At 41.4% G+C, this 108,780-nt stretch overlaps 1 protein-coding gene and 1 long non-coding RNA gene across 4 annotated transcripts; one reads left to right on the top strand and one right to left on the bottom strand.

The window, feature by feature from the left end:
• Positions 1-7,005: 7,005 nt before the first annotated feature.
• On the bottom strand, positions 7,006-36,255 carry LOC117872407. 2 transcript variants are annotated; one of them, XR_004644476.1, is made up of 3 exons: positions 36,159-36,255; positions 28,246-28,396; positions 7,006-9,799 (listed from the first exon to the last, which is right to left on the bottom strand). It is a non-coding gene; the product is annotated as an uncharacterized LOC117872407 (long non-coding RNA). The 2 variants fall into 2 exon arrangements; XR_004644477.1 differs by lacking the exon at positions 36,159-36,255 and adding an exon at positions 35,696-35,834.
• Positions 35,821-101,112, top strand: CMC1 (C-X9-C motif containing 1). Of its 2 annotated transcripts, XM_034760832.1 has the most exons (4): positions 35,821-35,949; positions 58,782-58,874; positions 98,289-98,379; positions 100,554-101,112. In XM_034760832.1, exons 1-4 carry the CDS (start codon positions 35,925-35,927, stop codon positions 100,672-100,674), a joined length of 330 nt encoding a protein of 109 aa, XP_034616723.1. In that variant the 5' UTR covers positions 35,821-35,924; the 3' UTR covers positions 100,675-101,112. The 2 variants fall into 2 exon arrangements, with proteins under 2 accessions (XP_034616723.1, XP_034616722.1); XM_034760831.1 differs by lacking the exons at positions 35,821-35,949; positions 58,782-58,874 and adding an exon at positions 64,829-65,002.
• Positions 101,113-108,780: the final 7,668 nt, after the last annotated feature.

Genomic DNA, 108,780 nt, shown 5'->3' on the forward strand with positions numbered 1-108,780 from the left:
AAGTTTCTTCCTAACCCCCATTAGTAAGAATCTCTTGGTTTTTTTGCCCTGAATCATGGGGGTTTATAGAACTTCCAAATCTCTAGTTTGAATATCTTTATTATAACTCTGGATACTCATTACACACAGAAGTGTCCAATCCTTTAAATCCTCTAAACTCGTGGACCCAGCCCCCTCCCTCTCTGCACCTATATTGCCCCCAAACTTCTCCTCCTGTGCTGCCCGCCTCTGGCCCTTGTAGGCCCCTCTCCCGCTGCTTCTATTCTCCCCATGTACTGCTAATGTTATTCCTCATCCTTCCATATTCAAATCAGACTGCTTCTCCACCTCCTCCTCCTCCTCCTCCATGAGGCTTGGGTGTCTACAGTGGGGTCACTGAAACAGCAGGGGAGACAGCCATCCTGCTCTCAGTTTGTATGCTTGTCAGCACAGCAGCCACTGGCAACTTGGAAGAGAAATTACTGGGAAACTTCTATTCAGTCCCTGCAGCTCCAGGAAGAAGCATGCATGCTCATTGCAGATGGACTCTGGAGAATTTAGCTGCCAAATTCTAACAAGTCTCTATTGAGCATGTGTGAACTGAGATTTTTCATCTGCTCAAAACTTGGCCAAGTTTGAGAAAATTTTCACAGGGATGGTAAACCACAGTTGCCTTACACTAGGGTGAACTTCTGTTAAATGTAAAGTCTTTGTTCCAGAGCATGGAGATGCTAGAACCTCATTTTCTCAAGAAAATGATTTTAATTTTTTTTTAACATGGGCAAAATGTATTTTCCCCTAATCTTATTCTCAAAAGTGGTTAAACCACTTCCACTGAAACTTTCCCCAAAACAATTCAGCCTGAGGTAGACAACCAGGATGGGAAATTTTAGCCCAGCTAAAGTTTTGCAAAGATATAAGATACTCAGATCAGGGTCTTATAATGGAAAGTGTTGAGCAACCTTAACATAGCAACACTACCATCTCCGCCTATGATACAAGCTAGGATTTTTAAAACAGGCTGAAGAAGTTAGTCGCCAAAGCCCATTACAATTCCCTTGAAAATTCTAGCTATATACACAATAATGTCATTACAGTACTTTTCATGTAATCTTCTTTCCATTTTTAAATGCATCCAGCCTTTAAGCTGCTGCTGTACACTGATAGATCTCTTCAGTGAGCTAACCACGATAGGTATGTCTACATTGCAATTGGAGGTGTGATTGCAGCATGTGTAGACGTACCTAAGCACTTTAATCTAGCTAGCACAAGTAGCAATACCAGCAAAGCTGCAACAGCACAGGTTTCAGTGCAGGCTCTATCAGCCCACCCAGCATTCTGGGTACTTACTCAAGCGGCTAGCCTGCTCTAAAGTCAGCGCTGCTGCAGCTTCACTGCTATTGGTACTCACACTAGCTAGATTAACACTAGCTGAGGTATGTCTATGCATGCTGCAATAGCACCTGAGATTGCACTCTAGACATACCCCATAACTCTTAAGGATGAAATCCTGGCTCCATTGATGTCAGTGGCAAAACTTCCAGTGACTTTAATGAGGCAAGGAGATTTCATCCTTAGTCTTTTTTTACAAGAATCCTGCAGGTTCAGAGCCCACCAATGTATAGGACATAATTAACCTATTTTTACAATGTGAAGTAATTACTTGCAACTTAGTCAAGTTAAACTGCCACCAAGTTGTCTTAACGCAATTTTAAATCCATCTGGAGTGTCTTAGAATTCTCCATAATTTTTTCTAACCAAAATATTGTATAAGACTTACAATAGTAATATTAAGATATCCAAAATTTTAGTAAGTAAAAATCAAGCTCCTTCTTTGAAAATACATGTTTTCCAAAATTGGGTTCATCCTGTGCAATCAAGGCTGGGCAGGAATAAGAGGCAGTTCTTTGAAGATTCTCATATTACTGGATGATTACTCATAAATGTATTATTACTGAGTATTCTTGTTTCAGATTTATATAGTTTTGTGCATATCCAAAGGCCATTTTTGTTATCATTTCTGTGTGATGGCATTTCCTACAAGAATATTTTGCTGCCTCTCTCTACTTCTATTTTTATGTCTGACATTGGTGACCTCAATTTTAAAATTCCAGGAGTCCATCTGATCAGTTTCTTACCAAAATAGTACCAGAAATACCTTCTTTATAGGGCTTCTATTAGAAATACTAAACAAAGCAAACAACAAAAACAAAAAAGCCTCCAAACCCTTGAATTAATTTTCTTAAGATATTCTATCACCATTATGACATTGGAAAATTAAAGCAATAGGGCATTTCTGATCCCTCTGATACGTGATACTCAAACAAGCATAAGTAAAATTACCTAAGTTTGTCCCTATATAACAAGAGTACTCTTTAACTCAATTCATTATCAATACCAACATAAGAAAAGACCAAAAACTGGACAGTCAGAGAATGTGTGATAGGCCCACAGAAATCAATTAGAGCAGTGACCTGCTTTCACATGAAATGCATGAAGAATTTCTCCCAGAGGCCCAAAAGTCTTATGTAGTCCCTTGACTAACCATCACAACAACAGAAGAATGCTACAGAATGGAAAGAACTAAAGAAACTGATTTTAAAGAAGTACTGTGCATGTTTACATATAGCACAAGACTATCACATGATCAGATATCAAATCAAATTTGTTGAAATCGTTGATGGAAAAGCTGAGAACAGTAAGAAAAGCTAGGCGGGAGGGGGCTCATGCCAAGGCAACATTTCCAGAGCAGTGCAGCACTCTAGTTACAATAATTCTGGAGTTCTAATCAGAAGAGACTACAGTTTGGGGTGGAAGAGGGAGGGTTTCTGATGTGGACAAAAGCCAGTCAGAACTAGAGACCACCAATCTCATTTTTTCTTATCACCCTAATGAGGACAGAAATTCAGGTCTGAAGAAATAAAACCACTATACTATCTCTCTCTTCCCTTGACAAGGGTCTTACGACACCTTTCCTAGTTCAAGTTCTTTTACCACAGCACAACCTTTACCCATTTTGAATGGTGACAAACATGTAGTTGTAAAATAAAATGTAACACTTTCTTATTTTTTCCCCATTAGCAGACTATAACTCCTGCCCTGAATCAGAAGGAATGTGTGACAGGTTGGAGCCTCTTTCCGGGGTACCACCTGATGTGCTGGGGTCCTATTGAGCCCACCTGTACCACCAGCCGGGGTTCCCCTTACTTCGTGCTGCTGTGAGAGGCTCTCAAGCCCCTTTCCAGCACACACACAGGTAGGGACACACCTAGCTGTAGAATCACGCAGAGTCTGCAATCAGCTCTGAGTGGGAGGAATTAGCTCAGGGATTGCCCAGCACTCTGATGCACACACCCTCTGGAGGGTAAACCCAAAATTATATTGTCTTGTGTTGTATAGAAATCTATACAGCACAAGCTCATGAAATTCACCACCTCCCTCAATATGGAGGGAGATATGCACAGCTTTTTGCCTCCCCCCCCAGTTATCAATTGAACAAACTGGGTTTTAGAATAAACAAAAAACAAGTTTATTAATTACAAAAGGTAAATTGTAAGTGATTATAAGGGATACCAAACAGAACAAAGCAGATGACTGAGCAAATAAAACAAAGCACACAAACTAGGCTTAAGACATTGGCTACAAATAGTAATTTCTTACCCTAAATGTTGTTTTATATAGGTTGCAGAGTTTCTTGAAGGTAAACTGCACTGCTTGCAGCTTATATCTCCAGGTCTACCTTTCACAGGCTGACATTTCTTGCCTGGGCTCAGCTCCTGCCTTCCCCAACTTAGTTCCTTTGTTTCTTCAGGTGTTTTCAGCAGTCTTCCTTCTTGGGTGGAGAGGCAGTGGAGAAGAGCCTGGGTTAACTTACTCCCCAGCCTTAAATAGGATTTGCATATGGTGGAAATCCTTGGTTTCCCGGTTTGACCCCCACCCTCTTCCTGTGGAAAAGTACCAGCATTTCAAGATGGTATCCTGTACCAGGTGACATGATCACATGACCCTACTGCATCAAAGCAGCGTCCCAGGAAACTTCTCAGGAAGGAGGGAGATTAGTATCTTCAAAGTCCTATTGTCCTTCCTAATGGTCTATCCAGACTGATTGCATACTGGCTGGTGGGTGTTCCCCAAAAACACACACAGTTGTAATTGTTTCATAATCAATATTCCTAACTTCAGTATAGTAAAGAACAGAATTATCAGACACATAGATTAACACAATTTGTTGGGAAAGAGACAACACAGCTTTTGTAAAGGGAAATCTTTGATTGGGTTAACAAACACGTGGACAAGAGTGATCCTGTTGATATAGTATATTTGGACTTGCAGAAGGCCTTTGACAAGGTCTGTCACCAAAGGCTTTTAAACAAAGTAAGCAGTCATGGGATAAGAGGGAAGATCCTCTCATGAATCAGTAACTGGCTAAAAGACGGGAAACAAAGGGTGGGAATAAATGGTCAGTTTTCAGAATGGAGAGAGGTATATAGTGGTGCCCCCCAGAAATCTGTACTGGGACCAGTGCTGTTCAACATATTCATAAATGATCTGGGAAAAGGGGTAAACAGTGAGGTGGTAAAACCTGCAGACAATACAAAATTATTCAAGATAGTTAAGTCCAAAGCAGACTCTAAAGAGTCACAAAAGGATCTCATACAATTGGGTGACTGGGCAACAAAATGGCAGATGAAATTCAATGTTGATATATGTAAAGTAATGCACATTGGAAAACATAATTCAAACTATGCATACAAAATGATAGGATCTAAATTAGGTGTTATCACTCAAAGAAAGAGTTTGGAATCATTGTGGATAGTTCTTTGAAAACAATGTGCAGCAGCAGTCAAAAAAGCTAACAGAATGTTAGTAATCATTAGAAAAAGGACAGATAAGAAGACAGAAAGTATCATAATTCCACTATATAAATCCATGGTTTGCCTACATCTTGAATACTGTGTGCTATTCTGGTCACCCCGTGTCAAAACAGATACATTAGAAATGGAAAAGGTACAGAGATGGGCAACAAAAATGATTAAAGATACAGAACAGCTTCCATATAAGGAGAGAAAAAAGACTGGGATTTTCAGGTTGGAAAAAAGATGCCTAAGGGGGGATATGATAGAGGTATATAAAATCATGACTGGTGTGGAGAAAGTAAATAAGGAAGTGTTATTTACTCCTTCACATAATGCAAGAACCAGGGGCCACCCAATGAAATTAATAGGCAGCACGTTTAAAACAAACAATCAAAAGAAAGTATTTCTTCACACAATGCACAGTCAACTTGTAGAACTGATTGCCAGATGTTGTGAAGGCCAACATTATAATGGGGTTCAAAAAAGAATTAGATGAGTTCATGGAGGATAGGTCCATCATTTGCTATTAGTCAAGATGGGCAAGGATGCAACTCCATGCTCTGATGTCCCTAAGCTCTGACTGCCAGACGCTGGGAGTGGACGACAGAGGATGGATCACTCAATAATTGCCTGTTCTGTTCATTCCCTTTGAAGCACCTGGCATTGGCCACTGGACAGGATAGTGGGCTAGATGGACCACTGATTTGACCTCATATGGCCATTCTTATGTTCACACTGTTGCTGTTCCATTTGTGGATGGCAGTTTCTGATCACATCTCCCCTCACAGTTATTCCCTACCAAACTGAGTGGAAGACATGGAGCAATGGGAGGATGATGTGGTTCTGCTCCTGCTCTTTATTGTGGGACAAATGGTTATGCTGTGGAGTAGGTGATCAGCAAGAAACTGGATGGAATTTGGGCTGAACTTTCTGACACATCAAATACAGCTGACCTTGAGGGTCAATGACAATTCATTCAGCTCACATGGTACAGATATGGTGAATGCCAATTTTGCTATGATATAGCCTGTCATTTTCATGCAGGAGAGCCAGTATGGTGTTGTGGGATCACATCGTTTTGGAAACCATAGTGGCTTGAGAACTTCTGAATGAGGAAACAGACCTTCATGGAGCTGCGTGAGGAGCCTGCACCAAACTTCCAGTCCCAGAACATTCAATTCAGGGAAGCCATACCGGTGCAGAAGCAGGTGGTTATTGCCCTGTGGAAGCTGGAAAGCTGTGGAAGCTCCAGACATTTGCAGGTCTACTGCAAACTACTTTGGGACTGGAATTGTCCACAGCTGGAATCACAGTTGTGCAGGTTTGTGAGGCAATTAACACTGTGATCTACCTGCAGCTGTTGTCGTAAGAAAAGTCCCAAAAGTAACAGCTGAATCTGAGAGAATGGGGGGTTTCCAAACTGTGCAGGAACCACTGATGGCTTCCATATCTTAATACTTTGCCCCCTGCAATGGCCAAGTGAGTATGCGAACCAAAAAGGTCACTTACTATTCACTCATTCTGAAAGGCTTAGTGGACCACAGAGAGAGATTCATTAATATAGATGTGGGAAACACTGGAAAGATTCATGATGCCAGGTTGTTGATTGTACTTGAAGAGGGAAGAAGAGACTTTATACCCAGAAACAATACAGGTCTGTTTGTTGTGTCTATTCTCACTGTTATTTTGGGAGACCCCATATACCTGCTCCTAACTTGGCTCATGAAACTGTATCCCAACATCAATGACCCTGGAAAAAAGAGAATTCAAAGGCTGCAGAATTGTCATGCAGTGAGCATTTGATAGATTTCTTGTTGGTGCTGCCTATGCACTTGTCTTGATGCCAGTGTGGCAAATGCCATTCATATTATCATCTCCTGCTGCGCACTCCATAATATTTGAGGGTAAAGGTGGAGTGCTTCCATCCTGAGTGGGCACTCTGTACAGACAGCCATATACCCCCCATGTGTACACTGGTCCTGGTTCCTAGGAGGCAAGGGAAATCAGGGATGCCATATTGTGATACACAGGGTCCAGACATCCCAGGGGAAAACAAGGCAGAGATGAACCCCAAAGAACAAGCAACTGAATCAAGTGATTGTATACAACTATAGAAGTGTATTTAATAAGGTATTTTATGAAAGCAGGTGACACTGGTGATTAATATCATTGTTAAATATATGTATTAAAATTATATGAGAAATTATAGATACTAATTGATATTATGCTTTAAAGTTTGTGACCAAACAAAAGGAGAAACAAGTTTTCTCCCAGATAAGAGACAGACAGCTGCCTTCCCTCCTATGTAAATTAAGCAGTGTGGAATCAAAACAATGGAAGCCTAATTTACATACCAATCAGCAGGCGCACAATAAATCCACAGGAAGGAAAGAACAGCAGGAAGCCATCCTGGCTCTTAAAACAGACACAATAAAGTTTGGGGTGATATAAGGGAGGTAAAAAGACATTTGAGCTGTCTGTGTCTTGGGGAATTCAAGGGGCCAGAGATCATCGCATATTGGATCCTTAAACAAAGGGGGTTGAAGTTTGTGGGAACTGAGTTAGGTGAGAAACCTACTTAGACAAAGATTGTAGCTTGCTGAAATTAATTTTTAGTCTTAGAAGCTTATTTTTATTTTTATTTCCTTATAACTATTTCTATCATTTCCCCTTATACTTGGCATCATTTAATCCTATGTCCTTTTGTTAAATAAACTTGTTTAACTTTTACTATAAATCAATTCAATGCTGTGATTGAAATAAGCATGTTTGTCATACCCCAGTTACATTATAAGCCGAAATGTCTTGTCTCTTTAAAGGAGCAGCAAACTTAATAACTTCTGTGACTGTTCCAGGAGCGGGCTGGATGCTACAGGGAGATGTATCTGGGGAACTCAGAAGTTGGAGTTTACTGTTTACTACCCACAAGGCAAGGTTTGGACTGGCAAAGCCCTGAGGAGTTTGCTGGCAAGGCAGACAAACTGGTGAATTGTCTCACAGAGTAGCAGTAGCAAAACTCTCACCAGTTGAGGCTGAGAGGGGTGACACAGTAACTCACAATTCTGGGAACCCCAAAAGATGGTTTGGGGAAATTTGGCAGTCAGAGGGTGTTGGGGTCACCTTGTAAAGACTAAGTAGGCAGTGGAACCCAGTTTGTAGGCTGGCTGTTGGTCAGGGCTGTGAGCAACAGCAGCATAGCATTTAAAACACTCAGGGCAGGTAGAGATCCCTTATTAACCCCTTACCGGTCTGGGTTAAACCCCAAAGCCTCACACATACATGCACATCATGGCACAGTAAGGAGGCAGATAATGACATTTGCCCATGATGAGTCATCTTCACACTGTGCAGCTGTTGGAAAAGCACAGGAGGGAACACTGGTACCAACTTATGCATCTACATAGCTTTGTCAGTGATTTTTTCCTGTGTAGCCAAGGGTCATTATAGCCATTTGTTCCTGTGATAAGTGACACATTACAGACAATTATAACAGGGCACTTCCTCTGGGTTATCATTTTAGGGTTGGGTTTTTGTGGTAGAAGGTGGTGGCCGAGTTGTGATTTGGTCATTGTGGAATGTTTTAATCTTCACTGTTCACATTTGTTTACAAACCAATGTTATCAGGAGCATTCAATCTCTCTTAGCCACCTTATCAACATTTGATTGGGTGAGGGGGATGCAGCCATTTTTTAAAATAGTTTATTATCAGCAGTGTTAGCTGCACCTAGTGGCTGTTACAAAGCACTAATAGCTACTACTGTTGAAAGTGATCAAGGTTTTTTGGGGGAAGGACGGGCTGTTTAATCCCAGGGTAATGGCAGATGCCTGTATTGCTACTTGAATTGTGTTTTGATTTTCTGCATGAGAATTAAACTATAAAGATGTTTATCTGCCCATTTTCTAACTTGTGAGTTCTGCTGCATTTAGAACTAGCAGTGTTTTCTGTTTGCACATATCACTAACTGCACTTTCCCCATCCATCCCATGTATTGTGGGGAATTTCGATATTTCTGAACCTCGGGGAGTGGGGGGGCGGAGGGGAGGAGGTAGGACAAAAAAAGTGTTTGCAGTAAGATGGCACGAGACAGTTGCACCATTCCAATTCATGTGCTCTGAATTGTGCGGCCCAATCCCAAACCTGAAAAGCATCTTATATTCATCGCACTTATGTTCATCGCACAAGTCAAGGAAACTATAATATTTATTAAAAGTACTACATGGAACTCATAAGTAAAATATTATTTAAAGAAATGTAAAGCAAAAATATTTAAAACATAATGGGTCTAAATCCATCAACCAGGGGAAATGTTAATGTCTCTGCACCCGTCTCCTTGCCCACCTCCTGATAAAGAGGACTAACATGGTAAAATTGTTCTTGAGGACAAAGAAAAATGTCTCCTAGATGGGGCTTGGAGAGTGGGCACTTGATCGGATTCAGAGACTTCTGCAGGCTCACTGTTCCCTGTCTGGGAGCTCAGGGAGGCCTCCCTGCGAAGGGTTTGGGCATCAGTGGAACGTCTGGTCTGGGGAGTACTGCAGGCTCCATGTTCTCCTCCCAGTCCATTGGGAGTGTTGGCTCCTTCACCTCGGCAGTGCCCTTGGCAGCAGACGGAGGAGGAGCAGATGGTGGTAGTGATGGCAGTTCATTGACAGGTGTAGTTGTCATGGCAGCAGGCAGACTCCCAACTTGTTTGGCCACCAGTTCTATGAGCCTCTCCATTCGGGAAGGCTCCCATTCCCTGAGACGTGCCTCTTGCTTCAGGAACCATTTCATCAGTGTCTCTTCCTGAATCCTCCCTTTCCCTGAGGAATTCAAACTGATACTGGTTCCTCTTGTGCAATGAGCAGATTTCCCCAGGCAATGAGCAGATCTTCCAGGATTCTTCTCTGTCTGCCTCTGCTGTCTCTGGGGTGTTGCTACTGCCCTCCCAATGGAAAGGTTTCCCTCTCAGGAGCTGAAGGTCCTGTCAATTCAAAGACAACAGTAGCTTTATATATATTTTTTTCCTTTGGAAGAAGCCAAGAAATCCCCTCTGATAACCACTCTGCTGTAAAAGTTTTGAAACTTTTCAGCTTTTCAACAGTGTGACTGTTAGACTAGACTTGTTTTTTGGACAACTTTTGCAGCCCATGGGGAAGAACCAGAGGCTATTAATGATAAGATAAATGTACTCATGTTTTTAAAAATTTTAAATGTTCATTGTATTACAAAGGGGGTGGCAGTTCTTTCCAGGGTCTATGATACCAGTTTGCAATTTCTTCTTTAAAGGCTGGCCAACATTTGGAGAACATATATTTTCAAGATAGCAGAATGGAAAAGAGTGGAGGATATTCAGCGGTCGATGCCAGAGAGATGTTTCCACTAATTGTCACCCCTCTTAATATTGCTGAATGGAGGGGTTTGGACCAAAACAATCAATAGGAGGACAAAAGAATGCCACCATGTCCAAACAGCAAAGCAATGGGGGTCATTACAGGCAAAAAGGCATCCTTTAAAATCAGGAAGTCAAATCCTAATGAGGAAAATAGGAAGGAGCACAAACTCTGGAAAGTAACATGTAAAAATAAGGTAGGCCAAGAAATAAATTAACAGTAATTTTTTTTAAGCACATGAAAAGCTGGAAGTCTGCCACAAGGCAGCAGGGCTACCAAATAAAGGCTTTAAAAGGAGCACTCAAGGAAGACAAGGCCATTGCAGAGAAGCCAAATTATTTTTTTGCATCAGTCTTCACTGCAGAGGATGTGGGAGAGATTCCCACTTTAGAGCTATTGTTTTTGGGTGACAAATCTGAAGTACCATCCCAGATTGATGTGTCAGTAAAACAGGTTTTAGAATAAACTGATAAACTAAATAGTAATAAGTTATCAGGACCAGATGGCGTACACCATCTTCACTGAGTCCTGCCCAAGTGGGAACGTCTATACTGCTATTTTTGCCCTATACCAAAACAGCTGACCTGGACTCTACTTGCTGCCATGCTGTGTATGTGTACCCTATGTGACCATGGGATAAGAGGGAAGGTCCTCTCTTGGATCAGTAGCTAGTTGAAAGATAGTAAACAAAGGGTCGGAATAAATGGTCAATTGTCACAATGGAGAGATGTGAACAGCAGGGTCCCCCAAGGATCTGTACTGGGACCTTTGCTGTTCCAACATGTTCATTAATGCTCTGGAAAAAGGGGTAAACAGTGAGGTGGCAAAGTTTGCAGATGATATAAAATTATTCTAGATAATTAAATCCAAAGCAGGCTACAAGAAGTTGCAGAGGGATCTCACAAAACTGTGTAATGGGGCAACAAGCAGATGAAATTCAATGTTAAGTGCAAAGTTATACTGGAAAAAATAATCTCAACTATATATATAAATAATGATGGGTTCTACATTAGCTGTTACCACCCAAAAAAGAGATCTTGGAGTCATCATGGATAATTCCCTGAAAACTTCTGCTCAAATGAGAAGCAGTGGTTAAAAGGCTAACAGTGCATTAGGAACTAATAGGAAAGGGATAGAATATAAGAGAAAATATTATAATCCCACTATATAAATCCATGGTGCACTTACACTTAAATACTGTGTCGAGTTCTGGTTACCCGATCTCAAAAAGGATATAGTGCTGTGGTCCCCAAACTTTTTACCTCGTGCCCCCCTTACCTTTGTCCATGGCTCCTGGAATATGTGTGTGTGTGTGGGGGGGACATGGACAGGAGTAAGGCCGGGGCCCGAGGCTGGGGCAGAGTGGAGGGGAATGAAGTGAAGTCAGGGGCTGAGGTCGGCAGCCAGGGCTGAGGCCAGGAGCGGAACTTGGTGGCACTCCCTCCCCACCCCATTGGGGCTGGCCTAGGCCCCAGCTGCGACCCCCAAATGTTCCTCCATGCCCCCCTGGGGGGGGTGTGCCCCACAGTTTGGGACCTTTGATATAGTGGAATTGGAAAAGATTGAATGAAATGAAAATGGTTAGCGGTATAAAAAAAAGCTTCCATACAAGGAGAGGCTAAAAACATCAGGGCTGGTCATCTTAGCGGACTATAAAACCATGAATGGTTTGTAAAAAGTCAATAGAGAAGTGTTATTTACCCTTTCACACAATACAAAAATGAGGGATCACTCAGCAGGTTTAATATAAACAAGAAAAAGTACTTTTTCACACAATGCACAACTAACCCGTGAAACTCATTGTCATGGGATGTAATGCCCAACAGCATTACTGGGTTCAAAAAAGAACTAGAAAAGTTCATGGAGGATAGGTCCATCAATGGCTATTAGCCAAGATGATCTGGGATGTAACCCCTTGGTTCAGGGTGACCCTAAACCTCTATTAGAAGCCATGAGTGGAAGACAGAGGTGGATCACTCCATAATTGCCCCGTTCTGTACACTCCCACTGAAGCTCTGATAGAGGCCACTGTCAAAGACAGGATACCAGGTAAGATGGACCATGGTCTGACCCAGTATGGCAGCTGTTATGTTCTTATGACCAATCAAATTTGCACTTCCATTGAACCTCAAGACCCAGCTGGAGTTTCTGCTACACCAAAAATTTGCTGAAATATGCTTACAGGACTAGGAGGCAATTTGACTGGAAATTTATTACATTCTTAACTCACATACAGAGTTTCCATGTAAAGGGAGATGCGAACCACAAAAAAAAATCACCCACCCACTCCCAGCATCATGAGAAAATCCTGCCCCTGTGCCTGCCTAACAACAGTGCAATGACAGGGAAAGAAAGAGACATTACAACCTTATTTCATTCCCTGAAGTTTTAGATCAGCACCACAAAACCCTCACCTCTTCACTGCAAAGGGACGTGGCACTATGTTTATCCAGCCACCAGATTGTATCCTTCTCCCACCCAGCTTGTGCAGCATGGCTCAGTGCTGGGACAGGCCAGACACCATGGACAGAGATGGTAACAATTTTGTAATCTTCCAAGGGAGAAAGGACTGCTGTGACAGACAACCTAAGTGTTCCTTGCCCAGATCTCACCTCCTCCATTCCGCATGGCTCCTATTTGTAAGGGATGATAAGATCAGAGGTGTGTGGTAGAAGCAGTGAAACAGTGTAATCTTCCAAGGAAAAGAAGGCAGCTGTTACTAACATTAAACAAACAACTATAAGGTTTTTTTTTTTTAACAATTGTGCCATCCCCAGCTGGAAGCTTTTTAAACCCAGACCCTCCCTTCCCCTGGTCTATGTGGTCCTGTAACCATTGTTGCCTGTCTGCTGGCTAAGTAATGCACAAACACAGGGATACAATGATTTTTCATCAATAATCTGTTTTTAAGCCACAGCTTCTGCCAAATGAGTAATAGTGCTTCATCAGAAAGCAATAAAATCAGTGATTTGTAGCTGTGTCGTGCTCAGGGACCATTTTGGAGAGGAGCAGAGTGAGGGCTGGATGGAGGGGAAGGAATACTGGAGGAGCTTAGTAAGGGGATGGTGCATGACAACAGTGTGGATTCAGCACTGCAGTTCAAACTCAGGAGACATAGCAATACATGGCATATTATCCCTGGAGGAAAAAATCAGTGCACAGTATTTTAAATGCCCTGGGGATCTTAAAATCAGGAATGTAGTGCCAAAGCAAGAGGGGATATTTTCAGGGAGGGTGGGGGTCCTTTTATACTAACCAGCCTGGGGTTTTGGTTCCTGCTGCGGCTTAGGGGCCTCCTCAGGATAATTGGGGAGTTTCATCAACCAGTTCCCCAAGGCAGAGATGCAAAACCACATGTTGTGCATCCTCTGCAGTCCCTGCTGCCTCCTTGCCCTGGCCCTCATTGACATCCTGATAGACAATGAGCCAGTGGTGCTGAGGAGGAGGTCATGACTCGTGAGCCATGTCACTGAATGTCTTGACATGACCTGTTCCAGCTCACTGTTGAAGGTGCATGTATGAGCAGCCCTCCCACAGCAACTGTTATTTTTTCTGCTCTCTGGTACATGAGCCTCAAGTGCTTTATACATTCCCAGCACAGGACTGGAGTCCGCTCAATCTCCACTTACTCTGGCCTCCATGAAACTTCCCAATAGAGGTGGATGTTCCTGCTGCCCTGGGAGAAGTCGTGGAGGATGATTTACTCCAACCACACATTGATCAGCACCAGGGCATGGTCAGCAGGCCAGGTGGTTGCTCTTGGAGCACAATCCACGTTTACCTGTATTGATCAAAAGAGTGGAGTGGAGAGTTTTTTTCCCTTTGTTCCTTCCCACTTCCTGCAGCAGCTCCTTGCCATCTCCAGGGCAATTATATCTTGGATGATGTCACCCGAGGAACCCCCAAGCTCAGCATACAAAAGAATGGTCAACACCTCTTTGTTTTCAGCATCCTGACACTCCTCATAAATCAGCATTGCTACAGACTGAACTGCTTTATTGGGCACTATTGATTTATCAAAACAAATGTGATAGTTTCACCTTAAGAGCACCATAGTTATCTAATGCTAATTGTTAGGCAAGTCAGCAGCCAGTGATAGTTCTTTTAATGACTGTATCCTTTTGTTCTCTTTGCAAGACCCACAAGGACTTGCATGACAGGAAGTTCATTTTCCCCCTTCACTGAACATCTGATCAGAGTAGCCCATATATTACCCTCTTTTAGTAGCCATGCTGCCAGCAACCAAAGCCACGGTTGGATATACAATGACAGTTACCACAACAGCTACTCTGTTACACATTCCCTAACCTGCCAATGACCCTGCCACTGAGATTCTGCCCCTTTTATCAGAGCTCCCACTTCCTTTCTCCCAAGCTCTCTGCTGCCATAGTACCACACCTCCATCTTGGCAGGTTGGCATTCTCCACAGCTGCTTTCTAGGGCTGGTTCACAGAGTAGCCATTAGGAGGTGTCTTTAATGTACCATTTGTGGCCGCCCTCTCCAGGGACTGAGAATGTCACCTCCGCGATGGAACCAGATCTCACTGGCTGGAACCTGCAGTGGCCTAATCTGATTTGTGTTCAGGACTTCCAGATGGCTGTGCACTGCACTGCTGTTGTGCCCAGAGAGCTAAATTACAACTAATAGTGATGCCTTAAAAATTACCTATGGACATTATTTTCCCCATGTGAAATATCTGGGCTCAAAGAAGGACTTTGAACTTTGTCTACTGTATTTAACTTGAGCAATAAAAGGGCTAGTTTATGTTCCAGTGGTAGAAAAACAGTTATGTCTGGAAATTCATGATGTTCTAGTTGAGTTTAAAGCAATCAGAACTAAGGCTACATAAAGTCTAATTTAATGTAAATGTTTAATGTTATAAGTATTTTCCTTTGTGTGGATATGCATGTTTGTTAAAAAAAAAAACAGGTTATTTTAAATTCAGCTAAGTATTGTTTATTCTAGTTTTAAGCGACATGTGAAGGGACAAGAAGCTAGGATTTTTGGTTTTAGGACATCTTTAATATGCCTACTCTTGTTGAAAACATTTTGGGAATAAATGGGGCCTGAATTAGAGGTGTGTTGTAGCAGCTAGTTGCACCTTTATTAAAAAAAGTATGCAACAAACCTCTTCCTCTTCATTTAAGTTGGTCCTAGTTATGAACTAGATTCTATTTCCCTTACTTCCACTGAGAAGCACTATACTCCACAAATAGTCTAACTGAATTCAGAGGGCCACTTTGTGGAGCCAGGTGCTGTTCAGTGTGCCTCAGGGTATAACAATCTGGCCCTAAATGGGGAATTTTTTAAAACTAGTGTATATTTCTCTTTTATGTAAATGAAGAAAAATCCTCAAAAAAAGTTACATGGAAATATTTTCCATTGTTTTGACAAAACATCTTAGATTTTCCAATCAGCTCAAGCAATAAAAGAATAGCAGTATGTGGGTTTTTATTTGCGGTAGAACTAAGGACAAATTTTGCCATCACTGTCACGAGTGTCCAGATTCTGTGATATTCACAGAATCACAGGGTTAGAAGGGACCACAACAGTCATCCAGCCAAATACCTACCAAAATGCAGGATTTGTTGTGTCTAAGCCATCCAAGATGGATGGCGATCCAGTCTCCTTTTGAAAGCCTCCAATGAAAAAGCCTTCATACCCTCCTGAAGCAGTCTGTTCCATTATCCTACTGCTCTTACAGTCAGGAAGCTTTTCCTGAGATTTAATCTAAATCAGCTATGCCGCAGTTTGAACCCATTGCCTCTTGTCGTGCCCTCTGTGACAAAAGAGAACAACTTTTCTCCATCTTTTTTATGGCAGCCTTTCAAATATCTAAAGACTGCTATTATTTCCCTCTTAATCTCCTCTTTTCCAAATTAAAGATACCCAGTTCTTTCAGCCTTTGCTCATATGGCTTACATTCCAGCCCTTTGATCATCTTTGTTGCTTGCCTCTGGATCCTTTCTATACATTGGTGACCAAAATTGCACACAGTACTCCAGCTGCAGCCTTACAAGCACTGAGTAGAATGGTACTATCACCACCCGTGACTTGCATGCTATGCCTCTGTTAATGCAACTTAAAATTGCATTTGCTTTTTTTGCAGCAGTATCACACTGACGACTCACCTGGAAGTTGTGATCCACCAGAACTCCCAGATCCTTCTTAGCAAGTGCTGCTGCCAAGCCAGTTTTCTAGCATTCTGTATTTGTACATTTGGTTTTTCTTCCCTTTACATTTGTCTTTGTTGAATTTCATTTGGTTGTCTATAGTCCAGTTCTCCAATTTATCTAGATCCCTCTGAATTGTAGCTCTATCCTCCAAAGTATTGGCAATCCCCCTAGCTTTGTGTCATCTGCAAACTTGATGAGTATGCTCTCTATACCTACATCCAGGTCATTAATGAAGATGTTAAACAAGACCAGACCCAGAACAGATCCCCGTGGAACTCCACTTGAGACCTCCCTCCAACTTGATATCATTCCATTAATAGTTACTCTTTCTTAGCAGTTGTTTAACCAATTATGTATCCACTTAATGGTAGTTCTGATGAGCCTGTATTTCCCCAGCTTATCAGAATGTCATGTGGCACTGTGTCAAAAGCCTTGCTGTAGTCCAGGTATATTATGTCCACCACATTCCCCTTATCCACCAAATCAGTTACCCTGTGAAAGAAGGAAATCAAGCTGGTCTGGCATGATTTGTTCTTGGTAAATCCATGCTGGCTGCTAGTGATTACCCCTTCATCCTCCAGGTATTCGCAAATTGAATATTTTATACATTGCTCTAGTAGCTTCCCAGGTATTGAAGTCAGATTGACTGGTCTGTAGTTCCACAGCTTCTCCTTTTTCCCCTTTTTAAGATGGGCAGTATGTTAGTCCTTCTCCAGTCTTCTGGGACCTCTCCTGTCATCCATTGAGTTTGTAAATATTATTGCTAGTGGCTCCGAGATTTCTTCAGATAATTCTTCCATTACCCTCGGGCGAATAGCATCCAGACTTGCTGATCTGAATTCATTCATATTGGTCAGAAGATCTCTGATGTGTTTTTTACTTATCCTGATCTGCATCCCTTCCCCTTTGTCTATGGTAACTTTGTATTAATGTGTATAATTATTACATGTTAATGACTTTTTGACATATTAGGATTGTGTGTGTGTGTGTGTGTGTGTGTGTGTGCCGTAATAAGCAAGTTGTGAGTAAATGGGCATGGTGGGTTTCACTTACCTCTTGAATACACCCTTGCCATCCAATTGCAGTGCTGTCATTCTCTTTGGCTACCAACACCTCCTGCAGGCTGTCAGCAAGCCTCTGTGGGTCTTCTGTGACTCAGCCTTCCACCGAGTCACACAATCCAAAACCGTTTCCGGAGTATAACAAACAAAACCTGAAACTGTTCCTTGCCCTTCAGGGTCAATTATAAACAAAATAATCTCTTACCCTTTCTGGGTTAAATTTTCTCTCAGGGATAGAAACAGCAGGGGTTCTCCTTCTTAGTCTCTGCCACTGAAGGTGGCCAGCGATAGGTGCTGGCTCAGCCTGGTTCCTCTGGCTCCACCGTAGGGAGCTCCCTCCTCACTCCTCTGGCTCCAGCTAAGAACTGACTCACTGGCAGCATGCAGCTCCTTTTATTTCGGTATGCGCTGGGGCTTGATTGGCTGTTGCCGGTCCCCAGCCCTTCTGGTTGCTGGACAACCATATCTTGCTAGTTTTCAAAACGGCTGCTCTTTTCTTCACAGATAATTGTTTCCTGGACTGGGGTGCAGCAGAACAGTGGGGCTTCAAGCAAGGGGCCATGAAGACCTGATATACTCCATCATAATGGGTGAGTGAGAAGGCAGGTGTACGTGAAGGTGAAGAATTGGACACACAATGCATTGGTGTAGACAACAGTGGGGTTGGGCGGGGACTTTAGTCCCCCAAAAATGTAGGGATTGCATTAAGAAAGAAAAAATACACTGGTCGTTGAATAGAAGCTATTTATCTCATCTTATGGAAAGTGGACAAATTTAATCATCAATAAAGGAATATTCAACAGCTATCATTTTATTATTTTTTAACTCTATCCCCTCTCCCCATAAAAAAATGTTGTCTATGCCCCTGCACTGGACCAGATTTTCAAAAGTGAGTGAGAAAAAGTACACATGCAGAAACTTCAATGCATTGATACAACCTTATTTGCACGCATACATCCTTATATACCCATGCAGATCAGGGGTTGTGCATGTGCTCTTTTGGAAATCTGCTCCTTTGTTTAAAATCTTATGACATCTACAAGCCTATAAAGCAGGTGTGGCCAAACTGTGGCTCGTGAGCCGCATGCAGCTCTTACAGTTAAAGAGTGGCTCCCGGAGTCCCCCATACACCCTCCCCCTGATTCTCTACCTATAAAACTGGGCAGGGGACACTCGGGGCTTCTGCCCTGCAGTGGGTGGGACTAGGGGCTTCTGTCCTGCAGGGAGGGGGCGGGTCTAAGGACTTTAGCCCTATGGGTGGGCATCGGGGCAGAAGCCCCACACCCTGGCAGGTGCTGCCCCGTGGGACAGGTTGTGCAAGTCTTGCGGCTCTCGAACTTCTGAAGATTATTGTATGTGGCTTGGAGGGTCAGTAATTTTGGCCACTCCTGCTATAAAGGATGGTGGAGGAGGCCAACAAATAGGGCAAATTCAGAGAAGATGTAAATTGTGGTGTGAGTTTTACATTGGTAAATCACAGCGGGTGTAAATTAGTGTAATCAACATGACAAGGGTGGAAAGATGGGGTGATAGCAGGAAAAATAATTGCCAAGAGACTGTAATAAAGCATAAGATAAAGCATTGAGCCTGAACACCACTGACTTACTGATGTGTAGGTTTACACTTTCTTTGAATTTGACACAATGTAAAAAGCAAGGACAAAAAGGGCCAGACTATGAGGCTTGTAATGGAGGGTAAAGCACTGACAAATATAAGACTACAAAAGTTTTGGTGAAAGAAAATATATAGTGGCATGGTATTCCACAAAATTGTCGCATAATATTTGTGGAATGAAAAATTAGAAACCTGAGCACAAAAGAAAAGTGGGAAACAGCACTTGGGTACTGAAAAGAACCCCCAAACCATCTTCAGAAGTGTGATTCTGCAAAGGCAGTTTGATTTCTCCAAAAGGTCTGAGTTTTTTCAATTATTTTTACCATGTTTTTTATGACTTAGGACACCAATGCCCCAAAACTACTTTCCAATCCCTAACCCTCTAGTTTATTGGCATGTACACAGAGAAAGTATTCTCAGAACAGAGCCCCTACTCCTAAAGTTTCAAAGCAGTGATGAATTAGGTGACTCTCCCTAAAGTGAAAGGGAGTTACTTGGTTACAAAGCCAAATGTCATTTTTAAAAAACATAGGGGTTAAAATCTAGATGTTACCCATAATCTGATGTTACATATCAGACACTGATGAAATTCAGGCATCAGCTTCCCCATTCTGCAGCTTAGGTCTCATCAAGGGAATTGATTCATCACACTGCAATCAGTCCTTTCGGTACTTATCTGAATACAAATTAAGATACTGAAAGAGATTTACATGTTTGCGTTGTAGAAGACAGCGCTCAGGAAAAACTGATTTATCATGTGCAGTGGATTTAGTACAGACTTCCCTTAAAGTTGAATTGAGAAGGAGTTTTTAAAAACTGAGCTCATGCTCTTCTTTACTTCTTTATGCTGCATACAAAGGATAAACACTAAGAGGGGGATTGTTTGGTTGGTTTGTTGTAATTTTTTTTTGTTTCCCTCCCCTGCTTGTTTTTTACCTTCGAATCATCAGGAATATCAAGTTTGGTCTTCCCTAATTTTGCTGAAGAACCTGTGATAGGTCTTGGAGATGTTATTATCAGCTCTAACATCTTCACTGAAGGGGTGAAGGTGTTGAGCTTTCCTTTCTCTAAAATATTAATTAGTTATTGTAATTAATTAAAAAAAAAAACAAGAACCAAAAAATTTTAAATAGTCCAATAGTTTTAGTTAAACCAAAAATCTCTCCCCCCCCCCACCTTAATGTTCAGTCTTTTAGCTCTTTCATGTAAAAACATGTCAAAAAAAGCAAAGCCTCAGCTATACATCAAGAGCAAAAAAGGGCAAATGCTCAATTGTTTTTTTCCGGTACACGTCACTTTTAAATGACAGAACTTTGGGTCCTCGGCTCCTTTCCATTCTGTGGTGTGGAGGGGAAAAGAGGAGGGCTAATTACACCTTCAAATATGTACACAAACATATATATGAGAGCACAATAGCTAGGCAGTGGGTATACTGTGACTGCTCCTTATTATACCAAATACGATCATTTTAGTGTTACCTAGCCCTCCTTTCCATTTGTTTAACTCTGTTGTGTCTTGTTACATGATTAAACTGTAAGATCTTTGGAAAAGAGATGTTCTTTTGTGCATAGCAAAAAGGGGCCTTGATCTCTCGCTGCAGTCAATACCACAATACAAATAAATAAATACATTAAATATAACATATAGTGATTGAATTGAGGAAAGGTAAAGTGCATTAGTGTCTATGTCAAATCTTCAACCTTCACAATGCTGCTAGTTGGCTAAAAAGAACATTTTGAACATACCATCACTTTTCCACTCCGATTTAAGTACTGTTTATTTACTGAGAGACACCAAGTAATGGTATCTTTACTTATCTCCTAATTTCAGTTTGTCACAGATTAAGTTTTTGCCACCATGACTCAAAATGCAAAACTGTTTGGGCAGTTCTAAAACCTCATAATATTCTTTCAATAATTCCTACAAGGATTTCCAAACTGTATTGATTTTAATCAGCTTCATTCAACTACGCTTCCTGATACACGGGTCAATTCTGGGTAGAATTAAAAGTGGAATTTACCCTTTACCCATTTAAAGCAAAACACTTGATGAATTAAAGAATGTAACTGTGATTTAAGCATTACAGTAGCTGGGATCTTAGGACCTTATTTAAAGCCCACTGAAATCAATGGGAATTTTTCCATTAAGTTCTTTTGGGCTTTGGATTAAGCTCTTAATAATGCAATATGCACTTAATGGGCTATGGCAGGGGTGGCCAGCCTGAGAAGGAGCCAGAATTTACCAATGGACATTGCCAAAGAGCCACAGTAATAAGCCAGCAGCCCCCATCAGCCTCCTCCTCCACCCCCCCGCCGCTCCCAGTGCCTCCCACCCGGCAGCCCTGCCGATCAGCGCCTTCCCTTCCCTCCCCACACCTCCTGATCAGCTGTTTCACAGCGTGCAGGAGGTTCTGGGGGGAGGAGCGAGGGCATAGCAGGCTCAGGGGAGGGGGCGGGAAGGGGTGGAGTGGAAGCAGGGCCTGTGGCAGAGCCAGGGGTTGAGCGGTGAGCACCCACCGGCACACTGGAAAGTTGGCGCCTGTAGCTTCAGCCCCAGAGTTGGTGCCTATACAAGGAGCCGCATATTAACTTCTGAAGAGCTGCATGTGGCTCCGGAGCCACAGGTTGGCCACCCTGGGGCTAAGATAAGAAGGCAAAGAAGGTAAGAAGGCAAAACAGCTTAATTTGTCTGAGCTTTCTTTAGAAATTAATAAATAAATAAAGTAATAAATACTACTACTAATAAAATAAATCTAAAGGCTTATAACCTAGAGGTCCTCGGGCCGCAAAGAAGCTTTGAATTTTTAGATACAGTTAAATGTAATCTGAACAGTATCTTGATATCTGTTTTTCCAAACAGTATCATAGTTTACAACACGAGTAACAACAACAACAACTAAAGGGGGGAGGGATAGCTCAGTGGTTTGAGCATTGGCCCGCTAAACCCAGGGTTGTGAGTTCAATCCCTGAGGGGGCCACTTGGGGATCTGAAGCAAAATCAGTACTTGATCCTGCTAGTGAGGGCAGGGGGCTGGACTCAATGACCTTTCAAGGTTCCTTCCAGTTCTAGGAGATGGGATATCTCCATTATATTTAAAGATAGTAATAATAATAATTGGGCTTACATAGCACCTATATTAATTTTCAGAACATCCTTATGAAGTAAGCAATTAGAAATGGGCCCAATACTCTGAGGAAATACAGATTCAGATCTGAGTTTAACAGCTCAGGCGAATCTGTATCGTGGATCACTTTACCTATTACTCAAATGCAGCAGCTGCTAGAGTGGAACACAGCAGCAGTTTTAACAGCACACAGCAACACTAAACAAAATGTTGGGATGAGAAAAAATACAAAGCATATTCAGCTGAAAATACAGAGGGAATTTAGTCCCCAGTTCAGCAAGGTACTTAAACACCTGGCTAGCTTTAGGCTCATGAGGAGTCTCATTAGCTTTAAGCACATGAGTAATGTTATTGAAGTCAGAGTGCTTCAGTACCTTACTGAATATGGGGTCTTAGGTATACAGAATATAAAACATACTAGTCAGTGAAACCCCAATAGGTTCATTTCAAAAGCAATGGTTGAAATGTTCTGCCCAACAGAGAAGTACATAGAGGCAGAAATTATTTTGCCTAGCTGTGACTAAAATGATGTGGTTTTATGATTATCAGTACTGTCTCTTGATGAGGTTCATGTTCTAGTAAGCAAACATGCAGAAATTATTGCTGGTCAGCAAAGGGTCATTGGCAGAAAGATGCTGAATTTAAGTCAGACTGAATTTTCCAGACTGGTGAATGTGAAGAAAATAGGTTATTGCTGTATCACTTTTTTATACACCCAAAGAAAATAGAGGCGGGAGGGAAGGCTTTATAAAAACAACATGTTTTGATCAGCCACGGTAGGAAAAGAGTCTTCCCCTGCTCACATCCTGTTTGTTACTTTTCTATCTAGGTGTCAGGTTTAAATTTGGAACACACAAGATGCAGTGAGTATATCTAATCAAATGAACAAATAAATAAATAAATGAATAAGGGAAACCAAATCGTAGATTGTTCTTTTGATGATAAGAATGAAGGAAACAGCAATATCTTTTTTTCAAATATTAAATCTCCTGTGATGTGCATAGGATGAATTATATGATGCCACAACCACTAACCTACTGTAAGATCAGATGTGGATAACAGTGGAGATTTGCTAGATAAAAGGCTTCCTGAAGTTCTACACACTAGGAAAAGATATGGTGTAAATTTGTATTCATTCATCCATCCAAAAATTCACTTGATGTAAAAGAAGTCACAAGGAATGGAAGGAAAGAGACTTTTGAGGAATATATCAGAGAAATATCCAATTACTGAAATCACCAAGTCACTGGACTTACCTGTGATAGCTTCCTCAAAATTCTCTTGCAATCAACCAATGAGTTGCTTCTGTTTTCTCATGTTTATTTTCTGTTACTGATAGCTGATACTTACACCACCATTTATCTCTTCCAGGGATAGTAAACCACTCTTCGGAACCATATCCAATGGCCAAGATCACACTAAATTAGGCTTTTTCTGTCTTAAACATACAGAGATGGTGTTGCCTAGTTGCTAGTGCAGCAGCCTATAAATCAGAACACCTAGATTTGATTTCTGCCTCTGCCACGGACATGCTGTGTGACCTAGGACAAGTCACTATAAACTCTTTGTTCTTAGTTTACCCATCTGTAAAATGAGGAAAACAGTGCTTACTTCCTTTGTAAAGCACTTAGAGATCTACAGATGAAAAGGTTATTAATGATTATTATTAATATTATTAAAATCAAGGGACAGCAACTATTCCAGACAATGGGGGCTCCATGTTAATTATAGATCTAAATAAACTGCAAATAATCCTCAGAAAACCGTTCAGCAATAAAACAGAATGTAAAGCTCTAAAGAGGGATGTACTGCTTTTAAAAAAGTCTGTGGTTTTTTTTGTTGCTGATGAACTCTGTTGTGCCTGTTTTTTTCCATTCAAGGAGGAATCACTATATCCTGTGTTAGTCATTCAGGACGGTACCCTGCACCAACCTCTATGATTACAGAGATTCTTGACCCAAAGAAATTAGAGCAGTTCCACTGCAGAAAGGGTAGGGTAAGAGACCATGGTGTGTACCTCAGACCTATGCTCCATTGGGATTTCCTGTGCCCCCGTACAAAGGAGATTTTTGAGAGTGGCTTGGCAAGGGATGGATGAATAGTATGGATGATGCCAGTGGATTCTCATTTAAGTGGCTCCATCAGTCATTCTCCCACTCTGAGGGGGTGTGGATCAGCCAGACAGATAGAAATAAATACTTGTAGGAAAAAGCCTACAAATATTTATCAGAAACTGGCTCCTTTCAAGGTTGTGTTGTCACCTGGGAAAGAACAAAATAAAGGAATGGCTAGGGGGTCTACTACATGAGAGCATGTCATAAAATGGGAGAAGTTTGGGGTCTGCATAAGGGGCAGGAAGCAGGGAAATTCTAAAAGTTTGGAGTTCAGATACATTTCCAAAACGAACATACCAAACAAAGTGAGGTTCACCCATCATTGCTCTAATTACTTGTATAACAAGGAAGAGTCCTCACCATGATGTGAAGAACAATTTCTTTTGTAAGCAGAGGAAATCAAATTACTGTTGGTGGTTGGGTTTGTTTCTTTTCAGAGGGGGGAGGGAGTGTGGTTAGTAGTGGCCTGACCTCCTCTCATTTGCATTAATGAACTACCACAATTTTTAAATCTTAATTTTACCCCTTTTTCCTGGATGCCCTAGTATTGAGGTAAATATGTGTAACCCTGTTGGGATTCAGAGAGCATGGCCCTTTAAATATTTTTCCTGAGGGGGGAAGTTCTGATTGTTTCAGAAGGAGGAAGTGCTGTTGGGGAACAGATATGCCAAACCCACAGAAAAAACGCAGAAATTGGGCTTGTTTTGGGCTTAATTGGCTTGTGAGTTGCTTGTTGGCTAGTTTTTGGCTTGTAGCTTGTTTGACTTGTAGCTTGTTGCTTCTTTTTTTTTGATCAGCTCCCAGCAAGCAGGGGGGGCAAGCAGGGGCAAGGGGGGGAGAGAGTGTCGGGGTGCACAGTGGGCCCACCACAGTCCCAGATTGCACACCAGGGGGATCTAGTCACATAGAGTGTTGGGGTTCTTAGGGATTGGCTTGTTTTGAAATGGGATTAGCTTGATTTTTTGCTTATTGTGAAAGACGAGGTGCTTATTTACCACGTGACAGTTGGCAACTGTGAGGGGGAGCAGAGAGAGGGGGGAGAGCAAGAGGGTGTGTGTCGGGAGCTCCAGACGGAAGGGCTGCAGCAAGCAGGCCATCGCAGAGTGAAGCAGCCAAGCACGTGCCTGAAGCCTGGGAGGAACAGAACGACTGATCGGGGACACCCCAGGACAGGAGTCAGGAGGAGCACTGTGCCAGGAAGGAATCGCCCGAGAAGGACCTAGTATCACTTCTGCCCAGAGCTGCATGGGGCTGTGAGTATTAGGGGTTGTTACTTTGCATTGGAAATAAGGAGGGACGCTATTAGCTAATTAAGTGGGGAGGTTTTTGCTCTGAGTGGCTTTGTAGAGTGCACCAGAAGAGGGCACTGGAAGGGTTTGTTGGGGAAAGTTTACTTGTGCCAAAGATGACCAGGAGCACCCAAGACTCACCAGTGGACTGGAACTTTGCCCAGGATTCTTGATCTCTGTGTGCAGACACATTGCTCGGTGCCTGCCCTGTTGTGCCACTGGGCCTGTGGGGCCTTGTTTTGAATGCAACCCTGTTTTATTGCTCCCCCTATATTTCCCTTGTTGTTTTTCCCCTCATCCCTCTGTGTATGAATATTTCTCTTTCCTAGATTCACTGTACTCTTCCGGTGCTTATCTGTTCACTCTGGGGTGTCTGGAACAGGTGCCCCTGGGGTGGAAGAGACTTTCCCTGCTGCATTCCTGCATGCACCTTCTCTTGGCCAGAGCTGCCTGCAGAGCAGATTCCATCTTGGCCATGAAGGTGCTAAAGTTACATATGAAAATATTGAAATGAAGAGGGAAATGTCAAGGAATCAAAAGCTGGTGACAGATTGTTACTTAGGTGTAGGCTGGGGTGGGAGGGATGGGGAGAGATGGGGGTTAAGCCCCCATGAGTTCCATATTTTCTCTGTGACATTACCTGTGCTGGTGGACTACAGACTACGATTTAAGAACTATTACACTAGATGTTTCATTTAAATTGGTTATGCCCCGATACACAATATTCAGGTGGGCTTCTGAAAACATATTCAAAATGGGCCCCCTACATAACTCTGTAGGGCCACTCCACTCCATGCTTGTTTTGTCCCCCACTTAAGATGTCCTAATTCACAACATCCTAACTTATTCTCTCCTTTACCCCATATGATGTACCTGGTAGCTCTGCATTCCTCACTTCTTCTTAAGCTTCTGACACCCTTATAATCCTCAATGTCCCAGGTGATGCAGACCTATTTCCCCTGGGATTTTTTTTACTGATCTCCCACCTCCCATTTATCACATCTGCTGGTGGTTGACACAAATGACTGTTATTTGGGGCTACCTCCCTAAATGAGCAGAAGGCTGCTTCCCCATGTGCTGCCTACAAGGCTGGCTAGTCCAGGGGCTGCTTTTGGAATTCAGGGCAGCAGGTAGACACAGAGGTCAGTGGCTACTGGGAACCACAAAGCACTTTTACCCACTCCTCGACACATACAGCAGCTTCTTGCAGTGACGATGGATCATCTGCTCTCCCGTCTGGTGACCCTGTTTCTCCTAACTACAGGTTAATCAGACGAGGGAGACCCAGCTCTTCAAGCCTGACTTCTTCCACCACAAACAACAATTTCTCCTGTAAAGACCCTGAACTTGTGGGCCTCCAAGAACCAGAAGCAGTTGGGTAAGGATTTATGCTCATATGGGTGGGTAAATATTTAGTGACATGGACAGCATAAGAAACTAGCTACTAACTCTTTTTTCTTCTTTTGAGAAGGGCATCTCCAGAAATCTCAGAGGGAAAGTGCAATAGCCCCATGAGCAATTTTAGAGTGGCTTCACATCAGTTTTTCCTCCCTTAAAAGAGAGAAGCCATTAATCTTCTTTGATTCCACTAAATGTTAATTCTCATTTTGCTCCCCCACATGTCACCTATGAGTGGATATACTTCACACAAGTAGGCTTAGTCAAGAATCACAGCCTTTAACTGGAAATCAAATATTTTATGAAACAAGATCAAAGGTGTCAAACATAGTTTACATTTTGAAGAGATGACATTTGAAAATATTCCTTTGAACTCATTTGACCAGGGTTATTTGGGGTTTTTTAAAAATCACACCTGTGTACAGACATATACTCTCTCTTCCTTTATCTGGTAAGAACAAGGTGTGGAGACTTGTGCAATAGATAATTAATCTCTATTGCTATCTATAGTTTCATAGTTAACACTGTCTTGGTAGAAGTGTGAAAACACATTCACACCTTAGAAAATGGGTGATTAACTAATCAAATGACAATATGAATCTCAGACAGAAACACAGAAATGACTGCAAGCTAGAGCTATTTATGACTATATTTTTCTTTGTAACATTTAGGAAAAAACCCTAAAAGCTGCACTTTTCAGTCATCTCAAGCAGTTTCTCAAACTTTTTGAACAGCATTGTTCCTCAAACATATGGGGAAAATTAGCAGGTTTTTCCCACTGTAATCCACACAAAAGTGCTGAAAATCAGGGCAGCAGCCAGTTGTTTATCTATACTAGTGCTCCTAACATTGCTCCACCAGAGGAGCTAAACTGGTGTTAGCAAACATTTTCCTACCATAGAGGAGTTCCACGAGACAGATGACCTCAGCACCATCAGACCACCAGCAGGCAGATGCTATTAAGCAGCAGTCATTGCCCCATAGAGACTCTGTTAAAACAGTTGTGCTATTAAGTATCATTGATCTTAAATCGCTTCCCTGGGAGATTTCCCAATTAAGCGGCTTTCCTGGAAAAGTATGTTCCAGTTAAGTGGAGCATACTGTAATACCTTTACATACGAGTTCTATGCAGCTAGAACCTTACAGCTTTTAACAGGGCTCCACAGGGGTACAGAGCTCGTTGGCGGATTCACACTCAAATAATTATTTACTACATTTAAAATATATACTTCAAATAGGATTTTCAAAACAATTTCTTACCTACAAATGTTCCAGTAGCTCCATACAAATGAATAGTGCTGATCTCTCTTAGCAAAAGTTGTCAATTTTACTGATAATTTCCAGCAGGAAGTCTGGTCTGATGAGGTAGTTTGAAACACGGGAGAAATGCAGGTCACCATTTGGATGCACGCTAAAAGCAAGAAAATTACAAAACTGTTTTGAGATAAGTTCTGCAACTATTCAGAAATATTTTTTGGTTAACAGTTGTTAAGCTATATAATCAGACTGTCAAGATAGCAGTTTGCTGTTTGATAATTATTTCTTTTTATACATAATTATTTCTTTTACATTTACATTTCAGGAAGTGACTGTGCATGAATTTTTGATTTTGTGAAAGCAAGGGATCATAATGCTTTGCAACTTTACATCTGACTGCAACCAAGCACCTGGTATAATTGAAACACTAGGATCACACTATTACAAACATTATGCTGATGGTGGGGAGAAGTTACAGTTGCTGTAGAAAGCATCTGCTGAGCATATAAAATCTCTCTCATTAATGTAGATTTTTTGTATTTATAGTATTTAAGGAGACATTGTCAAATTGATTTCTTTTAAATTCCATTTTCTAATAGATCATCCTTTAAATATGATGCATTGATATTTTTAATCCTTACAATAAAAATTGTAAGTGTTTTTCAGTCCCCCTGTTATTTTTTGTAAAGCTCATTAACAGAGGAGAAACTGACTCACTATATAGGAGAAACAGTAAAAAGTAATACACATGGGGTGCTGTCAAACAGTACAAAACCCGTAGAAAAATATTTTTTCCTGCTAAATTCTTTATGGTAATTGTAGGTGTTACTTGTAACTCTAGTATGTACAACAGCATAAATTTTCAAAATGGTGAGTGAATTTGGGTGCCCAAAGGCTTCCAAAAGTGGCTTGGTTTCAGAAAGTGCTGAGTATACACACTCTGAAAATCAATCTCTGCTAAGGTGTCTCAAATTGGGCACACAAGAATGTGGGAATCCAAAATAACCAGATACTTTGAAAATGTTGGGCCAACATTTTCAGACCAAAATCTGATTTTTCAAATTAACAATGTCCCTTTAACCTACCACCAGGGCCGGCTTCAGGCACCAGCTTAACAAGCAGGTGCTTGGGGCGGCCAAGGGAGAGGGGCGGCACCTGCGGCAATTCAGGGGCGGCAGGTCCCTCACTCCATCTAGGAGCGAAGGACCTGCCACTGAGCTGCCGATCGTGGCTTTTTTTTTTTTTGCTTGGAGCGGCAATGCTGGAGCCGGCCCTGCCTACCACAGTGGAAATTCCAGTAGAATCCATTAGACCCTTCAACTGGACTCTTTTGGTTTCTTTTAGTCGAGGGATTCTGAAGCTTCATTGCACCATGACCCCCTTTTGACAACAAAAATTACTACACGACCCCAGGAAGAGGGACTGAAGCCTGAGCCCGCCGGAGCCCTGCTGCCCCCGGCGGGTGGGGACGGAGGGGGGCAAAGTCCAAGCCGGGGCTGAAGCCAAAGCCCGAGCCTCCCACCCCCCAGGGCTGAAGTCTTTGGACTTTGGCCCCGAGGGGTGCAGCTCGGGCTTCAGCCCCAGGCAGCAAGGCTCGGGCTTTGAGCCAAGGCTCCAGCAAGTCTAAACACCAGCCTTGGTGACCCCATTAAAACAGGGTCCCAACCCACTTTGGGCTCCTGACCCACAGTTTGAGAACCACTGTTTTAGTCTCTGCTGGTCTCTCCGAGGTCTATGAGTCTTCCAACAGAAATGAGCAATCAGTGGACCAATAGATCAATGTACTTATCCAAAATGTAAGTGCCAGCTAGAGACAATAGGAACCAGTCGAAAATTTTCAGCTAGGGTTACCACTGGTGTACAGTTGACAATTATCACAATTAACAAGAGAAATCCAATGTAAACCACCTTGTCATATGATTCAAAAAGACCTATTGGGTATTTGTAGGGAATTTAGATGTGATAATTCTGATATGGAGTATTACAATATTATCTTATAACTTTCATATACCCGAGGTGATTATTTGAATTCAGAATGCAATTATTAAACCATAGCCTATTGTCATTTCTAAAAATATTTAGTTGGATGTTATCAGCAAGTAGTCTTTAAGCAGTGCTTATCTTAAAAAGATAAAAAGAAAAAGACCTTCACTAAAGCAATCATGTTTTAATCAATCACGCAAATTTCTTGTAATTAATTTGTCTACCAGGAAATATTGTAAATGCTGAAAAAATAATCACAGTTTAGTTAACTTTCATGTTTTAGTGAGGTGTCTCAATGAATTCAATTAAAAGCTTCCCCCAATCCTGATTACGTGAATCATCGTCGGTGCTCACATAGGTTTCACTGCAAGTCAGATTTTATCAAACATGGGTAGTGCTGAAACTTTTTACCATGTTCTTTATCTGGTTCATCAGAAGTTGGCAACCGTTATTTGACCTACTTAGCTTAGAGGATAATACACCTGTCATGCTCCAGTTTTTGTATTGCTATTTGAGCCCAAACTGGTAAGTGACATGTTGCTAAAGCCTTGGCTAAGCTATAACTTAACCAGTACATAGCCTGTTAGTGACATCTCATTATCCCTAAGCAGGGTTTGTGACCACACACAATATAGTTAATACTCAATTAATTATAGCACCTAATAGTGTTTCATCCTTGCTAGTGACTGGCTGGCATGTGGTTGATTCTGGCAACCAGTTGAGCACACTCTCTTTTTGCAGTGTAGATGTGACCATTTAACCATACCTAGGTACATAATGTGGCTGTTTTCTTTCTACCCACTGAACTGTAGGACATTCACCTGTCTCCTATCCAAATTAACATTTTGGTCTGTCTTTCTGATACCAACCTGAAGATATCACGTTTATTCATTTATGCTTAAAAACAGAGCTCTTATTCTTTTCCTCCTAAGCCTGCCCCATCTTGCTTTTCTCAGTCACTATGGACAACATCACCCTCCTTTGGGTCACTTGGGCCTGTAACCTGGGTATACTCTTTGACTCAGACCTCTCTCTAGACCCCTGCAGGCTGTGTCCGAACCTTGCTGCTTCTCCCTTCAAATATCTCGAAGGACTGGCCTTTCCTGTCTAGGCAGCTAAAATGCTTGCCTAGGCCCTCATCCTCTCGTGTAATGATTATAACTACCGCCTCCTCTCTGACCTTGAGAAATGCCATATGCCTTACCTAGATGCATTCAAAATGCTGCTGCAATTGCCATGTTCCTGGCTTACTGCTTCAACCATTGCACTCCACTGGTTGCCCCATCTACAGCTAAAACAAACTACTTGTCTTCATTTTTAAGGCCCTTTCTGGCCAATCCCCAACCTATTGTCTCATATACATTATTGTGATGTCAGTCCCATGACTCTGCTCCACAAGTGATGTCAATTGTGACTGCTCATTTGTCAAATTTTCTATTGAGCACCTTTTTACACTTTCTCCCATATTGTCCCTTATGCATGGAAGGAGCGCATGGTAAATATTTGCAAAGCTGCTTACTGCTGAGGGCATTTTGCACCACAAATTTTAAAATTCTGTGCCAAAAATTTTAAAATTCTGCAAATTTTATTTGTCAAATAAATGTAGAGGCTCCAGCATGGCATTGGAGAGTAGAGGCCACCAGCTGCAGAGATGGGAGATCACTGTGCAGTTCTCCCCCTTACTGCCCCCAGGACATGAATTCAGTGGTGAGGCTGCACCCAATCGTGACACAGTGCAAGGACCCTATCCTAGAAACACCCCAGGGCCCTGCCACTCTGTGTGGGCAGATAGGCTCTGCAAGGCAGGATCCAGGTGTGGAAGGGCTTAATGTGGGGGGATCCAGGTATGGGTTGAGAGGGTTCTGTGTGGGGCAATCAGGGTGCGGGCAGCTCAGTGGGAGAATCCAGGTGCGGGGGGATCTGAATAAACACGGGCTTGTTGGGGGTTTCTGGGTGCAACAAAAATGGGGCTCTGCAGGGGGGTCCAGGTGAAGGTGGTTGGGGCTCAGTGGTGGTGGTGGGGTCTGGGTGTGGGGGGGATAGAGGTTGGCAGGGGGATCTGAGGGTGTGTGGCTCAGTGGGGGGGTTCAGATGCTGTGGAAGTGCCGCTCAATGGGGTGGGGATCCAGGTGTAGCTGATTGGGGCTCAGTGGGGTGGGATCCAGATGGCTCATCAGGGTGGTCCAGGTGCAGAGGGAGTGGGGCTCATCAGGGGGGTTCTGAGTGCAAGGTGGTGGTGCAGGGCCGGCTTTAGGCCAATTCCACCAATTCCCCCGAATCGGGCCCCGCACCTAAGAGGCCCCGCGCCCAGTGGCAGGGCTGCCGGGGTGGGGTGGGGGGGCAAGTGGCCGAGAATCCCTTCCCTGGCTAGAGGCTCCTTTTTAATTTTTACTCACCCGTCAGCGCTCCGGGTCTTCGGCGGCACTTCAGTGGCGGGTCCTTCACTCGCTCTGGGTCTTCGGCAGCAGGTCCTTCAGTGCCACCAAAGACCCGGAGCGAGTGAAGGACAAACCGCCAAAGACTATGAGTGCCGCCCGGTGAGTACAAGCCCCACATGTTTTTTTATGTGTTTTTTTTTTTTTTTCAGTCATCCCTGCCGGGGCCCCGTCAAAACTGTTCGAATTGGGCCCCGCACTTCCTAAAGCCGGCTCTGGGTGGTGGTACCATTTTTGGCGTGAAATTCATATTTTACAGAGACAGATGAAACAAAGTCCATTCTACTCAACTTAAAGGACTATGCTCAAATTTGTGGATGTAGGAAGTGTCAGGGCACACAATAGTCTTAAAAGAAATGCTCTAGGCCTTCAAGACCATGAGTGATCAGCTGGAAGATTCTGTCTACCTCATGCTCTGCTAATTACTGTGAATGCATAAGCATGAGGAATTTGATCCTCAATGTGGCCACAAAAGTTGAAACAATCTACTTCCAAATAAAAGGACTTGATTTCTCATAAGAGGAGAATGAAGTGGGTCTGTAAAAAAATAAGCTGTTCCAAGCCTCAGATCTTTTTTTCCTTAATGAACATGAATGTTCAGAATAGATAACCCTAACCTTGTGTTCTATTTTTTCCACATGATTCCCCAATCATCTGCTCCCAGATCCCTTCCAGAAGCACACAGGGACTCTAATTAGGGTGTTTAAAGAAATAGAAATGGTTGGATTCTCCCAACTGTGACAAGGATGGAGAGGATCCTCCACAGTAAAGATAAAACAAAACAAAAACCCTGAAAACACAGGTTGTCACAAAAATGATCCTTCATCTGCATCTATTTGGAAAAAATTTGTCAAGAAGACTCCTAGATTTCCTGCTTGCTTGAAAATGTTAAGCCTTCAGAAATATAATTCTTCAGCTTGGACTCTCTATGTGGAGCAGTATATAAGCATGCAAAATAATGGAAAAGTTGCTAAGTGAAAATTCACTTTTGCAGCACTCCAAGTATAGTATCTTTTCCTGCCAATTGGTCAATTTGCTATTGGGGGGAGGGGTGATCATGTGGGGTGGAAGGAGAGTGGCCTGTTTTTTATACCTTGCAACAGTTCCTGAAGTTTCAACTCTTGCCCTGTATCCCTAATATCTAATTTTTCTTAATGTTGTGGGTGTTATGTTCATGCCATGCATAGAGAAGTTGGATAAAAACATAAAATACTCTTGCTGGCAGGTTGCAAAATAAGTTTTGTAGAATTCAGACTGATAACACACAAGAACCCAAAACAGAGACACACAAAGCAGGCTTCTCCCTAAGGCCAAGGGGCACAGATCACCCCACCTTGTTTTAGGCTGGCACTTTCTAGACTGCTGAGACTCTGACCACATGCTTCTCTATAGAAGGTAAAGTAGCCTACAAGCAGGACCAGGGAAAATGATAGCTCGCTATTCCAGCACACTCTAGGGTCCGGGTCCATGCTTGCCCTTAAATGTTATATTTTATAACAGCTTATTGTTCCACATTTCATTCTCTAAGGGTTGGCAATCCTAACTCATGCTTACAGTAACTAAAGAAAGAGCAGGTTTGACACTAGTGAGGTCCCTTTCAGTCCTACAATTCTAATATTCTGATTCTATGAAGACAGCCTAGCATCACTTTTGTTTTGTTTGCTACCCACTGTGTCAATATCATTCATCTCTGAAAAAACTATGGACTATCCCAAAATTACTTTTAAAAGGCACAAGGGGCCAAACTCAGCCCACACAAGGTACATAGAGAGTTTGAACAACTGTCTATGCTTTTTAAATAACCTAATTTTTGAGCTCTCATAAGGGCTAATAATGAATTTTTCCAACAAGCATTTTAGTACTATTTTTATATGCCTTCCCATATGCATGGAAGAATTCCTTTCAAATATGCACATGGTCCACCTCAAATCTCTCAAAACTCACCTATGCTATAATGCATACAAAAATGGTTCTGACCACTGCTTGAGACACATCTTGATCATCTCCATTTCCTTGTTATCATCTGTGCATCCACGGCTCAGCGTATCCTTAAACTGTAAACCAGTGGTCAGCATCGTTCGGCACGCGGCTCGCCAGGGTAAGCACCCTGGCGGGCCGGGCCAGTTTTATTGACCTGCTGATGTGGCAGAATCGGACGATCACAGCCCCCACTGGCCGCGGTTCGCCGTCCTGGGCCAATGGGGGCAGGGAGAAGCCGCGGCCAGCACATCGCTCGCCCGCGCCACCTCCATTGGCCCGGGACGGCGAACCGCGACCAGTGGGGGCTGCGATCGTCTGAACCTGCTGCATCAGTAGGTCAATAAAACTGGCCTGGCCCGGCAGGGTGCTTACCCGGGCGAGCCGCGTGCTGAACGTTGCCGACCGCTGCTGTAAACTCACTGATCCTTTCTCTTTTCATTGAGACCATTGAGGGTGGCCTTGGTACAGTGGGACCCCAGCCCCTAATAGTACAGATACTAAATAATAACAGGGAGGGTGCTCCCAGGCCTTTGTGCTCAGGTGCATGCATTTGAGGGTATCCCTTAACCACTGACTAGTCATAAGAGGTAATAATTAAACACACTTCAGTAACTCCCTCTAGCTGGCATCTCCCTATCGCCACCCTCACGGTAGCTGTGTTATTATGCCCATGGTACAGATGTGGTACTGAGGCACGGAAAGGATAAGTGACTTGCCCGGGGTCAGACAGTGAATTGGTGGCTGTTGTGGGATCAGCTCCCTAACACCCTGGCACTACTCAGAGACACCCCGCTCCAAGACACCACCGAGGCCACAAGTCCCTTGCACTTTACTGATTCGGACTGGGCGAGCGCGGGCTTCCTAAGGGGCTGAGTCCCCCTAAGCCGAGCACAACAACCACCTAGGCGCCGCCCGCCTCCTCACAGCACGCGCCCCCGCACCCCCCTTCTGCGCCTCGGTCGCCTGCCGGCGCTTGCGCTCGTCTCGCTGGCTAGGTGCCGGCACACACGCCCTCTTCCCCGCCTCCCTTCACCCGTCAGGGCGCGTGCGTCTACCCGCGGCCTTTCTGTCGCGGGCTGCTCCGCTCTGTCCGCGCCCCCGCTGGAGGCTAGTTGTCTTCCGCCCGCCAACTCGGCCCACGGGCGCGCGCCCGCTTCTGGGTTCTTCTGCCCCCCCCCGGCGGCCTGCAGATTTCTTCTCGTAGTCTTCTGCGCCTGCGCAAAGAGCGTGGGCTCTCGGGAGCGGTTATGTTGTGGCGGCGGTTGCTGTAGTGAGAAGCCCCACATGGAGCCTCCCCCGGGCACAGCAGGTAGGGGCGGCTGTACCCCTCCCCCTCCCGGTGCGGGGAGCAGGAGCAGCAAGCGCCTGCCACTGCCGCCTTCTCCCTCCTCCGTCGCCGCCTGCCCGTGCCGCTCCGCTCTCACCGCCCCAAGGTGTGCTGTGCTGTGCTGTGGGCACCAGGAAAGCCCCGCGCCTGCCCTGCGCGCCTCGGGGGTCGGTGGTGGGAGGGAAACGTACCGGTAGGCTGGCCTGTGGTGCTGCCAGCTGACGTTAAAGGTCACGCTGAAGGGCGCCCTGGGGAGTGAAAGTAACCCTGTGTTTGCCCCGCCTTGGGGCCACGTGGCCCAAGGTGGGTGCTGGTATGAGCTTGCGCCCTCTCCCTGGCTGGGATGTTGATGCTATCGTTGACCCTGGTTATGCTAGACCTGTAATTCGCAACCTGTTCTACAGCAGGGCCCCCCTCCCCAGCCTAGAAATGCGGGGAAGGCAGCTCTGGTATGACCTCCTGATACCCGGCCTGTGACTCCCCTGCTGGACTTTCACTTGCCACTGCCAACAGTAACTACTGGGGTCAAGTTTTAGCTTAGACAAGGTGCTGGCAGCTGCCTGCCTCTTAACCACTGTGCTGTGTAAACCAGCTTTGGGCTGGGTTCGATGACTAGATGGCTGAAATGTCATCATCTGGTCTACATTAGCATTCCTATTGCTCCACCAGAGGCAGGGATACTGGGGAATGTGAGGGGGAATATCGAGTGTAAACACAATTGATGACTAAGTGCTTGTCTACACAGGAAAATTATGTTGATACAAGTTAAGGTGTGAATTTAAACCTATATTGTTATATTTAAACCAATATAGTTATACCATAATAAGTCCCCCTGTGGATGCTCTTATTCTGGCATAAGAGGGCCTTTTCCCAGTTTAGTTTATATTGCTTGGGAAGGGGTCAAGCTAAACAAACAAAAAGCCATTTCTTATACTGGAATAATAACTTCCACATGGGTTTATTTTGGCATAACTATATTAGTTTAACTATATCAGTATAAAGCCGTGTCTACTCTAGGAGTGCTTTGCCAGTATAAGCCGGTATATACTACACACACACACAATGCAGGTAAAGCACTCTTACTAAATCAGCAAGTCTACACTTTGCACTGGTATAGTAAGGCCACCCCCCACAAGTAAAGTAAGTAATACTGATAAAAGTGTTGCATTGCTGGTAAAGCTGTGTTTTCAGTAGGAATGTCTATCAGCACATCTGTGTTGGTCAGGAATCACACTTCGTCACACTGTGCCCTGACTGATGTAGCTATGCTGGGAGAAGACTGTAATGTAGACCTAGCTTCATTGGCAAAATTTTCCTGTGTAGAAAAGCCCTAAGGCCTTGTCCATGCAACAGAGTTCATAGTTCTTGCTAGAAGTCTGACTTCCTATGCCCTACTTTTGGTAAACATATAGCTATAAATCAAGTTTAAACTCAGCAGAAAGCGCAGTGTAAATGGGTTTTAAGAACATGTTATAAAAATTGCTGTACTCTTCTAGGTGGTGCTGGTGTTTGGTAGAATAATGCTCAGGAAAAAAAAACCTTTGTCACACATTGATCATAGAAAATGTTTTAGAAACTTGGTAGGAATGCCCATGTTTAAGCATTGTTGCTGGCTCAGTTTCAACTCTGGTATGGTCGATGTATGTGAAACAAGGGCAGCCCCAGGAGTTAGCATTCAGCAGCACTCCACTGCTATTTATATACATAGACACAATTTTTAAAATGAAGAATCAATGAAAATGGTGATATACAACTATATCTTCTTTGTTAGATTAATAAAATTGTTTGTTCTTTGCATTCATCAGTATTAAAAACCTGCATTTGATCTGTCCTTATTCTACAGTTACATAGCTTGGATGGCAATGAACACATTTTAGAATTCCTCAGGATGCAGTTGGGGGATTGCTATGCTGTATGAGGCCAGGCCCTGGATTCAGCTGTTACAATGTCACCGCATATTGCTACCTCTCAGTATATTGCTATTTTGTTTTCCAGTAACTCTGCTTCAATTTTTTTTAAATAAAACTCAGACTATGTCTACACTGCTCTGCAGTTTAGACTATAGGGGTGTGAATAGCAATGTGGACTAAAGTGCTGCGGTGGAACTCCCTTATGTGGACACTGTGGGCTTGGCTACGCTTGTGAGTTACAGTGCAATAAAGGAGCCCTGGGCGCACTAGCTCACTACCCATCCACACTGGCAAGGCACATAGAGCGCTCTGACTCTGCGGCTACAGCGTTGTTGGTACTCCACCTTGGCGAGTGGAATAACGTTTGCTGCACCCCCGCTGGAGCGCCAGTGTGGACGAGGTGTTGCATTACTGCGCTCTGATCAGCCTTCGGAAATGTTCCGTAATCCCCTTAAGTCAAGTGGCCACTCTTCTCATTGTTTTGAACTCGCTGTAGGAATGCAGATATGCCGTTTGAAAGCTCCGTTTCTGACAGCCGGCTGCTTATCTGCTTTGAGACAGATAAGTCTGCTCCGAGACAGATTAGTGTGGAATGCTGTGAGAGAGAGAGAGAGGCGGGGCGGAGGGTCCTGATGCTGTCTGAACTTACAAGATAGCATGCTGACATGCTCTCAGCCCCCCAAAAACCCATTCTCTCTCCCCCCACATACACACAACACACTCCCTGTCACACTCCACCCCACCCCGTACCCCCCCATTTGAAAAGCATGTTCCAGTCACTTGCATGCTGGGATAGCTGCCCATAGCAATATGTGAAGAGTAGGATGGTCACAACCAAGTGTGTTTTGAGCATTTAAATATTATTATATTACATGTGTACGTATATATTTACTGTGGGCAGCCTTGATTTTTAATTTTTTTTTGTGTGGCTTCTAATTGTAATTCAAGGTGGTTGTGCTTTAGAGAAAATGGAAGGCTGTGTAGGTGCAAGCAAAGTTAAGTGTGAGCTAGTTAGGCACATAGCTAAGAATTTCCTCTCTTAGGCCTTTCTTTTTCTAGGCAAAAATAACAGGATCAAGTTCCTCTGTACTCGCTTCATTGCTCTTAATTTTTAAAACGCATGCACAGCACTCCTTATCTCTGCTGTGAAACAATATGTTGTAGGAGGGCTCTCTCATTAAGTAGCATCTTACTGGATCTTGAAAGAAATATATTAGTGACAAAACTATTTTAAAAAAGAAAGTATCCTTGAGGTTTTGGACTTAAATTAAAGGGTCTAGCACTCAAATAGTTCTTCAGACAGGATTTCTTTGTACAAAAAAGTATTTGGAATATGGATTAAAAAGTCATCAATAAAAGCCACCAATAAAATAGATGGCATAAATCATAAATAATTATGTATGTTAGGAATGAGGTGCATACAACATTACACTCAGTCACTGATTGGATTTATTGTGTGGTGAGACCTAATCCAACAATACCCCATCTTATTTATATTTCTGATTTAGTGCTGATGCCGTTAAATAGTTTGGTTTCCGTTTTCTGCAAGTTAGTTTTTCTGTTTACTCAGATGCTGTTTATTTTTGCTTTTCACTGGGATGTTAATTTTATGCTACATTCTCATTTTGTTCCTGTTTTCTTTGTTTTTCATAAACATATAGCATTTCTCTTGAAGGGTTTGTCACTGATTTAAAAGGATCTGGTGGCACCTTAAAGACTAACAGATTTATTTGGGCATAAGCTTTCGTGAGTAAAAACCTCACTTCTTCGGATGCATAGAGTGAAAGCCCGAAGAAGTGAGGTTTTTACTCACGAAAGCTTATGCCCAAATAAATCTGTTAGTCTTTAAGGTGCCACCAGACTCTTTGTTGTTTTTGTAGATACAGACTAACACGGCTACCCCCTGATACTTGATTTAAAAGGCTGTATTCCAGGTTGTCCGTTAGTTTCCATGCCTGTTAGGAGCAGAATGGCTTTATGTTTTATGTTCACCAATTAATTCATATGACTTACATACTTCCTTTTTTTCCAATCATGCTGTCATACTTGGGACGTAGAGCATCTTGTTCATATTTTCAGCTGCACTATCAAACCATTGTCTTGTCTTTGGGGAGTTCTAAATGCCATGTTCTGCCAAGAATTTCTCATCTGGGGCTGGTGATGAGCTAATAAATGTAACAATAACTGTGGCAAGTGTATCGAGGGTATATGGGTAATAGGGATGTTACTCTTGGGACTGCTGTTCTGGCAAGAGAAGCTGAAGTGTTCAGGTTTGACTTCAGGAATGTTAAATAGTGTTGTACCTGGGACCTGAGCTGCACTGATGCTGTCATTTTATTCTTGCTGTCGTATTTGTGTATATCTTTTGACTGTAATATCACCTATGTAGAGAGTGTGTCTGTGTCATACATATAACACAAAATATGTTAAAAGAATTTTAAGTTACAAAGACAAAAGTTAGCAAATGTCAGAATTAAGTTGCCCGTGCTACCTTAATTCTGTCCCCTTGTGAATATGCATTATGATAGTATATGATCATGTAATTAAAGACTGTTTTTTTCCACAGGGTACCTGCCTCATTTGATGGATCTGTTAGCATTTGAGATTTACTTCTGGTCCCAGTGTACTCCATGGTCCTGCTGTCCAGCCTGTCTCTCTGCTCCCTATCTCCGCTCCTCATGGAGGCAAGAAGAGCAGAGGGGCGAAGGAGACAGTGTGAGAATGGAATTACATGGTGGAGACCTGTTCCAATGCCATACTCCTTATAGGTTCCCTGCCATATATGTGGCTGGTAGGCTGGATGGGCAGTCTCTTTCCAGGCTGCTCATGCAAACTTCAGCCAGCCACTTGATCCTCCTCATCACCTCTACTTAGCCTTCAGGAGGGAGTCCTGACCTGACAGATCTGAGCAACTCCATCAGCCTAGGACAGCTGTTGATGAACCTGAACAGATAGGACTACTCACAGTAGTAACCATTATGCTGTGTAGTAAGTGTTTGCAGGATGAGGCCCTTAATTATTTCCTCACTATTAATAAGAAGCAAATAGAGAATGGCTTCAGCTCTGGCAGTTCTCTATTCTCTGGATCATAAAGTTGTCTTCTTAGAATCTTCTTTGAAGTATGTTTGGCTGTATTAATTATTAAGCAGATACCTGAGTATTTAAAATCCCTATAATTAACAAAAATATGGCACTTTGCCTTGTCTGCCTTTCCTTTTCTTTCCAAGTGTTATAGTATTGCTGAAACTGATTTCTGACTTACTGCAGTATAGCCATTGTGGATTACTGTACTAGCAAACATGCTTGTCAGTATTCTTATAATCCAGTACTGCCATATTGCAAGAACACATGAGCCCCAAAGCAAAATGTAAGATAACAAATTCAGCCAGTGAAAAAGGTGAAAATTGACTTCGAGGTGATGATAGAATGGTGAGAAGTTAGAGCTTCAGAAATTTTCCCTGGTGTTGTCATCCTTGTACTCTATCTTAATTTGAATTGATGTGAATATAGGATAGAGAAATCTCAAAATCTGTAACTTTTTAAATACAAAGATATATACTACCATCGGTTTTAAGAAAATCCTAAATATACTGCTGTATAGAGCAACTGCACTAACCAGACTGTTTAAAATTGTTGTTTAATTAGGATTTCAGGGTTTTCATGTCAGATTTACTGTTAAGAACATAAGAATGGCCATACTGGTTGAGACCAAGGGTCCATCCAGCCCAGCATCCTGTCTGCCGACAGTGGCCAATGCCAGGTGCCCCGGAGGGAGTGAACCTAACAGGTAATGATCAAGTGATCTATCTCCTGCCATCCATCTCCACCCTCTGACAAACAGAGGCTAGGGACACCATTCCTTAACCATCCTGGCTAATAGCCATTAATGGACTTAACCTCCATGAATTTATCTAGTTCTCTTTTAAACCCTGTTCTAGTCCTAGCCTTCACAACCTCCTCAGGCAAGGAGTTCCAAAGGCTGACTGTGTGCTGTGTGAAGAAGAACTTCCTTTTATTTGTTTTAAACCTGCTGCCATACTTAATTTCATTTGATGGCCCCTAGTTCTTGTATTATGGGAACAAGTAAATAACTTTTCCTTATTCACTTTCTCCACACCACTCATGATTTTATATACCTCTATCATATCCCCCCTTAGTCTCCTCTTTTCCAAGCTAAAAAGTCCTAGCCTCTTTAATCTCTCCTCATATGGGACCCATTCCAAACCCCTAATCATTTTAGTTGCCCTTCTCTAAACTTTTTTTAATGCCAGCATATCTTTTTTGAGATGAGGAGACCTCGTCTGTATTCAGTGTTCAAGATGTGGGCGTACCATCGATTTATATAAGGGCAATAAGATATTCTCTGTCTTATTCTCTGTCCCTTTTTTAATGATTCCTAACATCCTGTTTGCTTTTTTGACTGTTGCTGCACACTGTGTAGACGTCTTCAGAGAACTATCCACGATGACTCCAAGATCTCTTTCCTGATTAGTTGTAGATAAATTAGTCCCCATCATATTGTATGTATAGTTGGTGTTATTTTTGTTCATTTTGTTTTTATATTTTTAGGTAATGAAATCATCAAAATTTCATTAGTAAAGAGCAAGCTACTTAAGAGCCCAATCCTGCAAACATTTATATACAAGTGGGCCCTCTGAACTCCATAGGATTACTCACATGCCTAAAGTTACTCACTTAGTAAGTGTCTGCAGATTCAGATCCTAAGATCCCAGTTCTGCAATGAGCTCTTCACAGGTAGACCTCTGTACTCCATGGAGCACCACCACCTTCAGTGGGACTGCGGGTAGAGTTCACTGCAGAATTGGGGTTAAAGGCCCCAGCCTTGCAACCAGTGTGGCTCTCTGTGGGTACACTAATCCTTCCACAGGCTGTAGGATTGGGGCCTTGGTGTGTCAACTGTGTATTCAACTAGTGTTCAAACATAAATGATTTTTAATCATTATCTATTGTGGGGTGAAAAAAATCCTAACTTTAGAAATGTCATCTTCATATTCTGTATCTTTAAGAAATCTGTGTAATCTAGTCAACATTATTCATTTAAAAAATCTCTTGTATCCCATTTTTCGCAATATTAATTACTATCAGGAGCAGAGATTTTTTTAATACAACAATTTACATGTTTTTAAATCATGACGTGTGTGTGTGTGTGTGTGTGTGTATACGTGTGTGTATATATACACATACATACATATACAAATTACATGAAAATTATAATTTCATAACACCATCGTGCAGTTCCCCTCCAATGTTTTAAAACAATTAAACATGGTAAATTCTCCAACATAAGATCTGACACACAAATTGGTAATTTTAAGACTATAGGCATAAAATAGTAAGCAGGAGATAAACATTTTGGAGGAACGCATTATTTCCCTGGAGGGATAGCAAGACATACTCATTCTTGTACATTCAAAAACACTGTAATGAGAATATTAAAAGAAATCTGAGTTCTTTGGTAGCTTTAAAATCCCCTTCCCCAAATTTAAATAATGCAGATTATGTGTTTTAATAAAAATAGAACAGGAAGGAAGTACCCACTAGTACGTCTGTATTTAACGTACTATCACTTTTATCAATAAACCATGTATTAAATGATTTTTAACTAGAACATAGGAGCAGTGGTTAAAAAAACAACAAACAAAGCTCTGGGCTGAAACTTAATATTGAGTCTTATGATTCAGGAATTATTTTAACTGAGTCAATTTTCAAATTATGTAAAAGCAAAAATTTATCTAAAAAGCTTGTGTAAATCAGCTAAAAATGGAACAATTTTAACTTAAAGTAATTACTATATTTCATAATTTAATCATTTTAAATGATATATATACTACACCTCTACCCCAATATAACTTCGGGAGCCAAAAAATCTTACTGCATTATAAGTGAAACCGCATTATATCGAACTTGCTTTGATCCGCCGGAGTGTGCAGCCCGCCCTGAGTACTACTTTACCGCGTTATATCCGAATTCGTGCTATATCGGGTCGCGTTATACCGGGGTAGAGGTGTATGTATTGTATATAAAATATGACACACACACACACACACACACGTGTCAATTAAGGGAAGTGACGTGGGAGGAAGGTGAAGGCAAGCCCTTCCTCCCAGCTTTATAATCTAGAGTTTAAAATGTGATGCGTGTTTGTGGGGAATTTTTCCATTTTTGTTTGTAACGTACAAGTAAGCAGGAAAATGAATCTTATTTCTTTTAATGCAGATGTTTTTAAAGTCTGTCACTTTGTAATTAACCTGTTTAGCATGCTTTGATCCTTGGATGGCTGCAAGAATTGGATGAAGTGCAGCTTGTCCTCTGGAAAACTAGCTACTGGCAGATGTACGTCTTGGATGCCAGCTGATAGGAAGCAGGGAATGGAAAGGTGTGGAAACACTGTCACTTACCTTTGTGCTACAGTATTGCCAAGCCCAGGCATTCAGCAATCCTGACCCAGGTCCCCAAAAAAAATGAAATTGACATAAAAACAGATTTTTTTTAAAGAAACCTACCGTTATTTGTATTATTGCCCTTATTGCTTTTTGAACATTTTAGAATTCATGTTATCAAGCTTTTCTCTGCAACCCAAATATTAGAAACTTACTTATTTTTAAAAAATGAAAGCTGAAATTCGTACATCATCAAATGAGTCCAGAATCTGGGGCTTCAAGAAAAGCCCCAAATATCACGCTAAAATCATGAGAGTTGACAACACAAGCATTCTCTTTCCTCGTTCCTCTTACCATGATACAAAGTCATCTAAAATATTCAAAACACCTCTCTGGTCCTCTTGTTTCCTCCTAGAGATTAATTGACTTAGTTTTCTCCATTCTGTTTATCTTTTGTCAGCCATTTTTGGCTGATGCTGTGAACTCTGTTTCATCATGAGTGAGAGAGAAATCAGTATTGTTAGAATTTCCCCCCCTCTTTCTTCCTTCCTCCCCCCACCACTTTTACTTTTTGATACTCCAGTAATGAGGACCATATAAATACTTTCATAGACGGATCAATATTTTCTTCTCGTTTGTCCTTTATAGGAGCAAAGGAAAGAAAGATGTGAGGTTACTTAAACAGGAGCCCATGAAGCCAGTTTTAACTAAACAGGAAGAAGACAACAATTAACAGGATGAATTTCCAATAACACACCTTCTCTTTCACCCCCAAAACCCTGCCAGCTGGAGGTTGATAAGAAAGGCAGTGGTAGGTTGGGAGGCCCTCAGCAAGGTCCAGGGACCACACCCTGGTGAGTTGCTCCAATGCAACCACAGCAGCCATGAAATGGGGGAGGGTATTGACGTTTATTAGGATGCTGTTCTTATAGGGTCTTCCTTGTCATAACAGCCTTTGGCTAATAGTAGTTGTCTACTAAATGTGACAGTCCCCTTTACTTCAGCTGTTAGAAGCAAAAAGAAGCTTTTTTTTGTCTCTTCTTCCCCCCTCAAGAGCCTCCTGACTATTGCAAAGATCCCCTCTACAGTATTCTTTCCTTTGTAGCTTCCTGCCTTCTGTGAGGAGGGAGGGAGGGTGGGGGATGTTACCAGTACTCCATGTTTTGTGAATTCCATGTGGTTTCTATTCTTCTCTAGAATGTAGTCCTGATACTCTGGTTCTTGTTGATGTATCTATTTCCTCTCTTCCCCCCCGCCCCCCTTCATAAAAATAATGAAAACCGTTAAACCAAATGGCCATGGCTCTTTGCCATCCAAGGCAATAAATAATTTTTGCAGCTGAGGCTTTTAATCAACCACAGAAGATTATTATAAATGTTGTTCTTGTGCATATGACAAGAGAACCGTTTCAAGCAATGAGATTTGACAAAACCGACGGCTTTTCTTTTGTGAAGAAAGTTATGTGCCTGCTTAGGTGTTTTGCTGAATAAATTTAGGCCCTGATTTAGCAGTATATCTGCTTCCCCCCTCTAGAAGTAAAGGAAGGGATTCCCTTCCTTTAATCCCTTACATTGTATTCTCTTCCAGTCTTGGCTATAGTTTCTGTGTCTCCTTTCTCCCCTCTACACATTCACTTTATTTTTCTTTGTCTCCCTTCTTTTGTTTACCTCTTTACTTTTATGCCCTTGCTCTCTCCTCTCTCTTTGGCCTGGTCTACACTATGACTTTAATTCGGATTTAGCAGCGTTAAAACAAATTAACCCTGCACCCGTCCAGACAACGAAGCCATTTAATTCGAAATAAAGGGCTCTTTAAATCAATTTCTGTACTCCACCCCGACGAGCGGAATAGCACCAAAATCGATTTTGTCATTTCGAATTAGGGTTAGTGTGGCCGCAATTCGATGGTATTGGCCTCTGGGAGCTATCCCACAGTGCACCATTGTGACCGCTCTGGACAGCAATGTGAACTCGGATGCACTGGCCAGGTAGACAGGAAAAGCCCCGCGAACATTTGAATTTCATTTCCTGTTTGCCCAGTGTGGAGAGCACAGGTGACCACTGATAGCTCATCAGCACAGGTAACCATGCAGGCCGATAATCGAAAAAGAGCACCAGCATGGACCGTACGGGAAGTACTGGATCTGATCGCTATATGGGGAGAGGATTCAGTGCTAGCAGAACTTAGTTCAAAAAGACGAAATGCCAAAACTTTAGAAAAAATCTCCAAGGGCATGATGCAGAGAGGCCACAATAGGGACTCAGATCAGTGCTGCGTGGAAGTCAAGGAGCTCAGACAAGCCTATCAAAAAACAAAGGAGGCAAACGGTCGCTCCAGGTCAGAGCCGCGGACATGCCGCTTCTACGACGAGCTGCATGCAGTTCTAGGGGGGGCCGCCACCACTACCCCACCTCTGACCGTGGATTCCGAGGCGAGGATAATCTCATCAGCTACACCTGAGGATTCTGCGGACGGGGAAGAGGAGGAGGACGAGCTTGCAGAGAGCACCCAGCACTCCGTTCTCCCCAACAGCCAGGATCTTTTTCTCAGCCTGACTGAAGTACCCTCCCAACCCTCCCAACCCAGTATCCAAGACCACGACCCCATGGAAGGGACCTGAGGTGAGTTTACCTTTTAAAATATAAAACTTGTTTTAAAAGCAAGGGTTTTTAATGATTACTTTGCCCTGAGGACTTGGGATGCATTCGCAGTCAGTACAGCTACTGGAAAAGTTTGTTAACGTGCCTGGGGATGGAGCGGAAATCCTCCAGGGACATATCCATGAAGCTCTCCCGGAGGTACTCCAAAAGCCTTGCCACAAGGTTTCTGGGCAGTGCAGCCTTATTCCATCCTCCAGGGTAGGACACTTGACCGCGCCATGCTTGCAGCAAGTAATCTGGTATCATTGCATGACAAAGCCTGGCAGCGTATGGTCCCGGTGTTTGCTGGCATTCAAGCAACATCCGTTCTTTATCTTGCTGTGTAATCCTCAGGAGACCTGGTTGAAATACGGGAATTTAATTAAGGGGACAGAGGTGGCCGTTCCTACTGGGCTGTTTGCCTGTGGCTGAAAAGAAATCCTTTCCTGCAGTTAGCCAAGCGCAGGGGGTGGGAATTGGCCTAGAGCTTTTCGCGTTTGGCTAGCAGGGATCTTCCCTGATACCAGCCACGCGGTGTAGGGAGGGGTAAAGCGATCATCCAGAGATTTGGATGCGGGAGGGGGTTAGTTTGTTTTCTGCTGCTGTTGAATGTTAACAGGAAAACCGCAGCACTCAACGGGCTTTGCTTGGTATGTGGGAAAGGAGGGCGCAGAAGCCGAAAGACAATGGCTTACCATGGCCGCATGCAAGCCGAATTCTGTTCCCCAGACCTGCGTCTGTGATCTCTAGTAGCAAAGCCACAGGCACTCAATATTAAGAGGCAAAATGCGACCTTGCACAGAAATCACATGTGCTATGTAATGTGAATAGTGTTGGTCACCGTGAAAGAGTATAAGCATTGTTCTGCAAAATGTATCTTTTTAAAAAATTCTCTCCTTTTTTCCCTCCCTCCAGCAGCTGCAAATTCTTCAAGCCTCCCTCCTCCGTCCCGAATGCTATCACAGATAAGGTGTCGGAAAAACAAGACGCGAGACGAGATGTTCGCAAAAATCATGGAATCCACCCGCAGTGACAGAGCTCATCTGAATGAGTGGAAGGACACGGTTTTAAAGTATAGGAAAGAAGCCAGTGAACGTGAGGAGAGGAGGGACCAACGTGAGGAGAGGGGAGATGCTCGAGATGAGAGGTGGCGGCAGGAAGATCAGAGGAGGCAGGATGCAACGCTGGGGCTGCTGCGTGAGCAAACAGACATGCTCCGGCTTCTGGTGGAGCTTCAGGAACGGCAGCAGGACAACAGAGTGCCGCTACAGCCCCTGTATAACCCCCCTCACCATGTTCCATAGCCTCCTCACCCAGACGTGTAAGAATGCGGGGGGTTGGAGGTGCCGTAAACCTTCCCATTCCACCCCAGTGGACAGCCCAAGCAAAAGGCTGTCATTTTTTTTAACCTTTTTTAGTGGCCTTTTCCTTCCCGCCGATCCTCCTCCCAAACCCCACCAGGGTTCCCTCCCTCTTTTTATAATCTATTAATAAAGAATAAATGATTTTTAAACGATAGTGACTTTATTTGGTTTGAAAGCAAGCTGGGGGAAGGGGGAGGGTGAGTTCCTTACAGAGAATGAGTCAATAAAGGGGGCAGGTTTTCATGAAGGAGAAACAAACAGATATTTCACACTGTAGCCTGGCCAGTCATGAAACTGGTTTTCAAAGCTTCTCTGATGCGCAGCGCTTCCTGGTGTGCTCTTCTAATCGTCCTGGTGTCTGGCTGCGCGTAATCAGCAGCCAGGCGATTTGCCTCAGCCTCCCACTGCGCCATAAAGTCTCCCCCTTACTTTCACCGAGATTGTGGAGCACACAGCAAGCAGAAATAACAATGGGGATATTGGTTTGGCTGAGGTCTGAGCGAGTCAGTAACGATCGCCAGCGACCTTTTAAATGGCCAAATGCACATTCTACCACCATTCTGCACTTGCTCAGCCTGTAGTTGAACAGCTCCTGACTCCTGTCCAGGCTGCCTGTGTATGGCTTCATGAGCCATGGCATTAAGGGGTAGGCTGGGTCCCCAAGAATAACTATTGGCATTTCAACATCCCCAACAGTTATTTTCTGGTCCGGAAAGTAAGTCCCTTGCTGCAGCCCTTTAAACAGAGTAGTGTTCCTGAAGACGCGAGCGTCATGAACCCTTCCCGGCCAGCCCACGTTGATGTTGGTGAAACGTCCCTTGTGATCCACAAGTGCTTGCAGCACCATTGAAAAGTACCCCTTGCGGTTTATGTACTGGGTACCCTGGTGCTCCGGTGCCAAGATAGGGATATGGGTTCCATCTATCGCCCCACCACAATTAGGGAATCCCATTGCAGCAAAGCCATCCACTATGGCCTGCACATTTCCCAGAATCACTACCTTTCGTAGCAGCACCTGAGTGATTGCTTTGGCTACTTGCATGACAGCAGCCCCCACAGTAGATTTGCCCATTCCAAATTGATTCCCGACTGACCGGTAGCTGTCTGGCGTTGCAAGCTTCCACAGGGCTATCGCCACTCGCTTCTCAACTGTGAGGTCTGCTCTCATCTTGGTATTCTGGCGTTTCAGGGTAGGGGACAGCAAGTCACAAAGTTCCATGAAAGTGCCCTTACGCATGCGAAAGTTCCGCAGCCACTGGGAATCATCCCACACCCGCAACACTATGCGGTCCCACCAGTCTGTGCTTGTTTCCCTTGCCCAGAATCGGCGTTCCATGGGTAGAACCTGCCCCCTTAACAACATGATCTCCAAAGCACTGGGGCCCGTGGTTTGACAGAATTCTGTGTCCATGTCCATGTCCTCATCACGCTTGTCGCTGCACTGCCGCCGCCTCCTCACCTCGTTTTTCTGGTCCTGGCTCAGCATAAACTCCATGAGAACGCGCGAGGTGTTTACAATGTTCATGACTGCTGTCTTGAGCTGAGCGGGCTCCATGCTTGCCGTGGTATGGAGTCTGCAGTGTTCACCCAGGAAAAAAGGTGCAAAATGGTTGTCTGCCGTCCATTGCTTTCATGCAGGGAGGGAGGGAGGGGTGAGGCTGTACCCAGTACCACCTGCGACAATGTTTTTTGTCCCGTCAGGCACTGGGATCTCAACCCAGAATTCCAATGGGCGGGGGAGACTGCGGGAACTATGGGATAGCTACCCACAGTGCAACGCTCCAGAAATCGACGCTAGCCCCGGTACATGGATGCACACCGCCGAATTAATGTGCTTAGTGTGGCCGCATACATTCAACTTTATACAATCTGTTTCCCAAATTCGAATTATATAAATTCGGATTAATCCCGTAGTGTAGACATACCCTTTCTCTTACCATCTCTCTAGGTGAAGTAGTAGTGCTTGGTTACTCTGTTGAAAGGAGCCAACACAGTTTCCCTCAGATGAACGGTGCCACTCACCTGTTTTTGAAGCTCTGGTATTAGTTTTCTTAATTTCTGAGTACGTATGGTTAGATTGCTGCAGTTTGTTTCATTTACACTATTGTGGGATTTCCGATGTCCCTTTGCAAAGGAAACGTAACGCAAAACAATAATATGTTGTCATAACATAGTTATGAACGGACTGTTCTGTAATGAGCTTGTTAGAATAAAAAGTGATGTCTGGCTCTCAGTGCTGAACAGTAAACTTGCGAATAGTGAGCGTTTTCTTTGGGAAGGTGTAATACTTTGGAAATGGCAAAAGGCACTGCGGACTTAACAGCATGGGTTGTGACTCTACTTTCAGGTATCCCCTTATGAAGTCCTGCATTTCATACATGGCAGCAGTTGTTACTGACTTTCTGGATGTTAATGGTCTTCTGAGTAAACAAGGCTTAGAGAGAGAGAGGCTACAGTGTGGGGGAAGAGGTGAAAGGAGTGGAAATGAAGTGATCTCAGAGGGCATAACCTTTTTGATGGTAAAGCTCACTGTAGTTATTGCTGGCTATTCTGTGTGGTAGAGTGTGATCTTGGTCACAAGTTATCTTTTTATTGTATTTGTCAGACTCGAAGTGGAAAAACTATTTACATTATATATCAAGTGAATATTTTTTCCAAGCATTGTTCAACTGATTTTTATTTTCTTAACTGCTATCTTACTTGATACTAAAGTGGTTAGTGTTGCCTTTTGGCCACTAACTTCTCTAGAAGTGCATACTGTATCACACATTGGGGCAGATCCGCAACTGGTGTAAATTATCATAGTTGATTTAGGACACCTTATACCAGCTGAAGATCTGCCCCAATAGGTTTACTGTGTTGGAGGGTGTACTGTATAATGGGGTAGAACCGGAGACAGAGGTCTGTGTTGTATGTCTAGCTCTGCCACTGACTTGCTGCATGACATTTGCAAAGTTACTGAATGCCTGGTTTGAAGATGCTGCTGGGGCTTAGGAATGAGATAGGCAGCTGTGTCCATGCCCACTGTCAGAAACATAGGCACTTAGGGGACTTTTAACAGTGGAAATTTGGACACCTCAGGACTTTAGGCACTTCTATGGTTAGGTGGCAGATGAGTGGAGGTTTGAGGATCTCAGTGTTGGATTTAGGTTCCTAAAATGGTAATTACACATGTAGGTCCTTTTGCGGATATAGCCCTGTCTATTTACTAGAGTCACGTAACCTTAAAATTCCAATACAGAGTGACAAGGGATACAGCTGGGGAGATAGTCAAAATTGTGCACATGTCAATTTACTGAGAAGGACTTGTTGATCAGTGTTGTCACAACTTTCATTTCCTGTTAAAAGAAAACAACTTCATTTTCTAATAGAACAAAGAGCTAAGTATTATGGCATAATGTGAGTAAGATTGGAGTAACATGAACAAATTATTCTTTTGAGTAAAAACAGTTTTTCAAGTGTAATAGTTATGACAATCTTTTCTCTTAGACCCTGTCACAAAATATGAATTAGGTGTGTTCTCTCAGATACTTTAAACTGCCACCTTTTCTACCTTTATACTCTAACTTAGGCCATCCTTGGTATACACGCAATTTGAGCACCAAAACTAAATTGGTTTAGAAACTAGTTTAGGTAAATCAATGCAACCCCTTGGTGCAGACACTCTTAATTATGGGTTAAGAGTCTCCAGATCTAAGGCTATGTCTACACTACCGCGGTAAGTCGACCTACGGTACACAACTCCAGCTATGTTATTCACATAACTGGAGTCGATGTACTTTAGGTCGAGTTACCGCGGGGTCTACACTGCAGGGGGTCGACAGGAGAAACTCTCCCGTCGACTTATTTTACTCTTCTCTGGGGTGGATTTGATTTAAGTCAAATTGATTTAAATCATGATTTAAATCAATAGTCAGGAAGACTCGATTTAATAATGGATTTCTACATAAAAGTGCATTCTTGTTGGTTGTTATAACCATAATACATATTCTTCACAACTCAGAGCTAGATGTAGGTTTCATTTTTAGAAAGTACACACTATACATTTTTAAAGTGATTTATTTTGAAAACTTTTCAGATTAGTTTTACAGCTATATCAGAAAATGAATGATTGGTTATTTCATTTACCAAAGGTAATTGAAGCAGATATTTATGAAGTCATTGGGAGGTGATCGATCTCCAATTCAACAGGTTAATCATTAATATTTGGAGGATTTTCTTGCCATGCTGTATTAGGAGGAGAACATCACCAGACAGACATTTAAATTGTTGTATTTAACTAAAACAATGTTATTTATTCTGGACGTTTTTCTTTAACAGTAAACATATAATATTTTAACAAAATAAGCATATGATTTTTTGAATTTAGTTAAACATTCAAATTTTCTAAAATCAGGTTTGTTTTTGTTAGAATTGTTTTTAACTAAAATAGTTAAATGAAATAGTTTAAAAAAAACACAAAAATTAAATTGACTGTTCAGCCAGGTCAACATGAGAAATGTAAAATATTGGCTTCTGCAGCAAACTCAGTCATCTTCACCTTCATTTTCCTGTTTGTTCAGAATCTGGAAAAGAAAAACAAGCTTTCCAGCTTTTCTCAATTTGGAATGAATTAGTCCAAAGAAAGAAATTATTCTTTCTACACCGGCAGAAGAAGCTACTGCTGTTAAAAGTGAGATTATCACTTCAACAGTCTCTGAATCTAAGTGCTTTAGTGACTTCCACCAGTTCATTGGTGTGACTTCCTTTAAAACATCAGCAAACATATTTCTTGAATGGTTCACCATTAGCTCTGAAGTTTATTATAGTTGGCATTATGGAGGGATGATTGCTGGATGGCCATGTCATAGCTAACTCCTCTTCTTCAGCAGTTAAGGTTTGATCCTGGTACCGAGTATTGAGAATATTTGCAAGAAAATGAGCTGTAGATAGTGCTTGTCCCATTCATTTTTTTAATGCTTGTAATTTAACTCTATCATTGCATATTTCTCTTTTTAAGATCTCACTCAGTTCCTTCCACATTTCAACAGCATCAGCAATAAAACAGCAATTTCCCTACATTTTGTTCAAGGCTACAGAAATAAGCTTCAGGGTACTCAGCACGTGTTCAACATTTCTCTTAAACCTAATGTTGAGGACTTTGGCTGTGACAGCACCATCTATTTTTTCACTATTTTGTTCACAAACTGTCATCAGATTAGGCCAGTTCTTGATATAGTGCTCAAAACTGTCCACTACTGAGTTCCATTGCATTGTGGAGAGTTAACTTGGTTCCTCCCACTATTTTCAGAGGAGCTGCTGCAAAGTGGTTGTTATGGAAGTATTTTGCAGTTTCAACATTAGCCTTTATTTCTGGAACACTGAAGTCTTTGGCTAGGAGATGCATCAAATGAGCACTGCAACCATATGTTATTCGCTTGGGACTCTCTTCTAAATAATTTCTTCTCATCTTGGATACATTTGCAGCATTGTCTGTAGTACGCAGCTTGGTCAGACATTTTAATTTTTTTTCACAGTTTGTTATAGCTTTTACTGCTACTTCTTGTAAGTATTCTCCTGTGTGTGCATTTCCTAATGTATCAATTGTTTCTGTAAGGAAGACATTCCCTTCTTCTATTGTCACACAAGCACATACAACAGGATCATTGTGGACATTGCTCCACCCAACAAGACTCAGGTTAACAATTTCACCCTCTAGACCTTTTGCACACTGCTCAATTTCTCTTTCATACACTTTATCCAGCAGTTTGCCTGTGACATCTGCTCTGTTGGATGAACTGTATCGTGGTCTTAATGACTGAACCATGTTAATGAAGTGTGGGTTCTCAGTCATACGGAAAGGAGAGTTTGTTGCATAAACAAACTGGGCAATTTTTTCATAATTGTTTGTAAGTGGCTGGTTCTTATCACAATCTTATCTGTGGTTGTTTCTGGATGATGGAGATTTTATTTCTCCTTTTGCTACAGGTGATATCCTGTGGCTATGTGACATACATGATGTGACTGAAACACTATCATTGGCAGATAACTCTGAAACTATAGAAAATGATGGTGGATAGTCTTCAGAGTCCTGTATGTTGAGGATGGATGTTGAGGATGGATGCTCCTAAACAAAATAAGTCAATGCAGTTATTTAATTATTATTACCATACTGCTCATTGAGTATTACTCATTGCATTCTTTGCACTCATTGATCTTCCTCTTACAATTTCACCTTTAAAGTAGGTGTACTGAGTGTACTACTTTAAAGGTGAAATTGTAAGAGGAAGATCTGCCTCTTTCAGCTATTTATTTTTATCACAACTGCATCTAAAATGATAGTACCATAGAGTAACAACTATATTTTTTGCTCAAACGTGAGAATTCAAGAATAGTCTAGAAGGAAGACAGGCAGTCCTTAAGAAAGAAGTATGAAATAAAAAAGATTACCAACCTGAAGATCCTGCATGTTCAGACATGTTCCTTTCATCATCTTCAGCGCAGCTTCTTCCTGAGAAGGAACACTTCTCATGATGCTGTTTCATTTGGGCAACCAAGCCTTGCATTTCTTTGTTGCACTGTTTGCATTTTGCACGCATGCCTGTCTTACACACAGGTAGAGGAACGTCATTAAAATATTCCCAAACTGGGTCTCTTTTACAGCCTGCTGCCATTATAGGTTTTTCCTTCTAATGAGAGAATGGTATGGTAGATCTCAAATCAATGAAGGCTACACTCGGAAAGACCTCAAGACTTCTGCTCAAACAGTTTCACTTTTGTTTCTGCTGCCTGTCCCTCCCTTCTCACATTGATCTCCACACTTCTTCTCCTTGTCCAGATCTATTCCACCCCCAACAATCTTCTATTCATTGAACTTTTTGAAACGTTGCACTTTTAAAGAGAGGTAAGGGACTGATTCTGTGTACACAAATTTGCAGAGGGACAATAGGGTTGAGGTCTGTTATTTCTGACCTCTCTATATTTTTTATTTTTTTATTTAAAAACATTTTTGCTGTTAAGAAGCATAATATCTCTGGAGACACAAATCCATAGTTTGAGAACTGCAAAACGAAGCATCTCTGATGGTATCTTCCAGACTGAGCACTGAGTTCCATTGGCTAGATAGAAAGATTAACCTAAATAATCTATACAGAAGCCTCTCAAACCCCATAAGATTGGGTGCCTAATCCATGAACTATTGGAACTCATTTACAAAACTTTTTTTAAACGTTACATGAATATATTGTCTCATACTATAGAATTAGAATTTATAATCCCTATTCCATGATGAGATATCTTTGAGCTATAATGTATCTTACTTAAAACGATCTTCAGATAGGTTTTTTCCGCAAAAAGCATTTTTTATTAAAAAAAATCCGATTTTAAAATAAAAAAAAAAATTTTTTTTTAATCATTGATTTTTATCCACTCTGCTCTTCTCGTCGGGGGGTAAAGTACAGGGGTCAACTGGAGAGCGATCTGCTATTGATTTGGCGGGTCTTCACTAGACCCGCTATATCGACCACCGGTGGATCGATCTCGGAGTGTTGATCCCGGCTGTAGTGTAGATGTAGCCTAGGGGACTGCCTGGTCTACAGATTTATTTAAATGAGTGCTCAAATTGTGTGTAGATAAGGCCTTAGGCTTTTATTGGAGAGAGCACAGACAAGTGATTTAACTGTCTTTGTGCAATGTTCATGGAACTTAAAAATATGGAAACTGCAGTTTAACGTCAGGTTGACTTTGAAATTAATGACACCAAGAGAACAAGTTGTGTAATTGAGAAGAGACAAACCCTAACAGAACGAAGGACTGTTATGCAGGGATCATGTCCTGAAAAGGAGGGCGAATAACACTTACATATCCGTCATTTAGTTGGTACATTTCGTAGTTAGTTAATATACAGCAGCTATGTTTATTGGTTTGTCCTATGTCTTTGGCTTAATAACTCAAGTCTGTGTGTGTGTGTGTGTGTGTGTGTTTACTGTAGTTCTATTTAAAGGTTGAATCTATAGATTTTTAGTGATTCTTTGATCTCACGTGATAATGATTTTAGGATTTTCCTTTTCCTCTTTTCATTTATATGCAGCATACACTTTATAATTGTGGTCACTGTATTAAAGTTATAGAGTTTGAATGTAGTATGTAACAAGAATTTTTAACAATTAATTTGATTGCTGGCAATTCAAAAATACTAAGTGGAGCAAAGCCAGGTAACATAAGTGGCCCTTAGTGGTCAATATCTCCTCCACGTTTGCTGCTGTGTTTAATTTAATTTGGGGAATCATAATTAGACCATTTAGCTTTCCTATGGCCTATAGAAAAAAGGGAGTTTTTTATTTGTTTGGGTTTTTTAAAGGGGCGGGACAGGGAGAGAGAGAAAAGACTTAGAAAGCTGAGGGGGAATATTTGTTCTCCTAGGGTGAAATCTTGGAGCTATTGATGTCTGTGGAAGTTTTCCCAGAGTGCTTGAAGTTACAGATTTTACTCAAATTTGAGACACTGGGCCTTGATTCTCCATTGCTTTGCATTTTTATAGTTATTTACAACAGTACAAAGCGAGTATTAAACACTATCAAATCAGAGTTAGTACCATTCTCAGCAATAACTGACTTGGTAATATTTTTTTGAAAAAGATGCTGAAAAGGGCTGTGTTGCTTCATGTACACTTTATCCAGCAGCCAAATGTTACATTGATAGATTTCGATTGGTTGAGCCCTGTCTACACGTGAAAGTTAATTGGAATAATATGACGTGAATTAATAGCAAATTAACTATTCATGATTAATTCCATGAGTGGATGCTCCTATTCCAGAATAAGAGTGCCTTATACTGAATTAGCTTAATCCACTTCCAAAGTGGAGTAGTTAATCAACAATAGGTATTCCAGAATAACTACCCATGTAGACAAGACCAATATGATTTCTCATGGTGCCTAAATATCACTTTTGTACTGAGTAACAGTATAAATAGTCTCTATATAGAATAATAATGCTGGTATATGAAACAAAGTTAAAATTGAGAATATTGATTTAGCTAAAATAGCTGTAATGGTGATCTTTGTCATGAAAACCAGAACATAAACTCAAATCAAAATAAGGGGTTTTCACTTCCCTCTTCACCTCTGTAGAAGGTTGTTTTGGGGGTTGTTTTTATGCCTGTCCTAGAACTCCAAGGTAAAAGTGCTTTGTGAGCAAAAGGATAACTGTCTTTATCTTTGATTCTGTATATAGCTATATTATAATCCTCTGTTTCATTGCCAGATTCCCACAATAATATCACAGATTCAGTACTCTGTAACCGCATGGTGTTAGCAAACTTCAAGAGATGGTGAGATAGGAATGAGAGGGGAGCTTTTGACAAATGTTGATCTCTGTATTGCCCTTCAATCTACAAAGTAACTAAGGATTCGGTCTGAGAAGTAAATTAGTTGATATTTGAAAATCTGTATAATATAATATTTGATCAAGGATGCCTATTCTTGAATACCTCATTATTTCACTTCTTTTTCACTTATATATTCTAAATCAGATACACTCATTTGGAGTATGAGCACATCTGGGAAGTATAACAGTGTAATGTGAGTTTTACTGTTCTGTTGTTCTGAAAAAGAATCTATGCAGACTGAGAACTGTGCATTTAAGGAGACAGACTATGATGGTCGGTAGAACCATGGTGGACTGTAGGCTTTTCTTGACAAATCTCTTTCAGTTAGTCACTCAAAGATTGAAAAGTGTATCTCTGTTTGTTAGATGAGTGCTAATGTCTTTTTCAATTTGGGGATGAAAAGGAGTATAGTATTACTAAATGGTGTATGTTGAATTAATCATGGTCCGAAATGCTATTTTTACTTGGAGATCTGAATTCTATCATCAAAGAGAGTCAAATGAGAATTGGGACAGTATTTTAAACATTGAGTTCCGGTCATTCGTATTTATTCCTGTTGATTAAATTAATCCAAAAAAGGAGATTTTAGGTTAAGCAATCTTTTTAGAAAACTAATATCATTAGAAGAGTAAACACAGTAAATTGAAACACAGTTTAAAGTTGTGTGTATGTTACATTTCTCCACTCTCAATGACCCTGAATGAAAAATCCACAGAATATATACAATGATGAAGTATGGAAGTAAATGTAGAAAATAATGTTCTGTTTCAATTTACTAACTTTTTTCTGAACTACTATGCAGTTTATCTCCAGAACATATTAACAAGCTAGCTAATAAGAAATAGACACCAGCCTTACCAGCAGTTGTTTCTGGTTCCTTATGCACAGTAAATAATACCAAAACAAAAAAAGTTCAGATAATATTCATATTTCTATCTGATATAACTTTTGCATCTCTTGTGATAATCAGACTTGCTTGCCTCTTGATTTTAATATCTTCATGTGCTTCTCCTACCTCACTATTCTTTTGTTTGTGCCAGATTTAGTGTGTCATCTATAAACAGTGTTACGTTGTTTCTGCAAATAGAAATTTGGCTTTCCTTGAAACATAGCAATGTTTTTGCTCTCTTGCAGAGGAACCTGAGCTGAGACATGTAGAAAAAGATGTGTTAATTCCAAAAATGATGAGAGAAAAGGCCAGAGAGCTATGTTCAGATAAGGTGCAAGGTAAGATTCAAATATTTATCAGAAGACCTGACTTCAGTGCTTCACCTCAGTCAAATAGTCAATGAATTATCATGTAAGATTTGCTTCTCATCCATTTGCTGTGAGACCACTATTGTAGCTTACAAAATGTCAAGACTGGCTTTAGTTGATTTACAATATAAACTCTTTACCAACATAATGTAGTTAGAAGGCACTTGGATAGAAGCTGAGTTAGGCTGAGGGAAATCTTTCCAAGCCTTTGTCTGGAAGAGGAAAACAACAGCAATAGCTTCCCCAAAACAATCTCTTCAGTGTTCCTTTAGTGAAAGTGGAATTCCCACATGTAATCACTTTACAAGGGGGCTTCCCGGCTGTAATATTACATACCTCTGTTTAAAAGAATGTTTCTTGCAGATGTTCTCTGCTTTCCATGTGCCTTGGAAAAATTAAGTTTTGACAGATGGGAGAGAGAGATGACTATTTTCTCATGCTAACAGTTGGATTTATTTTTCTATGACAAACATTTTTGGGTGGTAATACTGGCTAATAGTTATAAAGCAGATTTTTCTAGCTATTTCTTTTGCTAAATATTTTGGAGTTGATTAATTTTCTCTTCCAGGAATTGTAAGGATATAGAGTGGGACATAGTCAACAAGTCTGTCCAAATTTAACTGGGATATATCCCAGTGGCAGACCTGTACAATAAGTAGTAGTTAAGAATCAGGAAGCCTGAGCTTGGAACACTTTTGTGAACTGTCTGAATGATAGCCTAGTTTACCTCCAGCTAAGTAGAGAAAGTCACTATGAGAAAGACAAGAACAAGCAGATCTTCAGTGAGAAAAGACTTTCTTTATGGGAGCCTGTGAAGGGACACTCCCTCATCCTGGAATGCAAGAGGCTAACAAGCTCCTCTGGGCCTGTTCCATGCTAACGAGACACACCTGCAAAGCTTGCTTCGCCTGGAGGGGAAGGAACTTAAAAGGGGGAAGCTTACCACCAGAAGGGGCAGTGAACAGTAAGAAGGTTGTGCCGCTCAGGACGAGTGCTGGTAACAGAGGGAGTCCAGTTGAGGAGGGGACAACCGTGAGATGCACCGCTGCTGAAGCTGCCCTGACCGATAGCAATATGTGGCCCCAGGAAGAGGGGTTAAAGGTGAACCCCATGAAGGGGCAATAGACTATGTGAGACTGAGTCCTTAGAACTGATTCTCGAGGGGCTGTCTGAGAGGCTGGTCCTTGTTCCAGCCAGACATTCCCCTCCTGCAAAGGGAAGGGAAGAACAGGAGCTAAACGCCGGCTTGTGTGGGTAGCCCGCAGAGAGATTCTGCAAAGGCTGCAAACTGGGGGATAAACGACGGACAGTGAGACCTGTGAGGGAGGGAGTCTAGGGAGCCTGCCCTCCACAGAGCCTGAGCATAGCTCTGATATACAGTACATCTGGCATGAGTGCTCATGGTGTAAGAGAGAGCGAGAGAATAGATCCGAACAGAAAGAGCTCACTGTCATCAAGTTCTATAACAAGAAGGAATTGACTAGGAGGAGACCCAAAGAAGAATTCATTCTGCAAGGAGCCCTGGGAACCCATGAGTTAGAGAAAGATTACACACAACTTATCCAACTATGCTGGTGGAGAAGTAGCCTGGTCTGATTAAGGGGAAAGAAGTAAACATTAGAATATAATAAATGAATAGGGTAATGGATATCTAAAAAACAGAAACAAAAAAACCTCCAGAGCGTGCACAGCCACTCTCTCAGTAGATAGGATATGCAAGAAAATGAACTCTGAGAACCTGCACTAGGGCTACAAAGATATGGACACACCAGGGGAAATACAGCATTGCTTTAGGAGATGGAGGATCATGGCAGAGGATATGTGGCCACTCTTGGAATAATAGTCTTCTCTGGAGTCCAGTTGATCAAAACAGGACAATACTTTCTGAAGTGATATCCCTTTTAAAGTAAAGAGGTTCCTTTAATGGAGCATGTCAGTTGTGAAAAAACAGTTGAGAAAAGGAAAGGAACTGGCACAGGCCTCTCACCTCTGTCAGTTTGGCCAAACACCTAACCTGAGGAGCTACTCTGTATGTATTTTGGAATTACAGGGAAAAGGGGAGGGATGCTCTAAGAAATGCAAGAACCCCCCAAGTTCTGCGAACAAGAGAGGAACTGAGAGTGCCAAAGGGAAATGGGATCATGTAATGGGTAGGTTCCAAATCTGCCAGGATTTATCTTTAGAAATGAAGAAAAGTGTCACAGAAAGAGAAAGTGAGAGTTCAGAGTAAAAACTTTTCAAACTCTGTTAAAGTATGATTGATGATACCCTCACATTATGCAAATATAGTAATTCAGTATGTTTGTGATATGAGTTTTTTATGTTTCACTCATGAACTAGTTGTCATGGGGTTATTTTTAATATGCTCTTGCCAAAGAGGGATATCAAGAATATTTCAGATAGGAGCTGCTTTGCATTGTTTTCTTTTAGTTAATCTTGAGTGTTGGGGATAAACCAGAGAAACGATGATTTTGTAGAATTTGCTCTATATGAAATAAGGCAAAGCTTCAATTACAAATAAGGACCCTTCCCTCCCCCCCCCCCAGTATAGATTCAGAGCCCCTGTAGTACATCCAGCAGCTCCTCCTTTATTTTTTTGCCTTTATAAGTCATAAAATAAAATGCTAGAAGAGGTGTATTTTCATTCTCATAGTTAAGCAAAACAAATATAATCTATTTTAAATTAATAGTTTCTGTGGGGGACTAGTTTTTGTTTTTAATTCCATTGTGAAATTAGTTCTTGGACAGAAATATGCCTAAGGAGAGGTGCTAATCAGAGTAAATAGTACTCCTTGTAATAAAAAAGAAAGCATAAGCTCTATTTGAACAGAAATTGTATCATCAAGCACTCAAAAGTCCTCATGTATGTATTAGAGAGACAAGGTGGGTGAGGTGGTATATTTTATTGGACCAGCTTCTGTTGGTGAGAGAGAGACGCTTACACAGATCTGTTCTTCACATCTGGGAAACTTACTCAGAGTGTCACAGCTAAATACATCTTGATCTGAATCACAGTTAAACTGATACCCCATTATGGGGTTATCAGGCATAATGTTGTTGGAGTTGCCATCTTTTGAGTGAGAGAAAAAACAAGGTCCTGATCAGGACCGGTGCAAGGATATTTTACGCCCTAGGTGAAACTTCCATCTTGCGCCTCTTCCCCCCACCCCCCCTTGCACATCGGTTCATTGAGGGGCAAATCCCAATGAGCCTTTATAGACCCCAGGGGGCCAGCCGTGCCCAGGGGCTGCTCCCCAGACCAGGTTTCCCCCTCCCTGCCCCCTGAACTCCCCTGGAGGGTGCACAGGCCCCCCCCCCATGAGCTCTCCCCGCCCCGAGTCCACTCACTGGCTTTGCCAGGCTTGGGACGCTGCAGCAGCTCGACATGGAGGAGCCCCCTTCTGGAGGCACCGGAGAACCAGAGTATCTCGCTTGTGGCGGCGGCGAGCCCCAGCCATGGAGGAGCTGGTGTGGCGCAGGGGGGCAGCAGCCCTGCAAAGGTGTCGGCGCCGCTAGCAGGGAGCAGCCGTGCCTGCCCCTCCTGCCCAGGCTGCGGCCCAGCGCACCCCCCCGGGGGGTTCCTGCAGACTGCAGCGGCTGCATGCGGGCGCCGGCCCCCATGGACCCCCCGGCTTCCCCCTCGCCGTCCTTGGGCACTGCGGCTCCAGGGCGTGTGAGCCGCCACCGGAGCACAGGGCCCTAAGCCTTCTCCGGGAGGGGCAGCAGCAGCTCACATGCCCGGGAGCCGCAGAACCCGAGCATGGTGAGGGGGGAGCCGGGGGGCGCCCCCTGCGGCCTGGCGCCCCCCCCAGGGGCTCCTGCACTGGACGCATGCGGGCGGTGGCGCCCGTGCGTCCCCCAGCTCCCCCCTCGCCGCGCTCGGGTTCTGCGGTCCCGGGAGTGTGAGCCACTGCCGGGAGCCGCAGAGCCCAAGCGCAGCAAGGTGGGAGCTGAGGGGTGCACGAGGGCCGCTGCCTGCATGCATCTGCTGCAGCCTGCAGGAGCCCTAGGGAGGGCGGGGGGAAGGCGGACCGCAGCCTGGGCAGGAGGGGCAGGGAGTGCAGCTGCTCCCTGCTAGTGGCGCCGCCGCCTTTGCAGGGCTGCTGCCCCCGTGTGCCGCGCTGGCTCCTCCATGGCTGGGGCTTGCTGCCCCCGCAACCCAACGCTCTGGCTCTCTGGTGCCTCCGGAAGGCGACTCCTCCCTACGGAGCCAGGGCACTTTTTGGCGCCCTAGGCAACCGCCTAGTTCGCCTAGTGGTTGCACCGGCCCTAGTCCTGATTGCATTTGTAGTTTAACAGCTTTTTGTAAGAGTGGTGGCATCTCACCTGGCCATGTTTTAATTTGGTTAATTACTTTTGTCTATCCAAATGTCTCTCTCACCAACCGAAGTTGGTCCAATAAAAGATACTACCTCACCTACCTTGTCTCTCTAATATCCTGGGACTGACAGCTACTGACACAGCTATGACTACACTGCATATCTAAATTTCTGGCATTGAAGAGTTTGGCATTGCTAACACTGTTTTGACTGCTGTGTATCTCTCCAGAGCTGGCTACATTTCAATGGTGGGTTAAAGTGATCCCTATATATAACTGAAAAGAATGTTCCTGGTGAAAGGTGCTGTATGAATTAATAAGTAATACCGTTGAAAAACTATTTTACAGCTAAGATGTTCTGACTGTCTGAAATATACATAGGTACGTTCTCTGAACCTGGTCACTAATGGTACACTCTAGTGACCAATGTGAAAAATCTCAAAATGACTTCTGTGGTCAGTAAAAAGTGTATAATTAGAAAGAGCAACTGTAGATACATATGGCTGAATAAACTCTTAAAAACACTTGGCAGTGCTATCAAAGAAGAGTTAGGAAAGTGTTGCTGGCAAAGGGCATTTCCTAATTCCCCTCCCCCAATTTCCCTATTAGCCCTCCTCTGCCCAGGGCCCATATTGATACTTAGTGAAGATGATGGGATGCAACACTACTGCAGGCTTCCCTACAGTAGAGCATGGCCAGTGTCAACCATAGTTTTAGTTATATGCACTTACTCAACAGTCCTGTCACTGGGATAATTTCTGTCCCTCTAGGGGCCACCTGCTCCAGACCATGACCCTTGCACCTGACATATCAAGACCCACAAAAGGAGAGCAGTTCCTAAGCTTGGACAACACTGGTGCTGTATATTTAAATGCCCAAGGACACCTTAAGTAGCACTTACTTCCATATAAATAAGTGGCTTATTATGTTCTCTTACAAGAAATGTAGATAAAAAAATGTGTGAAATACTTAGTAGATCTTAGCTTGATGCTATTCACTGGCATTGCTCATTCTCTTTTGTAATAAAGAGGACCAAGTTCCATTAATCAATGCAAACACTCTCCAGGTGTTGGGACAAATTAACCTGTTGGTTCCTGCAGTCAGGGTTCTGAAGCACAGCTGACATTGGTTCGTTGGTCCATGACTGACAGCACCAAGAGTTGTATGATACATTTGCCCAATAGCTAGCATGTTTACAATTTTATTGATCCTGTTTCTCTTGGGAAAATTAAAGCTATATAATGTCTTTAAAGTTAAGGAATACACTATCCATTATCATAAATGGAATTTGCTCACCTGTCTTGTGTAGTGGTGAAAATGTATTGTTGTTTAATCATTAAAATAGAAATATTGGAACTATTCAGGATTTAGATTATTCAGTAAACTGAGTAACTTGCGTTGCAACATCAGACATTGAGACTGATAAAAATAAAAATATCTAGTTAATTATTTAATGAAAACTGAGCCAGCTGACATTGCCACTTTTTGATTATGCAGCTAGAGCTCTTTTTCCCTCTCTCGTTTTTTTTTTCTTTTTTTCTTTTTTTTTAATCTGAAGTTGCTCATTTGTGTTTTTGACTGGTTGGAAGACACATAATTGAGATTTGAATGGAAAGTCTGGTTGGATAAATTAGACAAATCATGGATTATATGATTGGTATAGCCTTCCATGTGAAGGTGAAAAGAGTATGCTGCCTTATTATCTGCAGTCTGATTTTTGTGAGAAAAGAAAATCAATATAATTTGAGAACTTCATTTCAATCCAGCAACAAAGCTGCAGGTAGAGAGAGGGAGAAAAACTTTATCCTCTGCTGCTCTATTTATTATCCAGAATATTAAAATACCTGTATTATAATAATGTTTAATGTGGCCATTCTGTTTATATATGTAGTTACCGTGAATGGTATTGTACGTATTGTGTTGGAGTTTTATGTGTATAATTGAGATTCATTTTGATTATGTTAGTAGTGTCTAGTCTTATTTTGTGAGTCGTTATAAATTAGCTTTTTTCCTCTGAACATTGTTATTGAGAATACAATACTGAATCTTTATACTATCATTTTATGCAGAATAGTTTCTATTTTAGAAATACTGAGTCAGCCCCATATACTTCCAATGAGCATTTACTCTCATCCCATTTAACTATGTGAATTAACACAACCTCTAGAGGGATTATCGTTATTGAGTTTTGTTCCAACAAGCTAGGCAAACAGAACAGCTATATGTAAATTACAATTTGAAGAAATTGGACCTAGTTCTGTTGATTTACTTCTGATGCTTTTAGGCCTAGCTCTGTTTAATTAAGAAATTTTCAAGGAAATATGAGAGTATATTATTCATTAATGAAAATTTAGATAGTCTAACTAAATGATAGGACTTTCATGAAGACTTGTATAAAACATAATTTAGGGAGGGAACTTTTCCTATTTGATTTCTCATGTCATTTCAACCCAGCTGGTCACAAGAAATGGGTCAGACTGCTAGCTTCACCACCGCAACTTAGGTTGGTTTTTTTTGCGGGGGGGAAGGAGAAAGGTGGGGGAATGGAACAGCTTTTACCAGGACAAAGAGAAATGAAATCACTTTCAATGAAAGAAAGAGGCCTCATTATAGCCACCAACAGCAGTTATTGACAGCTACACTTCCTATTAAGAAGGAGCATTTAAGAGTTTGGCTGTTGGATCTTTGGACTTGATCTAATTTGCTAGCATTAATTAGTTTCTTTTGAGCACAGACACTTGGTGTTCACAGCTATAGATTTGGAGGACTAATTAGGACAGAAAATTGAACAGAATGGGGTAAGGCATTAACCTTCAGCCATTACCAGCTGGGGCTCTGATAAAGACCACAGAGTCCAAATGCTCCCTATTCATGCAAAGAGTACCCTAATGAATATCAATTTCAGCCAGGTTGCTGTATTCCTACCAGGACTGTCTTCATTTTGATTCTTTTACCTTCTATCATATTTTAATTATCTATACCTAATTATCTGAATTGATAGTTTAATGTCCATAGATGACACATTTGATGTCAGATTATTTGCATTCCATTTATTAAATCTTTCATTTGGGCTTTCTTAAGAATCAGAATCTTACATAATTTTCTCCCTACACAACATACATGCTGTAAGTTTGGCACTGTAAGCCATCATGTTAACAACTACCCTTTTACTAGAGGCTGTTATATCCTGAGACATTGCTCTAATGTATTTGCATTAATGCCTTGGGTAGGAACTCTGACCCAGCTGACTTAGGGTTAAACAGTAAATTTCTTATGAACGCATTTTCTTCTCAGCTTTTGTGGTGATATACAAGCAATGTGTTGAGGTGTTTAACTTGGAGATCCAGTTTCAGGAGGGAAATTGTTCTTCCAGGGCGTAGATTGATTAAAAGTGCCCGGACTCTGGCCGAACTGATGCATTTTTATCCTGTAAAAAGAGAGGGAGAAAATACTGGTAGTTGTTTGGTTTTCATAACTTTCTCCAATGGTTGGATTGGTAGAAGGCATAAATATCAGAGATGGAGTTAACAATTACTAAACAGTGAAGGGAGAATGAGAACTGGGGAAATATTCCTTTCACTTTACACATTATTCCTGGGCAATCATCTTAACTCAACTACTCACACAGGCCTGGTCCACACTAACCCCCCACTTCGAACTAAGGTACGCAAATACGTAGCTGAATTTGAAGTACCTTAGTTCGAACTTACCGCGGGTCCAGACGCGGCAGGCAGGCTCCCCGTCGATGCCGCGTACTCCTCTCGCCGAGCTGGAGTACCGGCGTCGATGGCGAGCACTTCCGGGATCGATCCCAGAAGATCAATTGCTTACCACCGGACCCGGAGGTAAGTGTAGACCTACCCACAGGCTCAGCAACTACTTCTGTATTGATGATTCACAGGTCTTGCTTCTCCACCCTGATCTTCCTGCTTCTGTCCAGTCTCTCAATTCTGACTGTCTTTCTGTCATCACTTGGATAGCTCACCACTACTTTAAACCAACACAGTGAAAGCTGAGGGCCCTGCATTTCCCCCTAAATCACTTCCCTTCCCTTATTTGTCCATTGTTATTGACGATGCAACCATCCTCTCTGTCACTTAGGGTATGTCTACACAGGAACTAGACAAGTGCCAGGTGGCTCGGACTGCGGGGCTATTTCATTGTTGTGTAGACTTTCAGGCTTGGGTTGGAGCCTGGGCTTTGGCACCCTCCCATCTCGCAGAGGGGTCTGCAACTCCATGTGAAATTTTATAGGGGTCTGCAACTGAAAAAAGGTTGAAAACCACTGTCTTATACTAAGGAATGCTCTTGTGGCCAATTAAGTCAATTTTAGGACAGCTTTGCGCAGTGGTGGAGTGATGCAAAGCTGCCTGAGTGTGCTGGAGGATCTGTTTGTTTGTTATTTTTTATTTGTATTACCATAGTGCCTACGAGCCCTAGTCATGGACCAGAATCCCACTGCTGTAGGCACTGTACACCTACACAACAAAGAGTTTACAATCTAAATATAAAACAAGACATCAGATATCTATAGATAGACAAGGGACTACAAAGAAGCAATGAAACACTGTTGGTCAGCATAATAGGAAGTGGTCTGATTTCAGCACTCCAGTGGCCTAACCACTGTCAGGTTTATTTAGGCATCACAGCAAAGGAGGGTTTTAAGGAGATATTAGAAGAAGCATAATGAGGTAGCTTATATACAGTGTTGGCTAATTCCTCATAGTTTCCTTTCCCAGAAATTTAGTACTTGATTCAGGTCTTGTTTATATCGCTGGTAGTCACTTGTCTGTCACTCTTACCACTTATTTGTGAGTACATGCTTGGTTTTCTTTCAGGGTAATTAATATTACACCTTGCATTGGTGGGAATAGAAATCTACAGATACTCTGACATGTGAAGCATATGTCACATATAGCTACTCTGAAAATAACATTGGAATAACGTGTTACTATGGGATGGCAGCACATGGTAACGCATATTGTTAATGAGTGCTTGCTACAGTACTATGGAAATGCAACATATGACTTCCACAGTAACTGCTATCTTAACTGCATCTGCTTAACCAGTAAAACTGTTCCTTGGCAACTTAAACAGTAATTCCCCCCTTTCACTCTACATTCAGGAATAATGCAGTTAGTACTTTGTGTAAATAAACCTAAAATTTCAAGAGGTCGTGCTATATTCCCAATGTATCTGCATAAATATTTACACTGTATACATTATTAATATTACCCTGGGGTTACTTTCACACTGGAAATGGGTGATTTTTCTCCTGTTGAAGTCAATGTGTCTGCTGTGGAAATGATTTATTTCAACAGTGGAAAATTGACTATGCTTTTGATCAAAAGAGCCATTGGTTAAGTGATTCTTATTGTGTATTCAAAACTACAAACCAATAGCAGAAGAGCTCTCAAATAGCTAACAAGTTGATCTCATAAAGCAGATATAATGCACCCAAAGTCAGACTAGAAATAAAAAGGATGCTTCCATCTACAGCTTTTACCCGAAAATCCTGGGATTCTTGGGTACCCATAAGCATCAACTTTATTGTGAAACCTCCCTTACAAAAGGTGCTCCAAACCCTCAATAACAATGGGAAGACACTTCAACATTACCACCCTTTTCAGATGTTTCTGCCTCCACACCAGCATCAGCTACCACAGCAATGAAGCCATATCAGAGCCTAGATAGATAAATAGATTTCACTTTCATGTAGCCTGAGCCATGACTGTAGCTGGCTCTCAATCAAGTCCCAGTCTCCACTAGACACATGCAAAGCAAAGAGACTCCACCATTCAGGTCAGGTGAAAAAGGGTTGTGCTGTGTGTCATCCAATTACTGATAGTATTTCAGCTTGAACTGTCCCCAATCTTTCCCCTGCAGCCCACCTCATTTAACAGGATGGATGACCCAACAGAACCCTGTGGAATGCCAAATTACAGAACCCTTGGGGCATTTAAGTAATTGCCCAGCATCACCTCTGGGATTGACTAGGTAAAAGAAAAGCTTGGGACTAGAATTGGTTGGGAATTTTCTTCAGGAATGATTTTTCCTATGGAAATTCCAGTTATCTCAAACTTGAAATTTTGATTTTTGTAGAAAATTTTCAAACCTCCACCAGGAAAATAAAAATGAAATATTTCATTTCAGGCCTGTTCAACCCAAACTGGAATATTTCATGTCCTGAACTTACCTGAAATGCTTGGTTTTGACTCAGTTCAAAAAACCATAAAACTGCATTCCTTTGTGTTGTGCATCATTACATGTCCCTGGGCACATTATGGGAAATGTAATCTAGCCAGGGACCCTGGCCCATAGGAGAGAATGGGGGTCAGAATTACAACTCCCATCAGGCAACAGTGAAATGCAGTTCAGTTCAGCAAACTGAAGTGAAACATTTTTATTTCAGGAATGTCAGATAATTTTGGTTCTGTTGAAAATGTTGAAATGTTTCAGTGTTTCTAAATTGACAATTTTCAGAATTTCTGTTCCATCAAAAATGTTGACATTTCAACTTTTTGTTTCATTTAGGGGTGTAAATAAATACAAAATACTGGAATTTCCTGCGGGACAGAAATCCTGAATTTTGTGCCGTCTGATTGAGACCACTGAAGGGTGAGGCCATTTACCCCTTCCAGGGTCCCAAAGTGCTTGTCCTTCTTGACATAGTACTTAATGGAGCCCATGGCAATGAGATAGCTACAAAACTTAATGGTTTATTAAGAAAATGTGTTCTATATTATTGACTAAAAGCCCATTATACTCCCATTTATAAAACCCCTGAATACATTTATCATAATCATTGTTGTAGTTATTGTTGTTCATATGGTACAGTAGATGTATATGGCACTTTTAAGAAAAATAAAAAGAGAGGTCTCTGGCCCCAAAAGTGTACAGTCTTATTCACAGGTATGGTGGTTAGTCAAGGTGGGGGAGTATAGAGAGGACAAAGGTTACAGGAGTACAAGATCCATGGGAGCTTTATGATGCATAAACATATGGTTAGTTCCTCATTTTTATAAAGAATATTTAATGTTTTTAAATTAAGATCAGAAGACGCGCCAAAAATAAAATAGAAGGATCTGAAGGAGTGCACGGCTAGGTGGTGCACATGATCAGGATGGATACCACCAGCTTGGGGAGGGAGTGTGACAGAAGGTGTGGAGTCATTTGGGTGAAAAGGAGCCAGGGACTGCCAAGTTGGCAAGATGGCATGAATGAGTGGGGGAAGTTGGTCAGGCGGAGGTCGGGCTGTGAGGGTGAGATATTACAATATTGGAGTGGGGAGCATGGAAGATGATTTTAGATATTAGATAAATTTGAAGGGAATGATGCAAAAATCAGATTAGCCATAAAAGAGGAGGCAGTTGCAGAGGTTGAGATGACTAAGGCAAGAACCTGAGGCTTGGTAGTAGGAATAGGGAGGAAGAGAGCGCTTTTTGGGGAGATGAAGGAAGAGCCCAGCAACATCTAACCTTGATAGCAATAAGAGGGTATATAGAGCGAAGAGTCAGTGTTGGTGAGAAGTTGTCCAAGGTTGACTGACAGGAACATGCAGTTATCAGTCACTATAGAGAAGGGGCCAACCTTCTCATCTTACTTAAAATTATGGGTTAAAATATAAACGCTTCATAAAGTTTGGCATGTTTGTTTCCCACTCTGATTTTCAGTTTCAGGATATTTATGATATACTCTTTACCAAATGAAATGGCACACACCTGTCAATACAGCCCTCTGTGTGGGTTAACTGTTATTTCATATTTATGCCCAGCATCTGTCGAAGAATCTAGTTACTTCTTCCATCTTCTCACTCGAATTAAGCCATTTTAACAGGAAGCAGTTCTGTTCGTCTCTGATTCAGCAAGATGCTTAAGCATGTGCCTAACTTTAAGAATGTGAGCAGACCCATTGTGGTATTAAATCTATTAGATTACTCACATCCTTAAGTTCAGATATATGCTTAAATACTTTGCTAAATTGGGATCTTAGTTTATTTAGGGAGGATTACTAGCCTGTACTCGTTGATATTGACACTGTTCTTTAGCTTGTACGCACATTACTCGTGGACTTCTTTATGTTGATCTGTGTTGATGCCTAATTTTTGTCATCACCTACTGCAAGAAGAAGAAAATAATTCTGTGCAAACAATGTAACTTTGAGTTTTTTGCATATAGACTTTTATTACACATAATTCATAGTCTACATACTATGTTAGTAGTGTATTAATCTTACAGTTAAAATTGGTGGATGAATATTTCACAGTGATAAACAGTTAAAGACAACAGGTAGGACTTTCAGAAGTGCTCAGGATTGTCCTAATTGTGCACTCTGCTGTTGATTTCCGTGGGACCAGAGTTATGCCAATCCAGCATGCTTTGGAAGATCCTGCCCTGCGTTAGTGTGATATGCTAATTGAACAGGGTCAATGACTGTGTATGTCTAATATCTGGATTGCAGTGTTAAATAGACTTAAATGCAGCATGTTTTAACAGGCAACAATTTCCTGCACTGAGAGTAATGTCCTTACGTGTTATAAAAATTCCACCAGTAGCAGAAAATAGTGGCAAATCCCTGTTCTGCTCTACTACTGCAACTGAAGGGGCTCTTCTTTTAAAAATATCCTTTTGTTATTCCATTATCAAAAGAATGAGCAAATGTTTTATTTTAAATAAAACAGTCAATATTTCTTGAGGTGCGGGGGGGCATATGAAGCAGCTATGGTGTGAAAATAAGTCAATAGAAATACTTTTAAACACTCCTGTGCACCTGGAGGGCTCCCAATAATGGTCTGAATAAAAACCAAAAATTTAAAGGAAGAGTTTGGGACAGTGTGTAAAAACATAAGAAATTGTTCATTTATTTTTGCAGGATGGCTGCTGGTGTTGTTACTGCTCATTCCCCACTATTGGTTAGGAGAGGCATATGACCTTGTGACTTTAAAATAGAGAAGTTTTAGCAGGATATTTGAATTCTTAGCCTGCAACTTCAAGTATTAGGCTTCAGGCTTTTTTCAGGCTTTGGTGTAGTAGTTTTATGCGTGAATCTGAACTCGAGTCAAAATAATTGGTAAGGGCAACAGTGAAAACTACTCTCCCCCCCCCCCCAGTTAATCTTTGCCGTCCCTTGTTCTGGTTTCCTCCTTCATTTCTTCCTTCTCTTTGCTTTTGTCTCACTAATATTTTTGTAAACAATCCTTGCTAACATATATAAACTTTCTTGATAGTCTCCTTTCCATTCATCTTGCTGTGGGGGGGATGATGACGATGACCAGGTATTTCATTTAGATACACAATTTACTCTTGGGGGAATTCTGCGGGACGCATGCCTGCAGAAAACGCCCTATCCCCTGCAAAATTCCTGTGCTTCCCTGCCGAAAATGGCAGGGAAGCAAAGGGAAGCCGCTGGGGGGTGACCATGGGTGCAGTTTGGGGGGAGGAGATTGTCCCCCCCAAACAGAGGCGAGGCATGGGGGGTGCACGGGGTTATCTGCCACTGCCCCTTCCTCCCCCCGCATTTCTGCGAGCGCAAAGCTGCCCATCTGAAGGAGGCTGCATCTCAGCTCCGCTGACTCTGCAGCTAAACGCCGCCTCCTGGGTCCCAGTGCCAGTTGTGCTCTCCTTCTGTGTGCTGGGAGCCTTCCTGTTTTCTGTGCAACTGAGTGCCAACGGAGGGGCTGGGTAATAGGGTTGCCCATATTGATTGGACATATTCCTGGAGATTTAATCACCTGACATAATCTTTAATTCCTGGAGACTCCAGGCCAGTCCTGGAGTGTTGGCAACCCTACTGGGTAAGGGAGGTGTGGAGGGAAGGAGGGTGAGGGGGTGGGGGAAAGAGGCAGTGAGGAAGGACTGGGGTGGAATAGGTAGCAGGAGGATTGTGGGGAGGGGGATGAGATGGGGAAGAAAAAGGTGATAGGGGAATCGCAGGGGAAGCAGGAGCCTGGCATGCAGTGTCCCCTTGGCAGCAGCTGGGGCTCCCCCATTAAGCAGGCCCATTGAACCCTCACCCTACCTCTACACCTGGACCACACCGAGTCCCCCCACCCAGAACCCCCACACACACTGAGTCCCAACCAGCTGCACCTGGACCTCCACCCCATCAAGCCCCACTCCCCCAACACCCAGACCCCCCCACTGAACCCTCCACACTCAGATCCTCCCCCTTCCGAGCCCCATCCCTCCTTATCCCGCCACCCCCCTGCTGAGCCTTAACCACCTTCATCTGGATCCCCTGTAGAGTCCCATTGTCCCTGCACCCAGACCCTCCCTCCCCCATGAGTTCCTGTGCATCCAGATCTCCCATTGAGCTGCCTGCACCCAGATTGCCCCACACAGAAACCAGTCATCCCACACCTGGATTCCCCAACACTAAGTCCCTCCACACTTGGATCCTGCTGGGCTAAGCCTGCCCATCCACACATGGTGCAGAGGGGCAGGGCCCCGGCGTGTTTTGGGGGCAGGCCCAGCCCTTGCACTGTGTTAGGGTCAGGTGCAGCCTCATTGCCGAGTCCTTGTATTGGCGAAGATGGGGGGCTTCAGGGTGATCTCCCACCTCAATGCAGTCAGTGGCCTGTGCTCCCCACTGTCATGTTGGAGCCACATTTATTTATTGACAAATACAACTTTCCGAATTTTAAAATATTGTGTGCATAATTTTTATTTTTTTTGCATAAAATTCCGTCAGAGGTAACAATTTGTAGTATGTAATGTTAAGGTCAAGAAATCGAGCACTCAAGACGGGGAGTTCCAGAAGTTAGGGCCTTTGCCACAACGTTAATTCAGCCGTGTTTTCCTTTCTGTAAATGTTATGGAATAGATTAAATAGTATAAGGCTAGATTGTCTGGCCCTTATGTGGGTGGGAGTGGAGAGCTAATGGGGCCTTCTATTTCACCTCCACCCAGTTCAGCCTAAAGGGGAAAGCAGAATTTCACTCCCTTCGTTCAAGAGGTGCTGGGACTGCTGCATCCCATTTTTCTCAGGATGCGTGGCAGCCCAAATGAGGCAGGCAGTTGGAGATGGATGACACCCCAAGTGGGGTAGAATGACCATGACCAAAACCCTCATACTCCCCTCCTTCCCAATGTGGGCAGGCCCACAGAGTGGGAACAGCACACTATAGACCAGGCCATAGTGGGGTGTAATAGTAAGTGTGTACCCTCTGTATGCCAGGGGATTCAGGGTGATCCTCTGCCAGGGCAGAATGCGTCCTGGTGCTCTCGCTGTGGTGGTGCTACTTTGTATTGCCCCATTAACATGGCTATGTGTAAATGGCATAATCTAATTCATAAACCGTAATACCCTAAGGTTTTAACACGGCAAGCAAGACAAAATGATACATACTGTATGTGCATTGTGGCTAAAGATGGAATTTTAACTTTTGGAACTCCCTAAACCTTAAGTGCTCGATTTCTCATATTCAGTGGCATATTAATGTCTTCTATCTAATATCCTGGATTTTTTTGTTTTGTTTTTCATTTTCCCTTTTCAAATGATAGGGTGATTCCAAATCATTGTAAAGATGCTTCAACTCCATTAAATCATTTTATCAGTGACCTTTAAAATATGGTGTCCTTAATGGAGGCATTGACTGAAGGGGTCCTTAGCATAAGGGTCCTTATCTGCACCTCTCAGCTTTGTAAACTACTGTTGGTTAAATGTGTCTGGGGAGGGGGGAGGGGAGGGTGGAATATAAAATTCCAGCAGATGTGCACAAAAATGCTAATTTTAAACATTGAAAATGACTTGAACAGATTTTTCTCAACTCTTGAATTGTTTTTCCTTCCTCAGTGGGGACTTTAATACAAACCGATTTTGACGTCTATTTCTTCAGCTATGCTGGAGTTATGGGAATGCAAGAGTTTTGGAACATATGGATAAAGTGTGATGTTTCTCTCCCCCAGATTTTCACGTAATTCAAAATGGCTGAACTGTGTTTGCTTTAACTTTCCAGAAACATTCACTGTTGGGCTGAGACCAAGCATGGACGCTGCAACTCCGAAGGAATTCTTATGGCAGCACTAGAAGATGTTTACTTAGTGGGGATAATTTAATTGTTTGTCCCTCTCTCCCAACAGATTAATAATAACCCTAACCTCCTCTGCTGTTTTGCCTTTCTTCACTTAGGCCCCAATTTAGGAAAATTCTTAGGGATGAACTTAAGCACATATTTATTCGAGATAGTTCTTAAGCACGTTCTGAACTTTAAGCACATGAGTAGTTCCATTCACTTCCTTGGGGCCACTCACATGCTTAAGTGAATCAAGGCTCTAATTGGAATATCCCACTAGTGTCACTGGTGACAAAAAGTGGAAGATTTTTATTATCATGAGTAGGGAAACATGGAAATGTAAAGATTGGGGGGCAGGGGGTTGTCTTTATTTGACTGATGAAAGTTGCCAGATTATCAGCACTAGAAAGTGAAGTCTTCTGTTTATTGACCTTTGGAAACTGAAATGCAAGCTTTCCTAGGCTGTCCCACCAATGTACCTCAATTCTGACCTCAAGGGATCACCTCTAGGGTTTAGAAAGAGTTCAGTCTGCATTTTCACCAATTCTTTACCCTCCACATTTATTCTTTTAATTGTATATAGTGATTTTGGTGATGTGGGCAGCTCTCCATTAGACATTGGACTGTTCATCAGTTTGTTTCACGTAAGCCATTAAATGGGCATTTGATTTTAATTATTTGTGTAGGGTGATTTATACAGTACAAATGGTCCGCCTGGCAGTAACAATACTCTGAACTGTCCAGTCCTCTTGCTCTCAAGGTCTTTAAAACCTGCACTGAATGAAGCTTTGTATGGATCTCTGGCACCAGTTCAGAATGTAATGAGGATTAATTTTTTTTAAATTAATGGCTGATTTGGCAATAATTGATGCTCATGAAGTTTTGTAAATCGCTTAGTACCTTCTTCTCTCTTCTCCAATTTCAGTGTGATAACCTCATTAAGGGTATGATCCAGAGCTCCCTTTTTTGGCTTTACTTAGACTGTTCTGAGGAAGTCTGGTCTAGTGGTTATGGCACTAGTGTGGGACTCAGGAGACCCATGTTCCGTTCCCTGCTCTGCCACAGACTTCCTGTGTGACTGCTGGCAAGTAACTTAGTCTCTCTGTGCCTTGGTTCCCCATCTGTAAAATGTGAATAATAGTACTTCCCTACATCACAAGGTGTTCTGAGGATAACACATTAAAAAGATGGTGATGAGCTGTGATATTATGGTAATGGGAGCCAGATAGGGTGGAGGAGGTTTTGCTCTCCCATCTCTTCCCCATCATAGACCTAGACAACTGCACTTTAAAGAATTTAATTGAAATATTATCTATGCATCCCATTAGAAAACTACTAGCAAAACCTGCATGTTTATAATTTAAACAAAGAGATGGTATAGCTTTGTTTTAGAAGAGCATTCTGGTCATGTCTCTTTCCACAGCACAAACACAGACCTAGTAGGGGTCATAGAATCTACAAAATCCACAGAGGGGCCCTTGAGCTCTGGGGACACCTGCTGCAGACTCCTCGGTCAACCGAACTCTACAAAGTGAGGGTATCAGAATCTGACTTTTTATGATCCCAGATCTTTAGAGTTATGTCCCCCAAGTGTTTCAGTTCACCTTTAATGATGGGACTAGATTGAGTTCACTGTGTGGCTAGCCCTCAGTACATCACCTGAGTACCTTCCCCAGACCTGAAGAAGAGCTCTGTCTCTCACCAACAGAAGTTGGTCTAATAAAAGATATTACCTCACCCACCTTACGTGTCTCATCCTGGGACCAACATGGCTACAATAACATTGCATATGTCATCTAAGACAGTCTAAAGAAGAGATGAATCTATTTTTTCTAGATTTTTATTTTAATACCTGCTGCCCCCTCTTCCCTTTCAGTGCTCACAAAATACTTGCTATATAAAACTTAAACCATGGATGGTGTGCAAGGAGGGCCAGACAAATATCCCAGCATGTCCTCCATCTGTTCCTCTCAACTGTATATCATTCCAAGGCAAGCCCATTATTATAGACCCAAATTCACACTTGTTACAGTCTCAGGCAAATATATTTTCACCCCGCTACTACCTTTTAAAAAACCACAACAAAACCACAGAATAATCTGAGCTGAATAATAAATCTCATATTGTGGAAACCTTTATATTAATGAAATGATGCCAATATGACTTCAGTCTTGTGAGTTTTTGTTTAAATGAGGTCCTTGATATTGTGGCTCACTGTTGCAGTTGAAAGGAGTTTGTTCCACATTTGAGCTTTGTTAAATTGAGAACTTTGTCTCTGGATGGGCAGTAGTGATTAATCTATATTAAATGGGCAGCAGTAATGTGATTTGAGCATGAAAAGGGATCACTTCTTTTAAATGAAAAAATAGAAGGTTGAAGGAAATAGTTTACATAATCTGTAAACTAGTTAAGCAGCTGAATATTTAAGACTGTTGAAATTGAAGCTTAGTTGCCCTCTAGGGGTTTTATGTTAATACAGCACATGTTAGGTTTTGATTTTGAAAGGAAAGGTATGAGAGATCCTTGAAATACCTACCATGTGAAGAGGGTGTTCTGTTTTTGTTTTTTTTAATAAATAGTTCATCTGGTTAAGCTGATTTGGCTTAGAAAATTGCTTTGGCCTGAAAATAACCAGATTTATGCTGAAGGAGAATGTTTCTGAAAAATCTGAAATAAAAATTAAGGTGTTTTAGTGACCAGTAACTCAAACATTACACTGGTTTGAAATTTTGGCTTTTGTCTAATGTGTCGTCATCACGCTCTAGATCAAAAATAACTTGTTATCCCTTTGAAGATTGCATTTGGTTACATCTCCTTGAAAACTCATTAGCAACCATATTTGAAGAAAATGGGTGATAACTGAGCCAAGTGCACTGATTACAAGCAGAACTGAGCAGTATTTTGGAAAGGTGATTGAAAGTACTCTAAGAGCACTTTGATTCAGGCATTGATTCAGGAATGTACTTGAGCAAATTGATGTCAGCAGGACAAACACATGCTTAGAGTTAAACGTGCTCTAAAGTCATTTCCTGAATCAGGGACTGAAAGTCTTGTGATATACTGCTTGTATATAGTGCATTCTCACTATTTTCCATAACCCTTACAAAATACGAATCACTCTTGCTCATAGTGCATTTTTGCCGAAAAAATATTTTTACAACAATTTCAAAGCTACTGGGGGAATTTCAACCATTATTAAGTTGGCCAATATTATTCACTCTTTCTTAATAAGCTGGATGCTCCTCCAAGCCATGTATTTGAACTTTTAAAAATTGTACCTTTGTTTTGTGTGTGTAAATGAACGAAGGAAGTATAATTAAAAAAAAAACCCACCAACACTTAAGAAATCCCCAACCCACAAGTACTTTGTTCAAAAGCAGTTCAAGTTACTAAGCTGTGATAGTGTTCTCAACTATTACTAAATGTATAATACCCAACTATTTAAAAATATGGAAATAAACAGTTAAGGAAATCATAAATCTTATACTGCCCTGCATAATCAAACATACACATTATTCTTTTCAAGTACAGATACGTGCATATTTTATCTCAACATGGGAGCTGTAACAAGGACCCAAAATATTCTTTTTAATGACAAATTTCAGTATGTAAGCACAGCATAAAATGCTTCTGAAAAAGAAACATTAAAATATATGATCCAGAGTCTGTCAATCTTACTCGATTGAGTAGTAGCTTACTTCACAAGCAGTCCAGTCCTCAGCCATGTACATTTATAAAATGGGAGGCTGCTCTTAAATATTTGGCTCTATATGTTTAAAGCAAGATGATAAGAATAATATGTTACACATGCTGTACTGGGGATGGAGCCATAACAATTCATGGGGAGTTCCATGAGGGACTCTGACTTGGGATGCACAATTGCTTCCCTCTAGGATGGTGCCACATACTCCACAAAGAGCCTGGTCAACTGTCTGGGGACACGTCTGCTACGGCAGCACTTTAACATGGCTTGTGTAGTCACGGCATAGCGCTGGGAGAGAGCTCACCCAGCACTCTAAAAAATAAAAACAACACCTCCACGAGGGGCTAGCTACGCTCCCAGCGCTGGTGCATTGTCTATAGTGGCACGTTACAGTGCTGAAACTTGCAGTGCTCGTGGGGGGTGTTTTTTCACATCCTGAGCAAGAAAGTTGTAGCGCTGTAAAGTGCCAGTGTAGACAAGCCCTGGCTGCGATTATGGTCCTACCTCTTTCATGCAACACTTTGGGGTGGCTTGTGGCCCTGTGAGCAAAAGGAGGATTGTGATTGCCCAGTTCCTGCATGGGGGTACGTGGTGGCTGGAAGCCAGGTTGCAGCCAGCCACAACTCCCCATTCCTGACTATCCCCTGCACCTGTGGAGGGACACAGGACATGATCTGGCTCCAACTATGGAAGGTTTGTTATTCATTCAGACAAGAAAGAAACACAATATTATATTCCCTGTGTGTTCCATTTAATTTTGAATGGAAAAGGTCCTTCCACAGAAAGTACAGTAACTTGATTAAGCAAAGATGAAATAGTCACTGTTAAGCCTCAGCTGCTGTAGCTGTACAGATTTTGGTATGTGACTGCCGTTCCAAGAGAAGAACAAATTGTCTGCTTTATCTCCATCTTGTGGTGGAAAGAGGTCTTCTCTTTAGACTGTGCTCCTGGCTTATTGCCAGTGTAGCCACTCACCATGAATCTCTGCTTTTACAGAATGACTTCCTTTAGGCAGAGAGTTCAGCTAAGGAGTCAGTCACTATGAAGTGGTTGTATTTTATCAACTATGTTACACTTGCTTTCAGATGCCTCTGTGCGTGGGACAGCTTCTCCCAAAGGAGAGGGGAAAATCAGCACCTAGGCTACGTTGCACTGCTCAAGTCCGATGTAGGTTGCTTATATAGAACCAGGCATTGACGGGCAGTAGCCACGGGGGAACTTGCATTTGTTCCAGTTCTGCCTCTTCCAGCGCCTGATATTGTAACATTTGATGTCAAGGATTATTAGCATAGGGTGGGGAGAAAAATTAAATTAAATCCACACTCTTAAAGGTAGCACTTGTTTGAAGCAATTTGGACTAATAGGCTTGAAGATGACTACATTTGTTGCATACTATATATTTGCAACCTGACAAAGCCTACTCACTTTTTACAGCTATTTTGACCTCAGAAACCTATTTGTAAAGCAGGCATTCTAGAGAGGACAAAAACCTAAGCAACTAAGTGTAAAGTAAATTAAAGGAGAGTATGTGCACTTCAAAGAACATGGAGGTGTTTTTCATGATATTTTTTAAAAGCCTTTCTTTCTCGTATTAATGAAACTTAAAGGCTTAACACAAGTCTTTTTTTTCATTGTGGGGAATGGGTGTGTTTGCTTTTTACGCTGTTCTTTTGGTTTATTTGCACATCTAGGTGGAGGTGCTGGAACCGACTGGTTTTTTTAATTTAAGAAAATATATGGTAGCGTTTTTATTTTGTGCAAAAGCCACATACAGAATAGAGGGAAATCAGGTCAGGTCAAATGTTGAGCCTGGTAACTCCTGACAATGCACTTTATTATTTGCTTCTTGCCCTCTTTATCATTTCTTCTGCCCCAGCTCTCTTTTGCCACTGTTTAAGTTGAAATTCTATTGAAATTGAAGTGCTATTGAGATATACCAGTTACCTTTTAGCAGCAGTGATAGGTGCGTGTCTGCCAAGTGTCCCTTGAACCATCAGATGTAGTCAAAAAGTAAACTTCGGTTACATTTTTAAGATACAACATTTAAAAACATCTTTTGTCCAGCTATGTCGTTATTTAGTAAAGCACTTACCCCCACTCATGTTCAATTTTACATTTTGATTTTGAATCAGATTGCTTTTCATGACATCTTGTCTTTTAAATATTTTGCTTTTTTAAACACAGGTGAAACTGGGCTATTTCTTTTCTTTCTTGAGAATTTATTTAAAAAGTTAAGATCTTTCATGTTTTTCAGCACCTGTATACTGTGATGGTATGAAACACAGGATAAACAGAGTTTGCAAGTAATGTGGGAAAAATAAACATAAATTATTATGTATTAATATTACAGCAGTAATTAATCAGTTGCAATTGTACAACGTGATGCACCAATAGAGTTAAAAATGGTCATTAGAATTGCCTTACTGCATCACACCTTTAATCCATCTAGGTCACTGTCCAATCTCTGACAGCAGCAGCCAGCACTAGCTGAATCAGGGGAAGATGGAAGTAATCCTGTATCAGGCAGTTATGGAATAACCCCAGTCCTGCCAAAAGGTTCTTTCTAAACCCCATTAATCCAAGTCTGTACTGTGCCCTGAAGCCCTTCCAAAATTCCTTTTAAAATCCTTACTGTTATAACTGTAGTTATTCTTATCTATATAAATGTCCAGTATTGAGTTGTGCTTAATTATTGGCCTCAGTAATACTTTGTGGCAATCAGTTCCACAGACTATGTGCATTGTGTGAAAAATTTCCTTTCACTGCCTTTTGCTTTTGTTGAATATCCCTTTGTTTTTGTCTTATGAGACCGTGAGAATAGACGTTCCCAGTCTACCTTCTCTGTGCCATTAATTATTTTGCACATCTTTAGAGTGGAGAAGAATATGTGTGGGCAGATAGGTTTAAAAGATCAGGACTTTTTCTTCTTATGGAAGTTTTTCCATGCCTCTAATAATTTGAGGCCCTATCCTGAAAAGTTTAACATTTGCTAAAACTTTTTGTAAAAAGATAAGTAGAAGAGTAGTTGAATGGTAAAGTCTCTATTTCAAAGATGTTACTTTTTTTTGTTACCCTGAATTTTTAAAAAAATAAACTTTATGGACATTGTACTCGGTGCTTAATTTGTAACGAAAGAGGTGCCGGGGATCAGACAGTTTTTTTTCTTTCATAACTTATTCAGCAAGCCAGAGGTGCTGGGGCTATTCACTGCCACAGCTAGACGTGCTGGGGCTCAGCCCTGGCACAAATTAAACACTAATTGTTGTTTCCTTTCATTGTATAAAATGTACATTGTCTTGTAATGTCTATTTAAAGGCAACTCGTTTTAAGACCATAGTCTGACTGTTGGGGGTTCTTTAAATTTAACTAAAAGAATTCTCCAAACTGTTTTTAAAAAAAATAAATCTCTTAAAAAACCTAGTGCTTTTTTATTGGCGGGAAAAAACAAACTCAGGGCTGGTCTACACTGAAAACTTACATCAACATAGCTGTGTCTTTCCGGGATCTGAAAAATCCACACTTCTAAGAAACTTAGCTATGCTAACCTAAATCCTGGTGCAGACAGCGCTAGGTTGATGGAAGAATTCTTCCCTCGACCTAGCTCCATCCTCTCGGGAAAACCCCTCCCATCATTGTAGTGAGTGGTTATGCTGAAGTGCTACAGTGACGCAACTGCAGCTGTGCTGCTGTAGCATTTTAAGTGTAGACATGACTTAAGAATCGTGATCTTTGCATGTTTAGAAACTAAAGTAGGGTTTCATTGTACCCAGCAGCTATACAGCCAGTAAACAGAGGAAGCAAAAATTAACCAATCCTATTCCCGGAGCTATGCTGACATTCTAGATGATGCTGGTAAGCAAATGGGGAAGTAAAGAAGAGATGCCATGTTGTCTTATGTCTCTTGTAAAATACAAGACAAAGAAACAAGTCTCTTAGCATGCTTGGAGAGGGCAGATGGCATCAATGGCATGTCAAAAGAGCTTTGAGTTCTTACTTAGAAATGACCAAGCCATTTCAGGAGATTGCTTCCCTCTCGGGCTTTTCTTCAAAGGCCAAGAACAATCTGTCTCAGCCCAGAGGTTATCCAATAATCCAAATATGATTCTGTCCAACCCTGCTATGAGCTTTTAGTGTAACACTACCAGAGGGACATTAGAGCCCTGTCTGTAGCTGGTCTCTGAGATTCATAAGGGCACCATTAGAGTTTGGTTTACTCCTTTACTCAACTGTTATTTCCAATGTAGAGCCAAATTGCGTTCTCATTCCAGGAGGGCAGTCCTTTAGTCTTCAGTTAGTTAACTTCTCAGCCCTCCTCCTGGTGGTTACTACTGCTGCTAATCTCCTATGGTGGGGCTTCACAGAGGCAATTAGATGAGAAAGTTTATCAGTCACCTGAAATATTGTGAATATATTGCCTCTGCAGATCCATATGGGCTGTCTCTTCTCCTGACTTCTTTGCCATTGTATAGCTACTTTAAAGATCAGGCAGGGAGGAAGTGGATATGATCATACAGGCAGGGATGTTCTAGAACTTTGAATACATCTTTTAGGCCAAGAGTTCAAAAAAGGATTTGACGTTGATATGGATAAGGATTTAAAAGATCACCACCAAATAGCCAAGGACCAAATACTCAGCTGATGTAAATTGACATAATTCTATTAACATTAGTGGAGAAATGCCTATTTACACAACCTAAAGATGTGTTCCCAAGTGTTCTGGAAGAGACAGAAAACTTCATGCATCAGGGCATAATCCAAGCTTCTACCAGATGAGTGTAAAGAAGAAATGTCCCCTGAGGAGTGGTTATTCCATAGATGCCTACTGCAGGATTTCTTGCATCTTCCTCTGAGACAGCTGTTACTAACTGCTGAGGGAAACAAGTTAGTGGAATAAATGGGTCATTGGTCTGATCCAATATGGCAGCATTTATGTCCCTGGCAGTTCAACTACTTGAGATTGGTTCCTGAATTTTGATGTGTGCAGTTGCTACACTGTGGATGTGAAGAGGCAGTCTAATTCAGAGGATTCCAGCAATTTCTCTTACTTAATTGGCCTCTCAGAGTTGGTAAGACAACTCCCACCTGTTTATGCTCTCTGTATGTGTGTATATATATCTCCTCAATATTTATTCCACTCTGTATGCATCCGAAGAAGTGGGCTGTAGTCCACGAAAGCTTATGCTCTAATAAATTTGTTAGTCTCTAAGGTGCCACAAGTACTCCTGTTCTTTTTGCCGATATAGACTAATACGGCTGCTACTTTGAAACCTCTACACACTGTGATTTAATCCCGGTTTTGCCTCTACCAGTTTTCTGTGTGTGTATTCCCCTTTCAACTATGAGACATTTTTCAACATTTCATACTGAAGAATAAGAGACCTTCTCCAACTTATTGTAGGATCCACTGATCATGTTGTCACTTCAAGAGGTGGCTGCCATTCCATGCCGAGAGAGCACTGTTGGGATAGGAAAAGTGGCTTTTGATATTGTGAATAACCTCCCCGCCCCCCAAAAGGATTCTTGGTTTTCCCCTCTTCCACGGAGTGTGTTATGATCTAATTGTCTGCCTGTCTGCCACCCCCAGTTTGGAGGTGTTTGTCTGGTGAAGCTGGTAGATAGCTTGGGATGCTTTGGGAGGAAAAGCATTATATAAATACAATATTATTAGTGTGTTATAACATGAACATTTGGAGGCAAATAAAATATTTGATCTGGTAACAGTGAGATCCATTTAAAAGAATCAGGGTTTATTTTATGTAATTTTTGTTTTCCCTATATAAGATGTATTTAATTACTTCATTCCATCTTTCTGTATTCAAATTAATCTTATTCTTATATATATTGGTGCCCAAATTAGAATAATTCTTTAATCAGCTGTGTTATGCATGCCATCGTAGACTAGAATAAAAAAGCCACTCTTGGCATACTGAGATGCATATATTTTATTTGTTATTGTAATTTAAAAGTAAAATCAGAAATATTGATTTCTACTTGACTGGAGAGATGATTTAGTTTGAATATCAGTCTGATCTTAATCAGGTGAGAATTAATTGAGTTGGAGGTATTAGATATTCAGTGATGTTAACTGAACCATGATCAATCTACAGAGAAGCTTTCTTTTGTACTGTGTTAGAAATATCAAATAGCTCATGCACTACAATGTAAAAACAATCTTTTCATGTTCATCCTACTACCTTCTTGGCTCATTAAATGCACCAGTAAATCCGTTCTATGCACACTGAGTAATCTTCAAAGTAACAAGCTAATAAATCACAATTTAATACAAAATTAAAAGCATAACTGTCATAAAATAATTATTGATATACAAAGTTTTGTATCATTTTAATATCTTGTACACATTTTACAAACAAAGGATTTAAAGTCTTGGCTGTGTACTCTTCTAAATATCAGCTAGATTCTGCTGTTTTCCTAAACACCATTGCTGCTTTGATGGTTTTTCCTGTGTTGATAGCGCTAAGAGAGTGATTCAAATCTTAGAAATATGTCATTTCTTATTTTATTTTTTTTCCAAAAAAGAAAAAGAGAGAACATTAAACCTGGTCTGGATCATGATACAGGCTTTTTTTTATTTTAAGAGTGTGATAGCGGTATCATAAGTGTTGAGAAAATATAAATGGTGAGATAACACCTCAATAGGACTTGCTCTTAAGTAGTAAAATTGTAAAGTCTTTAAATAAACTACAGCCAGAGCTGCAGATCGATTGACCTTGGTAATGGGTAATACTACATATATTGAATGGATATTAAAAATGGGTGTACAATAATTGCTGATTGCAATAAATTAATTAGCTTGCACAGCACTTTGACAATACAAAGTACTAGGTAAGTGCAAAGTAGTAGTATTATAACAATTTATTAGCAAGGTATTTTAATAGGTTCATTGTCATGAATCTGCAACATAATGAATTTTCCAGACACACCTGTAATGTAACTTTTGATAACGCCTGTACATTAAAAATAATGCTATTCTTTCTTCATTGATATATGGGCATAGTATTCCATGCTTCTTGTTGTCCAGACGTGCTAGTAATAAAATAGGTAATCGGCTTAGTATTCACCATCTTTGTACATGGGAGCTCTTCAATCCATAATATTATTCAAACACGAACACTTCAAAAATGAAGAAAGCAACATTGTTCCCCTCAAATTCACGTTTAGCTTTCTGAATGGCCTCTGTTTAAAGCCAGAGACTGCTAGTCTTCTGTGATTAATTTTAATTTTCCTTTGGGTGGAAAGTAATTTTCCTATTAAAAATCCTTTTGTTGTGTATCTTTAACTGAAACTGTCATAATCTAATACAAACATTTTTAAAATAAATTAAAATCCAGTATTAGAACATCACTTTATATATAAAGTGTTGGAAAAATCCATCACCCCTTAATTTTATAGGGCAGATAAACAACTAAAAGAAAATACAAATACTTCGTTTTATTTTCCCTACTGCGCAGCTGTCATTCTCTGCTGTGTTGTTTGGTTATCTGCCATCAGTCAGTAAGAAGAGAAATATCTGTGACAGCAAGTTAATCTTACATAAATTCAACCTTTGCCTGGTTTAAAGATTTTTGGGCAGATCCTCATCTAGGGTCATGTAACTCTGACAATTTACACCAGATATGGATCTGCCACATTAAATCGAAGTCCAGACAATTCTTCCTCTTAGTGGAGAGCACTTTGGTAAGTTCAAAGGATTTTTTTTTCTATATGATCAAACAAAAAAACGTATACATATTATAACTTTATAAAATATTTTAATATTTTATTTGTTCCACCGAATGTGACCATAAATGGAATAAATGTTTGTAATTCAAGTGTGAGTTATATAATCGACACACCCATCCTCCTCCACCCTTAGTGTTTTAGTATGCATTTTTCTGCATCTAGCCAGAAACAAAGGCCCAGTACTTACTGGGATTCAAAGTTTAGGAAATACGTTCAAATTTTGTTTAAATGTGATTCCATTCAAACCAATTTCTGATATGAATCCCAAGCTAGGCTATAGCACTGTTTTTTAACATAGAGCATAATTTGATCCTAAATTAGTTGTCTAACAGCATTGGCAATCAGTTTAGTTGGAACCCTTTTTAAACAGCATTAAACTATATTTAAAGCCTTGTGATGGGACCAAAAGGTCTCTCAATCATATTCATTTTCCATGATATATATAAAAATGTTCAGTATCTTGATCTTTTTTTAGCTTTTCAAGATCTTTTTCTCACATTACCTTGACACATCAATCATCTTTATAAAAATAATTCAATGGATAGGTGATTCTGTTGCATGCCACTTGTCAACTGTTCACAGAGAGCTTTTTTTTCTCCATTGGTAGTAATTTAAGCTTATAATTCAAAGAGGACTATTAAGACTCACTTGTATTCACTTGTTAATGCATTTACTGTGTGTCAGAACTCTTTAGTATATCTATACGTACTGGAACAATATGTAACCCCAGTCTTTCATTTTGATGTAGCACTGAAGAAACTATAAAATTATAGTTGCATGTACTTTATTGCCTCCTAACCTTTAGTGTCACACCAGTCCAAACTCTTTCATATACCAAATCTGTCTATCACAGAAATGCAATACAGTATGTTAACAAACCTCATAAATTATAGTCCAATTTCTTTTATAATTTGTTACTAAAAATAATGATACTCTATAAAGCTAAACAGAATGTGTATCTCATGTGCTAAAACAAACACACACACACACAGATATTTTGGTTAGAAATTCGTATTTTGTACTCATTTCTTTCTGGCTCAACTTGGATCCTGGTTCAGCCTGTCTCGACCCTTCTGAAATAAATGTACTTGCACTATATACTAGGACTATCCATATTGTAATATATTTTCATTCTCTCTAAAGTAAACCACCAAATTGAGGACATTTAGAATGGTGTACTAGGTTATCTATTTTTAAAACCGTAAGAGGAACAAAATGTTTTAATAATCGTTAAAATGTTGATTTGTTTCAGTGAAGTAACTGTTGTGTAATAGATGTAAAAATGAAATAAGGGAATCAGGAAGGATATTAAATTGGACAGTACATTTATCCTAGCATTCGAGATCATATTCCTCAGTGTGATAAGGATGAGAGAGAATCAGAATGAGGTATACATGAGAAATGTGTCTAAAGCTTTAGTTAATTTGGGTTTAATTTCTTTACAACAATAAAAATGAGGTAAGTCAGCTTTGTCTGAAATGGAGAGAGGTGATAAATTGGTGTTGAAAATGAGAGATGGCCCTTGTGCCTGCGACGAAGAACTTCTGAGAGGCATATTTAAGAGGAAATACCTTTTATTATTCTCGTATGGCTTCACTACTTGTGAATCAGAGATGTTATCTTTGGATACATATCAGTAAAACTGGAGGTGGTTACAGTTTTAGTAACTCGGCTAAGCATGACTAAGCAAATAAATGCTACCAAAGTCAATATGCCTCAAAGTGTCTTTGCCTAGGATAGGGTATCACACTAGAAATGGAGTTTTATATCACATTTAACGATGGTCTGTTTCTGTTTTGGTGTTGCCACATGTTGTGAGGCTATTTTCCCCATAGTTTTGAGTCCTATCCATCCTCGCCTTTTGGCAGGAAGTCACATCTTTCTGATTACTTAAAAGAAGCATCTTTTCTTATATTCCTGTGTATTTTGTGCGCCTAAGGTCCAACAAAGCAGTGACTCTGCAATTTCGCCACCCAACTTGCCAGAAGGCACGGACCGGGGTGAAACTGGATGAATTCACCTTGCTTCAGTGTTCCTCCAGATCCAGATCTGGAAGGATAGTGGAGGGGAAGAGGAAGTAGGGGATTCCTTCCAGGGCTGCCCCCATTTGCTCACTCTTTGCTTGTCCCTCAAAACAAAGTCTTAATTCTGGAGCCGTTGCCTGCATCAACAGAGCCTACATCATCTCCCTACTTTCCCCTTTGAAGGAGGGCCTTTGTTCTCTTCCACTTTCCTCCCTGAGAAACTCTGGAAGTGGGCCCCTTTTCCACAGGTTCTCTCAGGTTGGATTTGATTTAAATCAAATTGATTTAAATCACTAATCAGGAAGACTCGATTTAATCATGGATTTCTATATAAAAGTACATTCTTGTTGGTTGTTATAACCTTAATACATATTCTTCACAACTCAGAGATAGATGCAGGTTTCATTTTTAGAAGGTACACACTTTCAAAATAAATCACTTTAAAATTGTATAACTTTTCAGATTAGTTTTACAGCTATATCAGAAAATGAATGATTGGTTATTTCATTTACCAAAGGTAATTGAAGTAGATATTTATGAAGTCATTGGAAGGTGAACCATCTCCAATTCAATAGGTTAATCATTAATATTTGGAGGATTTTCTTGCCATGCTGTATTAGGAGGAGAACATCACCAGACAGACATTTAAATTGTTTTATTTAACTAAAACAACAACTTTATGTATTCTGGATTTTTTTCTTTAAGAGCAAACATATAATATTTTAACAAAACAAGCATATACGTTTTTGAATTTAGTTAAACATTCAAGTTTTTTAAAATCAGGTTTGCGTTCGTTAAAATTGTTTTTAACTAAAATAGTTACATGAAATATCTTTAAAAAAATAATAATTAAATCGACTATGTCAGCCAAGTCAACATGAGAAATTTAAAATATTGGCTTCTATAATCTATACAGAAGCCCCTGGAACCCAATAAGATTGGGTCCCTAATCCATAAACTATTGGAACTCACTTACAAAACTTTTCTTAAACATTACATTAATATATTGTCTCATACTATAGAATTAGAATTTATAATCCCTGATTATAATTCCATGATGAGATTCTATGAGATACATTATATCTTAATTAAAACTATCTTTAGATAAGTTTTTTCCTCAAAAAATTTTTTATCAAAAAAATCCGATTTAAATAAAAAAAGATGATTTTTTTTTAAATCATTGATTTTTTTTTCATCCACCCTGGGTTCTCTCCTCCCTCACTTTCTCCAAAGAGCTTGCTGCTATCTCACTGCCAAAGAGAGTCTCTCCCTCCCATTCCTTCACCCTGGAAGCAGAACCCCTCAAGGAGGACGATGATTTGGAGTCCTTTGCACTCATCCCCCCCATCCAGGCCAACTTGCCCTGGACACAGGAGTTCAGAAGGTCCTATTCCCCATTCAGACTCTTGAGAGAAACCCATAATGTTCTCATTTGTGCTCTCCTCCCATTGGATTAATTCCTGAATCTGGTTTACCTGTGGCTCCGCAAGCCTCCCTAGCCTGATCTATTTAAATCCTGTTGCCCAGAGCCATAATCCTTGGACTAAGAGACCAGAAGCCTCCATGGCCAAGCTCTGCAGATCAGATATCTGCAACTCTGTCTATATCTTCACCAAGCTTCACTGGATCTGCCCTCATCAGTAGGTGTAGCATTTAAATATAGAGCTTTCCAGTCACAATCCTGCCCGCTTTCCTAGTAGGAAGGAGCTCTTTTTTTCTCCCACTTTTTGTCATCTTTGCCCACCTAGCTGGTCATTCATGTCCTCGCTCTCTCTGGGCTTGTACTGCCAGCCAGATCCATCATTCACATTGGGGAGAGAAGCCTCAGACAAACAACATTTCTTACCTTCTAACTGGCTTTCTTTGGCTTGGTGAGCAAGCATGGACACCCACCCAGGCAGCCCTTTGGGATGAGGAGCTGGGCAAAGAATGATTAGTGTATGACCAGAAATGAGAATGACCAGTGGTCTCCAACCTTTTTACGCCCAAGATAATTTTTTAATTTAAGGGCAACCTAGGATCTACCGCGCCCCTTCCCTGAGGCCCCGCCCCTTCCCCAAAGCCCCGTCCCACTCACTCTGTCCCCCCCGTCACTCGCTCTCACCCACCCTCAGTCACCTTCATTGGGCTTGGGTAGGGGGTTGGGGTTCGGGAGGGGGTGCGGGCTCTGGGCTGGGACCGAGGGGTTCGTAGTCTGGGAGGGGACTCTGGGCTGAGCCTGGGGCAGGGGGTTGGAGTGCAGGACGGGGTGAGGGGTGCAAGCTTTGGGAGGGAGTTTGGGTACAGGAGGGAGCTCCGGGCTAGGGCAGAGTGTTGGGGTGCTGGCTCTGGGAGGGGGGTCAGGGCTGGGACTTGGGGTGCAGGAGAGGATTCAGGGTGCAGGAGGGAGTATGGGGTGCTGGCTCTGGGAGGGGACTCAAGGCTGGGGCTTGGGGTGCTGGCTCCGGGAGGGGGCTCAGGGCTGGGGGTTGGGGTTTGTGACCTCGCACCAGGCAGCACTTATCTCCAGCAGCTCCCTGCCTGTGGCTCAGCATGGCTGCCACTAAGGCAGGCTCCCTGCTTACCTCGGCCCCACGCCACTCCTGGAAAGTGCCAACGCATCCCTGCGGCCCTTGGGGGTGGAGGGGTGGGCGGCACATGGCTCCGTGCGCTGCCCATCTTTTGCAAGCACCGCCCCCACATCTCCCACAGCTCCCTATCCCGGCCAATGGGAGCTGCGGGGGTGGTGCTTACAGGCAGGAGCAGCATACAGAGGGAGACCCCCGTCCCCCCATTGGCTTAGTGTCAGCCCCGCTACGCCGCTGGAGATCACGATTGACCAGAGGATCACAATCGACTGGTTGGTGACCACTGGTATAGGCTAACCAGGTTTGTTTGACAGCTTGGAAGTCATTAACTGGAGAGTGAAAATGGAGAGTGAAATTCCATTGCTGTTAATGGAAGCTTTACAATAGACTTCAGTGGGGCCAGGATTGCACCCAGAATGTCTGAAATGGGACAAGCTTGGTTTCTCATCACTTGCTCCTGCCTGGTCTTTTGATGCATGGCTGACACCCACAGGAAGGGGAGTACTCATTAGCTGCACACACAAACCAGTGGGCAGGTTTTAAAATTTTTTTTATTGTACCAACAAATTGTCAAATTTCTGTCTGTATTTCTATACTCTGGAGCCTCCCATCACCAGAGCTGAGATCATTATTGAAAGAGGAACTATTCCTCACTCAGCATGTAATATCAGGAAACAGGCTGCATTCTGTTGAATGTGAAAGGTTCGACCCCTGGAGTTACAGTCTACATTGGTAGCTGTTAAAAATGTGAAAATATTAAACTATTTTGAGTTTAATCAGATCTTACGTATTTACTTTTTGGTCGTAGCCCATTATGTACCTTCAAGTTATCGGTCTGCAGTATGAAAATAGCTAGAACCAGAAAATTGTGGTGACAGCTAAACCTAATATCTGTTTCTGTAGATTTTGATTTGAGATTACATCTGAAAATACTGCTCCCAATTTGTGCAGTTATTCCCCAAAGCAGATTTTTAACAGTGGAATTTTTGATGTTCTGCATTTAGAGATCATAAGATATTTCATGAAAAAAATATAAAATTGAATACAACTAAAATTAGAACAATGCTCTCCTGGCTGCTGGAGAGCTTCTGGTAAATATTTCTAACTAAAATGGTCTTGCACCGTAGACCCTTACACCATTATCACAGGGATTTTAAAGTGCTTAGGGTGAGTAATTAAGTAGTGAGTGTTCATGTGGGGATGTCTAATATGCTCTAACCTGCTCCTTTTTTTCCTTCTGTGTTAAGCGTCGGCAACATTAAAGCTATATAGCTTGAAGCAGTTTTATCACTTTGTAATGATGCTTTCTATTTGCATGGCCATATACCAGAAGCAGGATCTTCTGAAGCTAGGGAATGCGTGCTATGCATTTCCAGATTTGTTCACTGGGACATCACGCCTTTAACCAATCAAGACTGGTGAGCTAACAAGTGAGAGGGACCTCCTGTTGTCTTCAGCTTTTTTTTTTTTTTTTTTTTTTTACTTTGCAGCTTCCAGAAGGACTGATTATTACAAAAAAGCAGCACAGCACTTAGGCATGAGCCTGTGGGGACTAGAAATCAGATTGTTCACTATACAAGTCTTAAGCTTTAGAAGGCTTTTAATGAGAGAACCACATTTTATTTTTTATCCTGATTATAGCTATCACGTTGCTATGAAATGGTGACATAGGGCCACATTGTACAAATCTCCAAGAAATAACAAAAAAGCTATACATTTTAATTCAGTAATAGCATTATCTTAAAAAGAAGCTTAATAAATACCTGGGTGCTATTACAGCACATTTTGCATATCTTATATTGCTCTGATTTTTACTAGTAACACCATTTTATAATACATGTAGGTCCAACTGTTCAAAAGCAGCCTTAACATTTCATTTTTGTGGACTTTTAAGTTTTTGCAACTTGCTAAAATTGAAACTAGTGTACATATATCAAGTAGTCTGGCATTTTAAGACTGTATTCAATTTCTGCCTGAAAATGTTCCCTTGGGCACGTGGCACCTTCTTTTCACTCAAATCCCACTTTAAAATACACTTATTTTGGAAAGTTTTTCAGTGTTCATTCACCCTCAAAAAGTGCATTATATCAGTATATAGCCTGCACTGCCTTTAGGTTTGACCATCCTCTGGTGATATTGGTACATTATACATCTGAACAATATTGTTTATGTAACTTCCTTAGATATGAATACTTTCCCAACTCACAGGGGTATTTTGAAGATAGCATGGTGATGGGTACTGTATAGGCAGATAAAATAGTGGTTTGCATACACACTTCTGAGTTTGCCCAAGCAGAAATTTGCCCCAGGAAAACTACAAAACAGCATCTAACATTTTAGAAAGCAGTCTGAGGCCCTTTAGAAAATTTCCCCCCAAAATGGTCAGAATAGGCAGTGCATCATTCCTGTATTTTTCATTCACAGATCTTTTGTAAAGAAAATGTAAAGCTCGACCTTACCTTTTCTCAAAATGAGCCTGTAAAAAAGGTTTCCATCAATATTTGGGGAAATTTCAGATAGATTCTCTGCCTTCCTGTGAATTGGAGAAGTCCTTCTGATTTTAGTACACAACTAGACTGCTCAGATGGCTTGAAACTGTCTAACTGGCAGCCCACTCCCTCTTTAGTTAGTATATAATATGATAGGGCTTCAACAGAATCAGGATCAAACCCACAGCCAGCCCACTCTTGAGCAAAACAGCAAGATTTCGCCCGGCTACTTTTGTGGAGAAAATCTCCCTATGTGTAAAGCCCTGCAAATCTGCAGATACCTGCTTTATAGCCATGAATATCTGCAGATGCGGTTTTCCGCGGACCATGTTTGCGGATCGGCTGTGGATACAGATTTTGTATCTGCACAGGGCTCTATCTATATTTACTCCTTATGTACCAGCATCGTGCAGAGCTGAGCCAGTGGAGGGTACATTAACAGAATAACATTGCACTAGCAACTGCTCAGTAAATCAACGTGAACCACTGGAAATAGTGTCCTGGCAAATATGCAGGGCTAAATTTTTTAAGGAGTTATGTTGGGGGTCTGCATATAAATGTACACCTATATTAAAGAATGTGATTACTGTGATTATGCATGCAAATGAAGAGATACTCAGCTACATTTGCACTTACAGTCAATGACTTGAGCCTGGCCCTAGCCTTGAGCTCCCTTCTCGTCTAACTTGTCTCCAGCATCAGCCTACCCAAGAAAGTATCTATATGTACACTAAATTTGTAAAATGTATTTGATCCAGTGACTTGCTACTGTGTAACTATTTCACATTGATCACCATTTGCAAAAAAAACATGGGAGTAAAAACATTAGTGTACAAATGTGGAGGAGAAACATGGAAAATCAGAGCAACAAGATAAGAACATAAGACTGGCCATGCTGGGTCAGACCAATGGTCCATCTAGCCTAGTAATCCAGTCTTCCAAGAGTGGCCAGTGCTAGAAACTTCAAAGGGAATTAGCAGAATAGGGCAACTATCAAGTGATCCATTCCCTGCTGTCCAGGCCCAGCATCTGGCAGTCACAGGGTTAGGGACCCCCCAGAGCATGGGGTTTCATTCCTGGCCATCTTGGCTAATAGCAATTGATAGACCTATCCTCCATGAATTTATCTAATTATTTTTTTAACCCAGTTATAGTTTTGGCCTCACAACATTCCCTGGCAAGGAGTTCCACAGGTTGACTATGCATTGTGTAAAGAAGTACTTCCTTTTGTTTGTTTTTAATCTGCTGCCTACTCATTTCTTTGGTTGATCCCTGGTCCTTGTGTTATGTGAAGGAGTAAATAACACTTCCTTAGTCACTTTTTCCATACCGTTCTTGATTTTATAGACCTCTATCACATCCCTCCCCCCTTAGTCGTCTCTTTTACAAGCTGAAAAGTCCCAGTCTTTTTAATCTCTCCTCATATGAAAGCTGTTCCATATCCCTAATAATTGTTGTTGCCCTTCTCTGTACCTTTTCCATTTCTAATGTATCTTTTTTGACATGGGACAACCAGAACTACACTCAGTATTCAAGATGTGTGTGTACCATGGATTTATGTAGTGGCATTATGATGTTTCTTGTCTGTTATCTTATTAGCCGTAAGGGTTCCTAACATTCTGTTAGCTTTTTTGACTGCTGGGTCACATTGAGCGGATGTTTTCAGAGAACAATGAGTTCAAGATCTCTTTCTGTAGTGGTAACAGCTAATTTAGACCTCATTTTGTCTGTATAGTTGGGATTATGTTTTCCAATATTCATTACTTTACATTTTTCAACAAAAGAGTATATTTCCAATTTTCAGCAGACATAATTTGATTTATTCTTTCTTGTTTAGCTTTGGTAGATTATACTGTTAATGAATCAGCAGTATATTTATTATATTGTTAAACGGTGTCCTAAATTCATCTGGCATGAAATAACTGTTCTGAAAAGTCAGTTTACCAATTATATTCACTAAAATATCTGCACACATTTAACTGGCCTCTAAAAATACATCTAATTGTTGAGCATAAAAATATAGCTTAACAATGGCTTTAATTTTTGCAATCGTAGTAGCTTTCTATTTCAGTATTTTAAAAAACCCACCATCTCTTGTAAGCATCATATTATTAGGCTAGTTATAAGTACTTTTAAGCAAATGCCAATTAATTTTAACAAAACCTATTCAATTATATTCTTTAGATTTTTTTTTTTGTAAAGTAATTGAATGGAAAGAAAATGAATTGCACACTACACAGGGTAACTAATTAGTAGGAAATTAGTTATAGGGTGTTCTTTTTAAATGTTGATATTTAAAAAATCTCATACATTCCATTTTTAGTTTGTCTTTGTGTTATACAAAATAAGATACTTTTCTTAAGGCTGGGTGGTTCCTCTCACTGCTCTAAGTAGATGGAACTGGGATCCATCATCTCTCTCTCTCTCTCTCGGGGAGATGTACCTACTCTGTGTTCTCCTGTCTTTGAGACACCCCTGAGAGTGATGGGTGGGATTTGGGGATAGGGAGCGGAACAGTAGATCAGCTATTCTCCTTGGCATTACCCCCTGCTGACTCTTTGGATTTTAAAGAGGAAATGCATTCTGGAGTCAATGCTGCTACATGCTACTGCACAGTCCACAGGAGATACAGCTAGTAGTAGCAAGGCCTCTTTGAGCTGTGCTGCTATAGAGAAGAATCAGCAGGGCAGCATATTTTCTCCACGGAACTAGTGGTTTCCTTCTTCGTGCAGCCTCAGGAGCTGTAGGAGTGCGAGACCATGCCCATTGTATGCTCCCAGGTCCCCTAGGACCTGTCACCCAAAGGGAGGATTGCTTGGAAACTCCACAGCGTAAACCTCACCTCAGTGTTTCCCAGCACCTCTCCAAAGGGCTCTTTCACAAGAGGAAATTATCCAGCCAGTGGTATTTAATTGGTTTAGTAATTACTGTCATTACTACACTAGATTGTAGTAATTATTATGCTTAGCAAATTTTGGAAGCCCTAGTCATAGAAGAAAAACAACATTAAGAGTCCTAACTTTTATTTAACAACACTAATGAAGTCATTGATTTAGTGTTTTTAACATACACAAGCTATTTCATCACAATAACATTGACTTCTCTCTGCCTTTCATACTGAGTAGAGTTTTAAATGGGATTTGTCACAGAATACACAGCTTCAGAAATTGGTTGGCGGTATTAGCAACATCACTGTATATGAGAGTGTTAATGTGTTATATAGTATGAAGGAAAGATCCTAATTAAAATCTTGTTGCTAAACAAGTGACAAAGACCTTACAAACAGCTTAAGGCTCCAGGCTAGCCGTTGTTGGGCTTGAAGATCAGACTCGGTCAGTGAATGGGAAAATGTTTATAATGTGGTTTGTTTTGTTCATAACACACACAAAAATATAACCAAGCAGCATTGGTGGGTTTATTCAGCTTAATATACATACTGCAATTTCTGGATATATTTCACAGTGGCTGGGGGACTGAGCCATATCATTTAGACATTAGATAATATCAGAACAGGTATATCTGCATGGTATTTGACCCAATTAAATTATTAGTTGGATACTAAAGGTCTCTCACTATCATTCAGGCTGCGTGTTTGTGAGATCTGTATTTGGCAGAGGACCCCCCTGGTATTCAAGAGCTCAGAACCAGCCTTTGCTCAAAGAACACCCTGGCCAAGCAGCACATAGTGCTCCCAAAATGTGTAGTTTGGAATACATAGTCCTCTCACTTCCAGCAGCAACAATCAGGTGTAGCCATTAAAATAAATGGCCTTAAACTGGTGTACAACTGGTTTGAGAGGCAAATCAGGCCTTGAGTATTTATCATCCACATCAAAGGCAAAGATTAAGTTACATAGGTATGTCTACACTGTACACTAAGCACAGGCTCTCACTCAAGTTTGAGCTCAAGCCCCTCTTCTATCCACATACATACATCAGATTGACTCGGGTCAGCAAGCACTCGGGACTCAGATCCTAGGATGCTGCTCAGGAGGTGGATCAGAACCTGAGTCTCACTCTGACTTGGGCCCAAGCCCTGTCATTTGTAGTATGGACATGTTAGTATGGCTGTGAGACCCGAGTCCAGCAATTATAAACCTGGTATGGACACTCAAGCGCAGGCTTGGAAACATCGAGTCCACAAGCCTGTGCCCCACAGACCCAGGTTTACAATGCGGCATAGACATACCCATAGTCACACAGTGTATGTGCTTGCTTTTGCAACAGCTAAAAGAGTAATAATCGCCTGACAGTTTAGCATCAGCTTTTAAGATGCTCAACTAAAATCAATGAGAAGCCTTGACTTCCGCCAGCCTGCAGTTGTGTCTTAAAAAAAGAAAATGAATGAAGTTCATCACTGACCTAAGTGTAATGCATGGATATACTGAAGTTACAAAAGTTCCAAGCTTGCCATAATGCCAGAAACAGGTCAATTTGGGAGTCAGATAACCTTTTAAAATAGTGTATTGTACTTGTGTTAATGTGGATCCATAGTAAAAGAATCTAAACTCTAAGTTTTTTTTAATTTCAGCTTTTACCAAATGCTGCCAAGAATCTGGCTTTCTTATGGTCGTGAAATGTCAACAGGAAAATGCAGCATTGAAAGAATGTCTAACTACATAGTAAGTCAACATGAGACTTAAAAAAAAGAAATGTATATTGCTATAGTCATGATGCTATTGAGAAACTGGAAAAAAACAACAACCAAGTCCTTTAGACGGTGCCTGAGTCCGTTATGTAGTTTCAAGGTGCTCTCAAAAAGGTACCACGTATCTTCAGATGATTCCAGAAGTGCATGGAGATGCTAAGCCACTTCAAGCAAGTTTGCAAGGTCTCATGACTTGGGCCTTCCACTACTGTATCTAGGTTGGGGTATTTTCTGAAGGAAAGCAATTATATCTTCAGCTTCATGGATCAGGGAAAGCAAGGCACCTTTTACACTAGCATTTTTTTCTGAAAAATTTCCCATGGTTGTGAACACTGCTGCACCTCTGCTGGTGGTAGCACTGTTTTAGGCAAAGTGCTGGTAGATATTAATATTCTACCATGGTGTCAAAGAGACCTGGACTGAGCTCTCTTTTGAAGCTCTTGTTTGTCCAATGAATGTGATCAATGACTCTGGAAATTTCTTTAGTCTCTCTCTTGTACTCTATTAGGTGTCAGTATCTGCAGCCAGGCTGTTTTTGAAGATTAATTATGTCACTCTAGGGCCGAAAGTCTAAAACTGAAAGGGAAAAAAAATACATTAACGTCCTTACAAGGAAGTGTAACAATTACTCTGTTGGTGTTCAGAACAGTCAGCATTGTTTTATAACAACTTTATATGAAAGGTATGTGTTGCCAGGCACAAGTTAACAGTTCTGTTTATGTAGTGGAAGCTTGCATTACTGTAAATATTAATCTGTATGTTAATTGTGGACTTCCTTGTGGAAGTTGTATAAAATAAATTTTGAAAACTGCCTTCAGAAGTGTGTGTATATATATCTGTATAAGCACTTCATTTCCTGGGGCCTCTGCAGCAGACTGTGGAGAACTCAGATCTGAGTATTGGGTGTATAGCAGATGTGCTACAAGGGGAACCAGTATAGAACAAATGTGAAATTCAGATTATTGCTAAATCGTAAGTGGTATTTCTAAAAATTAAATGAAGGTGAATTCAAAAAGTTAGTTAAATCTACTGTTTATGGGCCCTGTCTTGTTTGTACAGGACCAAACACACTGCGCCATTCACCATAACAGGGCAGATTTGGTTACTTGGGGTTATAATGGGGTAATGTGCTCTTCAGGGATGTGATTTCTAAAGCACACTGAAGTGTTGCACATTAATTGGTCAGTGTAGACCCTGCTGATGCACACTAAAGGTTCCCTTTTGGGCTTTAATATGATACTGCTGAAATAGCACTATGTTAAAGCACACCAGCAGGGTCTACATTGACCAATTACTGTGCGCTTTAGAAATCACACTCCCCAGTAGACAAGCCCTTAGTTGAAAAAAAGGCACAAATCGTGTATTCCTGCAGATATGAAGGGCTTGTTGACGTGGGGAAATAGCCCCACTGGCGGCTCTGCACTAAGAGTACCTTTGTGCAGTTTAGCTTAAATCCACTTCCAAAGCTAAACCACACAAAGTGTCTTTGTGTGCAGTAAATATCCGCTAGTGCAGAAAATCTATTGCATTTTGAATGCAGACCCTAGCTTATTTTTCACTAACACCCTTTTATAGAGAAGCCCTAACCTACCCCCTGAAGAGATGATCTGCAGTTGTCATTTTTTAATTAAACCATTTTTAATATGTAATGATTAGGTTATTAGCAATAGGTTGTATACATGAATCACAAATCCTACTTTTGAGTAAAAAGGTATTTGTGTTCTGCTCCTATTACAAATCAGTATATTATTCCATGGAACACAAGTTATCAAAGTGGTTTAATTTTAAGATAAGCAACTGTACAACTATAAATGTTGAGAAAATAGCAGCTGGTATCCAGGAAAAATGCAGTGGTTAGTGGGATTGTGATATCAGAAGTAGTTCCTCGGCTTTGTCCTTTAGCCATAGTGGCATACTTCACGTCTGAAAACAACATACTCTCCAGCAGAAGGCAGTGTTAGGGAGGAGACAGACATGCAAATTTAAGCTAATTTCTATTGGAAAGAGGCAAATTCAAAATCAACTTGTGTATGGTCATTAAACTCAAAATGTAAAGAGTTATTAATGCTGTAGGTAGCATCTCAGTTCCACAAATGTTAACTTTTTGGATCAAGGTGGAAGTCACAATATTGTTTGTTTTTCTTGTAGCTATAATGATCCAGCATTTTATGAAGAATGCAAAATCGAATACTTGAAGCAAAGGGAAGAATTCAGAGCTACTGGAATTCCTGCTAAACAAAGACAACAGAAGCTTCCTACAAGCATGTAGCTAAATCCTAAAATGAAGTTTGGAAATTTACTTCAGTTATCGACACGTTGATTTGGTGGAATAAGTAAGTTAATTGAATAAGCAGACTCAATTTTGTTTAAAAAAATCAAGTTGTCTGAGGCAGGATTTGATTGAAATAAATGTGTATCATGTTGTATTTTGTGTATTAGGAATAAACTCTTTTATGAATGAATCCAAAATAACTAGGATATATTTTTGACCTGCTCCAAGGGTTTGAGGCACTGTGGTGTAGCACATTTTGAGTAAAAAGTTGTTAGACCAATCCATTCTTACTGAACGTTCTCCTGACTTACCCTCCATCCACTAATATTCCTCTCTGTAGAATTTAGATTTTTTTGTAATCAAAGGAAGACATTTTGCTTCTGTTTACCCAAGGTAATAAATTCCAGCTATTGTCTATGTAAAAGAACAATTTAAGGTGTGCCTTTACTCTCATTTAACATTGTTACAGCTGCTGTACAACAAAACACTGTATGCATGAACCAGTTAGGCTTGAAAAAATATTCTGAACTTAGCTTGGGAAAAGTGCCCTATCAGGAATTGTTCAAACACAATATTTTTAAAATTCTACTTGTGACTAATTTAACTCTGATCAAATGATTTTAATGACTCTGTTTCTTATTACTCAGCTAAAGTGTGATGATAATATAACTCACTATAGTAGAGATTATCATTAAAAGGAGTAAGTAATATAATAACTAAAGGTTTAGTCAGGCCTGCACAGAGCACCGGTAACTTTCTGCTCCTGAGAACATGCCATCTCAATCTTCATTACAGTCCCTTCTGCCCAATTCTATATCTCGGGCTACTGCCCCATTGCTCATTACTTTAGAGGAGTTTTCTCTGCTCAGGAAGCTCACATTTTAAGGAAACCTCATTCAGAGATAGAATACAGCTGAGATACTGGCAGGAGCATAGTTTAAGGAAAAGGTATTCACAATGTAAGGTTTCTTTTTAGTGAAAGCTGGATTGTGAGAAAAGGCTTACGGGAAGAGAGGAAAAGAAACAAGAACATACTAGGCTAAAGAAGTCTCCAGAAGAGAGACAAGGCACAAAGTGTCATGGGAATTTTAACCATCGCTTAAAGAAAAAGCAGACCATGCCCCAAACAAGATAATGCTAGGAGGTAAGAAAGAGTGGTAGAGAAGAGCAAACAAAAGGCAGTATTTTGAAGGGTTTGCATGATGGAATGAATGGTCCAGCCAGTAGAGGAAGGAGACTGGTAATCTGTCTCTTCCTGTCAGGCAGTGTTACTCCATTTCATTCATTTTTAAACTCAGCATCTTTGGCTGGAAGAGAAGGTGTAAGCAGACGAAGATACTGCTTTATAGAATAAGAAAATGGCTGTCACAATCTGAAATTGGCCTCAGAAAAATTTAGAACAAGACCAAGAGCACTTCTGTCTTTCAAAGGGGAGAGGGGTGCTTACTGAAGTGTCAAAACAGCTGCAGGTAGTTTAGTATCATTCCTCCCCTACCTTCCTGTTTCAAAAGAAGTGATAATGCTTATATCATTAAAAACCTAGTTTACACAATGGAATTGAGTTGCTGTACTTGCGAAATTATTGTGGATGGTGGTAAGTAAGCAACCAAACAACATGTGTATAAGAAACAAAACTATCGGTAAGGCAAGGGTCTAGTAATAAATCAAGGAAATGAAAGTGATAGACAAAGCCAGAATTGTTTCTAGATATGTTATATAGCATTTTCTGCCTTTGCTTACTGTTTGAAAGAAGCTGTCTCTTTAGAATGCTGTCTTGCACTTGGATTACTGAATCTGAAAAATCCAAGTAGGAAAAATAAACCCTACACAGGTGTGTTAGTTAAAAAGATAACTTGAAACTGCAGCATCCTGTCCAAGCAGTAAAAGGCAGTTTGGGGATTGCTACGTTTTGGGGAGTTTCTCTCCTGTAAAGAATTTGCTTGTAACTTTATTTGGAAGAGAATACATTTCTTACAGCCGGAGACTTACCTGCACTTGTAAAACCAGTAAGTATATTTCAGATGAACAAATTACTTGAGTACGCAAGACTCTGGGAAGCGTCTAATGCTTTTCCCCTACTGAAGAGATTTGTTCGGTGATTTTTGTATTTAATTGTTGCCTGTCAGTATCTTTTATCACCACCAATTGCTCCTGAATTATTGAAATGGAAAGTCTGCTTGGTCATATGTTTGTCCTTGACATTTGGAAATGTGAATATCTTAAATTATAGGTAGAAATTACAGTCCTATTCTTCTGAAGTCTATGCTTATTACCTGAATAATCAAGGACACCACCCTTTTGTCTCAATGGCATTGAGAGTACTGAAATCAATGGGGTGTAGGTGTACCCTAATGAACTGGGAAGCCTGAGAACATCTGCAGATAGAGCTGGCAGTGACACCTATTAAGGATTGCCTATCACTTTTTCTATTTTAACACTCTATTTTCAGTTGCCAAATTAACTATATGCTAAGGTTTTCTACATTTGCTGTCTGCCGCAAGCAGATCTTGGGGGAAGTCAGCAAAAGAAGACAAGCCATTCCTGAGGATAGGGAGAAGAGCTTTTTTCCAATGTTAATTCCAACCATTTCTTTGGAGAAAGAATTTTAAGTTTAGCAGTAGGATGGCCTGGGAACAGAGGCTTTTTACTGTCCCTCTGAAAATCTATCAAGATTTGGCCCAATTATAAGCTGCTGAAAATCACCATTTGCACATGCTCAAAGAGCTCTTTAGAGGCTTGCTGTGAAAGTCTCCAACAATTGACTCTTGATCATTCTTTTAAGACCTGTGGGACTTAGCCTCAGCAGTCACCAACTGCACAGGAGTTCTACTAACCAGGTGCCCTGGGCATGCTCCCAGGCCCCCACTCAGCCTCCTGCATAGTAGGAGCTGGAGCTTCAGGGGACAAAGACACACCAGTAGCAGGAATTTCTCCTGCAGCTTAGCAGAAGATGACCTTCCATTCACTAGTTTTAATTCTGTGCAGTCCACAGTTCAGATGCTACAAGCCTTTCCACTCCTATGTGTACCATTCTCCATCTGTTTTATGGATATGGAACCTGAGCGGCTGTCCAAGCTCGCTGCTGGCAGAGCTGGCACTTGCATTGCTTCTATGCCGGCAGGCCCAAATCTCATTGATTGATCTATGCTGACTGTTCCAAACCTTGGCTTGACTACACTGTCAACCACTAGACCCTTGCTTCATTCAGTGTCCAGGATGAGATGCCAGCTGGGTTCTGTTCCAGTGCAATGCACTCGCAACTTTAACTTAGGCATTTGGTAAATTTTGGGCATTTTGCAACCTTAACATTCTTTTAATGTATTGTTTTGTGTATATCTGAATATATTTTATATAGCCACTCATAGAAATCATGTCACTATATCCACTAAAGTAGCTGTCTTTTATGAAAATAACTATGAAAGAGGGTCAAACTCCCAACAGCAAGTTTAGTATTGTTTGTCACTGCCCTTCCTTCCTTCTGAAGTTAACAGGAAACAACTTTAGATTTTAATCAGTATAAAAATATGAAATCTATAGTATTACCAGTACTTGTAAATTGTGTGTTAATGGTGACATGGAACAGTCTTAGCTTGGCGCCTTACATCTTTTAAGGATAAGGCAGGTTTTGTCCTTGTAAGAAGTTGTTCAGGAATTTGAGGAGGGGCGAGGAGGCTGGTGCATTTTAAGTCAGCTGTTCTGAAAAGTTTCAGAATCTTAAACATAGTGGGAGCTGCCATGTAAATGCTCTAGGAAAAACAACATGGCATCTGCTAAACAGATTGTGTATAAATGTGTAAGCAGAGTCTGAATGAGCCCTCCCCTGGCATCTAGTGATCTTGTTTACATGGGCACACCTACCCTGCCTAGGGGCTCAGCATGATGGGATTGTTTGTCCAAATGATCACTTTTGGCTGGTGTTGGATTCCCAGTCTCCTTGTTATTGGGGCAGGAGTAATAAACGGTTGTTATCCTTATTGTGTGAATCAAGGGCAGCAGAACTGTACTTGGCATATCCTGATTGAGGGACTCACCCTCACTTAAATGGCACTCGCTAGGTAGAGGTTCCAAAGCCCAATGAGTTGAGAGAGGGTGGGGATAGGTGCTTGTATGGGGAGGCCTCAGACACCATTTGGCCCTTCCTCTCTCCACTGTGTAATAACAGCTAATTTAGACTCAATTGAGAGTCTTGATACACACCACAAAGCTGAAATCATTGATACCTAGGTCTAAATTTTAGACTGTTTTGGGACAGTGTCTCCAATGCAAGAGACTGCCCAGTGTGCACCAGCAGTGAGGCTCCCCCCCCCCCCGACAGCTGAAATCACAGAGAGCTGTGTTAAGTGGTGGGACCTGAAGACATCCCAGCAGATTAGTAAGTGGTGGGCAGGGTGGCATGGAGATCCGGTAGCAGGGCTGCCAATGAAGAGGAGCAGAGCGCTGATCAGCTGGCAGGGCAGCGAGCGAGTGAAGTGCCTTCTTACCCTACCTCCAACCAGGGTGGCAGGTGAACTCTGAGGATGCACCTCTGGACTCTGGGTCTGCACTGACCAAGGACAACAACTGTGAGTAGGGTGCAGAGACGGGCTGGGCATGTTAAAGGGACTTTTGGTTGCTGGACTTAAGAACCTGACTGAAAAGGACACTACCCAACTTATTTGGGGGGTGGGTCTTTTGCTGATGGTTTGTGTTTATGAACCATGTTTGTGGTGGTGTTTTCCTAACTTAAAGCTAGGTTATTTCCCTCCTTTTTATTAAGTTTATTTTCTACACTCACATTCTGTATTTCTGAGAGGGGAAGGATTGCCTCTTAGTGGTACCCACGGGATGGTCTGTAATTGTCCCAGGTTGCTTAGTGAGGACTCAAGGTGGTTTTGTATTGTATTGTTAGAGAAACCCCTAGATATTGAACCTGGCTCTTGGTGCTGCCAATTCTAAGAGGCAAAAGCGTTAAGGCACAATAGTGGAATTCAGGCAGGTCCATCCTTAGTGTTTTGAAAATGTAGCAGCTAAGTTGAGAAACACAGTGGCGTCTGAATATAAAGTATTAAAGTGAAGGAGACTAATACATTGATCTATGTGAGATTAGCAAGTCTGGAGTACATCAACTCAAGGGTCTTAAACCAGTGTGAGATCAGAATCAAACCCACTATCTTCCAAAACTTTGCCTGATGAGGGGTTATGAAGCCTTCAATTTTTATTTCAGCATTGTAGGTGCTGCAAACAGTTGGTAGTGATTGAATATAGATATGTCATTGTTGCTCTGTAGCTGATTTTTTTATGTGAGCCAGAGACACTAATACCAGCAGAGTAACAGCAGTACAATCAATGGAATTATGCTGACTCTCAGGTTAGAGAGTTCTATCGTTTACTTTCTTTTGCCTACATCTCTGCAATATGCCACAGAATGTCTCCTGTACAGGACTGAAATGACAATGCAGCCATATCCATCCTTCTTACCCTGCATTGAGTTCAGGATAAAAGTGTGGAAGAGATTCAGATTTCCCTCTTCACCATGGAAGATTTAGTTGTACACTTTTCCAACATGTTAATTCTACTTAGCACTGTAACATCTTAAGGAAAGTTTTCTATCTTAAAATAAGAGGTAACCACCACACCAGCCGTGTCAAGAAGAAGCTGTTTTGAGCACTTGTAGCGGAGAGATGCAAGCCTCCAATGCAGTGAGGGCTTAGGTTGAAATCCTTTTAGGACTGCTTGAGGAGTAAGTAGGTACCATACATCAGTAAGGGTGGCACAGTTAATTTTTGCTTATGAAAGTTTCCCCCACTACATTACCATTACCATGGACAATATGTTGAACTCTGCCTCTCCAATGCCACTCAGTGCTACTCCCAGCATTAGATGTTATGGAATAACTGGAGACCCACCTTAATCGCTTCTGCCTTTCATCCCCCACTAGTATCTTTACAACCTGCTCAATTCCTGCTGGCCCAGGAAGGAATTAACAGGCACAGGAGCCAATCTCAGACTGTGTGGCAGTATAGTTCCTGCCCCTTTCATTATTTGATTGTTTAACACAATTACTTGTCAGTCTCTGAAATGGGAAAAGTCTGACCTGGTTAAGTTTTAATGGAAGGTGAACATATTGATATGTTTAAATATTAAGGCTGAAGTGAAGTGTTTTTGTCTAGCATCCCCTCTTCCTACACTCACTCAGCAGTGAATCCCCACCTACCAGGAAGTAAGGAAGCAAAAAACACATCATTCAAGAAGACAGATTGCAATAGTTAGATGCCTCCTTTTTTCCCCTCCAGAGTTTGCTGACCTGCAATGGAAGCAGGGAGCAATGCTATAGCCCTCCTGTGCTTTTTTTCCCCCTCACAGTTCCTGTTTGAAGACTCAAGGTAGAAAGAATAGAAGAGAATGTCAAAGACAAGCCAAGCACACTCCAGTGTGTCAGGCCAGATACTTCAGGGGAAGGGATATAAAAAAAAAAAAAATCATGCTTCTGCCTCAGCTTAAAAAGGGGCCCCTGACTTGCTGACACCACCACCCTAGGTAAGTTGCACCTTATTTCTTCCATCCCCCTCAATTGTAACTTTCACCTCTCATTTCAGTTTACACAGGCATGTTTACCTTCCAAAGTTGGCTGGTCTGAGCAACACGAACAGTTGTATTTATTAAAAAATACTGTCCATTAGATGAAGAGAGTTTTTTTTTTTTTAGTACATGATCCCCATCTTGCTTACCCCAAGTCCCTAAGCAACTTAACAGGTGTTTCACTCTATAGCTAAATGTACTAGATCTTCAGAAGAGCAGTAGTGTTAAAGTTGTGTAAGACTTTCCCACAAACATTGATAAGCATTTGGAACAAGACTGTTCCCTACTTTATATTTATGGGGGAAAGTACGATTTTAGTTTGTATTTGTACTATTCACTGAAAACAATGAGGGACAATCAACTTAAAGGTACTTTTTTTTTTTAAATCTATCGTCGCAACCACCATCAAGCTTATTGTAACTAGAACAGATGAAAAAAAACATCTGTTCGCTTTATACATTTGACAACCTGTTAGAGGAAGCTAGTTTTGGTGCTTCACTTCTCATCCCTCTGGGCATGGATATTTCACACAGCAACAAGGGAGGAGAAAACCAGTCAGACTCAGGACATAAGTTCCTGAAACTATTACTACCTTTTGAATTTAAAATTGACAGTGTCTCTAAGTTTATACTATGCCAGTGTTAACAATTAGTAAAAAACCCTGGGAAATAAGTGACTTTCCAGATACTTAATATGGAATCAACTTGTTTTATGTTCACTTGATATAGAAGCAACAAACCATGTTTAGGACAGAATACTAACTGTGTCTTTCCAAGAAAAGTTCAATATTCTGTAACATTTTCATACTACTTCCATCAAGGATGATTAGGGCTGTGAGCCACAGCAGTGACCAGTTCATATGAGTCATAACATTTGATTTTTCAAAAAGTATTTTTAAATTCATAAAACTTACCCATTTTCTGAAGAATTTTTACTTTTCTGGGTTGTGGGGATTTTTGCTTTCTACCCCCACTTACACATTGATCAACTGGACTGAATTTTGATTTCTTATACAAAACCCCCCCAAAAAACTACAGCCATTCTTTACCTTCTGTAATGGCATTAGCATGCAATTTGTGAGCCTGTGCAATAAGAACTTTTGATTTTTGAAAATGGAAGAATTCTTTCAAGCCACAAAAAGCATGATTTAAATTGTTCTTAGTCAAGATTTGATTGTATGCGTTAGTCCAACAAATGCCTTCCCCCCTCAGAAACTGGCCAGTTCCTAAATGACTCCAAACCCAGAGCTTCCCTTTTCAAGGGTTATGGTAGAGCTTTTTGTTGCTATTAGTGGACTGCAACTCCAGCCTACAGCAAGACAAGCTCACCTTGTCTCATTTGTCAGAATCTAGCAGTCCTCATTGAGTGCTGCTTTTCCTTCCTCTCCTCTGCCTTAGCACATATCTGTAGCAGAGGCGTAGGCCCAGGAACTTCCTTGCACAGAGAACAGAGCAGCTTCATCCTGAAGTTCAGCCTAGCTGTTTACAAACAGGTGAAGAGTAGGACAAGAGTGGAAAGGGGCACTTCTGGAAGAGGGGAGAGAGA

The sequence above is a fragment of the Trachemys scripta genome, chromosome 2, assembly GCF_013100865.1.
Source record: "Trachemys scripta elegans isolate TJP31775 chromosome 2, CAS_Tse_1.0, whole genome shotgun sequence".
Taxonomy (NCBI): domain Eukaryota; kingdom Metazoa; phylum Chordata; order Testudines; family Emydidae; genus Trachemys; species Trachemys scripta.

Coding starts and splice junctions, on each gene's coding strand:
- CMC1 (XM_034760831.1), top strand. CDS start 64,864: ATGGATTATATGATTGGTATAGCCTTCCATGTGAAGGTGAAAAGAGTA. Junction 65,003..98,288: donor ATCCAGCAACAAAGCTGCAG/GTAGAGAGAGGG, acceptor TTTTAATTTCAG/CTTTTACCAAATGCTGCCAA. Junction 98,380..100,553: donor AAAGAATGTCTAACTACATA/GTAAGTCAACAT, acceptor TTTTTCTTGTAG/CTATAATGATCCAGCATTTT.